The following is a 121,896-nucleotide window of genomic DNA, read 5'->3' on the forward strand; positions in this document are numbered from 1 at the left end:
AAAGCTATTATGTTTAAACCTTCAAATCACTTCACTATAATAAACCAGTAAATGAATGCTCAGAGAAAGACATATTCAATTTCAAGATCAACAGCCTCAAGAGCAGCAGCTTTAAGATCTAATCTTCATTGTGTTCGGAGATGAGAAATCCTATTTTGCAGTGCACAGTTAATCCAGATTACTAGAGAGGCAAAGGAAAGTTACTCACTAGGTTCTGTCTTAATCTCTCAGAATATCTCCCAAGAGCTATCCGGTTCTCTTAATTTTTGTCTCTATAGTCACTAAACAAATCACTCATCATTTTTCCAAATAGCTTTTCTAATGGAAAATAAATCTCGCAAACCAGTTGGCATAAGAATTTAGTCTTCTTGGCAGTGGTATTTCTTACAGTGAGCTAATAACTAGCATTCCAATGTACAAATTCATATTTCTTGAGTGTGATTTGTTGGTCCTAATATCTGCTCAAACTTAAAGGGAAGTAACTTCATCAGCCTGGAGTTCTTCTGTGACCAGCACAGAGTGGCCATCCCTTCCTGTCTGTCTCTGGGGCTGAGAGTAGGTGCTAAGGCAAGTAGTGGATATGACTGCCAGGTGTTACCGACTTATTTCTGAAGGCTGTTGGTACCGTGAGTGCATCTGAGGAAGACCCAGCCAGAGCAGATCTAGAAACAAAGACTGGCCAAGCTTCTCTGCTGTGAAAACCAGGATAGATGACACATTTGGAAGTTGGGGTCAGGTAAGGAGCCAGTCTGTTGGAGCCATAGAGAGGTGTGTGCATGGAGAGAGGGTAAGGAATGACTGGAGGTTTGGGAAAGGGAGTTTCATTCCCCAATCTAGGAATTGTTTTGGAAAAGTAGTCTGGGGGAGAAAACTGTTTCTCAAAGAACCAAGGGATGAGCAAGGGGGCCTTGCAGGCCTGGGTCAATTAAGGGTTTGCTGTTTCCACATTCTACTCTGCACAAGATACTCTTCTATTTTGAAAATTCTATCATAAATTAAATCCATTCTTATACCTTGTCCAAGTCTTGCTGTGAGGTTAAAGCAGATAATTACTGAGGGCCACTGCTGTGTTCAGAAACTGTAGTTTATGTCAATTCTCTTTTCATCATTGCTCAGTATTGGCAGAAGTAATCACTCACTAATAACCTCAGAAAGTTAAAAAATGTCTCAATGGCTGCTAAATGACCATAACCAAATCTATGGCTATATCAGTGAAGGGACAATTCCAGGATAAATGAGGTTAAAAATTCTCATTCTGATTCTCCCCTTCTTGCATTTCATATTTTTGCTTTATTATACTACTCTTGCACGCCAGCCTCCTGAGCTAGAATGTACCCTGCCATCCACACGCCACATCTTGGTCTATTCATGGTACCTCTCATCCTACCTTCACTGCAACCAGCATGGGAAATTTGCTCTTAGTTCACTTGGGCAGGGTTAGTCTTTGACCTTACTACAAAATTGGATGGTACAGAGTAGATACATTTCTTCCCCTAATCTAACTAAACCTAACTGCATACATCTTAGCTAGAAAAGCTTTGCCTATCTTAGTTCCTTCTTCTTGATCTTGGTTTGTCTGAGTTTGCTAGACTAAATTGCTAGATTTGGCTGAGCACTGCCAAAAAATTTGTCAACAGTGTCTCTCAAAATTAATTCCAAATATCATTACCAGGTTTAGATTCCAAAGTCATGTCTCAGGGTCCCTGGCTGCTCAGTCATTGTGTTCTCTGCTCTGCCCGCTCACTGCCTCCTTGAGAAAGAAGCCATTCTCAATGTGTCCCCAGGTTTTCTTTTTTGAGCCACCATCATTTCATGGAGAGCCCACCATTTGTGTAGGGTTCTATGACATTGGTGCTCTAAAGTTTAGCTTTAAGCCTTCATCTAGTTCTCTCTAATCTGTATGATTTTCCTGATATGTGTTCCTGATATAGGTAGTGAGATATGAAGGTTCATTTCACTCTTAAAATAAGCTTAGCTTCCTAATCTACTACTTCAAATTAGCATCAGGACCAAATCTTATCCTTATTTATCTGTCTTTGATGACAGACCCCATCTATCCCCCTTTTAAATCTCTATAGTTTACTTCCAATTATGAGAAACAGAATCTCCATCTTGTCTTTTTGAAAGTGTCCATTCTCATCTGTTTTGCTCATTAAGCTCCTGTTAAGAGCTTAGGACCTTTAGGTATTAGCTCATCTTCAGAACAGAGAGACTGTCAATACCAGCCAAACTCATGGAAGCAACTCCACGCTTTGCCCCAGGTTTGGCTGGGTGGCTCATCTCTGGGGAAACTAGGAGATGTCCTTTTCTAGAATTTTATACCTGCACTATTTAATATCATCAAAACTATTTTACTGTAAACACAATAGATGCAGTTTCCATTAAGGGAAGAATCAGTAATTGACATATCTAAAGTATCAATAACTCCCTAAGATTAATATTGGGAAGAGCCCAGAGTCTCTATTTTGAAAGTGGCACTCCTGTTCACAAAAAACATCATTTAGCCTCAATAAGATACTTAAAATTTACTACATGTAAACTGTAGCTCAGATAATTTATACAACTTAAATTATCCTACCATAATTCAAGAAAAAATAGAAATTTATTTTAGAATAGAATTAATCTCTAGATAAGGTCTCTAGCGCACAATAATGATATTATTTAGAAATTAACAAATTAAGTACAATAAGATTTTTATTCACCCATAAGCATACTCTGTATTTGTATGGTTTATTTTCTTTTAGAAAAATTATTTCTATATTTTTGCATTTATTTTAATGAAAGAAAATTCTGAATTGCCATATTACTTTATTAAGAAACATTAGGGGATGCACATTTTGATGAGTCAACATACCCGGTTGGCTAATCAGAAATGATTCTATGTTCATCAGTGTCGGCTGTGACGAGTATTCATGTCAAAGGGCAGCCATGAGCATTATCGTAAGCACAATATTAACCAGAGAAAATGCATAGTATGCAAATGGGTATTATATGCCTTCTGATGATAAATTACATGAGTACTTTTTCTATTTCTCCTTCAAAGTCTTATAGTTACTTGGTAGTACAAATAGAATAATACTTATTTCTACTGGAAAATGATTTCCCATCTTGGTTTAAGATTTGACTTTTCTTCTCAGAGGACAGTATAGTGCAAAAAATAATAATTTTAACTGAAAATAACTTCAACATAATTTATTGAAGCTCAGACACGATGGAGAGTCTACTTCACTGTTTCTCCTTTATGTATAGTCTGAGGTAGAGATTGAGGTTTATTTTTTCCATATAGTTATTCTAGTTTTTCCAGTTCTATTTGTCTCAAACTAATTTAAAAGTTACAATAAACTTATAAATAAAAAGGTTTTTATTTATTTAAGTTTTTAATTGTAAAAAATCAACTGATTCTACATGTATTGTTCTAGTTCCCAACTCTCTAATCCATTCCATCCATTTATAGAATGTCTACATTAATGATGATTTTACATTATCTTAATTAGTTACCTTTCTGTAAGTCTTAAATTATAGAATGTAAGTCATTCAACTTGTATAATCACATTATGAATTTCTACAAAAATGCTTTAATGTTTTTATTAGGATTGTGTTTAATCTATAGATCAATGTGAAAAGAACTACTATCTTAACATTATATCTGTTGATCCATGAACATTCTATATGTCTTTATTTATTTGGATCTTTTTTTTTAGTTCTTTCAGCAATATTTATGGTTTTCACTTTAGAGGTCTTGAGTGTCTTAAATATATTCTGAACATTTAATACATTCATTGTTTTGATTTAAAAATATTTTTAGTTGTTTTCTGAAAGTACACAAAAATAAAATTAACTCTCTGTTAAATCGACCTTACTACCAGTGACACGTGAGAAATCTGTGGCTAGTTAGAATAGTTTTAAAATATAGATTCAATAGGAATTTCCAAATTAGCAGTCACGTCATCTGAAGATACAGATGGTTTTACATTTTTCTTTCCAATTTTATATGATTTTCATTTCTTTCCTCGCCACAAGTTTGGGTTTCTCAGTCTTGGCACTGGTGACATTTTGAGCCTGTCTGGAAGGTTGTAGAATGTTTGACAGTATCCCTGGGCTCTACCCATCAAAGAAAGTAGTATCTACTTCCTCCCAGAGTCTTGAAAACCAAAGGTGTGTCCAGGCATTGCACAGCCTGTCTTCCCGGGCAGCATTGTCCAGTGGAGAACAAAAGCCTCCTTGCATGGGTCAGGACCTCCAGTCACATGTGGAATACAAGTGGTGAAAACGGACATCTTTTGCCACTAAGTATAATGTTAGCTGTAGGGTCTGTTAGCTTTTATCGGACTCAAGAAGTTTAATTCTACCCTTGGTTTGGTGAGGTTTTTGTGTGGATATTGGGTATTCTACAGTGTTTTTACTATGTGTGTGGAAAAGACCAAATGATTTTTCTCCTGTATTCTGTTAATAAGATAAAGGGCATTAATTTATTTTTTTAATGTTAGGCCAACTCTGTATTTCACTTGGTCAGAGTATAGTGTGCTTTTAATATTTTGCTCAATTTATATTAAAACTGTTTTATTTAGAATTTTTGCACCAATGTTCTTGAGAAGGGATAACCTATAATTTTCTTCATTTGCAATATTTCTGTGAAGTTTTGATACCAAAGTGTGGTAGGAAGCAGTCCAGCTTTCAATATAAATCTCTATTTTCTGAAAGAATTTGTGTAAAATTGGTATTATTTTCTTAAATGTGTAAGAGAATAGAAACAGGATTTTTTGTGTATAGGAAAATTTCTTATTATGAATTCAATTTCTTAAATACATACAAGGTTATTAATATTTTCTATTTCTACTTATGTTGATTTTGGTAACTGTTTTCCTGTGAATTTTTTTATGTTATAAAAATTATCTGATGATTAAACGAGTTCTTGGTTAGATTTATCTCAAGCTAATTTGGGCACATCTTTCATATGAATATATATTTATATATAGGTTGAAAATTTAAAATAACTGTCAAAATTAATTAAACCAAACTAGAACAAGGCCCTGGTTTTTATTAAGGAATAAAAAGATGGTGAGTAAATAAGTAGTTGAAAGAAGGAAACCAAGTAAGTTTAGAATATTCAGGGTCATATCTGTGTCTGTGGGAATAAGATACATGTTATGCAAGCTCCTAAGTGTGGTTCAAGGGAGTATAAAATCAGTTTCATATGAAGGATTAAGACAGTGTTATGTACTTTCAGAGCACATCAGACAGCAGAAACTAGTGAAGTCTTCAGGAGACAGAGACATCATTCAGCTGGACATAGAGAACAGAAGGGAAAAAAAATAGCCTGAGCTTGGGAGACTGAAGAAGCAACATGAAGAACATGGACATGAATGGGATTTAAGACACAGCAGCATGGCCAGTGGGATCATCAGAGTTTAGGAACAGGGACTGTGGTTACATAAGGGATAGGGTCTTGGGAAAAGTTTCTAAAAGCTCAGAAATCCCAGAATTAGGAAGTTAAGCTTTTCTTCTTTAGGCAAATAAATGGTTTTTGGTCTTTCGATTGGTTCTTCCTTTTTCAATCCCTTCCTTTCTTTCTCTTATTATTTTTTTAATAATCAGAGTAGAGCGCTTTCTTCAAACTAAATATTACATGGTGAGTAGCATTGAAAATGGATGAAATCAGAGATGCTTTGTCAAAATGAGTACTGTGGAGAGGACACCTAGATTCCATCCACAACGTGATCTCCTCTTGTGTAGATTCCTGTGGTGGGGGAACCCCTAGGGTTATTTGAAATCTAGATTTAAAACTGCAACGTGAGGTAAAGGGGAGTCAATGGATTTCTTTCTTTCTCTTTCTTTCTTTCTTTCTTTCTTTTTGAGAGGTGGGATGTCACTGTGTTGCCTAGGTTGGCCTGGAATCCTGGGTTTAAGTGACCCTCCTGCCTCAGCCTTTTGTGTGACTGGGATTCTAGGCATGTGCCTCTGCTCTGGGGTAGTACGTGGATTTTTGAGCTGAGAAGGCAAGTTCTCCCCCAGGTACAAGCTTTGAAAAAGTTATTTAGCCTTCCCAGGGCTCATTTTCTCCTGTGTAATATAGAGGTAATAATATCTTCCAGGGAGGTTATAATAATTAGAAACAAAGTACAAGGCATAGTGCCTGGGCTATAGGTATTCAAATAAATGTAATTGCAAAGTTAATGATTGTGACCATGATAATGAAAATAGAAGGTGTTACTAGGTGCCAAGTTCCAAATTCCTGAATTCATTGTGAGATCTATATTTAGGATTGGATTCTTCCCTGACTCCAAAGCCAAGTTCAGAAGACCCCTAACATTCTGTAGCCACTGTGTAGAGTTAGCACTTCCCTGCCTCTGGCGGGTCCCACAACCTAAGCAAAGGTATTCAATTGAAGTGAATTGGTGTTGAGCAGCCCCTGTGTGGTGATCTGGTAGCCCTGCATGCCTCCACTCAGAAGAGCTGCTTTGATGTGAAGTGTGAACACCCGAGGTCAAATCAAGGCACCCCCTCCTCCCCACACCAGTGTAGCATAACCCTAAATGTTTCTTCCTCCAGACAAATTCTTGCAGTCACATTCCCCAGTTTCAGCTCTGAAGCTCTGAAGAAAGCAACTGGTTATGCTCTTTTCCCTGAAAACACCCCAGGTGTCACTGTATGAATAAAATACACCTAAATTGTGTCATAGCTATAGCATGTATTTTGCGTATATTTACTCTTTCTGAAAAGGTGGATTTATTAACTATATCACTTGTTTATTCATTGATGCAGTGAATGTGTACACTGTTCAGTGTGGTCCAAGCACTGGTAGGGAGGCACTGAAAATACCCTGAGGGACCAGCCCACTAAATATTATATAAGAAGTAGTGATGTCAATGTATGCATATATTTGTATACGTGCATACACACACAAACACACACACACGCGCGCACGCGCGTGCGCTTGCTCAAAGGACATTTAGTGTGGAAAGTCAAAGTTAACTGCTGCATGTGTTTGTATCTTTCCAGGCTGACTTATGTGGCTCTGCCAACACCAACTGCTCTAGAGCAGAAAGACTAGGTAGTAGGCAAAGGCGGCTGCCAGTTTAGGCTTCAGTGTCTCCCTCCAGGATGACCTGGCATGACCACCCTTTCTAGGTAAAGAGGATTCTATCTCCTTTTGATAATAAATCTTCAACCCGAGGAAAGAGCGGTCACGTCAATCCAGCTGAGTTTAAATCACAGGAGGGTGAAATTTTTATGACTTAGTACTACCAAGCAAACACCAGTGTGCTGATCACTCAGAGGGGTGAATTCAGGTTAGTTTGGTTTGAGTTCTGATTGTTTGTAACCCCGTGTTTCAATACCACTGATGTGAGGAGGAATGATCCCTTCTGAAATACTGACAAATGTTAATTTTCCCTGATATTTTGAGATGCAATAAAACACGATGGCTAATCCCTAGGAAGGGTGTGCTGGCAAGAGTGAAAGTCGAAGTCAGCTGGGAAGAGAGGAGAATCAAATGTACTGAGCTCGAGGTTTCCACTCTTGCAGAATGAGAACTTGAGATAAAAATTGATTTTTGTATATAAAAATATTTACAGTGTCTTTCTTACACACTTCACATTGTAGGATGAGAGTTGTGATTGCCTCAGATCCTTTTGGGGGATTTAGTTTGAAATGAAGCCCAAGTAGGCAATTTTGGCAAATTGCTTAGTAACATGGCAAATACGAAATCATTGTTAAGAAATCTAGAAAATACAAAATGCTGAAAAGACTCATTTATCATCTGTGTACTCATTTATAGTATTTATAATAAGGTATTTCTTATTATACCTTCATTTAAAATAATAATTGAAATCATTGGTACATAAAATTTAGTCTACTGTGTTTACAATTAACACTGTATGAAGAATATTTTATTATATTAATATATATTTTTAATATCTTTATTTTATTATTTTTTTATATGGTGCTGAGAATTGTGTGCCTCACGCATGTGCTAGGTGAGTGCTCTACCACGGAGCCACAATCCCAGCCCTATATTCATATTTTAATGTCATTAAATATATGTTAAATTATTTTAAAGTTATCTATGCTTTATTGTAAAATTAAACCATGTTTATTGCAGAAAACTTAGAAAATAAAGTTAAAAAAAGAATTGATACTAACTAGAGATAATTACTATTAAAATATCCCCAAATCATGGGCAAATGTTTTACCTCTAAAAGCTTCCTTCTCTTTATTTATTTATTTATTTATTATTTTGGTACTGTGGATTGAACTCAGGGGCATTCAACCACTGAGCCACATCCCCAGCCCTATTCTGTCTTTTATTTAGAGACAAGGTCTCACTGAGTTGCTTAGAACTTCACTTTTGTTGAGGCTGGCTTTGATTTCGTGATCCTCCTGCCTCAGCCTCTGGCGTTGCTGAGATTACAGCCACTACACCTGGCTCTTTATCTTTAAAATGGAAATAATAATAGTATCTACTTTATTGAGCTTTATATTTCATATAAAGACAAATTGTTTCTCACAATATCTTATGTATCATAAGCACACATTTATAATTTAAACTAATTTTAAACAAAACATCAACCTATACAAATTACTCTATAACCTGCTTTTCTGTTTACTGAACAGTATTATCAGATTATTTTTCAACGTTAACAAACATAAATACATAATATGAGTAACTACAGAGTGTTCCTCTCTAGGACTATGCCATATTTATAAGACAGACTATAGACATGATCTTTAATAATATTATATTAATATTATTATTTAATATTTAATAATATAATTATTATTATATTATAATATTATATTATAATATTATAATTATTATTTAATAATATAATTATTATTTAATATTTAATAATATAATTTAATATTTAATAATATTATTTAATAATATTATATCACATGTATATATCATAATTTATTTAACCTTTATGTTGTCAACTTCATGTTATTTGCTGAAATAACAGTTGCCTAGGGAAAACGAGACCATGTTAACTGCAAAAAAGTACATTTCTTGACTGTCTTCATTTTTCTCTCGCTGGACTTCAGTTTCTCTTTCAAGATTCTTTCTCTCTTTTTTAGGAGCTCCTGATATTCATCTGTTTGTTAAATTAACAAATATTGAGTACATACCATGTGCCAGGCAGTGGGCCAGGGATGCAATAGTGAGAAAAAATAGACTCTGCTGTTGCTCTCTTGACATTTCCAATCTTGAGGGGAAAACCAGACCTTAATCAAATAAGCACCAGATAAACACAGACCGTGTTAAGTGTCAGAAAGAAAAAGTCAAGTGCTATTAGAAAGATGAACAGGGCTTGACCTCTACTGGAGCTCTGGGACTGCTTCTGAGGAAGTTCCTAAGGGCCATGAGATATGAAGAATGGAGACATTTCCTTGGTCTGGGGAAGCTGTCAGGAGAAAGAGGGTTGTCTCTTTTGGAAGGAACAGCAAGAATAAAAGCTTCATGGTAGGAAGGAACAGAGTACCTGAGAAGCTAGAGCACACACCTACCTGTTCAGGACAAGCCCAAAGCTGCTTTGTTTTGTGCATATGTGAGTGTTTTAAAATGTAAGTTTATCGTTATTCAGGTGTGGTGAATTCAAGCAATTAAGAAATAATTGTCATTGAGAAGATACTTTGTTATACTCACACCTCCCAAGAGGAGGTGGCACACCCTGGCCACAGGGACCACATGGAGAAGCAATAGTCAGTCAGGAGGCAGAGGGATCGAGGGAGAAATGTAGGCAGGAGAATTTGCTGTGGTTTCCATGGGACAAAAAAGGGAGAGGCAATTTTGTCATCCAAAGGCCATTTGTCAATGTCTAGAGATATTTTTGGTTGTCACAACTTAGTGAAGGGTGCTACTGTCATCTAATAGGTGGAGGCCAGGGATGCTGCTAATTTTCTACAATTCTCAGACAGTCCTGCACAGGTGAAATCTGGAAGGTCACTAGTGCTGAGGTTCAGAAATACTTCTCTAAATATCCATAGCCTGGAAATGAAGAGGGCCAGAATTTAAGCCATGACCCCTTGCAAAAGAATTTTCACTAATGATGCTATGTGGACATATTGTGTGCATTATTTTTATAATTTTCATTTTTAGCCTCAAGAAATATCTTATTTTTCTTCTCCCTTCTTCTTCTCTGCGTTTCTATTTCTGAGGAAGGAGACCTGGAAAATTTATGTGGAAAGAGTTACTTAGTCTCTTATTTCACAGAACATTCCCAAGTCCTTTCTAGTACAGTCTTTTGGGTGTCATATTTATTTCTTAAGTCTCACAATTACTTTATGAGATCAAGTCAACTCAAAAAGTCTTTAATAACTGACCATATGCTCAATACATGTCTAGCCTCTGGAAATCCAGCACAGTGTCTGACATGGTACACATGTGCTCTGGCCCATAGCCTGTTTACTTCTACCTTTAGCCCTATAATGGAGGGATTAATACCTCACCCTACACAGGCGTAAGCAGAGGCTTGGAAGGTTAAGTCATGCCCAGGACATATGGCTGATATGCAAGTGGACCTGGATTCTCACCCAGGCACATGATCTGACTCCAGTGCCAGTTTCCTTCTTGTGGGACTTCCTAACTCCCTATGGTTGGAAGCTATGAAGCATGACTCTTTTGATCCTCTTAAAAAACTGTGCTTCTGTTGACTCTTAATATGAGAAACTTCATTAAGTTTACTCTCAGCTTTCCCCCAAATCAGTGGGAAAGTCCAGGTTGAAAGCAAGAAAGTTAATCAGGGTATAATGAGCTCTCATAATCGTTTGACACCTGATACACCAGAAAAGACTGGCTTTAGAAAACACTGACTCCTATTCATTTGACATCTTTGCTGAGATGCTATAAACAGCAGATATCAGTTAGGGATAATGACAAGGCTGAGGGACATTTACTGATATTACTCAAGTTCTGTTAAATGTATCCTCATTGAGCCTGAGATTAGCTGTGAACTTCATAGAAAATGGAAAGTCTCATCATGAGTAGACCTATTCCTGTTCTCAAGAGAGTTTTCTAACCCTCAGATGCCAGCCCCCTGCCCACTCTCCAAGTAGCTATTGTATCTACTATACTATAAACAGTTTTTAAAAAATGTTTTAGCCTTCTATGTTATTTTAATTATTTTGCTTCTGTATGCTCTTCCTTATTTCTTTAGAAAATAAAACATGAGTCATTTAGCTAAATAATCTTTAGTAAATACATAGAAGCCTATCATGGACCCTGTCAAATGGGCCTCACAGAATTTCTAAACAGGACAGTTGATGAAGAGCAAAAAGGAACCAAACAGAAGTTCTGGAGCTGAAGAACACAATGACTAAACTAAAAGTTTCCATAGAGAATTCCAAAGCAGATTCAATCAAGCAGGAAAAAATGGTGAGCTCAGGACATCTACAATTACCCAGAGAAACAAATACAAATACATAAATAAATAAATAGTGAAAAAAGTTTATGTGACACCATCAAGTAATCCAAAATGTACATTGTGGTAATTTCAGAAGCAGTAGAGAAACAGAAAGGGGCTGCAGTCTTTTTAACAGAAATAATTAGAGAAAACCTACCAAATCTGGAAAGGAAAATGAACTTCCAGACCTAGGAAGCCCAAAGAACTCCAGATAGATAACAAGATGTTCACCAAGACATGTTATAATCAAATTTCCAAAACACAGATACAAAAGGAGAATTTTTAAAGCAGGAAAAGAAAAATGACTAGTCATGTTCAAAGGAACCCCCATAAAACCATCAGTGAATTCTTTAGCATAAATCCTGTAGGCTAGGAGAGAATGAGCTCTTTACTGAAAAAAAAAAAAAAAAAAAAACACTGCCAACCGAGAGTACTAAACTCTAAAATGATGTCAAGATAAAGACTTTCCCAGACAAACAAAAGCTGAGAAAATTTATCACCACTAGACTTGCCTTATAAGAAATGCTAAAGTGCCCAGAGAATAGGGGTGGCTGTTGCTATACCAGAATCTTGGGGAGCTTTAGTTGGTGCTGCATACACACTCTACATCATAGCTAACTATAAACTGGTGCTGATCTGGCATGGAAAGAGTACTGGAACCCATAGAAACACTTTAGTGGCTAATACAATGTAAACCCTGTAGGCTATGAGGTGATAAAACACAATGGACGGACACTGTGAGATACTGATATAAATTTGATATTTACTCCTCAGTGCAGAAAAGAGTGATCAAGATCCTCTATACAGTGGTGGACGCTACTGACCAGATGTGACTGCCAATAAGCTGTACTATGGGGTCTGTCCTTGATAAAACAGAAATTTCTGCTGAACATGAGGGGACCCAGGTAAAGATCTGAAGATGCTTCTGTGATGTCCCACCACCTTCAGCAAAGCTCAACCATCCTCCTAACAGCAATATCAATAAGGATTAGAGATATGCAGACCTCATCGATGGTCAGTTACTTTTCTTTGAGGGTCTAAAGACACTATTTCCAGAGCTCTGTCCTTTGGGAATGAAAAAATAGTTCTCCAGATCCAAGCAGGGAAATAGGTACTGATTTCATACTATGGCAACAAACTTCAGGGAACTATCAGGCATTCATATGGGTTCTATGAAGATGCTATCATGGGGCTAAATCTGCCAAACTAGTTCTCATGTCTGTGAATTGGACAAGAACTTGAAGCCCATCAGATCCATGCAGTTACTGGGGGATGACAACACCCATGTCAGCTGTGGTTGCTCAGGGCAAGGGTCAAACAAGAAGTGAAGGTGAGCAGGCAGGCCACTATCCCAAGGAATGGCTTCCTCATCTATCCATTTCTCTGCATCACTCCCCTGCACAGGTCACACGGACTACTTCTGTAGGCATCTTAAGTTTATCTGCAGATGGGGACCAATGGTTCCATTTTATTTTTAGTCCTTTCATCTTCTACTCCCATTCTTTTTATAGAATCTAGTTAAAATAGCACCTTTGGGGCTGGGGAATGGGGGAAATGTTGATCCAAGTGTACAAAGTTTGAATTGTGCAGGAAGAATAAATTCTGGAGATCTAGGTGGTTGACTATCGTTAACAAGACCATATTGTATACTTAAGATTTGCTAAGAGAATGGATATTAAATGTTCTCACCACCAAAGGGGGAGAAACTTTGTGAGGTTATATTAATATACATTAGCTTGATTAGGGTAATAATTTCACAATACATACATATATCAAAATATCACAATTGAATACAAAAATGTTCACCATCATTAGCAATTGAGGAAATGCACTACACAGATTTTATGTCATACCATTTAGGATGGCAGTCTTCAAGAATACAAACAATAATAAATGGTGGAGAGGACGTGGAGAAAAAAGAACACTTTTACACTGTTGCTGGGATCGTAAATTAGTACAACCTCTATGGAAATTGATTTGGAGGTTCTTCAAAGGTTCTAAGCATGGAACCACTATATGACCCAGATTTATTAATCCTCAGTGTTAACCCTAAAGAATTAAAGTCATCATACTATGCATACCTGTATTTATAGCAGCACAATTCACAATAACCAAACTATGGATTTAGTCTAGGTGTCCATCAATGGATGAATGAATAAAGAAAATATGGAATATATACACAATTGCATTTTATTTAGCCTTAAAATGAAATTATAACATTTGCAGGAAAATGGATGGAATTTGAGACTATTATGTTAAGTGAAATAAGTCAAACTCAGAAGGTCAAGGGTTATATGGTTTCTCTCATATGTGGAAATTAGCAAGGAAAAGGGAAAAGAAATGATGTGTGGGGGCATGGATCTTACAAAAATCAAAGGGAGATCAATAGAGGAAAGGGACCGGGGAGTAGGAGGATGGGGGGTAGGGAGGAAGTGTTGGGGAATGAAATTGGCCAATTATATTATTATATTTGTGCACATATGAATATGTAACAACAAAGCCCACCATTCTATACGACTATAATGCGCCGGTAAAAATGTGGAAAGAAAAAAAATCACAGTTGACATCTTAAATATGTACTATTTGTATTTATCAGTTACACTCTCAAGAAAACTGGAGGGAAAAAAATCAGACTCCAAAAATGAGATGCATAAAACAATTTGCCGAACTGTATATAAACAATGATTTCAAATGTGTTATAGAAAGCACTTTTTAATATTCATAAAATATGTCTGGACAGAGACACTGGCTATCACAAGGAAGAGGGGTGAGAGGTCAGAAGAGCAGCAGGGTGTAGGAGGCAAACACTGGCTTTACAGTGGTTGGAAGACCTAGTCTGAGTTCCAGGTGGAATCCCCCAGGTGACAAGATGCCTATGGGAGGCTCATGCTTGAATACAATTTAAGACGCTATGATCTTTATTTGTTAAAGGTTGTGGTTTAGTTACAGGTCACAGACACTCATAAGAAAATAAATTATTAGTCCTTTATGAAACTCTTTTACACACCAGGTATCTATAATCAGTTTTCAGAATATACTTTCTATGGAAGAATATAGCACATCTTCCAGGCAACTCGTGTATTTCTCTTGTTTGGTTGATGAGCTCAACTGTTTGGTACATTTCTCTTGACCCCTTGGCCATACTGCCCTGCTGATTTTTCTGTAAACTCTTACACTGCTCTCTGGGCAAAGAGGGCTTGTATGGTTGGCGTCTTGTTACTACCCAACAAAAAATGATCTAAGTCATTCAGTGACTGGTCACAGTAGAGAGCAGAATCAATGCATCTTTGTCATATTGGGCTTGCCAAGCAGAGCCTTTTGGCATGACTAATGTAATGACCAGTGAGAAAGGGTCCAGATCACATTATTCACTCCACACCCCCGACTACCTTTCTTCTTCTCTTCCAACTGTTTTTTCCATGACCGTACTGCAGTCTCTGCTGAAATTTAAGAAAGACTTAAAATCAAGGACACCTGTTGTAGTTGGAAACGACTGTGTTGTCTGTGTTATAGTGGCCATTGAGCCCGACAGCTGCACAAACGAAGGCCAGTCAGGGTTCGCTTCAACAGAAGTGTCTTTTCTGCTTGGATGAAAAATGCCCACAGAACCATATATTCTGAGCTATTTCTGTGGGATCATTTGTTTTTGCAGAAAGAACATTTTCTTATCACACACCACACACACACACCCCCACACACCCACACATGATAGGACTAGCAATTAATTTAAAAAATCAAAGTGGAAGGTCATAAAATAGTGTTTATATTAAAGTATTTTATTTGTCTTAAAACATAGAAGTCTGTTTGTTTTCCATCCATGTAGACCAAAGCTTGATTTGTATGTGAACACACCATTTGGGGTTCTGTCATTGCCTCTTTTGTGTGTCTGGCACTTCTAATAGATCATATACAATTTCCAGGTTGGGGTTCTCCAGGATGGTTATGAAACAATCTGAGAGTAACTTCCATTTATATATTTACAATCTTTCCTCAAAGAGAGAACTCACCCATATGTAATTCTAGGGCAATATTTTATTTAGTGCCTTGTTTCCTGATATAAATACTCCTTAGTATTAATGCAAAAAAGAACCCTCTTTTCACTATATTTCATTGACTTATATAATGTGCAATTAATTAAATACCTACAACTAACATAACAAAAGGCAACTGGCATTGACTGGCTTGGGAATAAGTCCCACTGATCTCTGGGAGGAGGAAGCTGGAGACAAGAGTCTATGAGAGCAGCACCCAATAGCTCTGGAGTGTTTCTGTTGCCACATCTTATTTACTTCCAGGAGGTGATGTGCATAGGTTGACTCATTGAATGTTTGCTGTTGATACATCTCTTTTCGGGGTTTTCAATGCATTTGAAACAGCATAACCCTTGATTTATCTTACACTGAAGAACAGGATCTACACCAAAGTGGAGGTGTTTGAGAAAAACTGTGTTCATCCCCTCTATTTCCTTGAGGTGGCTCTTGAAAAACATCTAGAACTCCTACGCCATGTAAAGCACCATCTACAACCCATGGAAGAGTCTAGTGCTCTTATATTAAAATGATAAACTGATATCTAAAGATACTGCTCCTGAGCTTAAATTTTTCTCTGCTACATTTTCCATCTTGTATTTCCCACATGACTTGTGGCTGCCTCTCACTGGGTCTTGTCATCTGGTTATCTCTGGTTGGCACCCAGAGGCACTTACCAATGCTCATCTCTTGGGCATCATCCCTGGCACCTGCCTGGAGGTTGGGAAGAAATGCAGCAGCACAGCTTGGCATGACCCTCACTCTATACATCTATCTCACTGAATCTGCTGCCAGCAATGAACCCATGTGAACCAGATGTATGTATGTGTGTGGGGGGGTGTCAGGCATGACTTTTTCTTTCTTACTTTTCTTAAGACTTACTTTTCAACACTTTGTGGGTGTAAGATGTATTTTCATTGCTAAAATTTCTACTCCCTGATTCTGCTTTCAGATACTCCCAGGGGAGGTAGTGTCTAAGCTGGGCTTGGTCAGGAAAAGCGGGTAGCAAGGTCAAGGGGTATTGTAGGCACATACAGTATCAAGTGTAAAGGCCTGGCTGGAGCAGGCATGATGTTACAGAAGCAAAAGAACAGGGGCCAGAGTCATGAAGGGTCTTCTAGCCAAGCTGAGGAGTTTGGATGCTGTCCTGAGGCAGTGGAAAGTTATTAAGGGCTTGAAACAGTGGAATGATATGACCAGGTTGTGATTTAGATGGGTCACCTTGTCAACGCTAAGAAATGGATGAGAGGTGGGGATTAAAGGCAAGGAGACCAGATAGGAGGCTGTTAGCATAATTTAGGGAGGAAATGATAGAGACCTGAACTAAGGCAGTGACAATTTGGATACAGGAGAGGAGCTAGATTTCAAAGTATTAAGCCTGCTTGTACTTAGAACCCTTTCCAGAGCTAACTGACTACAAGATTAAAGTGGTCTTCCCAAATTCGAAAGAGAGTATAGGTTTTACATATGATCAAGCTTCAGATTCAGTTTCAAGGGATATTCCAGAGCTCCTCATTTTTTTTCTATCAGGGCTGCCATGTATTGCCGCATAGGCTATATGCCGGAAAATTCCAGGCTATGCTATGAATATAGATTAGAATGTGTTTGGAGCCTCTTTGAGTTGTATAAGGCTACAACCATTCTCCCTATGGTTGGGACAAACAAAAATTTCTGGTGATAGTTTATGTAACTTCTTCAGAAATGTTGGGTATATAAGCCCTTAGAATCCACTGTAAGATTGAAGTAGTTCTTGCTCCATGCAGGCACTAATAGGGATAGGAAATGAGGTCAGGTGGCAAGGGGTTCGATGGCAGCTGGGGAAGACCCACAAGGAGGTTGTGCATTAAAGCAGACTGAAGCAGAACCTCCTTCATTGTGCTGTAGCTTGGAAGACCAGAAATTAGTCCCACCAGAAACACCTCGCCAAGGTACCCAACACAGGGGTTCAGGTTACGGACTGCAGAGGAACCTGGAAGAGCCTCTAGAGTGGCCAGCCCCTCAATAATCTGCACCCACAAACCAAGATGTATTTGCCTTCATTCTGTGTTCAGAAAGGCTGAGATGCAGGCATGTTCCTTGACTTCACATCATCTAGTAAAGATGGCTCGTCTTCTAGAAGTAGACCCTGTCTTCACTCTGAAATACATGAAGTTAATGAATATGTGAATCTGCCCTTCACTTTACACAGTAGATATGTTTCTGAGAAGTTGTGGGATACAAACAAATGAAATTTTATTTTTAAATACTTTTCATCATTATGATATTCTAAAACTGAGCAACAATAGTAGTTTACAAAAAAAAAATCCAATTATTATATGCTTGATGGAATCCAGTATAATGTAGCATTTTGATACAAAGGAAAAGTAGCAAGTAAAAGTATCAAGTAGATCCTAATATTAGTGCCAAGTATATATATGTTCATGGCACAGGGTAGGTACTTGTCTCATTTCCTCCTAAAAAGTATGTGTAGTAGGTGTTGTTATCTTTGTTTTATAGAAAACAACATAGAAGCTTAAAAGTTTATTGGACTTAAGTGCTCAAGGTACTAATAAATAGTGTGACAGGATATTAATTGAGATGTTTTGATTTTTTCCAACACATGACAGTTATTTGCAAAAACATTGTTCTGCATAATTCTGACTTAAAGGATTTTCCTTGTGAAGAAGAAAACCATATCCTAATTTATATTTTGTGAGTAAAAAAAAAAGTCAAGAGAGATTTTCCTAAAGCGGGATTCTCATTTGACAAATGTTTGAAACACTAGTTTCTGCTTATTTTGAAGATGGAATGATTTAACACATGCAGCATAAACATATAGCTAAGAGCCACAAAAAGCAGAAATGATTTAAAAAAATCAAACCACAAGAATTCCACAAAATTTTGTCTTCCTTTTTTGTCTTATTGTTATTGCTTCTCTCACATTTAGCTAACATCATATAATATCTATTTCTTTTTTCTGTTTCCAGACTGAAAAGTTTGTTTTCTAAAGTTGTTACTCTAATTTGTTTGGTTTACGTGAAAAACTAATTAAGTAGAAATTGGCAGAAGCAGAACAAATAACCTCTAAAACATAACAAATTTTGCAAATGATATAGGGAGTCATGATGTACTGGGGTTATGAGCTTTTTTCTATGCAAAAACTAAAGCAAGCCAGGCGAGGTGGTGCATGCCTGTAATCCCAGTGGCTCAGGAGGCTGAAGCAGGAGGATCATGAGTTCAAAGCCACCTTCAGCAACTGTGAGACGCTAAGCAACTCAGTGAGACCCTGTCTCTAAATAAAATATAAAATACAGTTGGGGATGTGGTTCTGTGGTTGAGTGCCCCTGAGTTCAATTCCCAGCCCCTCTCCCCCATAAAAAAAAACAAAAAAATAAAGCAGTATACCCAACAGTTGGGGAAAGCTGGTTTCAGACCATACACAAAAGCATCAACTCTGTCCCTCTGCAGTTGCTCGGATGGCCCTGTCTCTCCTATCTGCATGAGGACCTCTTGGGTTAAAGTCAACTCATATCATCACATTCTCCCATGGTGATCCCCATGGGTTCCACTGGAGATCAAGTTCCTTGGTTCCCATCCTAAATCATTGCTGAGCTTTGCACACCTGATGTGCTTTCTCTCCTGGTCTTTTTTTAGGGGAGAGAGAACAGAAGCTCAAGGATCAGGTGTTGGCTTCAGAAAAGAGATTTCATTTCCATCAGAATCAAAGATGAGCATAAACCAAAAATAAGGATAGTACTTTTACCAGAATATGGTATATAAATCATGATGAGAGTCAGGAGATGGTGTGAGAGCACAAAGGGAGAATGTGTATGTGCAGAGGAAAAGTTTTCTTTCAGAAAATCAAACAGAACACGTCTTCCTAATTGCACCAGCAGACACTGCTCAGGAGAATTTGTATAAAGCAATGCACCGTCTTAATCTGAGCCACCTGTTGTTCTTTAGTTGGTGAAAGTGTCACTTGGTGGATTCAGGGCAGTGGATCTCAGCAACCTGGTCTCAGGTGGCATTTTCCAAGAACTGCAGAGATCTCAGCCTTATCTTTGGTTAAATTTTGTTCACTTTCATTCAATCTGCCCCAAGTCAGAGGTCTTTTTCTTGCAGTTTATGTATCTAAAAGACTAAGCAGGAACTGAATGAATATCAAATAATAAAATAAAAAATGAATTTCCAGATAGTTCTAGTTGATGAAATGAGGTCCAATAAGATGTAAATATATACATGCATGCATGAGATTTTGGTGGAGGTGGCAATGTACTTCCCAGCAAGCAAACTGCAAATTCACAATGGTGTTTATTGAAGCATGCTATATTTAGAAAAGGCGAGTCTAATGGAGCTTGGCTTTGAGAGCTGTTTGATCCTCCCTTTCATCGCTATGTGGAGGGAGGGCTCTGGCGAGCCCTCCACAGGGAGAAATCACCACCAGAGCTTCCACCGCACGAACCTCCACTCCTGTGACCAAACATGGCCTTGCCACTTCAGGAAGGTTTGCATAAAAGGGATTGATTTTCATTTGATTCTGCAAATGGACTCACTGAGCTAGCCTGGCAGATAGAAAGAGAAAAAGAAGAGGAAAATTCTAAGGCAGCTCTGGCCAGCTTCCAGAGGCTTCAGGCTGATGGCACAACTGGATTAATCTGCTTCTTTAAACCTGAAGACACACTGAAGGTTCAAGGCCAGAAACTCAGGGCTTATGTTCTGAACCTTTTCCTGGTAAAAAACAACACAACAGAACACAACAAAACAAAACACACACACACACAAAAAAAAAACAAACAAAAAACCCAACAACAAAACTCCCTCAAGCCATTATGCTTAAATTCTTCTGCATTAATTTTTTTTAAATTGCAGAAATGATGATCCTTTAGCTTTACTTAAAAAACATTTAAAAATTATAAAAGCACATAAACTAAACTTGACCTAAAATCATTGTTATTTATTTGCTAATTGTTTACCATAGGCTCATATGAATCTGTTTAGTTATAAGGATAAAGATCAATAAAACATATTCACTAGACTCTGGGTCCTCATAGTGTAGCAGGAAAATCACAAATTTATGACTATATGAAGATGTACATTCTAATTTTCATACAGTGCAGTGAATATTGTAAAATATACCTGTAACAGGTATAGGAAAGATGTGAAAATAAGAAGTAGCAACTAGTTTGGCATAGGATGGGGTAGAAGTTGGTTAAGGCTTCGTATGGGTATTAACATCTAAGTTGGGCTTTAAAGAGAACTAGTCAATAAAATTTGCAATTCAGACTAGTGGTCCTATGTTGTACAGACAGACCAACTGTATTTCTAATGGATTGGCAAGGAAGTGAGAATTCGAGGGGTCAATGTTTACACCTAGGTTTTCCACCTGAAAGTCTGTAAGGATAAGATGAAACAGGTTTTGGGATAAGGTAGAGTTCAAACTGAGATACCCCAGTAGAGACATGAATCTGAGTTCACAAGACAGGCTAGGATGGAAATATTCACTCAAAATCATTGGTATATAAATCATGCTGAGAGTCAGGAGACGGTGTGAGAGCACAAAGGGAGCATGTGTATGTGGAGAGGAAAAGTAGACCAGAGACCGAGAAGAAAGGAACAAGTTCAAGAGGCTGAGAAGGAGCAATTATTGACGCAGGAGGAGCATCCACTGACGTTTCCTGGAAGCCAACCAACGATAGCTACAGGAACAGATGAGAGAATGGTCAGCCATGTCAAATGCTACTGAAAAAAGCAGAGAAATGACCTTTGTGTTTAACAACGTGCCCCTTGTTGTTAAATCTAAGGGCTCATTAACAACTCTCATAGGAGCACTGATATCACAGGTGGAGGGGTGAGGGTAAAGCTTAATAGAGGTAAATCACTCACAGTCCCTGGGGTACAGCCATGTTCCCTATCTAGTCTCTCCCTGGTCCTCATCTGGTCCTCCTAGTTACTACCTTGCTGGGTTGTCATTTCTCTCTTCATTTCAAGTTGGGCCTTGATGTCCTTTAAATAATGACATTTTTTGCAACAAATCCCTCAAATATAAAGTTTTGTCAATTCTCTCTGACTCTGTCTGTATCTTCATGGTTCATTTCTACTGAGTTTATCCTGGCTTTAGAGGGCACCAGACACAAGTGTCAAAGAATGTACCATACCAGATCAGACTGTTTGCACAGCTAACCCAGAAAATATACCCTATCAGATATCTTTCTTCCCTTCAGCCTAATCTGTTTAATTATTCCTGAGACATATTTACCAACATGATGGTAACAATGGGATCTACCCTTCCAAGTGACGGGGACCTTTTCTGTCTTGAGCTGGCCATAGCACCAGGATTCTCTTAGTGGTCAGATGGCTTCCATGAAGAGTTCTATTTCCCTACTAGTCTGCCTTCCTCTGAATTCCTTTGAAGCTATATGCCCCCATCTATTCCAAAAATCATTCCATATAAAAACTTCCACTAAGTTTTTGTTACAAGAACAGCTCTAATCTTAATCTTAATTCAATTTGCATCACTATATGCAAAATTATGCTAAAGCTAGGAATACATGGATGATCAGTAGGGTCCAAGAAATGTTTATCATACAAAGGAACATAATATACAGTATTCTTTAGGAGATCATGCTGGCCCTTATATTTGTTATGGCTCTTTTCAAATCCAAGATGGGGCTATCTGTATTGACAGCATGATATTGGTAGGTCCGAGGATCCACTTATCCTTGAAGAATAAGGGAATGGGAGAAATAAGAAAGTTGTTGAAAAAAAATGACTGCTAAAGGATACTATCCAGGGAAAAAATTTAAACTAATTTATTTTTGTCTAAATTCTTTAGTCAAAATAGTTTATGAAGGCTTCCTGAAAATAAACACAATAGTACCTTAGAAAGGCTATAGAGAAGGTTTAAATATCCTTGTTTTTAACTTGCAGGTAATTTTATTTAACTTTCTATCACTATAACAAAATACCTGAGGTAATCAACCTACAAAGAGAAAAGAAATATTTTGGTTCACAGGTTGAGGTTTTAGTCGATGATGGCTTGACTCTGTTGCTTTGGCTTTGTGGTAACACATCATGGTGGGGTTATATGGTAGAGCAAAACTGCTCATCTCATGGCTGGAACTGAAGGAGAGAAAGAAAAGAAAAGAAATGGGTCTCACAATGTTCTTCAGAAGCCCAACCTCAATGACTCAAAGAATTCCTACTAGTCTCTACCTCTTAAAGTTTTCACTAGCTCACACTAGTGGCAAGCTGAGACCAAACTGTTACCCCACGGACCTCCAGGGGACACTCTGCGTTTATGAATCATGGTGGTATGTTGGTGCCCTGTGCTTTCTTCTTGCATATGCACAATTACATCTATAATAATCATTTAATTTTGCAACAAATCACATTTTCTAGCTTTTCTGCCATTTTCTATAGCCCATGAAAAGCAGGTATACTGTAGGAATTTCCATGATAGGAATACATACTGTTGAGTCAACTGAGGCACAATTTCAGCAATTTAAGTTTGGTCATTCATGTTCATACTGATTACTCTTTTGCAGACAAGTGGCCTGATATTAAAGAGATAATGAAAATTATCAACTATTCAACTCTTTCTAGAGATGTTCCAATATATTTTGGCCAAGTATCTATAAACCTTATAAGTTAAATCTTCCTAGTAGGATTAATTTAAAACGCTACATAGAGTTTACTTTTTAAGGATGACCGGACTATATTTTAATCTCATGGTTAAACATGATTTTGAGTTTTCGTCCTCCATAGAATTTGACAAGTGAGGAAAGAAGACATCTTTATCACTGGTAGTGACAAATCTTTGTGACCTTGTGCCTCTCTTGTTCTCAGTTTTATCATTTTTAAAGTGGATTGAACTAAATGACCTATAGAATCCTTGTTCCTACAGATTTCTCCTCATTTCCAGGCAGGAAAACTACAACCCCATATCTTTTCTCCCCAAAGACTACATAAGATAAAAGTCTTGGTGGAACTGTTTTTGTTTCTAAATAAATACCTGCCATTAGAAGTAAACTCTACCAAGCTTCTGATATCTCTTGGGAGTATCTTGAGTGACTAAGTTATAAAAATATCACTAGAAGGTTCCAAAAGGGACCTAAACTCCTTCCCAGGATGCCTGTTGGCACAAGACCAAGAATAGAAGCAGTAACAGCTAACAACAGTGGAGAGCTCACTGTGTGCTGGGCACTGTTTTAAGTCATTCACAGGTATTACTTCCTTTAATCTTCATCAGATCCCGGTAGCTATCATTTCCCCCATTTTACAGGGTTACTTCATGTCTCATGCAGAAGTTTCTACGTTGTCCACTACCGGATACAGGGGAGATCATGCTTAATCTCTCCACAGTGCCATTGCCTGAGCAACCAAGTAATCAGCATTGTCTTCATCATGCCGGTTGCAGTAAAGGCTGGAAAAAAACCACAGCTCTGCAAACTGAGAAGATATATCTATCCACAGCAAACAGTTATGTGTGTATCAAGCGGTATAAACACTTAACTCAGGAGCTGGAAAACTCGGTACTTTCCTGCCCTTCTCTTCCACTACACGTGCAGATATGCACAGAAATAGGAGTTCACTTTCAGCCATTTTACATAAATTTAATTTGGTTGCATACCACAAAATAAGGGATGGAAAATACATTTAATTGATTTTAAAAACACTTGATGACCACACCAAAAGCCAACTGATTCCAAATGGACTTATTTCAAACACAGAGCAGGAAGGAAGGCCACACAAGAAAAGTGAGAGGCCAAAAGACTTATCTAACCCCTGAAGCCGAGTCATCTTGAGTTCAAGTGCATTTGATTTATGTAAATTCAACCACTGGGGTGGGAAACACAACCTTGTAAAATGTTGTTTTGCAAAGTGTTCTTTACTGAATAAATGTGCACTTATGTATTATATACCATATATAATTATGTGCAGTCACATATTATATTATACAGAATTGTATACTCAAAACTCTGAAATCAGACCTATGGGAAACTTGAGGGGTTTCCAAAAGCAATTTTGGCCTTTCTTGCTTTTTACTTTAAGTTGTGTCTCAGAAGTCCAACCAGTGAGCAGCCTGTGGCCCCACCATGAATTAAAATGACCCTTTGGGGAGTGAGAAGGCACAATGGAGGTATGTCTCCTGGTCTCAACACTAATACAAGTGTGATTGTTAAGGAAGTGGGCTCTCTCCCTATCTAATCCTAGAATTCACTAGGAATAGAGAAGGAGGAGAAGGGGAGAGCAGCTTAGGAGTGTTTTGATTGAACTGTTTGGCCTTATACAGTGTTGTGCTGAGGTTGTTTTAGTCACACTAAGACAACAGAGAGACTACTGGGCAAGAAGACCTTTCAGCTAGGGAACATATTCCAAAGAGTTTGTGAACTATCATATCAAAAGTGTGTTGTGTTGAGTTAGCATGGAGAAAAATGGTTTTCTTGTCCATGAGTTTGCTTCCCTAGCTGCTGAGGACACACAGAGATAGCCAGGACAATCTTCTGCACCTATTTCTATTTTTAGAGCCTGTGTGGATGATAAATATACAGAGACCAGCTTGTGTCTTATGGAAGGGAGCATATGCTTATGGGGACTAAAATAGTAGCACATTAAAATCAGGCAGGTGTTTGACTGGGGAATGCAAAACCACCTTCTCAAAAGAGTCTCTGGAGGTTTTTATTTAAATGCTTTCAGCAAAATAAACTGTTACTAGGAAAACATGTTGTCATAAATACAAGAAGGGTCTGCTGGCCTGAAATGTATCTGGCTGATTTCTCCTTCCTTTGTAATCCCACTAAGCCTCGATGCTCAGCAGCGACAGTCAGATCTCCTTGCATCCTTGGTCACCCGGGGTTGCTGGCAGGATAAGGTCAGAGTTCTCAGCTCAAAGTAAAGCATCTTTCTTGACTAACAACTTCTAATCTTTGAAAGACTATTCATTCAACGATCCCTTTTTGACCTGGGAGGCTTGTGCCTGATATATATATATAACCTGAAGGAAAATAGCATACTCTGAAGAGGCCCATTCTGAGTTTGACTTGTTAACCATTGAGTTGAATTATAAAACAAAAGTAATTATTTAGGATTTATGAATTCTGAATTTGTACTATTTGATAACAATGTATTTAGAATTTGCTTTATTTTAAGTAGTATTTTGCTAGGTAAATTTAGAAGTTAAACAAGATAATAAGGTAATTTTTGCTAACTTTTGAATATTAAGTGTTTCTAAGGACTTCAAATGTGACTATAAATAATGTCTTAATAACACTTGTAGATCTTAATGCTTTGATGAATTATTTATACATCATTCTTAGATATTCCATTAAAGAGGACTCTCCCTAAATAATTTTGCTAGCTTTTCTCCAGTTATCCAAAAGTAATAAACTATTTAATTATTGATTCAATAATGGAGGCAAAAGAGCATTTTCTGAGTTCCTACTGGTTAGTTATTTGAGAGGTAACAAAGATGTATTGTGTACCTACTGTATGCCCGGCCCTTCTTAGGCACTGGGGAAAATATTAGTAAACAAAAGAGGCAAAACATGAAAGAAAGAAAGGTAGAAAGAAAGAACAAAAATTCTGCTTTTGTGAAGCTAATATTGTCCTAGATGTTGAAATGAAAGCAACTGACAAGTCAGACATGATCCCTGCCTGCAATGAGTTTAAATTCTGATGAGAAAGATGGGCAATGAACCAGAACAAGAGTTTTTATAATTGGTGAACAGTGTAATGCATAAGATGATGGGATATGACAAGGTCATTCTGAGTCCCACTTTAGAGATACAGTGGAAAGGGAAGACCCCACGTGGAAGTGATGATTAAAACTTGAAGATAAGGAGTTGGATATTTAATAAACATAAAATTATAAATAACATAGAAAATCTTATGGAACACTAAACACCAAAATTGTATATGTGGGAAGATAAGACTGAACAAAGGGATGGTTATACTCTTAAATTCTCATTCAGTAGCTCAGAGTTGTTTGGATTGTTTCCGCAAATGTTTTTGTCTTATAATAGAAAAAAAATTTTATTTTCATGTTCTTATTCTGTATGACAGAAACGTTCAGATTGTTTTCTCAAAAGTTGCTTTAATTTGCATCTTAGGTCTTGAGTGTTGAGCAGATTTGAAGGTGTGATTTGAAGCAAGGGAAGAAATGAGATGTTCAAAGGAATATTCAAAGGAAATAGAATATTGAAAAATAAAATATTGAGTCAATTTTTGGAGGTCCATATTTGAAATTGTGGATGTCTAAAATCAGAAATTTGGGGAAAATAAACATTTTTCAAAGCAGATGAAGACAGAAACAAGATTTTAGGACCCAAGTTATAATATCAAGAATAAAAGGGAAAAAAGAATGCTTGTTAAGAATCATAGCAATAAGTCATCCACATGATTCTGTGGTCAGGCAGCTGAGTTGGCTGGTTAATTAAATTCTGTTTCAATGCCAAGTTAGAAAAATTGACTGTAATTTGCTAAAACCTAATAAGGCATCTTCTCTGTGCTACTTTCCCAGACTTGGAAGGGACCTTTGGCAAGTCTGGTTCCTACATCATGCAGGTTAGGATAACAGAGATCATGGGCAAGATGGACCAAGAGAGTTAGATTATTTTAAGTACGATGTAGAGAAAGATTTGTTTGCTTGTTGATGTTCCACCTTGAGGCTGGACTGGAAAGGATCATTTTCCTTTATCCAGTAAGATCTGAAACATTAAAACCTTCACAGCTCCCTTAGGAGAAACCCAATGGAAACTATGGCCCGAGATAACAAGTCAGGGCCAGAAGGAAAGAGAGAAAGAGTAGGGGTAGGGAAAAGACAACAAACTGCCAAAGAGACCATTCAAAAAGCAGAAGGAGGAGGAGGAAGACCAGAGAAGAAAATAGAGCATCCTGGCTCAAGGGGAAAAGTCAAACCTATTTTGTGCTACCTGAGGCCTGTGTGTGCAGGCTTAAGTGTTAGTAAGATTTTATTTCTGGTGGTGAACTGTTCCTCTCTGTCCTTCCAAGTTTTAAGGGCATGGCTAAGGGGTTGCATCTACGGTGTGAATGTGACTCTACAATAAGGTGCTTTTCTCTTTGCACAAGAAGACGATGCTACTTATTCATCCTCACGGTACATGCTGTTTTTCTATTCACAGGGATAGTCTTATACGAATCCTGCCACTCCGTTTCTTTGGACTCCATGGAGACCAGCTGGTGCTGAGTACAGGCAGCTGGTTGTGGTGGTAGCCAGCAGTGGGCTTGGCCCTGTGACCTCCACCTCATAGACTGAATGCTCAACCACCAACTGAGCGTGGGCTTGGGTTGCTCAGAGCTGGGATGCAATCAGGGCTCCAACACTTACTATTAATTGTAAAGGTCATATAGGACACATGTCTTCACTCATCCTCAATTATTTTATGCATAAAATGGGAATAATAATTGCTCTTTCATGGTATGATTGAGAGGACTGATAAGCAAAACATGGAAAACATTTACCTCAAAAACTAAATAATACTCTTTCTCACCCTCAGCAACAAAAGGTAACATGGTGCCTTTCCTTCAAATGTTATTTCTACCTGGGCCAGAGAGAAACAGCTGTCCACAGGGCATTAAGCACTGGCCAGAAGAAAAGCCTTCTTCCTCCTGGAGCGATGGTACACACCTGTAATACCAATAACTCGAGAGGCTGAGGCAGGGGGATTGAGAGTTCAAGGCCAGTTAGGACAATGTAAGTGAGACCCTGTCTCAAAAAAAAAAAAAAGAAAAAAAAAAGGAAAGAAAAACCTCTTTTATACCATTGTGCATAAATAAGGCAATTAAAGAATACCTCTCACTCATCCCAGGGAATCTGAGAATGTCTGTGTTTGGAAAGTCCTTTGTCTCCTTTCTGGTTTGCATTTAATCTCTCTCTTCATTTCCGGTCTTGGTCTACCTTCGATAAACTGTTCTTCTTTTTCGATGACATATTATTTATCCCATTATGCCACTGTCAGAGACCCTAAATATAATCATATCCTTTTCCTAACTGGCAGATGATCTGGCTTTCATTCTTCATTTCTTTAATCATGTTAAAGTTTTACATACAGTGATACATTTCAGAAGACTTTCAGGGAATACTGAGAAACTTTCTCTACAGAGACAAAAATAATGATGCTGAGTCACTTCCTTTGTTGCTCTTTGAATTCCCATATAAAGTTATCAACCAAGTATACCTTGCCTGGCTTAGTAAGTGGGCCCACTTACCCTGGGTTAATGCTGGTAACATTAGTCACTGTTAATTGCTCAAGAAGTGAGATCAGGTAGGCAATCACTGAGTTCATCTGTAAAAAAAAAATGACTCTAGTCACATTAAGGAATAAAAAGGCCATATGGCTACCAATGGACTGAAAGTTATTTCAGCAGAACTGAGAGCATCTATTTTCATTGTAACAAAAAAATCACCCAGAAAATGACTCTGAAAATGCCAGGAGGCAAGAAGTTTCGAGTTCTTGTTTTACCCTAAATTTGGTCACTGTTTTTCCATTTATGGACTTTTTTCTTTTAAGAGGTAGAGTCTGTCCTATTCCAAGTTTTTGAAGAAATTGTGGTTCGAATTAAAACTGATTTTTTGGAAATTGAATTTATTTGAAAAAGTTTTCCCTTTATTTTTTTCCTGTACTGCCATTCATTTAGATAAAACAGCAGAAAGAGAGCTACACAGATATCTTGAAGGTAAGTACCTATTTTAGAACAGCCTCTTGGAGAGGCTTGCTAGGACTGTGCTCTCTGAGGGAGCAAGACTCTGGAGGGAGATTTTTCAGAACTGGGGGTATTGAAGTTATGATTTAACCTGCATCTGGGACATCTGACCTTGCAATTTTGTAGTTTGCCAACTGCTGGGAGAAATTCTGCTGAAATCTGTTGTGTTGTCATGACAGACAGGGCCATATGGAAAGTGCTGGAAAAATTCCTCCCTAGACTATAATTGCTTTGATGGGCAGAAACTCTGCCTTCTATTCAACTATGGGGTATGTATGCTTCACAGTGTTTGAGGCCATCTTCAGGATCTATCAGCCAAGGCACGATCAACCTCAGAGCAAAAGAAAACACTCTGCTTGCCTGAAGAAGCCAACAATATTTTATTTCATTTTATTTATAGGATCATGTTACTTAATCCCTAAGTACTTAATATGTACACAGGTTGGTTATATGAAAAAAAAAACTCAAAACTGTTGCATGGTTTATTTGTGGTCATGCAGATAAAATTACCTATTGGATAAATTCCTTCTTCTAATTGATTATCTGGGTACCCTGTATAGTATGTGAGTGTAGAAGTCAGTAAGACTGTGTAGCTTAATAGTTAAGATTCAAGCTCTGCAACCAGATTGCCTGGATGTGAACGCTGCTCCATAATTTTTGAACCGTTCTGTGCCTTAGCTTTTCCATCTACAAAATCAGTGCAATAATTATATCTAACTCATCAGGTTCTTATGAGGTTAAATAATATACACATTTAAAAGGTGCTTCAAGTAGTTCCTGGCATGTAGTAAGCACTATTTAAGTCTTAGTTGTAATTATTATTATGACTAGTATTAGGAAACCAAGATTATTGTGCCATTTTTTCCTTTTCTTTTCTTCTGTCTTTGCCTAGAGTTCTGACTTTATATCCATACTCTTATTCCTGATATTTCCAGTCTTTCTTTGGGTAGTGTTTTTAATGGCAATGGTGTGGGCAGAGGGAGTTGTCGGGAGATGGCTATGAGTTCACATCCCAAGTGTGAGAAGGTGGATGCTTCAGTTGTTCGGGGCTCCCACTTCATACCTACCCACATGCCTATTCAGAGGAAAGAACATTTTTCCGTGTGGGGGTGGCATTCATATTGGAAGGGGCTGGCTGATGGTGTTATTTTTGTTCCCCACAAATGTGGATGTTTAAAATAGTGCTTTATTCAATCGGTGTAAGTGACACATAGACTATGTATAGTGGTGGAGTTGGGCCTGGCAGGTGATGAGGGCCAGATCTCACCAAAATCAAGATGTGGTTCTCTACCGGTAGTACCCAAGGAATTGCTCTGAGGATGGCCAGCACAGACCCCCACTTGGGTTTCCTGGCAAACTTGCCTGCACAACTACTGACTTGTTTGAAATGGATGTAGCTCAGAGGCAGTGAACTGGGATTTGGCTTTGTCTCCATGGGGCATGCCAGCGGGTCACATTTCCTCTCTGAACCTCCCTCCAAGCCGCACTGTACTGATGAAGGGTAAGCATATTCCTTGTTCTTTCGTGCTTTTTGACTCCGTGCCCTGCGGGCCTGGAATATAGCCAGCGAAACAGAATCAGTGAGTTTGCAGCCTGGGCTATATTTAATTGGGGCTTATTGTCTTGCCATGGTTTTACAAGTTTAGGGAACATTTTGAGATCGAGTAGATATTGTAGGGATTTGCAGTAGTGTCAGCTTTGGCCCTAGGTGCTCCTTTTTTCATGACTATAATTAAAATTTATTTAAGGCACTAAATTTCAGGTCTTTGAAAATCACCCTTTGGTACTTTGAGTCATCACAGCAAGGATTCTAGAAGGGATTCTTCCTATTTGGGAACAACAGGTTATGTTTCATAGAATGCCACTTCGGGGAAAGAGGGATGAAATATTATTTTCCTATGAAAAGTTTTTATTTCCAGAACTCTTCTGATTTGGTTTTCCAAAGAGAAAGGAAACACAAAGATTTTGAAGCAAATATAAAGCTACCATATGTATGAAGGAGATTTTGAAGTATTTCCAGAGTGTCCTCAATTGGTTTGAAGTGCAGTGTAAAAATCTGAATTTTGTTTCAGAACAAGGGGGAAAATCCATTTAATCAGAGGCTCGGGAGAGAAAGATGGCAGCGAGTAAAGAATAATTGCATACTTGCTAGACATCTCTATAATAGATTACATAGAACATTTGGTTGATTTGAATTGGAACCCTCATCCCTCCACCCCCAGCCTCTTTTCATCTCTACCCTCTTCCCCTCAAGTGTGGTTTTGATATGACTAAGGAATGGACACTAAAAATATTTCTGGAATGACGTGACCCTTTCTTGCCCCATCCAGGAAAGGGACAAGGCTTCACAAGAAACAGCACATGCTTTGCTTTCATTTCTGGGAGTCCAGGGGTCGACCTACAGATGCTGCTTCTTCCGTGGCTCATGGCATTCAGACCCCCAGCTGCCCACGGTGCCAGGCAGATAACTGGACAGGCCAGCTCAGCCACAAGTCACAGGCTGCAGTCTCGGCCAGAGCAGCAGCCCCCCAGCCACAGACCACCTCTGCCGCCCCATCCAGGAGCCTTCCCACTTCCCTCCGCCTTGCCTCAGCCTCGCCACAGGGGCTGAAGACCTGGGAGGTGGTGACAGCAGTGGCAGTGGTGCCTACAGTCTTGGGGCCAGTCCAGGCACGTGGGACCCTGCTTCAGGCAACACTGCGGCCCCTCCAGGACCAAAGAGGGACCCAAGACAGCCCGGGTGCTCACCACTGCCTCTTCCTGTCGCTGGAACCTGGGCAAGGACTCAGAATGGAAGCCGCCACTCCTGAGCCGAACTCGCAGGCCAGACTGGTGCAAGTACAGGATCCAGTGAGCAGAAAGCAAGACAGCCAGGAGCGCAGGCAGCAGCTGCGGCCACTTCCCAAGCCTTCAGCCTCCTCCCAGCGAGAAGCAAAATATGTGGAGATGTGCGCTTCAGCCGGAATCCAGAGGGCGAGTCCCCGGACAGTAAAACTTACACTGGAACACCGCTCGGGGGATCAGAAAGCCTCTAGGAGCCCAAAGGAGAGAGCCCAGGATGAGCCCACTAGTCCAGAGTGCAGGACTCCAATCCCCCAGAAGAACCCTGCTTCCTCGGAATGCTCCAGCTCCCAACTCTCCACTGATGAGGGTGGCAACTCCTCCTCCTCCTCCCCTGTGGACAAAGCAGAAGACCATGGCCTTTCCAAAATGGATGAATCTGCCACATCATCCGGGGCTCTGGCTACCTCCTCTTCATCCTTAGGCTTTGAGAGTGAGAGCGAAGTGAGTTGCCAACCCAAGGGAGGAGAAGTAGGGAAAAAAGCAAGAGGAGGAGAAGGGCAGGAAGGGGGAGGGAGGACAGGAGATGGAACAGAGTGCAGGGACATTATTGCCAAATCCCAGAGTAACAGGGATCCCCCCAAAAATGAAGAGGCTCACTACATCACCACCCATGAGATCCAGCTGAGTGAGGTGGAGCAGGACATGGATTTCGACGTGGGGCTGGCCTCCCGCTGGGATTTCGAGGACAACAACGTGATCTACTCGTTTGTGGATTATGCTTCCTTTGGTGGCAGCGACGAGACCCCAGGGGACGTCACCACCCCCACCGAAGAGGACGACGATAACAGCTGCTACCTCAGCACCACTCCTAGCACCAATGCCACCCGGACACCCAGCCCCACCAGTAGCGACCTGGTTCGCCTCAGTGCAGGCAGCAGTGGTCGTGACACCAGCAGCACGGAAGTGGGCAGTGTCCCCTCCGACAGTGACCCTACTCCCCCACCCACTGGGCCTGGCACTGCCACCCTGCCTGAGCCCTTGCTGGAGCTCCGGGAGGCAGCTTCAGGGGCAGCCTCCACCACCGCCAGCAGCTGTGGGAGTGCAGCAAGCCAGATCCTCCTATCAATCAAACCAACTTCCCGGGCTATAAATGAGCCTAGCAACGTGCGTGCAAAGCAAAACATTATTTATGCTGCCAAGCATGAAGGCGACATGAGCCTCCGAGTCTCTACAGCTGCTGAACAGAATTCAAGTTCACTGAAGCAAAACTCGGCTGCAGCCGTGGCTCAGGACCATGCAAAGAAATTCATTGCTGTCCCTGCTCGCCTGCAAACCAGGTGCGGGGCCATACGGGCAAAGGAGCTGGTGGACTACTCCAGCGGAGCCTCCAGTGCCGTGAGCGAACTGGACGATGCAGACAAAGAGGTGCGTAACCTGACCTCCCGGGCTTTCCGGAGCCTTGCTTACCCCTACTTTGAGGCTCTGAACATCAGCTCCCGTGAGTCCTCTACCACCCTCTCCGAAGTGGGCTTTGGACGCTGGTCAACCTTCCTGGACCTAAAATGTGGAGGTGTTGGAGCCAGGGTGGAACAGAGCCTTCTCAGGAGCAGCGCGGCCTCTGTGGCTGCAGGTCTGAGGAAGGGCAGTGGGGCCCGTGGTCCTGCAGACCAGCTTTACATCCAGTCCAAGAAGTCCCAGACCAAGGCCTTGGAATTTGTGGTCAGCAAAGTCGAGGGGGAAATCAAACATGTGGAGACACCCTTGTGTTTCCAGAAACAGATCCAAACGGGTTCTCGCGTCGTCACTCTTCTGGAACCCCTGAATTTACGCAGTGAGAGCAAAGCCAGCTCGGCCACTGGACCCTGCAGGGCCACCAAGGGCTCCAGCAAGGGACCTGGGTCGGTGTGCACAGATGATGGCTCAGAGACCTCTGAGAGCAACAAGCCTGCCCCCCGCGGTGAAGGCCCCCACAAGAAGTCCAAGTTTGCATCCAGCCTGCTCAAAAATGTCATTTCCAAGAAGATGCAACGGGAGCACGAGTTTAAAATGGAGAGGGGAGAAGTCACTGACACATCTCATCACAACCTCCCCGGCACCTCCAAGGAAGCAGAGGGGTCTTCTGGGGCTGAGAAACTGCGAGACAGGGTCTTGCAGCGGCAGAATTCCCGCCACTCAGAGGCGGGTTCCGAGTACACGGTGGTCAGTGTGTCTGACGCAGGTGGGGAGGGGTCTAAATCCCCAATTTTCAAAGCCAGTACTCCTCGAGAAGGCAACGCAGGTTCTGGCCGGAGTTTCACCGATGGACAAACTGAAGTGTGTGAAATTAAAAAGAGTGCCTCAGAGACTGTGAAAGGCATCTTTCTCCGCAGTCAGAACAGTGCTTTTCGGTCATGGAAGGAGAAAGGGGCCGAGAAGCGGGAAGAGAAAGCCCCCATTGGGAAGCTGAAGCTCCCCAAAGGCGGGGACTGGAGGGCGGATCTCGGGGAGATCTCTGCCAGCAAGTCCACCATCATGTCTCGTCTCTTTGTCCCCAACATCCAGCAGACGCCCAAGGACAAGCAGCCAGGGAAGCAGGCCACCAAGTACCCTGCTGCCCAGGCCACAACCACGGCAGTGATCAGACCCAAGGCTCCCGAAATCAAGATCCGGCTGGGGAGTGTCCAACAGCCAAGCTCGGACTTCAATATTGCCAAATTGCTCACACCCAAGCTGGCTGGAGGCAGCGCTTCTAACTTCTTTAAGACCATTGAGGACAACAGCAGGGCACAGCAGAAACTCTTCCGTGGGGACAATCTGGAAAAAGTGCCCCAGTTCCAGGTGAGAGATGTCAGAGACAAGTCCAAGGCTCAAGGGCCCCTCCACCAGGTGAGAGATGTCAGAAAACTAATCAAAGGATCAGGGGACAGCAGTGACAAAGGCAGCATTACTCCAGAGCAGGGACTGACAGGGTCCAAGCCCAGGCAGCTGGCTCCTGCAGCTGGTGGATCCAGATCCCTGTCTCCCATGGTAATTACGTGCCAGGCTGTAGTGAACCAGAGAGAAGACAGCATGGACCGGGAGCCCAGGGAAGGCATGGGCAAAGGGAACAGCAGCAGGATCTTGAACTCCTCCTCCCCAGAAGGGACTGTCTTGGTTCACAGGGCATCTGGCAGGCTGCCTGTGGCCACCATTGCCCCCAATAAACCTGAGCAGGGCTCATACCTGCCTGTGCTCAAAATTGTCTCCAAGGCTGCTGCTCAGAAGACCCCAGAGAAAACCAAGGAGGAGGACATTAAGGAGGAAGGTAAAACCCCAAAGCCAGCCCGAAATGCCCTGGAGAAGCTGACTGCTGCAGTGAGATCCATGGAAGAGCTGTACAGTTTCAACAGGAATGAGTGGAAACGGAAAAGTGATCCCTTGCCCATGATGACAGACAGTCATGTCTTGTCACTCATTGCTAGTGAGGAGAGGGAAGGGGTGGTGGGTCCTGAGGGAAACCCTGACAAGTTGGCCAAACGACTAGGTGAGGTGGAAGAACGAGGCACGGGAAACAAAGGTGCTGTGGTCCTGAGAGGGGCTCCCGTGGAACGTCTGCAGAGGAGAAACTCCAACCCCAGCACCGAGAGTGTGTCTGCCCGGGCAGCAGCCTTTGAGAACATGGCCAGGGAAAGGCCCCGATCCCTCTATATTCCCCCTGTCCACAAAGATGTGGAAAGAACCCAGCCTCTGCAGCCCCTCCCACCACTCCCCAGCAACCGGAACGTGTTCACAGTGAGTGCCAGTAGCACTCAGAAAACTGGGGGTGTCGCTGGCAAGTTCCCACAAGGGCCTTCTCCAGAGAGCTCTTCAGTGGTCAAGGGCATCAAATCACAGGGACTCCGGTCCCTCAAGATCTCTCCGGCCACCCAGGCACCACCCAATGAGGCGACCAACAGGAAAAGTGGCATCAATTTGGAGAAGAGCAATAGTGACTGTGAGAATTACCTGACTATCCCCCTTAAGGGAACCTCTGCTGCAGGAGAGTTACCTGGTAGACCTGGTGCTGCAAGAGAGGGGGCCCCCATCTCCTCAGCTGCCACTCTCTGTAGCTTACCCCCACTGAGTGCCCGAAGTCAGGTCTCCAGTAGCCCCAAGGGCTCTCAGGTCAGTGGAACCAGCCGGCCAGCTTGGCGTACCAAACCTGACAACCCCCGGGAGACAGCAGCTGCCCGCTCAGGGCCACAGAGCCCTGAGCATACACCTACTGCCATCTACCACCAGCAGCCACTGCCTTTTACCCTCCAGGGTGCCCAACCTCAAGTCCTCTGCTTCTCACCACCAGGCATGCCTGCCCCAGCTCCTGCAGGCCCAGCTGCTGTTCCTACAGACCCCTTCCAGCAGTCACCACCTCAGCAAACTCAGCGTAAGATGCTCCTGGATGTGACCACTGGCCAGTACTATCTGGTGGACACACCAGTACAGCCCATGACTCGGAGACTATTTGACCCTGAGACAGGGCAATATGTGGATGTGCCCATAACCTCCCAGCAGCAGGCTGTGACTCCCATGTCCCTCCCTGTGCCTCCCTTGGCCCTGAGTCCTGGGGCCTATGGACCCACCTACATGATCTACCCTGGGTTTCTGCCCACAATGCTGCCCACCAATGCTCTGCAGCCCACGCCAATTGCTCACCCTCCAGGGGGTGGTGAGCTCTCAATGGCGACCGAGCCTCACAACAAAGAGGCAGCTGCAACTTTCACAGAGGCCCCATACTTCATGGCCTCTGGTCAGTCTCCTGCCACCTCTTCCTCCTCAGCCCCAGCAGCCACATCCCAGCTGGTGGGAGCCAAGGGCTTCGCCCAGCTGCACGGCAAACCTGTCATCAGCATCACTTCGCAGCCCCTGGGACCGCGGATCATTGCTCCCCCTTCCTTTGATGGCACCACCATGAGCTTTGTGGTGGAACACAGATGACAAGAAGTCACCAGAAAGCAGATTGGAACAGCTGCTGGTGAGTGAATTTTACTTTGATAGTCAGGATTAAGAGAACAAGAACAATCCCGTTTCTTGGTGTTTGAAGTGGGAGATTTACAGCCAAAGAGATGGCCTCTAGAAATAGGCAGTTAAAACTAAATCCCATGTGATGTCTGAAGGAGCTCATTTGCTCTCCAAGTTCCTTCTCTCCCGACTCCTCTATCCCCTTTACCAGGCTTTCCCCTTCTACTTTTTCAAAATGCTTGAGTGTTTCTCCCCTCCCCACCCCCCATAAGAGGAAAGGGAACCTTCCATCTGTCCCTTCAGCCTTTGGTAGAACTTGGCAGGAAAAAGAAATGAAAATCCGGTCTGGATATTGTACAGCAAGCCCCACAATTTCTGACAGCACAGTGACAGACACTAACATTTCAGATCACTGGACACCTTTAATCTGTTTGCTCCCCAAGAAGTAAGAGGAGTCCAAGGCTGTCGCTTGCATGGTAGGAAGGTTTACTAAAATCTGCAGAAATGCTTCTCTCTCCTCTTCCCCCCCCCCCCCTCATTTTCCTTTTGAAATTTCTTATACAAATGGAGTGTATTGCTTTTCGGTTTTCAAATGATCAGAACACTTTTTCTTTGGGCAAGTACAAGGTCTTTAATGTATCTTAGCTCCTGCCTCCCTCCCCCAAAGTTTTGCACTTTGACCTCCAGGAAAGGGGGAGATTCTGGAGACGCAGTTGTTCTTTGGATGGAGTTAATTCGGTCCTATTCTGACTGAATTGATCATGCTCCGTGGCTAGTCCCCAAGGGCCCTCATGTCATATATATGTTCTCTCCCTTCAGAAACAAATCAACTTCATTGCTTACCCCTCTGCAAAGGAAATCAGAGAAAATAGATTCCTGACACCTAGGTTAATCCACACTCACAGACAGGAATCCCTGCTGTAAATACAGTCCTTGGAACTTGATATGAGGAGTGAGTTTGGCTGGTCTGAACCAGGACACTTCAGGTCAAACACATGAGACCGGGCAAAGACACCTTCAGACAAGAGTGTAAAGATGTCAGAACAGTGGGGACAAGCTTGCCCTTCTTATTCCTGTACTCCTCAGAATGGGAAGAGTTGAGATCACAAATACTTCTAGGTAGTACTTTCACTCTTTAGTAAGATGTCAGTGAATGAAAAAAGGAGATTGAAGTAAGAAAAAAAATCCCACTCATGCCTCTATAGTAGAAATAAGCCTCATTTTTTCTTTCCTCGTGTGACTGAAAAGGAGCAGAGGAACGCTGCTGTTTTGTGCAATGAAAGAAACTTCAATTAGAAATTAGGTTTCACTTGACTCAAAAGTCATACAGCTTCTCACCAGCTATGTTAGCTGTGGCATGACAGACTCTAGCATTGCTGGGTTATCCCTAGTGTGTGTCTCTCAATATGTAGCTGCGTGTCACATTCTAGAGCAGTGCATTGTAAGTTATAAAACCTTTTCCAAATTAAGGGATCATTGCTCTAAATTATCACATTTATTGGACTGTAAGACAGCAGTAGGCACTGTTCAAAAATCCTTAGGACTTTCACCAAGAATCCAGGGGAAAGCACAAGACTCCTTTTAGTTGCAAACTAGAAATAGGTGATTTTTATTGTTCCTCTCCAAGAGTTTTCAACAGGAATTGTGTAATGTTCACAAATTGCTGGGAGTGGAGGGAATAAAGAATGCATCTTTTGTTTGGCATACAAAATAAAGAAAAAAATCAATATGCAAGTGGAGAAAACTCAGAATTGAGGATTAGTTTTGCAGAAGGGAAAAAAGAGCCCATAGGCAAAAGCGTTCTAATCTCCTGGACAGGTGGTATGTTTACCTAGGGCTATTTTGGACCAGCTAATCCTACAAGGTGTATTTGAAGCCCTGGAAGTACAGCAGCAAGGGAAAGGGGGACAGAGAGCAGAGGAGGGATCATAACTGGGACACACTCCTATGGTGTCTGCCTAGCAGAAGCCTCGGACCTTCTTCTGCCTGCTGAGTCTGGAGAGTTTAGGCTTGGAGTTTTTCCTTCAGACACAGATATAAATCACACTTTTGCATCTTTGAAAAATGATTTTTGATAATTTTTCCATTTTTGAAAGCACAATCTTTATGGTAGTAAATAGCCCGAAAGCTAGACACAGGCTGGCTTCTTGATTTAATGATTCAACAAGAACTCAATGTTTGGGCGGGAATGTGGCTCAAACGGTAGCGCACTTGCCCGGCATGTGTGCGGCCCGGGTTCCATGTTCAGCACCACATACAAACAAAGATGTTGTGTCCGGCAAAAACTAAAAAAAAAAAATAAGTATTAAAAAATTCTCTAAAAAAAAAGAACTCAATGTTAGCTTTTCTGTGTACAAGCAAAAATGAAGTCAATCAAATTCAGATATGAATTAAAATCTTTCAAAACTCACACTCTTGAAAGTTCTCTACCATCTTTTTCTAAAGTCAGATTTTTTTTTAAAAAAAGCGGGTAGTTCTTTTCTCAGGATGAAAAAATTTTAAAGCATTGTTCAAATGTTTCAAAACATTGACAAATGCTTGTGTGATTGGTCAGTGTGAAAAGTCTTGGAAGACGGTCTCAGTTCAATATTTCCTTGAAAAACTGACTTGTCTTGTGGATTTTCCTGGTGGCAGGGATTTTCCCAGTGTAGGGTTTTGTGTCCTCAGTTCAACTGAAAAGTTACATATATGATTTGATCCAGTCACAATATTTCAAGAGAAGGAAACTGGGACTTAAAAAGAGATAATTTTGCTGAAGTCCCCAGAGAGTGAGAGAACCAGGACTTTTGGCATTGATTCTTCATTCCGGTGCCAACCACAGTCCCTGCAAGGACACTCTTGATGTTCTTTAGTAGGATGCATAGAGTAAAAGAGAGCTGGCAGAGGAGATATGGTGAGCTTTGACCTGCCAGCAAGGACATCTGGGATCTTTTCCCTAGTGACAATTGGCCATTAACCATCTACACTTCCATTTGCCTTTCTGGACATTTGTAAAATACACATTTGAAGGGAATGTACCAATTTTCTCATTCATTCAATGAACACAAATTCCGTGCCTGCATTTCATCAGCCACTCTGCCGCAAGGCTGTAAACCCAATGTGACCCAAGGCGGTTCCACAAGTCAGGAGACTACACTCCAGCAGGGGAGGAAGACGTCTGCACACAAAACTGCAAACCCCGTGTTCAAGAACTGTCATAACCTTTAAGATTCCTTCCAGCTCAGAGAATAAGCAGTTCACCATCTATTTTTAGCATTACATTGTAACAGGGAGCTTTCCTTCTTTCCTCCTGGTGTATATTTGAGCACTACCAGCTCTCCTTTTTCTGATTACTCCCTTAGGAAAATTCCTTTCATGGGTGGATTTTTCTCGCTTCTTCTCAACCTGTGGTCAATATTCCAGTACTCAAATTTTGCTATGCCACACCTATTTAAAAAGATAATTAGTAACATATATTTATTTTATTATTATTTAGTAATGCCGTTGCTCATTGTGACAATTGCACAAGGCAGTTCACCACTTAGTACCCGGTGGCCCAGGAGTCATATAGCCACAGAGGCAGCCCACTTGAAACACACCAGTGTGCCAGGCACATCAGTTGCAAAACCTCACCAGTCTGTATTTTTGTGAGGACTTTTGTGTTTGTTTGTATATTTTGGATCTTTGATGCTTTTTGATGGACAACTTTGTTTTAGGTTTCTGTCATTTGAGACACGTGGCTGTGCTGTTCCTCTCCTGACATTCATTCTCATCTTTTCTCCTGTTCACCCACTTGGAAGGCAAATTTCTGTTTTAAATTTTTAATTGAGATTTGATACTAAATACCATTTGCAAGGGCATAAAAATAAAATAAGCATGGAATACTAACAAAAGGAAACTAACGGATGCTCTGCTTGCTAACAGAGGAGGTACCAGTCTAAGCGAATTGCAATAATTTTGTTTCATTTGAACATCCCTCCTTTTTTTTTTTTTCTGCAAGGCTTTATTTCTTCATTTCTGAGTGTGCTTCATGTTGCTCCTACATTATTGGTGTTTTCTTTTCTCCTTGAGTTATTGCTACCCCCTAAACAGAGCTCCACACATCAGCCACTGAAGTGGAAGACAAAGCTGGATTCGAGGAGAGCTGTTTTCACGGGGTATTCCAAGGGGCTCCAGAGGAGTCCTCAGGTGATCCAATCCAGTCCTTTCGTATTATGATTGCAGGAGGGAACCGAGTCTTTTCTTCAGTCACAATGTCCCTTTGGAGCTGAGACTGAAACCCTGAATATTTATACCAGGGTCTGTTTTGGTTACTGATCCTTTCTGCTTCTCTTTTTCCTTAAGGCCACTTTTCTTTGATGGTCTTATTTCCTGGTTTCTGTCCCACTGTTCCCTTTTTCCTTTGCTGTGTGTTTGAGAAATTACTTTGGGCTCTTTTCTACTTATTTGCCATTTCTTTCTTATGGTGTTTCTCATTTCGCATTCACTTCAGCATAATTGACTTCAGTGCCCCCACCCCTGTGTCTTCCCCTCTCCTCACTGCCTGTAGTTTGTTTTTATCACAGCTTGAAGGGCAGGGCTGGGTGGGCCTTGCCAGCTCCTTCACTTGAGCATCTCCAGGGCTTGGAGCAGCCCTGGTGGATCATGGGAAGGACAGAAATGTGACTGCCCCTCGAGACCTGGTGGATGGAGGCTGTAAGCTTCATGTTTTGTCTTCACTTAATCCCACAACTACACTCATGAAATAATGAATTTATTTCTGCTTTCCCTCTAACTTGGTTGTACTTTACTTTCTCAATCATTGTAAAAATTTGCTAATTCGTTTTATTCTATTCTTGATGTCTTTTTGCCTTTTCTTTTCCCATCAATTTGATTGGAGGGAAGCCTCCCTCCAGCGTACCATTTTGTGCCCTTCTCCACAATTCTATTTTTTAATATTTTCTTCCCTACCCTAAGGTTAGTAAAAAACCAAAAACTAATATCTGATGTGGATCGATCATTTATTATATGCCAAGACTTAACATCATGCCTTTGGATTCTTCAGCAAGTGGGTACATTTTTAATTCCTCTTTGACAACCCAAAGAGAACTCATCCCAGATCCTCATGCTCTTATTATAGAGGAACTCATTGCTCACCAACTTCTTTTACTCTCTGCTCTTTTTTTCTTTATTGTGAATTGTCTCTCTTCCCTTATCTGTACTTTCTGTGTCAGGTCTGTCTTTCTACCTAGCTTCTCCAAAATTTTGTAGCTACTGCCTTTTACCTGTTGGTCAATCAGCTTGGTAAAGGACTAGTTACGTGACACATTTACATCCTTGTGGAGGAGAAAGCACAGCTGTTGGTTGACTGGCTGATTTTCCTAACTTCAGTTTCATTCAAAGGAAAATGAAAATCCTATCCAAGAGTAACTAGAATCTGCTAGTCATTTCACTGCCTTGGTGTGTGTGTGGGTGTGTGTGTGTGTGTGTGTGTGTGTGTGTTGAGTTTCAGAGAAGGGGCAGGAAAGGTCGAGAAGGAAATAAGTTAAAAAATGGACCCAAATCTGATAATGTCCCACATATGCTAAATTTACTCTATATGTGTTTTTCTTTTGATTAGAAAATTAGCTGTTCTTAGAACATTTTATGCCCCAAGTAGAAATCTTAGCCAGTTTCAGGATGCCCAGAGGTGGTGGCTCCTGTGGTGAGATATTGTGTGTGTGTGTGTGTGTGTGTGTGTGTGTGTGTGTAAGGAGAGCAAGGTGTGGGTTGTGCAGGTGAGCGTGGGAAGTCCCTGGATGGCAGGGGGTTAAAATATAGTCCAAGGGAGCTGTGTGGCTGTGACTAAAACATAAGTACATGTTCCTTGAAGTCATGCAACCCTGACTCAAGTTCTGTTACTTACTAATCTAGGAAAAGTAACTTGCTTTCCCTGAGCCTCAGTCTCCTCATCCACAAATTAGTAATACTTTTTTTTTTTGTGGGGTTGGGGGCGATGGTACCAGGTATTAAACTCAGGGGCACTTAACCACTGAGTCACACCCCTAGCTGTTTTGGGGGGTTTTTTAAGACAGAGTCTCACTAAATTGCTTAAGGCCTTGCTAAATTGCTTAGGCTGTCTTTGAACTTGCAATCCTACTGCCTCAGTTTCCTGAGCCACTGGGATTATGAGTATGCACCCCGTACAGCTAAAACAGGGATACTTTTTAAAGGACAGTTGTGAAGACTGAATTATAAACCCACTACAGAGGACATAGCACAGAGTTCATGGCACATAGTAAGTGTTCATCCTCTGGAGACTGGAACCTCATAAATGCCTCAGGCTCCTCTCATCTTCTTAGGGCCCCCCATCAGAGCAAAATTCAGCCCTTGTCTTTGCAGACACCCGGAGCCATGTCAGGGCCTATGCCCAGGATTGCTCTGTATTTCCCCAAGTTGAAGGCAATGCCCTCAGCCCAACAGTCCCCTCAGGACAGGCTAATTGGCTGTGCATCAGGGTACTCTAGTATCCCCCATAGCCTTCCAGAATGTTATACAACTCTGGGCCTAGCTTGCCAACTGTGTGTGGTGATTTTCCTCTCTGTCTGGGCACAGGGCTGTGTGGAGCAAGGGAAAATATGACCCAGCATCCCTGCTGAACTCTGTCATGTGTCCTGGTTCTAAAGTTGTAGAGAATCATCCAGCCAGACTCCCTGGTAACACAGTACAGTCTCCCCTTTATCTCTGCTGACTTCTTTATGATCTATTATCACACACACACACACACACACACACACACACACACACACAGTGTTCATGAGGCCTCTGATGGGTTAATTTGGCAATTCCTACTATTTTATCTTTAATAAAATTTGAAACAACTTTATTACTTTCATGAAATCAAATGACTTTTGATATGAAAGATACATTATTTTCAAACAAAATTTCTCTGAAGTTAATGGAAATAGAGGCAATATCCTATGAATATCCAAACAGGCGAAATCTACTCCACTGATCCCCAGATATGATCCTAGTAGATTGTATAAACAGATTTCTCCTCCATTTCTCATTGTCATTGTTCCAGAGTATAGACCACCACCCTCTTGGTGTTTTTACATAGTGCTCAAATCTTTACAAACCTTGCCTTGGAAGAGAACACAGCCAAAGTTATTGTGAAATCCCTGATCCACACTGAAATTATTATTCTTAGTCTCTTAGTCCTCCCCTCCCCACTTTTTTTTTTCAGTACCAGGGATTGAACCCAGGGACACTCAACCACTGAGCCACATCCCCAGCCCTATTTTGTATTTTATTTAGAGACAGGGTCCCACTGAGTTGCTTAGGGCCTCACGAAATTGCTAAGGTAGGCTTTGAACTTGCTATCCTTCTGCCTCAGCCTCCCAAGCCACTGGGATTACAGGTGTGGGCTACTGTACCCGTCTCTCTTCCCCTTTTCCTCTTACTAATTTATTTGTTGTAAGGTTGAAAAATTAGTTTAGCAAAGAAGAGATCTCCAAACACACAAAAAATTCATGAAGGTTATTTCTCATAAAATATGAAACAATAAAATAAATGTGAAATATATGCATGAGCTGTAAAACCATAATTATTCCTATAGATGTCCTTCTTAAGCATGTATTTAGACAGATCTTTTTCTAGATGACAGGATTAAAATATCCCTTGCCTTGATCCTTGCATATAATTGGTTAGATAGTTGTTATTTGATAATACTTGCAGCTTATTTTCCCCATGATAGAGTCTTTTTAATCCCTAATAAATACTACCTGTAGTCCAATCTATTTCTATCTTCATAATATTAAGTCCAAATATCAACTCTCAGGTGTTAAAAATGTATTCCTTCAGTAAAGTTCTAATAGATCTACAAAATTATATAGAAAAAAAAAACAGAAAGAAAGGCCTGACTTTGAGTATGTTTTGACTCTGCCAGTGCTGAACTAGAACAGATGTAAATAAGTTATAGGTTGTAATCAGTATATTTTATTTAAAGCCAAAGGCACTGTGTGTAATTACACATAATTTCATTAGTGGTCATTTACTTTACAAGAATCCTTAGTGTAGAGTTTATTCATTTTATTAGGTTACTGACTCATAGTTAATTTCAAATGTTTCCATTTAGTTTAAATATAAATTCTGCCTGCTAATTTTAGGAACATATATTATATTGTCTTATCCTTGATATAAATGATTTAAATGAAACTAAACACTTAATTCTAAAACTATTTTTTGAATAGTTCAATTTTCAAAGAGAAATTCCACTGCGGGCATTTTCTTAAAGTCAGAGTAATGTCTAATTGTTTTTCTTCTTGACAAATACATTTTAAAATGTAGGCTTCACCATTATTTATAATGAAACTAGATCAAAGAATAAATAAAATATATTTTGACATTTTTCTTGATTCTTTTAAAGTGAGATGTGTGTTTAGAACTAACCATCTTTTCTTTGACTCTTTTTTTTTTTTTTTGTAGGAGCAAGACAGAAATACAGACTCTCTAAAAGTTGAAATGTAATAGCACTATGAATCCAGCTGAAAAATTTCCTCCACATGAGTAATTCTTAATTTTTGCTTCTTATAAACCAAGTGTGTAAGTTTTCATATTTTCCTGAATAATTCTCTTAAAGGCAGTTTTGTTATTTAAGTTTTACTAAGATGATTGAATGGTTGAATTTTTTTCCCCTGTAAAACTTTTCTTTTTATACTTTAATACAAGAGACAAGCTTTCTGTTCGCCTCCCTCCCTCTTGCACTACTGACTAGGCAAACAATCCCTTAAGTGTTTGCCATGCTTCAATCAAAACCCACAACAGAATGGGATGGCTTCTGTTGTAAACAAAGTGAGTAAATCAGTAATTTGGATCACAAATCACCTTACAGGTTCTTGAACTCTATCAAATGTAGCTGGCAGAGTTGTAGCACATATTTAGGTGTAAAATATATTGGGTCTGCTCTTGGAATTATATATCAGCTAAACCTTCTCTTGTTTGTGCTCTGTGTTCTTTTATTGGGTTTGGGATGATTTCAAATGTGATTGTGGAAAACAATGGTTTTAACTTTTGTGCTTTGTTTTAATTTTTTCCCATTTGTACAATGCCATGACACTATTTGTTGCCTTAAAATAGATTGGCTTTGAATAGTGGAAAGTCAGTGACTGCATTTAAAATTAAGTTCTTTGTTTCAGAAAGGTATAAAATATCTATTTCCCTTTAAAAATCCAACATTTATTGTGAGTGTGTAGCCTTTTTTTTTTTTTTTTCTTGTGATTCCCTCCATAGTTGTACACTCCTGTCTCTCACAGACTGGAGTCTGAAGAGTGACCTGTTGGGGCAGTTGAGTAGAATGTGAACTCTTAATTCAGGGGCTCTGATTCCCTCTAGCCCTGGCCCTCCCCAAAGCAGTAACCTAGAATTACAGTGCTTGCTTGTTATGAGGCAGGTTTTAAGAGATGTTAAAAAATCCAAATCACTGGATCTTTCACTGACATATGATATTGCCTCCGTTGTAATCCAATTCTGAAGGCTATTTGAGTGAGTGTTCATAGTGAGTCTGAAGGGTTGATTGAACAGATACTTATTTAACTTGTCATAATTTATAAGGTGTCAATATACACTCAACAGATGTTACATTGAAATATTTCTTAATTCCTTTCTAAAGAAATATCCCTTTAAAACCCAAACATTCTCCCAGACTGTCTTTAAGGAGTCTCCTTTTATTAACTTATTTGTTTAAAGCCAAGGCATTTTGGTAATTTTTCAGAAGCATTATTTTGATATTAATGATTGTCAATATTTGGTTTCAGCTTAAAAATTGCTCTCAAAGCCAAAGAATTATATGTAATTCATGAGACTGGATTTTATATGATTAATATAATCTTATTACTTTGTAATTATGCTTCTCATCTAGACTTTTTAAAAAACAACAACAAAGACACTTTCAGGGGATTTCTTAGCGGGATCCCATTAAAAAAATAAAAAGTTCTTTTGTGTAAAGAGAAATATTTGAGACAGGAAATCTCACCACGATTCAATTACTCATTGGGCCAATGAGCTGTGAAATGAAACTTTCATCTCCATGAGACATGAAATATGAAGCATAGTCTCTGTATGGAAAAGAAGCTCTGTGCCATATTTGGGAAAATACTTTTTCTTTATTATAGAGGTCTTCTTACCCAGGTACATGAGTAGATTCACTCCAGAACTTAATTTTTCAACCACTGGGGGGGAAAAAAATCTTAAAGCATCAGTGCTTCTTCATTTTTGAGAGAGATTGGTTGGAAATAAGGTCGTTTCATATGGAAACAAGAAAGTAGCATCCATTTCAAAAATTTCAGACTATGAACACTCAAATCAGCACCGTGAAATCTCAAGTATTTGACCTTGAGTAGTGAAACTTACATAGGGTGTGGGCGTACAATATGTACAGTAACAAAATAAATGTGAGACTGGTTTAAAAAAACAGGGGACTTTCAAGAAAGCCCAGTGGCCGCACTGAGCCATGGCTACTTGCCAGTTCTTCCAAATGGAGAACAATCCTTCCCTAGAGAATGGGGTAAGGCTGAGGGTTGAGCTGCCTATTAGCTATTTACCAGTATTTATCACCAGCAGATCTGAGCCTTTGGTTCTCACACTGAGGTAAACTAGGATAGAAACTGGGAAAGAACTTTTCATTTGTTGGCTCTGAGAGGCTGAGTCCATGGGGAAGTTGCTGTTCTGTGAGTTCCATATTGGCTAGTGGTAATGTCATCATACTAAACAAACCTGTACGTCATTTACTCCCCTAAGTGACAAGAAAAGAACGTTTTCACAGGTGTAAGGGAAATTTCCATCCTCCTTTTCATTGCTTAGTCATTTCTTGAGGTTGCATGGACATTTGAATGAAGTGATTATGCCCTTCCTTTTCAACAAAAATGGAACAAAACAAAAGTCTATGAAGCTCTCAAACTGTTACCCCAACAATGTTCTATAGCCACAGAGACCTGATTTATGTTTTATATACATAAACCACCAATAAAGCATTTCCTAAAGAAAGCCTTGAGCTTGAATCTAATCAGAATTGTGGAGTCTGGCTTTTGTGATTTCCACTCAGGGTTATGGGTGTGGCTCACTATTCTAGAAAAATCACAGGTTACTCTGTGTACAAATCTTGACCCATTTCCTCTTTTATTTTTTTCCTGTTGGTGAAAGGCCACATTGAATAGGCCCATTTGGATAGTTTTTGGGAAAATTGAACACATCTGTAATCCATATGAAAATTGTATACTCCAGAATGTATTTTCCTGAAAACACTCACTGAAATTGCACTCAGGATTAAATGAAGCCCAGATACACTGGTAAAGACTCAGGACATAGTTTTTCTGTATGTTTATCACTGAGTAAATAAGCTAAAAAATTACACTTTGAAAACATTATAAAAATAATTCTCAAATATTAACCTGAATTTCAAATTTATCCTCAGATCACTAGGAAACATCAAGTGATAGAAGTTCCTTTTTCTTAATTTCAGATTTGGCTTTATCATCTTTGCTTCTTCACAAGATTTAATGCATTTTGATTGTCTTCATCCTTCATAGAAATGAAAGTCTGTGTTTGCTACAAATTGAATGTTCACGCTACCTGAAATAATATTTTGGACTACAGACTGCAGGACAGTATTGATTCCTAAGTAGACTGACTATAACCTCATGATAAGTCTGTGTAAGTGCATGGGAAAACACAGTCAACAATAGTCTTTGTATAAAACTATCATGCTATATATTTTCCTATGTGGTGCTTGAGGAGTTTCATTCTACAGTTTACAAGGTGTAGGTTTGCACCCCAAATTCTCAGGGTATGTTATTTTACCCAAATACTTGAAAGAAAAAGGTGCCCTGTATTTTATCAGTACTGTTGAAGGGGAAAATTATGTGTAAGTTTGTTTGAGAAAACTGCTTATAAAAAATCAATCCCATAAACTATGTTAGACTTTTACATGATTTCTAAGGAGATATATACATAGATAAGATATATATTTTCAAGAGACTGCTTATATATTCTTTAACTTCTGGGTCCCAAGTAGACCTTACAGGTGCATAAAATCATTAACGAAGCACGTAGCATTTGCTACATAGTGCCTTGAGCTTGAATCTAATCAGAATTGCAGACTTTCGTCCTCTAGAAAGGGATCATGTCCATCTGTGACATATATGAGGACAAGGCCCAGGGGAGGATTCTGAAAATTGGACTCCTTTGTATGCCCCACATCTCAGAAGAAAACTGAATGTTCACAGCATCATTTATCAGGTGTTAGCATTCGGTATTTCATGTTGCAGCTAGAGTACATCATTAGATTTATTCCTGTTTAATTCATAATGGTGCAGAATAACACACACACACACACACACATACATGCACACACACACATCTAGTTTGATTTTTTTTTAAAGTTTCTGAATTACTTTTTACAAGCTAGTGTTAAGTTCTTCCTTGGGTTTCCTGAACTACCTGCCATACTTGTATGCATTTTCTAACAGGAGGCTCTTCCCCTTCCCCACCCCCACCCCCACCCATGAAAATATGCATTTCTGTATTTACGTATAAATTATATTATTGTATAGTAAAGACAGTGGTGGCTGTAAAAGAATGTGAAGACTGTAGAAGTTACGTATGAATAAAGAGAGGACATTGTGTGATATGTACAGAAGGACATTGGAGAAGACTGAATTATACTGGTGACTATGAATAAACCTGGTGGCATATGGAAAGAATGTGAAATTTTAAACTACAATCAACATAGAAATCTTGGTAGAAAAGTTCCTACCTGAGGTTTGATGTTATTCAATGACAGAATTCAGTGAATTTGGCTAAAGGGGCTTTGAATCCAACTCTACAGCTCCAAGAATTACCTTTTCAGCACATGGAGAAAACTACTTAGACAAGGATCTTGTGAGACTAGACTACTTGCCTTTAATTGCCAGCATTTGTAAACGATTGTGCAATCTTGTGCATTGGTTTTTTATTTTGACTGTTTTGAAAAAAAAATGTTTTGTTGTTTCTTTTTTTTCCAGTAAAAGTGACTGCAAAGAAAACATGCATCATTTGTCTTTATTTTAACTTCAACAAAACAAAACAATCCTTTGGACATTTTCAACAGTTTCATTTTCTCCTGGTTTTTAGCTTGAATCCTTCATTTACTCAATATTTCACTTAATTTCAATTCATTTTCTATTGCGGTGGCAAGAAATGTTCACAGATTTAGTGGCTTAAGAAAATGCAAATTTATGATCTTACATCTCTGGAAATTAGAAGTCTCGTATAGGTTTTTACCTATACTCAGAAAATTTTACCTGGCCAACCTGAGTCTGGTGTAAGCAGCATTCTGAGGAGCACCTACCCAGGTATGTGATGCTTTGCTGACACCAAAGAGTTACCTGGACAACAGGTGTCCCTGAGGGCCACCTAGAGGCCCAGGAAAATAATAGTCATCTTTCTTAAAACTAGATACCACAGGCACACAATTTAAATACCTCCTGCATAGTGATGCTCAGTGAGGTATCTCTTATTAAATCATCCACCAGTCACCTGAAGACACTAAGTCTTAGGACTGAAGCCCAAGACACTCTAACCGATACCCCAGCAAGAATGATATCCAGGATTCCTCATATATGTCCAGGGCTTGGGGTACACAGAGCCTACAAGAAAAAGGAGTTCAGTTACAGACCTTATGTTTTCAAGTTACCTCTTCCAGCTTTTCCTTTCAATGCATTTCAAACTACGGTCTCCATTTTGCTCAGGTGCTTACTGTTCTCTGCCTTGTGTTGCTGCAGTAGCTTTTATGACAGCATACCCACCCGATCCCAAGTATTCCAGACTCACAGGCTTGGGGCGGGGCAGGATTTTGCTGAAGCGTTAGATAAACAGGATAGGGATTAGTAAGAGGTCCATCACATGACAGGCAAGCTGCATTATCAAACACCTTAAACCTGAACTACCAAATTCCTATTCTTTAATAGTCCCATGCCAAGGTAATTTTCACTGGTTGTTGAGTTCATAGATGCACCAACCACTCTCCCTATGGCTAGAGCTCTCTCTCTCCTTTAGCCCTCCTCTTCCTCTATTCTCTAGTTTGCTGGCTCGAAAACTTTCAATTTTCTGGTTTTGTTTTGTTTTGTGTGTGTGTATGTATGTAACTGGAAACTGAACCTAGGGGCACTCTACCACTGAGCTACAACCCCATTTCTTTTTTTAAGATAGGATCTGGCTAAGTTGCTAAGGGTAGTCTCAAATCTGAAATATTCCTGCCTCAGTTGCCTAAGTAGCTGGAATTGCAGGTGTGTCCCACCATGCCAGGTTACTGTCATTTATTCTATAGAACAATTTAGCCACCTAATTAAGCCCTACTAATGCAGACCCTTTATCTTCTATCCAGAAGATCTTATCTTCAAAACCCAAGCATGCTATTGTCTAGTTACATATTGCTGAGCAACAATCTACCCACAAACTTAGTGGTTTAGAAACAATAAAAATCATTTATTTAGCTCATGAATCTGCAGCTTGGGCAGGGTTCAACACGGAAGGTTCTCTGCTTCACACAGCAGTACAGAACACTCACATGCCTGAGAAGTTGATACCAGAGGTCAGCTGTTTGCTCAGCTGGGATGGAGAGCAAATGGCTTGAATTCCTTTTCATTTGAATTTCTTGCTGCTTGGGCTTCCTAAACACATGGTGGCTACGTTCCAACAGTGTGTATCCCAAGAGGCAGGAAGCAGATGCTGCTAGTTTTTTAAGGCCTATCTCATGAACAGCATCACTTTTCTATTCTCTATTTAACAAGCAATTGCAGAACTAAGATTCAACAATCAGGAACACAATTCCCACATCTTAATAGGAAGAGTGCCAAAGAATTTGGGGACACATTAAAAAAATCATACTCATTAAGAAGCATTTTAAATACATACTTCTTATTTTTTCCAATACTGGGGATTTGAACTCAGGGCTGCTCTACCACTGAGCTACATCCCCAGCCCTTTGTATTTTAGTTTGAGACAGGGACTTGCTAAATTGTTGAGGCTGGATTCTAATTTGTGATCCTCCTGCCTCAGCCTCTCAAGTAGCTGGGATTACAGGCTTTCAACAGAGCACCTGGCAAACAGATACTTTTAAGAAGGAGTTCTAGTGTAGGCTCATTCTAAGGGAAAAAAGCAAAACCTAGAATGAGAGTAGTTTATAAAAATTTTGGTGGGCTAGGTGCTGTGGCATACCCCTATAATCCCAGTGATTCAGGAGGCTGAGGCAGGAGGATCACAAGTTTGAGGCCAACCTCAGCAACTTTGTGAGACTGTGTCTCAAGATAAAAATAAATAAATAGATAGATAGATAAAAGGACTAGGGATATAGTTCAGCGGTAAAGTGCCCCTGAGTTCAGTCCCCGCCCCCCACCACACCCACCACAAAAAGTTTTGGTGGACATGTTTGTTTTTTGTGTTTTGAGCAATATTTTGGGGTCTTGAGGGCAGAAATCACTTGGAAGTGAGGGAATCAACTTTCTTTGGGATAGAACAAATGCTTACTATATGCCAGGTTCTCTAATTCCTGAAGAGGTTAGGATTTCAGGAAGCCTTTAAATATGGTGAGCATGCCTGATATGCTGATGAAGCTGTCTAGTTTAAGCCTTGCCAGAGGCATGGAGATTCAAAGAGGAAACTGGACAGCAGCCACTGACAAGAGATTCATGTCCACCACCCAGCATGGGGTGGGCAGGGGAGTAAAGAGGGCTAGGTGTGAACAGCCCCAGGAAAACCAGAGCAAGGCAAGGGATTGAAAGCAAAGCCGTTTGGCTTTGCAGGGACAGGTCAGTCACCGAAGGGCGCAGAAGGTGGAATGAAGGACGCAGTACAATCGAAACCTTTTAGTAAATATTTGTCAAGCAGAAGTAGTATAAAAAGTAGTCATCCAAAAACTTAGCAGAAACTAATATTTTGTTTTCTGCCCCTTGAATTTATAGCCAGATCAATGATCATCCCTTGAATTTAATCTTCTCTGAAGTTTTATATATCTTTACCTCTTACACCATGGGATAAAAAGAAAGAACACGTTTTTTCAAGTCACAGATGCCCAGGTTCAAAATTCACTTCAACCCCTTATTATCAAGTTACTTTGAATTCCTAAACCTATGTTATCTTCTCTTAAAACTAGCATAATCACATACTAGAATATTGTATGTATGCACATGTACTCTATAGTATTACAGAACAATATACTGTTATAACATATGGTAGATACTATCATAAAGGGAAAATTATAATGAGATAATACATATTATTCTTAGTCTCTAATTACCTTTTAAGAAATGTGAACTACTTCAACATACCTCTTTATTTTAGCACTTCTGTCTCTCAAAAATTCAAATTCATTGCTACATAGGTTGCTTAAAAATACTCAAACCATTTATTGTGATTTTTTTCCCATTTATAAAAATAATGCAAATTCATTGAAGGAACTTTGGAAAATATTTTAAAAGTTGAATACTTGAAAAATCGGGGAAAGAATTCTTAAGCACTTGATTCAGAAAAATAAATATTTATAAGTGTATTTCATATTTTACAGGTTATTTTGTGTCTACTTTTTGCTTCATAATATTATGAATTTATCTCTTCTATTTTCTAATATTCTTGGAGGAACAAATATTAATGACTGAATCTTATTTCTTCACATTGTTGCAACATAATGTTTAACTAATTTCATATTTTAATTATTTGGCTTTTTATAGTTTTGGGCTATGAAAATAATGCTGTGATGAACGTCTTTAAATGTAAATCTTTGTAAGCACCTCTGAGTATTTCCATGAGATCAAGTTCTCTACTTAGTATTACTGAATAAAGATCATGAGCACTCTTAAAACTTTGACATGAGATTCCCAATTCCACTATTCTCAATTCTTTAGAAATATTTGATTCTAATGAAGAGTTGCCATGTGAACACCCCAGATAGAAACTTCTGCTTTTGTGTTTCCTTTGATATTATCCTGGAAATGGAAGGATAAGAGGCTCCTTGTGATTTGTAGAAATACATATTTTACTGCAGAAAGTACAGACTTGGCTTTTATGTCTACCCACCACCACCCCGCAGTTTATAAACACTGGAAAGACTAATGATCTTAAGATTTTAAGTGTCTTCCTTCCTCCCTGGGTCAAATTTCTCTGGAGTAGGGCTCTCAACCAAGCAGGGCACTCAAAGTGTGGTTGCCATGCCAACAGCATAGGCATTACCTGTGATGCTTATGTGTTTCCAGTACAAATCCTTGGCCCCCCTCCAGGGCTGTTTATCAGAAATGGAGGGGGATGGATGAGAAGTGGCAATCTGTGTTTTAACAAGCTCTCTGGGTGCTTCTTGTATAAATTTAAGAATTGCTGCTATGGACCATGGGCAGTGACCACCACAGGTTGAATATTTTCCTGGAGGGCAGGAGGAAGGCTGATATTTTGAGGCGAGAACTCTGCTTTTGACCCATTAAGCTAGTGCAATAGTACCCAATGAGACAGTTTCTCTTGAATTCTCTTTTCCACGTTTTTTTTTTTTAAATGAAGGTAGTAAATGCCCATCTCGAGATTGTATTTATTTATTTATTGGGGGGAAGTATCTTTTTTTAAATTTTTCTTTTAGATATACATGACAGTAGAGTGTGTTTTGATGTATTCTATATACCTGGAGCCTATCCTTATTCTAATTAGGATCCCATTCTTGTGGTTGTACATGATGTAGAGTTCACTAGTGGTATTCCAGAAATTTAGTGAACATATTTAAAATATAGTTTAAGAAAAGAGTGTTTTCCTTCCTGTTATGGTTTGGATAAGCTGTTGTCTTCATGCAGGAATGTTCAGAGGTGAAATGATTGGGTTGTGAGAGCTGTAACGTTTTCTGGCTGCCATGAATGGAGCAGCTCCCCTACCGTGACCTTCAGCCATGATGTTCTGCTCACTTGGGTCCAGAGCAATGGACTTGGCTGACTATGGACTAAACCTCTGAATCATAAGCCAAAATAAGTTTACCTCCGCTAAATTGTTCTTTTCAGATTTTTTTTTTTGCATTTTTTGCATTTATTCTAATTAGTTGCACATGACAGTAGAATGTATTTTGACACATCATACATAAATGGAGTATAATTTCTCATTCTTCTGGTTGTACATGATGCAGAGTTACAGTGGTTTTGTAATCATATATGTATATAGGGTAAAAATATCCAATTTATTCTACTATCATTCCTACCCTCATACCCCCTACTCTCCCTTTACTCCCCTCTAACTAATCCAAAGTACCTCTATTCTTCCCTAGCTGCCCCCCATTTGTGGATTAGCATGTGTATATCAGAGAAAACATTCGGCCTTTAGTTTTTCTGGGATTGGCTTATTTCACTTAGCATGATATTCTCCAGCTCTATTCATTTACCAGCAAATTGTATTATTTCATTCTTCTTTAAGGCTGAATAATATTCCATGTGTATATATACCACAATTTCTTTATCCATTCATCTTTTTTAAAAAAATATTTTTTTAGTTGTAGATGGATGCAATACCTTTATTTTTATTTATTTATTTTTATGTAGTGCAGAGGATCGAATCCAGTGTCTCACACATGCTAGGCAAGTAAACTACCACTGAGCTACAACCCCAGCTGTATCTATTTATCTTTTGAAGGGCATGTAGGTTGGTTCTATTGTTTAGCTATTGTGAATTGAGCTGCTATAAACATTGATATGGCTGTGTCACTGTAGTATGCTGATTTTGATAGCTACTGGCTCCATTCCAAGTTTTCTGAGGACTCTCCATAGTGCTTTCCATAGTAGTTGCACCAATTTGCTTTCCCACCAGCAATGTATGAGTGTACCTTTTCTCCCACGTCCTCCTCAGCATTTATAGTTGCTTGTATTCTTGATAATTGCCATTCTGACTGGAGTGAGATGGAATGTCAGTGTAGTTTTTGATTTGCATTTCTCTAATTGCTAACGATGTTGAACATATTTTCATATATTTGTTGACAAATCATATTTCTTCTTCTGTGAAGTGTCTTTTCAGTTCCTTAGCCCATTTATTGATTGGATTTTTGGTTTCTTGAGTTCTTTATATATTCTGGAGATTAATGCTCTATCTGAGGTGCATGTGGTAAAGATTTTCTCCCATTCTTTAGGCTCTCTCTTCACATTAGTTATTGTTTCCTTTGCTGAGAAGAAGCTTTTTAGTTTGATTCCATCCTATTTATTGATTCTCTGTTTTACTATTTGTGCTTTAGGAGTCTTGTTAAGGAAATCAGTCAGTTCCTAAGCTGAAACGGTGAAGATATGGGCCTGCTTTTTCTTCTATTAGGCACACGGTCTCTGGTCTAATGTCTAAGTCCTTGTTCCAATTTGAGTTGATTTTTGTGCATGGTGAGAGAATTTCATTTTGCTTTATATGGATTTTCAGTTTTCCCAGCACCATTTGTTGAAGAGACTATCTTTTCTCCATTGTATGTTCATGGCACCTTTGTATAGTATAAGATATTTGTATTTATGTAGGTTTGTCTCTGTGTCTTCTATTCAGTACCATTGGTCTACAGATCCATTTTGGTGCCAATAATATGCTGTTTTTGTTACTATGGCTCTGTAATATAATTTAAGTTATGGTATTGTGATGCCTCCTGCTTCACTTTTCTTGCTAAGGATTGCTTTGGCTGTTCTGGGTCTCTTTTTTTCCAAATGAATTTATGATTGCTTTTTCTATTTCTAAGAATTATGCCATTGGGTTCTTTATAGGAATTGCATTAAATTTGTATAGCGCTTTCGTCAAAATGGAATTATGGCCATTTTGACAATTTTAATTCTGTCTATCCAAGAGCATGAGAGATCTTTCCATCTTCTAAAGTCTTCTTGAATTTCTTTCTTTAGTGTCAATAATTTTCATTGTAGATATCTTTCACTTTTTTTGTTAGATTGAATCTCAAATATTTAATTTTGGGGGGGAGGGAGCTATTGTGAATGAGGTAGTTTTCCTAATTTCTCTTTCAGTGGGTTCATCACTGATATATAGGAATACATTTGATTTATGGGTGTTAACTTATGATTGTTATGTCTTGTTGATATATGATTCCCTTAAGCAGTATGAAGTGTTTTTCTTTATATCTTATGACTAGCTATGGCTTGAAGTCCACTTTACCTGATATCAGGATAGAAATCCCTGCTTGTTTATGTGATACATGTAAGTGATGTGTTTTGTCCTACACTTTCACCTTCAGTCTGTGGATGTCTTTGTCTATGAGGTGAGTCTCTTGGAGACAGCATATTGTTGGGTCTTGTGTTTAATCCAATCTGCCAGCCTATGTCTTTTGATTGAGCAGTTTATGCCATTAACATTCAAGGTTATTATTCCTGGTCAATTTGGTTTATTTCCAGTTTTTAATTTGAATTAGTTTCTGTTTGATTGACTATTCCTTTAGTGCAGTTCCACCCTTTGCTGGATATATATATATATATATATATATATATATATATATATATATTTTTTTTTTTTTTTTTTCATTTTCTCTTCATGGAAGATTTTATTGAGGATGTTCTGTAGTGCAGGCTTTCTAGTTGCGAATTCTTTTAACTTTGGTTTATCATAGAAGGTTTCTATTTCATCCTCAAATATAAGCTTAATTTTGCTGGATATAGGGTTGTTTGGCATCCATTTTCTTTCAGAGCTTGGTAGTATATATTATTCCAGGACCTCCTAGCTTTAGGGTTCTTTATAGGAATTGCAAATTCCTATAAAGATTGAGAAATCACCTGAGATATGAATTAGTTTCCCCATATACGTAATCTGATACTTTTCTCTCACAGGATTTAAAATTCTATCTTTATTCTGTATGCTAGGCATTTTCATGATAATGTGCCTTAGTGTGGGTCTGTTGTACTTTTGTACATTTGGGGTCCTGTAAACCTCTTGTATTTGATTTTCCATTTCATTCTTTAGGTTTGGGAAATTTTCTGATATTATTTCATTAAAAAGATTGTGCATTCCTTTCGTTTCTATCTATGCACCTTCATCTATCTTGATAAATCTAAAGTTTGGTCTTTTCATGTTATCCCATAGTTCTTGGAAGTTCTTTTTATGGTTTTTTAACATCATCTTTCCATGGACAACTCTGTTTTGAAGATTATATATTTTGTCTCCATTGCCTGAGGTTCTGTCTTCTAAGTGGTCTAGTCTGTTGGTGATGCTTTCTACTGAATTTTTAATTTGGTTTATCAGTTCCTTCATTCTGAGAATTTCTGATTTTTTTTAAATCTCTGCCTCTTTATTGAAGTTATCTTTCACTTCCTGTATTTTCTTTCTGATTTCATTCCTTACACCATGTTTACTTTGAAGATCAGTTTAACTATTTACATTCTAAACTCTTTTCTGACATTTCCTCCACTGTGCTATCAATGGATTCTCTTATTGGATTATTATCTTGATTTATTTGGGGTGACTTTTTCCCTTGCTTTTTCACGATGTTTGTGTGTCTATCCATCTAACAGTATGGATCTGAGACAGTTAAGTTTTTACCCTGTGGACTTACAGTGTCCCTGAAGGTTTCCAGTACCTCACTGTTCAGGAGGAGACAAATAATAACTGTAACTAATTCAAACAAGGTACAGCATTCAACAAAATAGTTCATACTATGATGTCTATAATGTTAATTATCACAATAAGCAGAAATAATATGATCAGTTATTGACTACAATAAAAACAACAAGTTTGCAAAAGGGTTTACAAGTTTAAATGGTGGACAGGGAGAGAAAAGAAGTGATATATGACATTATGGTTATGAGGGAGAAGGAGAGAAGATAGTTTAAAAAATTAAAGGAAGAGTGAAAGATAGAGATTGGCTGTTAGCAGAAGAAAAGGAGACTCAAGGGAAACAGGTAGGAGAAAAAAATATATAAAGTAAAAATATAAAGCAAAAATTTTAAAAAAATAGTAGAATACAATACCAAAATAAAATATTTTGATCAAACATCCTAGTTCACAAAAAAAAACTAGTCCATGAAAAATAACTGACTTCAAAAATGCTAGAAATGAGAAAAAAATATATAAAAAATGTATAAGTGTCCATTAAGGTCAATTAAACAAAGAAAAAGAATTTTTTTAAAAAAGTGGGGAAAAAAAAGATCTTGATGAAGAGTTAAAGAATTCTTTCCATTGAAGTTCAAAATATTCTAAGCTTCTCCTTTCAGCAGTTTTTGGTAGGGTCATCTGCAGCTTGATGCTTCACCCTCTGGATTGCTAGAGAGAGAGGTAATCCCTTGTGGAATTCCTGGAGTTAGGGTTTAGGCTTAGGCAGGTTCCAGGCTCTTTGGTTAATGTCAATTGTTCTGGAGATTTAAATCTGCTCACCTCCAGGACCCAGTACTTGCTAGTCCATGCTGGAAGACTGTACCCCAGGGATCTCCCCTGGGTTTTACTCCTGTGGTAGGGGAGCCAATTCTTAGTTTCCTACATCATTTGCAGATCCCACGTTTCCTGGTCTCAGTCTCTCCTGCTCCAACCCCTCTGAGTTCCTGGCCAGAGGCATCTCTCCCAGCAGATCCGCCAAGCAATCCGACTGGAGTGGGAGCAGTAGAGCTGAGTGGGTTTCTGCAACCAGTTGTCCCCTGCATAAACCTCTTTCCACATTTGATTCTCTCCTGGTCACTTAAGCATACTCTATGCCTCCTGGGCCTGTACTTCAGGACAAAATTGGGTTTGCCAGGAATCTACTCCCTTAACTGCCAGCACCTGTGCCATGGCTGCAGAATGGTTCCTTCCTTTGTCCTCCTCGATGAGGCTACCTGGAGAGATGGCCGCTTCTTTCCCTGCACACAGATATTATGCAGTGTGTCTTTCAGGTTTGTTTTGGGCAATGTCCCTGATCTCTAAACAGTCCATACCCAGACATGCCTCAAGCCTCCCAAAAATATGGGTTCCTTTACCCTCCACTATGCTCATGGAGGGATCCTTGGCTGTTTTTTGGCCTGGCCACAGCAGCAGGTATGTCGCTGTTGATATTTTCCCTTACCTTATTATATTCAACCTCCCGTGTCCTTGGTCTGTTTTGAATGTCTGGTTTTAAATTCCTGCATAGCGCCCCCTCTTTTTTTTTGTTGTTCACCCACCTTGCAGAGAAGCTGCCTGTCTGCTTTCAGGGTTTCACGGATCAGCCAGGAAAGAGACCCCCTCTATTCCACCATCTTTCTTGTCAGGTTTTTAGTCACAGCAACACAAAGTTGATTATAACACTCCTTTTTAGTAAATTAAATCCAGCCTTTATTTTTTGACATTTTATTTAGTTTTATTCTTTTAAGGGTAGTAATAAGAGCACTGTGCTATGGAGGCAGAGTACATTGCTTTGCTGTGGAGGTTGTGACACAAATCTGTCCTCTTCAAATGACACCTTGGCCATCTTGAGGAGCACTCTTAGTTAAAAATGCCCTGGGAGTAGTTTGGTAGTCATTGAACACTTGTTACCCACTGCATGGAGGATACTAAAGACTATAGCATCCTCCTAGTTTGAGAAGTTTACATTTTTATTTGGGAAGATAAAATACTTACATAAGAAAAACAAATATATTAAAAAAAATAAAAACTAGAATATAACAACAGGAGGCAATGGAGAAGAACAGTCATCCAAGTTGGTATGGTTAATTCCTATGCGGGTATATGTAATAAGCATACCTGGGAAGCAGGTATCTCTGTGGCTGGCAGCTTCTAGGCACAGGAAATGGGATAGGAGCTGGGCTTTGGAAGATCCATTTAGGCAGAAAGGCAGGAGAACGATAAGAAAAGAAGAACACTCAAGAGTAAGGTCTCTTTGGGAGAGCCACCCTGCAGGGACAAGAGACAATGTTGTTCATAATGTCATGCATCCTAGGCTAGAATGAAACGCATAACCTCTCTAACACTTTATGTGCTTTGATTCTCATAGACAGAGGATATAATAGCCCTTATCTGATTTGATTCTTATGAAGTGCCTGTAGTAATACCTGACACTTAAATGCAATATGAAATGTTGGTTAAGAAATAAAGATAGAGGGAGACTTTGGTTGGGCATAAATAATTTTAATTTGGAGGACTTGTCTGATTAGCCAAGTAGTTTGTATTTACCGTGCTTCAGATCTCATTAAAGTGCTAAAGTCTTCTTTTCTAGTTAAGGAATATATAAGAACAGCTCTATCTTTAAGTATCTTTGCATATCTCAACAATTTGAATATTTTCTCTCACACTGACTTCTTATTTTATGACTGTGTTTACATGGTTAATCTTTAAGAAAACTAAGTGGGAGAAATACATTTAAGTACATTTTTTTTTTTTAAAGTGGAAATAGGTACTCTGAAACAGACTGGAGTTGATTCAGTTTCACTAAAAAAACAAATCAGGTAATTTAAACCTGAAGCCTACTCTGGAAAGAGATGTCCACAACTTTTTACATGTAATCCTAGAAGATTATGGCAGGAATCTTTCTAATAAAAATAGAAGGGTGAAAAGAGTTTACAGGTTTATGTGATGTTCCAAGTCAATTGTGAATAAATTAAACTTTTATTAATAGGAGGGTAGCAAAGGATTACTGATGTCATTCAGTGGTAGAATTTTTATGAATTTCCAATTGTACAGCAAGATCTCTGAGTGTGCAAATTGTTTACACACCCAAGCTGAAGATAAACAGGACTGACTCCACCCTGGGGTTTTGGATGCCATGGATAGTACAGGAAGCTGATACACACAGCCAAAGCCAAAGGCCAGTTCTGGGTAAGTAGTAACTGAGGTAACAACAAAGAAATCATGGGGCCTAGTTCAAATATCACCTCCTCAGAGATGTTTTCTTTATCTTTTCCTTGTAACATTCTCTCACACATGAGCTTTTGGGGGACACCTCACATCCAAACCATAACAGACGTGGAATTCTCTTAATACATTTTTCAAGAACTTCCTATCGGAAAATGCCTATTCTGAGACTGAATTTTAGACTCATCTCATACTTCCTCATGAAAATACTTATTCTTTCCTCTTAGTAATTACCACATTCACAGAGGACAGAGACAATAGAACTTGATGATGAAAATCAGTACAACCTCAAGATTTTGAACACATTTTTTGGGGGTAACATTTATACCATTGTGCTAAATGGCACAAAACTATTTTTATTTGTATTGCTTTCCTCGTTGCCCTGTTTCTGGAGGTAAGGCAATCTATCTTGCTGGTATTCTTTTTCAACCTAGTATATTTCTTCATCCTAATGGACCCTCCATTAACAAATTGCAGGAAAGAACCCATCACATATATGGGCTAGATTTCTTCTATTTCCCCCCTCCAAACCACTCTTGACTCTCTCTACCAGCTCTGCCTAGTCTAGAACATTAAGAACTCTTGCCCTCTGGCTATTTCAATGGGTATTATCCTCAGGTGATCAGAGGGAAGAAGTTGAAGTCAGGTATTTGTTTCTCTCCTGGTGGAGATAAGGAAGGCTGTTCATGCCCTCAACCCCAAACCACAGCTCTTTCCACTCCTTGACCTGTCAGGCTCCCTGCTGTTCTGAGTCTCAGGGTGCTACACTGTACCCTGTGGTTTTCCTACACCTTGCCCTTATCTTTATGAAGTTTACTGAGTTCTTCTCAAATTATCAAGTTTTAAAGGTTTCATGTAGTAACTCTATTTCTTGCATGGATTTTGGCATAGAAAAAGAAACTGATAGGGAGATAGTGACTAAGAATAACAGTCTTATGCTCAAGTTCTGAGAAAGATAATGATTAGGCTGAAGTATGGTCTTCTGGCATTTTCTTCCCTTTAATAAAAACTATCTATTTCATTTATGACATTGTTTTATTTATTTTTTTGCTGCTATGACTAAAAGACCTGACAAGAACAATTTTAGAGGAGGAAAAGTTTATTTGGGAGCTCTCAGTTTTGGAGGTCTCGACCCATAGACACTAGGCTCTATTCCTCAGAGCTCGAGGTGAGGAAGAACATCTGGTGGAAAAGTGTGGCAGAGGGAAGCAGCTCACATGATGATCAGAAAGCAGAGAGGGACTCCCCTTACCAGATACAAAATATATACCCCAAAGCCAAGTCCCCCAATGCCCACCTCCTCCACCATTTCCTACCCACCTTCAGTTACAACTCAGTTAATCCTCATCAGGGGATTAATTCACTCATTGGGTTAAGGGTCTCACAACCCATCATTTCTCCTCTAAACCTTCTAACATTGTCTCACACATGAGTTTTTGGGGGATACCTCACGTCCAAACCATAACAGACATGGAATTCTCTTAATACGGTTTTCAAGAACTTCTTATTGGAAAATGCCTATTTTGAGACTGAATTTTAGACTCATTTCATACTTCCTCATGAAAATACTCATTCTTTCCTCTTATTAATTACCACATTCACAGAGGACAGAGGCAATAGAACTTGATGAAAAAAATCAGTAGAACCTCAAGTTAACTTGGGCCTATGGAGAAATGGACAAAAGTCATGTTTTACACAAAATGAAAAAAATTGTTATATTGTGAAAGTAGTGTTTACATGATAAGTAAATAAAATAACAAAACTGGTAACCTTTCCAAATCTCATATGCTCATGAGTAAAAGTCCAAAAAATAGATTCACTCCCCAAAGTCAGAACATGACACTCAGGAGTGCTATAGGACTGCATATTAAAAGTTAACATTAGTGAATACTAATGAAGTGCCAGGCACTTTCCCTTGACCTTATTTCATCTGCACAACCACCTATAGGCTGATGCTTGTTTGACAGATGTAGAAGCTGAGAGGTTTAGAGGTTTAAAATTTTATATCAATAATAAGAGGAAGAGGTAAGATTTCAGATGTACAGGAGTACCTTGCTCCAAATCTCCTTCTCTGCCTTACTCTCCTTCGTCCCACCTTCCTGGATGTTGTGTGTGAACGATACCTAATGCTGTACTACTCCCAGCCCTGAAAGTTAGAGAAGAAATAACCCTGGGTTCTCCAATTACTTGTAAGGGGGGAATAGAAACAAAGTGCAATAAAAACCTCTTTTATCAATAACCATTGATGAGAACCTTGCTCACTGCATCTCTGATGGCACACACATTAACCAAATTCTACTGTGTGCCATGCACTATGCTTTATAGGCATTATCTCCTGGATCTTTAAACAGCACAGTGAAATAGAAATTATCATACCTCTTTCAGCAATGACAACCTGAGTCGCATGTCCCAAATCATTTAGCCAGTAGGTAATGGAGCTGAGATTCCAGGCCTGGCCTCTCTATTCTTTCCTGCTCCCTTTTCTTCTCACTGCCTTATTTAGGGGACAGCTCCACTGGTAAGGAATGCTGAGGTTTCAACCAATTTGAATCTTGAACAGATTCTGAATGCTAGGATAGGTCCCCTGGATTCTGTGTTCCCGTCCTTTAACAGGAGGCCACTGAGATGATTTCAAATGGGCTTTGATTTATTTGTACTTAGTGAAAAGAGAACTAATGTGATGACTGCATGATTTGGGCCTTGCTTTCCTACTCTGTAGCTCTTGGCAGCCTGTCACATTTTCACAACACTGTCATCTTTACTATGTGCACTCTTGCCGCTTTTACTTAGCATTGTGCCGGAGATTGCATTTAGAGAAATTAGGCAATAAAAATGAAATAAAAGCCATCCAGATTAGAAAGAGATAAGTAAAACTATCTCTGTGCACTTTTTTTTTAAGCAGAAAATTCTAAGGAATCTCCCAAAAGATATTAGAACTATTAAATGAGTTTAGCTTGGTTGCAGGATACGTACACAATAAATGCAAAAAGTATGTATTTCTACATATTTGCAATAAACAGTTGAAAAACCACAATTGCATTTATAACAGCATTGAAAATCTTAAAATATTTGGAATAAATTTATCAAAAGAAGGGTAAAGCTTATACTCTGAAAATTACAAAACATTAAAAGAAATTAAAGATATAAGTAATGGAAAGATGTCTTATGTTTATTGGTTAAAAAATAATATAATTAAGATGGCAATACTCTCCAAATTTATGCACAGTTTCAACACAATCCCTATCAGTTCCAACTGGGCTTTGTAGAAATTGACAATCGGATTCTAAAATTCATATAGACACTCAAAGTACTTAGAATGACCAAAATAATCTTGAAAAAGAACAAAATACGTGGATTCATACTTCCCATTTTCAAACTCAGTATGAAGCAACAGTTATCAAGACAGTGTAGTAATGGCATAAATATGGCATGTCAAATAGTGGAATTAAATGAACAATCCAGAGTTGAGCTTCCCTATTCATGGTTAATTGATTTTCAACAAGGATATCAAAACAATTCAAGGGAGAAAGAACAATTTGTTCAAAATTGCTATTGGAACAACTAGATATCCATATACAAAAGAATGATTTTGGACCCCCTCCTTCACACAATGTACAAAAATGAATCTAGTACCTAAATTTAAAAACTTAAACTACAGAATTCTTGGAAGGAAACATAGGAATAAATCTTTGTGATTTTGGATTTGGCAATGACTTTTTCTTGATATGATACCAAAAGCACAAACAAAATGAAAGAAATAACAGAGTTCATTAAAATTACAAACTGTTGTGCTTCAAAGATATTATCAATAAAATGAAAATACACAGAATGGTAGAAAATATTTGCAAATCATATATATCATAAGGGACTTATAGCTAACATATGTGAAGTATGTTAGCAATTCAATAAAAAGATAAGTAACTCAATTTTTAAAGGGAAAATAATCCATATAACTTTTTCTTTAAAAAAGATAAATGGTCAACAAGTACATCAAAAGATTCTCAACATCATTAGGCATTAAGAAAAATATAAATCAAAGCCATAGTGAATGCCAGTTAATATCCACTAGAATGTCTATAATAAAAAAGAAAGACACAATGTTGGTTAGAATGTGGAAATAGAACCTTTGTATGCTGCATTTGGAAATATAAAATAGTTTAGTCACTTGAAAAAACAATCTGACAGTACTCAAAAAGTTAAATGTGGAGTTATATTTGATGTGGCAACTCCATTCCTAAGTATATATGCAAAAGAAATGAAAGAATCTGCCCACCCCAAAAATCTGTCTATCAAAGAATTATTCTTAATAGTCAAAACTGGAAACAAACCAAAAGTCCATCACGAGTGAATGGATAAACAAACAGCACACCCATATAATAGAATACTGTTTGACCAAATCAAAAGAATAAAATACTGACACATGCTACAATGTAGAGAAACTTTGAAAGTATAATGCTAAATTCCAACTACATGAAATGTTCAGAATAAATCTACAACCACAGAAAATAGGATAGTGATTTCCTAGGACCAGGAGATGGGAAGATTGGAAACAATAGCTAAAGAGCACAGATTTCTTATTGAAATGATGGAAATATTCTAAAATTGATTATGGTGATGGCTGTACAACATTTTGAATGTGATAAAATATTAAATTATTTACTATAAGGGAGTGAATGTATATAGTGTGTAAATTCTATCTCCATAAAGCTATTACAAAAAAAATGTGCATTTGTTATTGTAAATTCAAACTTGCCTCTAGTACCATCACAGAAAGAGATACAGGAGTCATGGAGTAAGGGGAATGACTCTCAGAACTTTGTAATATAAGGCTTTGTAGCTACTGTCCCATTTGTTAATTTCATTGACCTACCATTTTCATTCTCTTACAAACAAATCTTTGTAACCAAAAGAATCCCATAAATATAGCATAGTGAGTTGAGAGAGCAGGTTCTGGGGTGAGACCGTGTACATCTGAGTCCTTGTTCTACCATTTTCTAGGTGACAAAGCATCTTCTGTGGAGTGAGGTGTCTTCTCTGCCTCAGTTTCTCCATCTATAATTACACTGCTCTGTTCAGTGATCACTAGCCATTCTAGGATACTGAGCACTCAAAATATGTTTAGCCATCTTGAAATGTGCTATGACATCACATTTCGAAGACCCAATCCTTCTCCAAAGTAGAATATCCCACTAATAATTTTATATTAATTCCATGTTGATATGATAATACTTTTAATGCATTGAGTTAGATAAATAAAATGCATTATTAAAATTAATTTCTTCTGTTTCTGTTTACTTTTAAATGTAGCTACTAGAAATGTAAAAATATTTTACAATACATTAAATTTTAAAATACATTATATTTTCCTCATTGGTGCTGATCTACAACATGGAAATATTACTATTTTTTAAACAAGGTTGTTGTGAAGGTTAAATGATTTGATATATATATATATATATATATATATATATATATATATATATATATATATATAACACTTAAAGATACCTGGCAAATAAAAAACACTAAATAAGTGTGAGTTTTAACACTTATTTGAATGTGAAGACAGGACACATGACAGGAAATAACAGTTCACAGAAGAGAAGCCTGGCTATATCCATACCACTCATAGGAAGGAGCTGACTGGGCAGAGGCCTGGAGACTCATCTTCCAGGACCATGTGGTTTCCAACAGACATCTGCACAGAAGATAGAGGCTGTCTGACTTTTGCAACTGTGAAGTGGTCAGAGCTGGCTTGGATGTGTCATTTTCAAATGCAGAACATAGTCCATCCCTCTTAAAATTCTACCATGTTTCTCTAAAAAGGAGTCACTGTTTATCCTAGGCTTATGGTTTCTTGTTTCTCTGGAGAATGCTAAAGTTGCCAGCATGCCCTGTCTTCATGTGTGAGCAGCGATTTGGTTAAGTCTGCTAGATAAGCAGTCTGGAGTGGCAAAGCACAAATGTTCAGGGCACCAGAGTCTTACTTTTTGGGAAGTGAGTATTTTACATTTCAAAGAGGCAGCTGTGAGTTGTTAAACAACCCATGGCTGAGGTGTGTCAGCCCACTATATCTTCAGCTCATGCCCTGGACCCACTTGCCAGGGCATGAGCTGACAATATATTTACTGATGCTTCCTCAGTGGCGGATGCAACCATCTGCTATGCTCCTGCCACCCTCAGTTTCTGACTCCTTTCTCCCTTCTTAGTAACAGAACAATAAAGGTGCTGTTTGGAGTTTTCTGAAAAGTAGGTTTATGCTTTCTTTTTGAGTTTACATGTCCTGACTGTTGTGGTTTTCAGGGGCCTGTTCTCCAAATGTCTCTGACCTCCCATCTAGTGACCTTGGCCAGCTCTGTTGTGGAGGCTTGGCTGTATGTGATCTTGGTCTCATAGTGTTGGGAGTAATAAAAGACACAAGGATATCAATAAGATTTCCACATATTTATTACATCACACTTCATTTTCAATTTACAGCTCTTAGTGGGCTATCTAAACCTTCATCATATGTGTGTATGTTTAATGGGCAAATAAGCACCTGTTGTTCATGTTGGGGTTTATCACAATAAACATATAGATTTTATTAATAAATATTTTTAAATGTTTGACATGGCTCGTTTAATTCATACAAATAAAGAAACTATTTTTATTTCATACTTTCAAAATACAAATCCATTTCTTGAAGCAATGTTCCCTCAGTTACAGTGGTTATCATGCAGATTGTTGTCAAACCGACCAAGCTTCTATCACAAAACATGCAGGCAGAGAAACCTGTATAAGGAAGTCCCTTATAAAAAACAGTGTGCCACATGTCTCATGCAGATGTGGCATAAGAGTGGTCAAATGGAGTTTCCAAAATTAGTTTTCTTTTTAATTTCTATGTGCTAATTCCATTTGTTTTTTGTAGGAGGTAGAGATCTGAATGGATTCCAGTCAACCTCATTGCATGGCTAGCAGAAAGATAAAATGATGTGTTTTAATTATGTATATTCTCTACCTTAATGCTTAATAAAACAGAAGATGTAAATATTAATTCTAAAAGCTGGCTAATAACATTCTTTTAAAGTCTGGTCTTCAGCCTCTCCCTGCAGCCTCACCCCAAAAAAGAGAAGAAAAAAAGAAAAAGGTCTGATTTTTTTTCCCCTTAGCAGACAATATGCCTCTTAGAAAGCCAGACAGACTTAAGGTTCTCTCAAAGGCTTTCGTATCTATCGACAGCCAACTGTCAAAACAAAATTGGATTCTCCTAAGTGTCTGTGTTTTTTTGTTTGCTTGTTTTGTTTTTAAACGCTTGTTTCTTTTTAGAGCAGAACTAATTTCTCTGTGCTAGATGGGATTTGAGAGAGGTACAAGAAAAGTAGAAAGTTGTTGAAAGTGTCACGTGATGACTGAAAGTGACATTGCAGGTAGTGTACTGAATAGGCCCAAATTTAATCAATTGAAGTTTTCCATCACTTTTTACAAAAATCTTAAATACAGGTAAATATGTAAACACTGTGCTCTCAGAGAGCAAGTACTTAGGCATGTCACATTGTATCCCTTTAGAGGAGACAAATTCAAGTGAAAAATCAGCACTCAGTTTCAAAACCATCCACCTGAAGAGGAGTCTTCTGGTTGCAGGGGAAACACCATCTTGCACATCTCAGAGTTCTCTTGGTGGAGCGGGAATTCACATCCTGCCAGTAGACTTTCTTTCCTTTTCCGAGAGACATAGCCTCTGCCTGTGGACAGCCTTTCGTACTTTGTCTCATATTGCCTGCATTATGACAATAGCAACAACAAAATCACACACGTTAAAGTCACCCCACACCCATCCCAGCCAGGTTTCTGAGTGTACACTTGACGCTTCTGTCCCAGAACAATTTGACAAAAGACTCAAGTACCAAAGATTACTGTGCTCCACTCCCGCGAATGGGTTGGTTTTCTTCTTCACATTTCCTTTCATGCTACTAATTATACTCCAAATGCCTGGGATATGGGAGTCCTGCCATATATTTTTCTGGAATGAAGGACTGAATGCCTTTCATTTCTTTGGAGATGTTTAATAGAACTAAGCTTCACAGGCCTTCGATGTCTTCTGCTCCTCATTCCAGAAGCCCCACCTTCGGGACACTCCCCTTTAGGGTAAATAGCAAGTCCAACCAGATTTAAGCTGAGAATGCTGACAGGAAACATTCCCAAGGCTCCAAGCCCAAGTGAAACATGGAACCAAACCAGGTAACCATGTGGCTGGGTTGGTGGCCACTGCATTTTGACCATTAGAAGGTTGACATTTTTCATGCATGGATGGATGGTTATTCTAAGCATAAGATAGTATAGGTTAGTGATAGTTTAATATTCTAACTATAAGGCACTACCAGTTATTTCATGAAAATATAACCTATTCATATTTGTACTTATATTATATGGGTCATAAAATGTTAGTAACATGAGATACTCTGGCCTGGTTATCAAAGAAGATGATGTAAATTGTGACTTGCTATTTTAAGTACACAAATTATCTTATAGTCAGATAGTTTATGTCAAAGAGACTTCTATAACTATCACTAAAGAATCTGGTTATACTTCTACCTCTTTTAAACAATTTTGCTCAACATTTGGCATTACTCATATAACAGGAATCCCATACAATCCACAGGGACAAGGCATAGTTGAAAGAGCTCATCAAACTATTAAAATGTACTTATTAAAGCAAAAAGAAGGAATTGGGAAGGGGTATATATTCCCCAAAGATAAACTTAAAATAACCCTTTTTACTCTAAACTTTTAAAATTTGGATTCATCAGGACTTAGTGCTGCGGAAAGGCATATGTGTCCAAAAAATGTACATAAGCCCAAGGTACTTTGGAAGGATATTCTAACAGGACAATGGAAAGGTCCTGACCCAGTAATTGTCTGGAGTCGGGGGTCTGTTTGTGTGTTTCCACAGGGAGAACAGCAGCCGATTTGGATTCCAGAGAGATTAACCAAGGTCCTGACCCAGTGATTGTCTGGAGTCGGGGGTCTGTTTATGTGTTTCCACAGGGAGAACAGCAGCCGATTTGGATTCCAGAAAGATTAACTAAAGCGATTTCTACAGACCAAAAAGAAGATGATTTGGCTCAAATCCATAACAACTGATATCCAAAACTCCAGTTTGGCTATTCTTACATCTGCAACAGAACCAGGATGCTTTTTTCAATATCTATTTTATTATTGCCCTTTGCCATATCATGAAGTTCTATTTTGTTTTTTGAGCTCATACAGACCTAGGTTAATGTTTTGCTGATCAGTTCTATTTTTTGACTATAGAGTTTTTAAACATTGCAATGGAGATTTCACCTGTAAAAAGTTATAAGGCCTTTACTATAATGTTATGTGTTGTATGTATTATATTATGTGTGCACACTTGTGTTTTGTGTTATATGTTTGAATGTACGTATGTCCATATATCATATATGATGAGCGCTCATGATAAAATGGATCCAAATATTTTTTTCACGTGATTTATATGGTTTAATTTAAATTGGGTAAACAACTGTTGAGGATTGTTTTAATATGTAAACAAAAAAGAAGGTTAACAGATCTGTTTGTTTACTTTCACCTTTCCTTTTCATTATATTTAATAATTCTCTTAAAGATAATGTAAATTGTTAAGAAAATTGTTTTCTTTTAGTGCTTTCTATAATGTTACATAATTTTTTCTTTAGCCATTATTGCCAGAATTCCTATCTTCATCCCAGTGCTGGTGAAGTCAAAGATAAAACCAATCTACAGCTTCTACAATAGCCATCACTGAACTGCTTGCAGAACTTGCCTGGACACATTGTGAGCTCACCTGTATGCATTGTGAACTATCTGTTGGTGCAGCGACTTGTGGTAGTGTTGGGGTATTTTTGCTGATGATGTCACCGGTGGTACAATTTTTCAAAGGAGCCCTCAATTGGCTTAATGTCATGGCATTTTGCATCCTCCTCTACTAGTGATGGTCTAAAATTTGGGGGCCAACAGAGGTGAGGCAAAGAACCTCACCCCCCCACTGGTGCAAAGGCCTATCCACAAGTATAGCTGTATGCTGGACCGGTAGTCAGTGACGGGTATGATCCAATCGCAGTGGTACCAACCTAAGACAGGAGGCTGACGCCTAGAGGTCAGTTCATCTGATGACGGGTAAGGACCATATGTTGAATTGGACTGCCTAACAGACACGGTCCCTAAGCCACATGCTTGTTGTTTAAAGAGAGAGGGGGAGATGTTGAGAGCCACAGCCGAAGGGGCCCCAGCAAACTTCCAGCTGCCAGCAAACTTCCAGCTGCCGGCTGATGATTGGCTCACAGCGGCCCCAGCAACATCTAGCTGATTGGCTCCTCGGCCCCAGCAACATCTAGCTGATTGGCTCCTCGGCCCCAGCAACATCTAGCTGATTGGCTCCTCTGCGGTGATGCTCATTGGGCTGTTTCCCTGCCCTTTCAGACCACGGAGCTGCTCATTGGGGGACTTTTTTGGCTCCGCCCACGTGTCCCAGCCAATCGGCCTCAAGAGCAGGAGGATTGTGGGAGGTGGGGAGAAGCTGGTGTGGGAGAGAGAGGCTTGTGGAAAGCCGGTGGTGGCTGTTGAGGCTCTGAGGGTTTTTCCTGAGAGGCTGTTTTGTTTGGCGTGTGTGGTTCTAAAAATAAAGTTAGTTTCTTTTGACAAGTGGCTCCTGATTCTGCCCAGCCAGACTGCGGCAAGTGTTACCTAGACCCAAAGCATTCTAGCTCCATGGGACAGTACTGCTCCAAATAATGGTTCAAAGGTTTAAGGACACAGTGTTCATGAGAGACTCTAGATTGGAGGAAAAGTTGTGAAGTTGCATGAACAAGTATCTATTTGGCTTTTAAGACATTAAGCATTCTATTAACCCATTTTTAAAAAATTTCAGAATTATAAACACTTAAGCTTGAATTCAAAGTTAAACAAGGCCAGGTTGATGTACAGGATAACTAAGAATTGTGAATTCATCTTATCCTTTAAACCATTGTAAATGGGTTGCCAGGCGTTTTGAACTTTCTGTCCAGAGGACAATTGTGAAAGATACCAGACAGCAAATGTACATCTGGTATTTTGGCTGAAACGATGTGGTAACTTTTACAGTAAATCAAATCTCTTTTTTATCTTGAAGAGTTATTTCTGGATTAGAATATGATTTAATTCAGAATCAAATAAACTAGTCATTGGAGTTGCATGGTATCCTAGGAACTGATTTCTTAGTTTTATTATTATTTTAATTCTTTATAGAAAGTTCATTTTTTTGCTTGATTTCTAATGTTTGGTGATTTTTTTTTTTAATTCTGAAACTGAACACTTAAATTTGAATGTAGCTCCTGGTGAGCATAGATGTTCCTGGATCGTTCCATGAGCACTTTTCTTACCTGAATGGAGCTTCAGCCCTATCCATCTGCATGCAAACTAAGAATGGGTACTGAGAAAACTGCACTGTGGAGATGAATTCCAGGCCAGCCTCTGATTCTGCTCTGGTTTCCAGGCCAGCTTTCACAAAAGAGGAGTCCACTGTGATGTCACCAGTTATTACCACAGCCACCCTAAAGATTGAGAAAAATACATGTTCATACCACAGTTAGTAGAGCTGGACTGATAGTACAAGTTGTCTGAACTTATGACGCTGACAATTGGAAGGAAATACTTAGCAATTGAGAGGTGACCTGAGTGGGCTTGAGTCCTGCTGCTAATCAGGGTCTGTTTGGTGTCAGAGATTAGCCAGGGAAGTTTGCCCTTCTCCTCCCTTCTGTTGTAGACATGGGAACCAAATGTGTACCAGGTCTGACATTGTGTGCTACGGGCATCCCAGGACCAAGAGGAAAACATGCCTAGAACCCAGTCCTCTTAGGAGGTCAGAAACACCTGAACTATCATTTAAAGAAGTATAAAGTCTCCAAGAAAACAACTGGTGTTTATAACAATTTTCTCGTTAACTATGGCTCTGTTGGCTTTGAGGTAGCTCTATAATTCCATTTAATTACTTTCTCCAAAGAGTCTCTAGTGGCCTGAGTCTAGGTTGCCATGATATCTGAAAGAATATTAGTTACAAATAACCATTCCTTCAGTGGGGCATGTGCAAGGCATGCTCCAGGAGGTTAGGTTCAACCATGGTCCTCTAGAGAGAGAGAGAGACAGATTGGACTGGCTGGGGAATGTGGCTTGGACGACAATGAAGAAGATTAAAAAAAAAATCTCCATAGGATGCTTACAACCAGGATCACTAAGTAATTATAGACTTTAAATCAAACTGTGGGTAATTACTCCCATAATCAAATCAGAGGCATATGTCCATACTTTTCTTTTTCAAAGAAAAGAGATTGTCTTAATTTTTTGCTGTGCAAACTAAAATCCCTACTGCTGTGGTTGCCAGCATAAAAGTAGGTCAGTGGTTGTTTTAATCCCTGAATCCCTTACAGAACCTTCTAATGGTCTCTATTTAGCAAAGGCTTAAGAGATATTTTTTAAATGAATGAATAAATGAAAAATGGAGAACTTATTAGTTATGATATGGATGCTGGTAGTTTCTTAGGGATATTGTGTCCTCTTTAAAAATCCAGACTATTTTGTTGCTGTTGTCGATTATTCTCTGCAAAGAATTCTATCCAGTTTAATTTGGAGAAATTTCTATCTAGAAAATACTTTGAAAAGAGAAGATAATTGGTTCAGTAGGAAATCCCAACTTATGCTGCTCTCTGACTGTCAATTCCATTTCTCATTCTTGGGTTTCTTCTAGTAACAGTATGTGTCACCCTCACTTTAAATATGCCACCTAGATTGTTCTCAGTTGCTTCATCCACTGTTTACAATGAATAAAAGTTCAATTTTATCACTAGGTGTGGTGACACATACCTGTAATCCCAGCGGTTAAGGAGGCTGAGGCAGGAGGATCATGAGCTCAAAGCCAGCCTCAGCAAAAGCAAGGCACTTAGCAACTCAGGGAGACCCTGTCTCTAATAACATATAAAAAAGGACTGGGGATTTGGAACAGTGGTCGAGTGCCCCTGAGTTCAATCCCCAGTACCAAAAAAAAAAGAAAAAAGGTTCAATTTTATCATTCTTATCTCATTTCTGCCCCCTTAAATACCCTAAAATATGAAAATAAATTGCATTTCCTCTTCATTTTCTTTAATTTTATGACAAACAAAAGAATAATTATTTTTTTATCATTGGCTCAGAGACATTGTTTTACTTTCAAAGTAAAACATTTTCATTGAATCTCACAGTAGATTAGAAAATCTAAAAGACCTGAGAAAAAGATATGTTGATTAAAAAATTTTAAAAGCTTAAGGACTCCTAACATTTAAAACTTAGATTCTGAATAGAAGAGATTGCCTTTTTATTTTAATTCATTGAAAATAGCAAAAGAGGAAAGGTTTTGGGCTGGGGTTGTAGCTCAGTGGTAGAGCACTTGCCTAGCTCAGATGTGGGTGTGGTCCTCAGCACCACATAAAAATAAATAGATAGATAGATAGATAGATAAATAGACAATAAAGGTTAAATTATTTAAAAGAAAAAAAAGAAGAAAGGTTTTAAAATCCACCAATTGAGTTAAGCTAAAAATTTAATTGAAGTGGCAACCTTATCAGTTACTAAAATGGAATAGAAAGAGAAGAGGAGCCCCCTCTTCTATGGGGCACAATGATGCTGTCTTTAAAACTTGAATGATACTCAGTTGAGTTGTCTTAAGTACTGATCTACTCCTGAAAAGCTATGAACAGAATGACATCTCGTGGTCAATTCTAACTCTATGATTTAGTGATTGCAAACAGAGAGCATGGATTTTGAAAACTCCAAAGGTTGACCAATTCCCAAAACATAAGTCTGTCATTCTTTGTATAGAGTATTAAAAATCTTTTGCTTACCGATTTTTCACTCGGGTTTTAGATTCACGATACCACAGACTAAATTCCATTGCACCTGAAATATCAATAGCTAGACCACCCTGGACCTCTATGTTGGCCTTTAGGCCAGATTGCAACTGAAGCTCCTAGAAGAAGAAGAAGAAGAAAAAAATTTTATATATATATATATATATATATATATATACACACACACACACACACACACATGTGCATACACTTGTATATTAATAGTGATAACAGTAATAAGTACAGTTTAGTCAACCCCCTTTCCCAAAGCACATTCAAGCTCCTGCTGTAGATGATGCCATTGAATCTTTCTCTAGGCTTGGAAACATGTTGGTCTTCGTCTTGATCACCAGGAATAGACTGCTGATTTGCTAAATTAATGAGTCGATTAAAATACTAAAGAAGTGAAGCAGCGAAGCACCAGTTGAGAAGGGTATTTTCCTTCCATCATTGCCTCACTTTGGGCAGTCCAAATGGTTCTCAATATGTGGTCCTCTGAGAAGCAGCATCAACATCACCTGGGAACTTGTTCAAATGCAGATTCTCAAGTCCCTGATACCTACTGAATTAGGAACTCTTGACAGTAAGGCCCAGTCATCTATATTCTAATGGGCCCTTCTGTGATTCTGATATGCCTAAATTTGAGAGCCACTGAACTAGAGAAAATGAAGGCACCTCTATCAGAAATCCAGTTGTGGCTTTTCTTTCTTCATGGTGGTGAGGGATGGACAAGATGACCTACTCCGGTCCTTCAGCACTTCTCTAATTATATGCTGTGTCAAATATAGACAACTTCATCTTTCTGACAAAAGGCAGGATTAAAAAATCCCAGTGCAATATACAAGTTCCAGGAATTGCCTAGATGAAGCTTGGAAAGGAATGCAAGGCAATTTAACTAAGCCTTAATACCTTGCTTTCTGACATTTGAAATGACATTGAATTAACTGCCAAGTCCAATATGAACTCAACAGCATTTTTCAGAGGCACAGTAATCATTTACAAACAGACCATCCTGAGCAATTTCATGGTTGTCTGAAACCCATTGTTTTGTGTAGTTTGCCTGCTTTTAACCTTTAAGTCTCGGATTTTCCAAGTACATTAGGCAGGGTGATGTTGGCTGAAACTTTTTTCAGCTAGATTGGAATCAGATTGCCTATGGGAAGGGTTGAAAGTGATAATGATTCTGGGAAAAAAGCTTGGTCTCCTCAATTTTGATATTCCTCCAAAGATTGTAAGTTCCTGGCAACTTGCAGCATGACTCACTTCTTTATGTAACTGCCTTACTCAGCCCAAACAAGCCATGCATTTGCCAACTACAAATGCCATGATTTCACTTTCTGAAAAGGATCGTGTTGATCTCCCTGAATTTCAAAACGTGTGGCAGAAAAATCTCAGACAAAGAACTTGGTTAATGATCAGATGTCCTGAGAAGGTATGGTAGTAGCATGAAACTGTTTTCATTCGGAAGGGCACTCCTGGATGGAGGCATGAGATTCTCAGTGCCATCTCAGGACACATCAGGAGATATTCCTACAGATACTTAAAACTGTGTTTAGTCTAGAGTTGAAAATGTGGTTGTTGTAGAATACGGGGGATTGTATCATGTACCACAACAAATGAACACATTTATGTCCTGAGAAAACAATGGTCATGCCCAAATTTTAACCTATGAATTACAGGGCCAGGATATCTGAGATCTGCATGTGCACTGTAATTGTGGTTATGTCAAGAAAACTCAATTTGTGCCCTGCCTCAGAAGTATTCCTTTCTTTTCATCTTCTCCTCTCTTCCTAATTCGAAAACCACAATTCTGTTAGTCCTTCCAGCCCAGCGGGGGTCTGTAAAGTGGACCTTGACTTTTTCATTGACCATACATACACTAGGGGGATGTCAAGATGCACCAAGTGCTGTGGACAAGAACATTTTATGGCTATTAGACAATCCACCTTTTGTAAGAAGAGAACATTTACGTTGCAATGTGATTTTGAGGAGTACCTTGGATTTCTAAGAAATTCTTTTTTTTCTCCTCATGCAAGGGGACCATGGAAGAAATCTTATGTGATGTCATAAAGGAATTTTCTTGAATCTCTTCATGAGGGAAGACCATAGATTCCTGTAGAAGAACAAACTACTCTTTCCTTTTTGAAAAGGACTAAACCACATCGTGCAGTAGTTCTCATTTTTGAGGTATAAAATAAGTGAAACTAGTAATTTTTGAGGGCTTACCTTGTGCCCAAAGCGCTACTTTGGTAACTCATTTAATACTAACACCAAGTTTCCATGGTAGGCATTATATTTGAAAGCTGAAAGGACAAATCAGGCCCAGAGGCTACACTTGGAGGCAGAATAAATCCACAGACTGCCTCTAAAGTGGAGATTTTTTCTACTATCATATGTGGCTATCACAAACTCATAACCCTCTTTTTTTTTCTCCTCATGTGCAAGAAATTCTATTCCAAAAATATACTGCCAAAAAGAACGAGCATAAACTAATGTACCTGTTTGACCCAGAGTAGATATTTGTTTTATTTTTTGCCTAGAAACTAGAAGAACACATTACTAGAACTTTGATTTCTAGCTGTGTTTCACATAGACACTGACATTTTGACAACTGATCCCATTGCTTCCATTTATGAAAATGTGTTCTTAGCTAAAGAAGATCCCCTTATTAAACTGACTTTATCAGGACATCCTTTCCGAAGAGTAATCCAATTATCCAGAGAGAGAGAGAGAGAGAGAGGTAGTTCACAGAGTAATTCCATCTGTCCCAGTGGCTGTGACAGGCCACCTATTGCCAACATTTCCTTCAATGTCAGCACTTGACCTAGAGTGGTATGTGCCTATGAAGCGAGGATGACATTACTGGAGTGCTCTACAGAGCCAGGGGACCACAGACAGCTTATTTGTATAATAACTCAGATCTGCCAAACACTCCAGCATGACATATACAGACATTGGTTAGGTTTAATAGCTAGGGGACAATCTTGCTGGAGGCACCCAGACTTAATGAATAGGAAAAATCACATAAGATAGTCTTAATCAGGGCCTGAAGGCAAGTATGGCCCACTGGATGTTTTTGTAAATAAAGTTTTATTGGAACACAGTCCTACTCATTTGTTAATATATTGCTGATGGCTATTTTCACTCTACAACAACAGAGTTGAGTAGCTGCAACAGAAACTGGGTGGGACTTAATGCCTAAAATATTTACTTTCTGCCCTGCGTTTACAGAACAAGTTTGCTGACCCAGAGATAACTTGCATTGAGTTTTATTCTCTAATCTAAATCTTTAGGCACTGTTAATGGTGGTTCTTGAACTGTTGTCCTGTCTTAAATTGTGAACTACTTCCTTGGCACTCTTAGGCTCTGGTTAGAGCTTTCTTCCATTAAAAGTGTGATAGAATTGCGAATGTAAACTTCTGATGTCCTTTGAGAACAGCTTTTCATGGGTGATTAGCTAAAGGGATATCAGAGGCACTGTTGGGCTTCCTCCTTCTCTCCCTTCATGTTAACAGAAACATGGTTTCGTTTAGAGTGTGCCTACCCGATTATAAACTATGTTCACCAGCATCCCTTCTAGCTATAGGCAGCCATGTGACATAGTTTTGGTCAATAGACACTGACATTTTGACAATTGATCCCATTGCTTCCATTTATGAAAATGTGTTCTTAGCTAAAGAAGATCCCCTTATTAAACTGACTTTATCAGGACATCCCAGAAAGGGCTTCCAAAAAAGTTTTCCTTCCTGGAACAAGGAGGCCATGCTGCAGGTGGAACAGCTGTGTTATAATCACCAGGTGACAGGTCTGAGGGTAAAAGCCACATGTAAGGGTGGCTGAGTTGAAGGAAGAGAGCTTGGATTCTGATACTGTAGGTTTTCCATATTAACCCTGGACCTCTTACTTCCAAATATATATTACACAATAAATGTCAAACTATTTTATTAAGCCACTCCAAAATGTGTTTTTTTTGTTTGTTTGTTTTTGTTATATCTGGCTATCCTGAACTGATATCAGGAATAATAAAGATAGAGAATTATATTATTTAGTTTCAACTATTGATGTTTTGGAAGAGTTTCAATAAAGTTTGGTAGCTAAGGTTTGTTCAGCTCTTAAAACCTATTATTTTACGACCAGAATCTAACAAGTAAGAATCCTCAAAGAACAGCAAAGCTGGTAAAATATTTGGATCATCTTTTTAAATGCCCCACTTTATTAGTAGGAAGTCATGATTTAAAGCTACTAAGTAACTGCCCAAGAGCACGCAGCAAGAAAGTAGGGAGTCAAAATTCAAACCTACAAGTCTATAAATTTAAAATTCATTCTCATTATACAGCTTCAATATAATAAGTATTAATCAGAGTGTGCTGTGATTTCCCTTAAGATTCTTATTTAGCCAACATTCCATTTTTTCTTATTGCTTTGCTTAGGTGGGAAATAAAATAAATCCATTAAAGGAAAAATATTAAGCATGAAACATTCAAACTCAGCATTCAGACTAACTGCCTTCTGTTTCTTTGAAAATCCAAGTAAGCAAACCAATCCTATCCCATAGAGGATCTTGGTTACCTCAATCTTACCATAGAGATTATAGTGTTATTGGACTTTGGCTCAGTAATGTAAGATTCAGGATCAAGGACAGTTGAAAATTATTCTAGACTGCGCTTCAAGCGAGTGAAATACTCCTTCTTATTCTCTAAGAACAAACAGCCCTTCCAACATTCTATGATCACGAGAATTTGGGGCAAAGAGTCTCTGTGAAACTTGTGGCTAGCATCAGTGGTTGCTTGTGCCTCTATTAATTTGGCAGGATCAAAATGATGCTCTCCTTGGATCTTCATCATTGTTATCATTATGAACATTATTGGTAACTTATGAAGCCATGTGGTTCAGCAACTAAGGATAAACACCCAGACTGCCATGCCCAGGTAAGCCCAACCAGGAGACAATGCCATCCCTGCTCTGCTACATCCTAGGGATTCTCCATAATCTTATTTCTGTTAGCATCTGTATTTTTCATTTATCTCAAAAGTAAAGAGATCCCTTAATCAGCTAACAAGTGCAAAAGAAAATAGCAAAGGAGAAAAGGCGATAATATCAAGAGATTCAAATGCTTAGAAGGTGAGCTCCAAGATGGACAGAACTTGTCCTTGTATCCTCCAGGCACACAGCACATTCAAAATGTGCCTGGCAATTTAAGAGACTGAATAAATACGTGCAGACTTGAATTACCTGAGAGTGATCTACTAGCAGAATAAGTCCTTTCACCACACTGACAGGGTCACTAGATGCTGACAGCATTTTGGACATCAGATCGCTGTATCCATTGAAAAAAGTGACAGGTCTGAGCTGAACATCGAAAAGAATGGCTGACATGCCTGCGAAGGAGTCCAGATTCTCCTCCCCCTCATCAGGAGTGGCTGCAATTAAGCCTTCCAGCCCTTGAGCTTCGAGGACCACCTAGGGAAAAATGGATACAACATTCATGACACGCCTGCTCCGTAAGTAATGGTGAGGCTTCTGAGCTGAGCTAGAACTTTTCTGGGGGTCAAAACCTCAAATGTCTGCAGTAGGTAGGCAAAAACAAAACTAAAGTAAAATAAAACCTCTATGCCCCAATATAAGGCAAATTAGTCTCTTCCATGTTAATCGTCACAACCGTTTTTTAAAGTGTAGATGATTTTACCCATTTTGTAAGTGAAGCAAAACAAAACAAACAAACAAAAAAAAAGGATCAAATTATCTCAGTAGATGGTAGAGATGGTAGAGGGAAGATTCAAACTTCTGTTGGGAGACTGCAAACACTATAAGTTTTCTTTTTCTTTCTTTGTTTCTTTTTTTTTTTTTTTCGGTATTGAGGATTAAACCAGGTCTACTTTATGACTGAGCCACACCCCCAACCCTCCCTCCCTTCCTCCCTTCCTTCCTTCCTTCCTTCCTTCCTTTCCTTCTTTCTTTCCTTCTTTCCTTCTCTCTTTCTTTCTCTCTCTCTTTCTTTCTTTCTTTCTTTCTTTCCTGGGGATTGAACCCAGAGCCTATGCATGCAAGGCAAACTATACCAATTGAGCTAAATTTACAGCCCTTTTTAAATTTTTTTAATTTTTTTTTATTTTGAGAGAGGGTCTTGCTAAGTTGCTGAGGCTGGTCTCGAACTTGCAATCCTTCTGCCTCAGCCTCCTAAATTGCTAGGATTACAGGAATATGTGTGCCACTGTGCCTGTCATGAGCTTTCCATTTTATGGTGTCATCCTAGAGGTGCTTGGTCTCCCCAGGACTGTTACATATACATAACGAATCACCTATCTTGGAGAGCTCGGAAAGGTATTGGCACAGTTGTCCCAAGGTTGCTGCCACGAGAGGCCTGCACTCTCCAAGCCATGACTCATACATGTCCATGTCACACTTTTCTCCCTTGCCAAAAATTAAAACACATTTTTAAAAAGATGACAAATACCATGAGAAGGTTCACAACCTAATTTCTACCACACAAGAATTTTACACATTTTCTGTCCTTCCTACCCAGCCCCAAACTACTGGGTGCTTGACATTTCTGAGTGCATATCAGAAAACAGATGGTGAGTCTTCTGGAGAGAAGGGCATGGTATTCTAACTACAGTACTATTAAAGAGTGAGGCAATTAACTTTGAGGGGGGCTCACATTTTTGTGGCCCTGGATCACTTCTAAAGCTTAACTGACTTCAATTTAGAAGGTTATAATGTGATACTCATAAAAACTAAAAAAGAAGGTATATTTCATAATAAGGAAGGTTTTATAAGTCATCACCAAATCTTGGATAAAACCAACAGAAGGAAAGTTGCCAGCCAGTTGTCGAATGCTTACATTTTTTTAATTTATTTTTTCTTCTGGCTGTATTGAAGAGATACAGATGGACTCTAAGTGAGAGTCATATTTTATTATATAGTTTCATTTATGTTGAATCAATCAATCAAAAAGGCAAATATATTACAGAATTAAATACTTGAGAGGGTCCAAAGAAATATATTTATGAATACAAATAAAATTTTATAAAAAAGTTTAAGTGAAGAATACAGACACAATTTCAATTTTGTGAACCGTATACCTTTGAAAAGACAAATGGATGTGATGATTGGCTCACAGCGGCCCTAGATGTTTGCCTGTAATTCCAGCCTGGATGTCTGGCGAGTTGTGTGTATCAGTTACTTAGGTTCCAGGTACATATCTGAAACTCCCTCTATGTCTACAAACCTATCCAACCTTTGCAGATGATGGAATCATGGCAACATGTGACAAAAGCCATCATCAACTTACACATTCTATAGGGCTGCCATCAGGATATTTTATTTTACTATTTTTTTTACACACTTTATTAAGCACAATCCATGGAAAATGAGTTACCTGGCTACTGTGAAGATCACTCTTCCCAATGTACTGAAAGATGTTCAGGTTACTTCTCCTTAGAATGCCAGAACCGGAGTAAAGAATGTCAAGGCTGTAGGTAGATGCCGCACGGGGACTACCTAAGGACAAAGCAACCATGCATCTTAGCAACAATGCCAGCAATGCCAACCTGGGGATGGGCATGGAGGAGAACCCCTTTTTTGGGTTACGTACGTTCTATGTAGCCTGTATAGGCAGAAGAGGATCCACTCTTGGAGAAACGGTCATAATTGTGAGTGCCCATCTCCTTGAGAACTCGACGGACCATTTTGCTGCAACGTGTAAGAAGAAAAAGCTGCAAATTCATTGTAATGGCTGTTTCCCAAGTCAAATTAGGAAAGAAAGAAAATCCTTAGAGGGAAAAAGGAGGGGGCTGAATTTTTCCTTATGCCACTCCAAGACTGGGCGAGATGCCAGCTGGACATCAGCATCAAGATTAGGGCTTTCCCCTTCATTACTCAGATATCTGAAAATTTCATTTGGTATTAAAATGACAGCAGGGCAAGGCTTCCAGCTATGATGTGGCTTCAGCTGACAGTGGATATGGAGTGAAAAAACACGTGCTATTTGAGTCATCACCGTTCTGCTGTTAAATTGTCCATAAGTTTAGGAAAACTGTACCAAACTAAGATTAGCTGCACATTATGTCTTTAACATTTTTCTTTAATGTTATCATTGTCTAATGACATATAACAGCAAGTTTCCAGGATTTCTTCTATATCTGGGTAGTGTTCAGTTACAGACACAGCTCAATAAAACCCATAAAGGAACCGTGGTCTCCAAGTCTTCCTTCTTATTCCATGCCTCTGTCTTTTCTATGTAATTAGTATTGAGATGTTTTCTTTTTTTTTTAACCATGTAACACTAATAATATCAGCAATAATAAAATTACAATATGGTAAAATCAAAATAATCAACCAAAGCAAACTGGACCTAGACCTGAGGTAGAAAATTTTTAAGAGGGGAAAAGGGCAACTTTATATGCCTTTGGGGGGTCATAATAGATGCCCCTAAAATGTAAAGGGTATTCATGTGGCTGAATGATTGATTATACATGATTTGCTTAACTCCAGAGATAAAACCAGGGCCAATGGGAAGACTTCAGTTCAGACAAAGCCATGGGCAGAGTCGAAGAATGAAATAGGTTTCCTCAGAGGTGATGAGTTTCTTGGCCACCAGAGAGGAGCAGTTGAAGTCTGAACACCACAGATCCCTACACTGCAAAGAGACACCAAGCAAGGTGGCCTTTAATGTCCTTCTTGGTCCTAAGAATCCGACCCACAATGTTTGTGATTGCTTCATGCCATTTCCTAGGCTGAGCTCTTCCCCATCTTTTTCTATATTCTGATTGCCTCCTCTTTTCCATCCCTAAATTATTAGACTCCCAAGACATAGTCAGCAAACACACCTGAGACCTCCACCACAAAGCCTCATAAAAGCAACAAGGGAGTAGAAAGAGAATCAAATCCCCGTTCACTTGGAAATACATGGCTGCCCATAGTCTTGGCTTCCTCCCTGGCTGCCTCCCACCTCCCTCTCCTGCTCACTGGCTCCTTTCCTTTCCCGTTGTCTTGCTCTTCTCTCGGGTCTTCTCACCTCCCCTGTTTCTTGTACTTTCTCTCTTCTTGTTTTTTCTTTCAATCTTTTACTTTCTTCTTGTTAAATTTCTTTTTCTTTATTTCCCACCCTCCCCCATCTGTTTTCCTCTCCTTGGGGGACTCTTAAAGTTCGTTCTTTCTTGGGGGTGCTATTCTGCGGGGACCTCAGGGCAAATGGGAATTCCTTCTCTGGACCTCTGATTCCAGTGAGAAGGAGCTTCAGGGGAGTCACCCTGAAGAGTGGCATGGATAAATTTGGGAAGAAAGACTTGGGGACTGGAAGGAGGTGAATCTGGCAAGAGTAACTGAAAGCAGTGAGGTCTGCTGATTCAGACCTTGAATGGACCAAAAATGCAGGCCATGCCTAAAGTTTTAAACTTTAATGGCAATTAAATTGGCAATTCATTGGAACTATGATAAATGAGGATTCAAAGATTTCTCACATTCAGAAAATTAAGATGAATGATAATTTGGTGAGAACTTAACACCATTTTGCTGTACTACATATAAAAAGAGTCCTGCAATTAGGCTTTAAAACATTACTAACATATGGCAACATGTAGTTATTAACAGCCTGAACAGGATAACCAAAGTCAGACTCAGAGCTCCCAATCATAAACAGCCAATATGAAGCTATTTTAACTGGCTCACTTTTACACAGCCCTCTTTGGGCAAATGTGGCTCCCTTTGGTTTTATGCAATAGAACACAATTATTATTAGCCACATGGTACCATATCACTGTGTAAATAAACTTAAGCACAGAGACATGCAATGGGTCATACCTTGCAGGCATTTCAAACCGCAGAATGTCTTGAATAATGGACAGCATGTATTTATTCATTTCTTTGGGAAGTTCCCCGATAGACAGCAGGATGTTTTTTACCTCCATGTAAGAGGGGTTGTTTTTTAAAATGACAGTAGCTGCAGTCGTGCGCACAGTCTTTTCATGGACTTTGCGATTCTGGTGGTATATCCTGTTCAAGGTCTTCTTCACCTGCTCATAAGATAGTCAAAATTAGTGGCACACCCAGACTTTTAAAATTGATATTGTAGCAGGGACAGTGAGTAAATGCATGCATTACTACATTTCCCAGGTTCCTTCATCATTAGGTTGGAGCTATACAATCAGTTCCAGCTAATAGGCCATGACACAATCAATATGAATCACTTCCAAGCTAAGGCAATGCCTTCTCCATCTTTTCCTTCCATGACTGAAGTGAACTGATGGCCACATATTTACCCATATCAGACATACCACGAGAAATAAACTTTTGTTAAGCTTCTGAGATTTTGAGGTTCATTCCTTATACAGCATAACTTGGTACCTCCTAATATAACTTTTATGAATACTACTGTCGTGTGGCAATGGGGATTTGGGGAGAGATGGCTGTATGAATGGATATTTCCTCACAGTGAAATATCTCAGAATCTTCTTTTTTAAATTACTAGATATAAAACATATATATATATATATATATATATATTAGAGCAATATTAGGTTCACAGAAAAATTGAGTAGGTAATAGACAGAGTTTTAATATATCCCGCACTCCCGTACATGCACAGTCTCCCAGTCTGTGCATATCCTGCAGCACAGTTGCTATAATTTGAATGTGGCTTGAATGTGTCACCCAAGACTTGTGTGCTAGAAGCTTGGACCCCATGAGGTTGTGTTGAGGTGGTGGAATCCTTGAGAAGCAGGGCTTAGTGGATGGTAATTAGGTATGGGAGATTCGACCTCAAGAGGAATTGATGCAGTTTTATAAGACTGGCTTAATTCCTCCAATAACAGGTTATTACAAGGGATCCTGGCATGTCCCCTGAATCTTTATTCCATATGTGCCACTGACCACTCTTGCATGCACTTCTGCCATTGTGATGCTATTGGCCATAAGCTCTTAGCAGAGCTGAGAAGATGTCAGCACCATGTTCTTGAACCTTCAGAAATGTGAGCTAATTAAGTTTCTTTTCTTTATAAAACACTTGACAATTCTTTTGGTATAGCAATAGAAATGGACTAAGACAACCGTGGTACATCTGTTACATTCGATGAACCTGCTTGACATATCATTATCAATCGTAGGGTACATTATGGCCTTTTTTTCCCTAAATAATATTTAAATCAATGCAAATGTGTCATAATAATTGTATGCTGTGTCAACAAGTAATTTTATTGGTTACAACATTGTCTATAAGAAGATATGGTATGTGAAGTTCTTTACTAGACATTTATAAATGTTTCTTTCAATTCTGCTTCCCTCTGTCTTTTCCTATTTCCCTCAAACCATGGCCTTGCTCTCAGGCATCTGGAAGTTAAATAACTCATCCAAGAACAAACAACTAGGAAAGAATAGTGCCAGAATTTACACCTAGGTCGTCTTTCTCAAAAGCCTGTGCCCTAACCATCATGCTTCATTGCCAACCATATTTGACACAAAACTGGGAAGGGTGCTTAACTGCAAAATGGAAATATCATTCTCAGCGTTAGACACTACTCAAGTAAGTTTATATTAATGTTAGAAACATTCTCTGTCCAACAAAATTTTAAGTTAGGTGACTGCTAAAAATGTAGTTATATGAACAAAGGAGGCCGTGCTTAAGCCACGATATTTTAGTGTTGAAAATTTTTACAACATCTTAAAATTTCTAAGAGGAAGTAAATTTCTGAAAATAATTTTTGTCTTAAAATAAGAGGGTATGCTTCAATATTTATGCTTCAGGATATAGAACATTATCTATTCAAAATGTGAGGCTGCTTTAGAATAGCCTTAAATGCAACTTTGGAGTTATTTCTAAGCAGAAGAGAGAGGCCACTTGGGGGAAAAAATAGAGTTACTTGAGAGGAGTTTGCATTTGACTCATGTTCAGATGTGCTTTTCCCCTTCTGTTCACGTTGCAAATATTCTTGGAGGTCTCACCTCATCTGTTATGAAAGGGACATCATATCTCTGGAGAGTGGTGGTGGCGAGGTGGCTGATGGGCCCTTCTCCTGCCTCCGCGTACTTCAGAAGGAGCGGGATACCTTCTGGAAGCAGGGCGTTCTTCAGGGCCAGCAGGTACATCATAGTGTCCTCCTTTTTCTCTGGTTTTTCAAGTCCTCCCAGGATTAACTTCTTGGCTTCAACTACTGCCTAAAAATGTCACACACTTTAGACATATTCATGACTATACATAAAACAAAACTTGGGCAAGAAAACAACCTAAAGTTTCCAAAATGTTTGCACTGTTGGTGCCTGAGACATATCATGAAAGGAAGCAAGTTGAGCTTCATAAAGGTGTTTTTGTGTGTGTGTGTGTGTGAGATATATATATATATATATAGTAATTGGCTGACTTAGTTTTGAATCTATTCTGAATGTAGAAAGCCATTTTAATTCCCTTGCAATTGATTATTTAAATAACTTTCCATTTATTGAATTTCTAAAACAAAAATTAAATGGAGCCTGAATGTTACCACACACATTTTCTTAAGAAACAAATTGAGTGAAAGTGATTAGAGCTTGCTTGACACATAAGGCCTGCTTCTAAATGTTTTAGAAGTGTTTGTTCTCACCTGAAGCCCAAGTTAATTAATGCTGCTAAACAATTCAAAAACATTCTTAAATGCCTTCTATGTGGCAAGTACTTTGTAGGTACTTCTCAAATATGTTCTGCAATTACAAAAGGACTTTTTTTTTTTTCCTGGCCTGGGGGGGCGGGAACACCTCTGGGGACAAGCTAATAGTTTGATGGAAAGGCAAATTAGAAATAGGAGCATCTGAGTTCTGGTCTTATATTTGCCACTACATGTTTTCTGGGCTTTTGTTTCATCATAAAGATTCTTAACACCCAATTCATCTACAGGATTTGTGAACTTTGAAATAAGGCCACAGGTGTACACACACACACACACACACACACACACAGGAGGAAGGGGAAGAAATCCCTAAACAGAAAGAGACATAACACCTGGGGGTGTAGCTCAGTTGGTAGAGTGCAGAGTGCTTGCCTCCCATGCACAAGGCTCTGGGTTCAATCCCCAGCACCACAAAAACAAAACAACAAAGAAGGAGACATAATAAATTTCACACATACCTAATTCAAGAAGTGACATTTTTCAAGTCTTAGATTTGTTTAAAAAAATCATGCTTGATAATGTATTTTGTTTGTGAGGCTATGGGGAAATAGGCATTCTTGTGTATTGTTAGTGGAAGCATAATTCATATGAAGATAAACGGAATTGACAAAACTAACAAAATTCCATTTTGATTCACAGCTCTTTCCCTGGTGCTACACCCCCAACAATAAAACCAAAGTGCCTATAAAATTATTCATTTCATTATTAGGTGAATTTGCAAAAATAGTGGAAACAACTGGCATGATTGCATATAGGAGGCATTGAATAAACTATGGTCCAATGGCACAATAGAGTACTAATCGGGGACAACAAAGGTCTCTGTTACCAGACCAGTATGGAGTGATTTCCACAATATATTATTAAGTGGAAAAAGTAAGATACAGAAGAGGATATGTAGAATGGTATATTTTGTACAAGAAAAAAGAAATAGGAATGTGTGTGTATGTTTTTTTGTGTGTGGACTTCTGCTTGCTGTTGTGAAAAGAAATACAGAAAGAAGATACCAAAAATTAATGATAATGCTTAGCTACAGGAGGTAGGTCACAATAGGTGGGAGGGATATCCTTTTTGAGGATATTTTAAAAATAGTTTTGGCTTTTGAATAGTATTAACATTTTATATACTCAAGAAGCAAAATTAAGTCAACAAGGATGAAAAATTACTAAAATCCAATTCAAACATAAATTAACCTAAATGTATATCAAATTGATAATAGAACTCAACAGAGGAAGACAATAAAGAATTTATCCAAGCAACTGTTGAGCATAGGATTCAGACTGTGTACCTTCGATGGAAAATATCCTGGGGGGGGGGGAACTGTAATGAAGTCTTGAACTGAAATGAAGTTTGTTTTTGTAGTAACATCGGTGTAGCAATTTCAAAACTATTTTGTGTGAATCTTAGAAATGAGCAGATGAACAAATAAATTTTGGGTTCTCAAAAACCCAGGATTCTTGTTCTGGGAGACAAAAGGTAAAATTATGGAATGGAGGAAGGAGAGAAAGAACCTTGGATGTTCAATTAGAATTAGAAATATAGGTATGAACTCATCCTTTAATAAATTATATGTATCTTGTCCAACAGAAGAGCCTAGATGAAATGACACTCAAGTAGTAGTAAGTAAAAATATTTTGGAGAAAAATGTAAAATGTCTACAATGTACTCTCAGATGGTTCAATTAAAATAAAACAGAATGAGTTAACGTAAATATGTCAATATTTCAAAAATTGGAAAATCTAAATGAAGAGGATATACATATTCATAAAATTGTACTATTCTTAGAACTTTTCTATAAGTTTTTTTTTTTCAAATACAAATTTTTTGGGAAAATGAAATTAGGATGCTGTAAAGTCAAAATGTAAACAAACAAACAAACAAAAAATAGAAAAAGACATCATGGAGTTTAGTCCTGATTGTGAACTTGTTTAGCTACCATTCAGACTGATGCTGGGCAGAAAATTTCATGCTAATAAATACTGAGAAGGCATAGCACTGGATGGAATCACAGGTACCTTTTGGGTAGCATAAGTATTGCATGCCCAGCAAATACCTTATATTTGTGTTAAGGATACATCGTTTCCTTTCACATGTCTTTGATTTGGCCAAAAGGTAGATGAAAGTTCCATAGCAGAAAATTGAAAAGAAAATGTGAACATTAACTACAGTCCATTTGGTGGCCAAATCTCATTATCTGAACAATGCTTAAAATAAAGTGGCTCAAAAACATTAACAAGATTGAATGACAGCGATAGAGGATAATTTGTAGCTACTTACAAGGTGATTTTAAAAATGTGAAAAGAGCCAAGCTGTCCCATTATCAGAAGAACTTTGATCACTAACTCAGTTTCCTTTTCATGCCACATGCCTTGGTAATCCCTTTTTCTCCCAGGGTTTCAACCACCCTCTATCTCTAGCTCTAACTTCTCTCCTGTTCTGTGATTCTGACCATCTGCCTGTTGAACAACTCAACCTGGTGACCCAAAGGATTTCAAACTTAATACGGTGAAAAAAAAAATTAATAGCTCCACCTTACTCTCACCATTAAATTAGGCTCTGGAAACCTTGATTAAGTGGTAGGCACTGCCGTACTCTGGTATTCTAACCTGGAAGCTTTGGAGTCACCTAGATTCTTACCTCTGTTTCATTCCCTGCATCTCATCAATCACTAAACACTATTGAATCTACTTCCTAAATGGCTCTTGAATCTGTCTCCTCTCTCTCCTTTGACCCTACATTAATTTAAAACTATTAATTCTTGCCAAAATCATTGCAAAATGTTTCTAGTCAGATCTTACTGACTAATCCAGCCAATACTCAGTTCATATATCATCTGGCTTCTTCCAAAATAAAATTTTAAAAATGAGTGTGTCATTCACCCACCTAAAAACTTCACCAGACCTCCTTGTTCTATAGAATGGAGGTGAGGCTCCTTAGCTCGTTATTCGCAAAGATCTGTTTACCTTTCTTCTCACTTCCCCTCTTTCTGATATCTTCACCTCACCTTCTAGTGGGCAGGCATATATATTTTATGTTTCAGTGCCACAAAATTTCTCATTGTTCCCAAGCATACTGGGTCCACTTCAGGACTTTTCATACAAAATTATGCTACTTGTAGAATGTCCTTTATTCCATATTATGATTTCTTCACCTAAAAACTTCTTCTAGACTAAGCTCAAATACTATTTTGGGGAAACTTTTCCCTAACACCCTCAAACAGCAAAGTCACTGTGGCTTCTGTGTTCTCACTGTCACTTTGTTTGTTTTAATATTATATTAGTCCCTCAGTATGCATGAGGGATTGATTACAGGACACCCTGGGGATAACAAAACATACAAATTCTTGTAAAGAATGGTAAAGATGGTACTTTCATATAACCTGCACACATAGCCCTGTGTACTTTAAATCATCTCTAGATTTAAAAAAAAATAATTTGAAGGTTGATTTGTTTATTTTTGTGGTTCTAAGGAGAGAACATAGGGTCCCATGCATGCTAGGCAAGTCCTCTACTGCTGAGCCATGCCCCCAACCCCTAAATCATCTCTGGATTACCTGAAATACCTAATATAATGTAAATGTTACACTTTTTAGAGAATAATAACAAGAAGGAATAATCTGTTCATGACAAATACACATGTGATTTTTTTTTCCCCAATAGTTCAATCTATGATTGTTTGAATCCTGGATGGGGGACACACAGATACAGAGGGCCAACTGCACTTGCCTGTTTGCATTTGATAAATAGACAAAGAGTTTTTTGAGGATGGTAGAATGTTTTATATATCTTTATATTAAAGGATTAACATTATGCCTAATACAGAGTAGATGCTCATTAAATACAGCTAACTGTTGTTTTTCTCTGTGGATTTTGTATTTTGACAAGATATTTAATACATGAATTTCTGAAGCAGATAAGCTACTCAAGTAACTGTGGAAACTGAAAAACATAAAAATTCATAGTTCTCTACTGTCATACAATAATACCAATTTTGATTTCTGCCAGAACTGATATTCAAATATTTTTAATGACCATCTTTTTAGTTATCTTCTTTTTGTACAATCTATTTAGGAGTTGCTTCTTATGAAATGATTTGGTTTCAAAAACATTCTCAAAAATGCAAATCAAAACTACTCTAAGATTTCATCTCACTCCAGTCAGAATGGCAGTTATCAAGAATACAAGCAATAACAAGTGTTAGCAAGGAAGAGGGGAAAAAAGCACATTCACACATTGCTGATGGGACCGCAAATTGGTGCAACCACTATGGAAAGCAGTATGGAGATACTTCAGAAAACTTAGAATGAATCCACTATTTGACCCAGCTATCCCACTCCCAATTTATACCCAAATGACTTAAAATCAGCACACTACAGTGATGCAGCCACATCAATGTTTATAGCAGCTAAATTCACAATAGCTAAACCATGGAACCAAACTAGGTGCTCTTCAACAGATTAATGCATAAAGAAAATGTGGTACATATACAAAATGGAATATTACAAAGCCTTAAAGAAGAATAAAATTATGCATTTGCATGTAAATGGATGGAACTATAGAATATCATGCTAAGTGAAATAAACCAGTCCCCCAAACAAAAAGCCAAAAGTTTTCTCTGATAAGCAGATGCTGATCCATAGCGGGCAGGGAGGATAGGAAAGAATGAAGGAACTTTGGTTTGTGTTGAGGGGAGCAAGGGGAGGGGTGGGATTGTGGGGATGGGAAGAACAGTAGAAAGAGATAGACATTATTACCCTATATACATGTATGATTACACTACCGGAGTGACTCTGAACCATGTACAGCCAGAGGAATGAGAAGTTGTGTGCTCCACTTGTGAACTATATGTCAAAATGCATTCTACTGTAAAATAAACAAACAAACAAAAACCTCATTTTCAATATTGTTTTAAATAGAAAGCATTTAGGAAGCAAAATAATGCAACTATGCCTTCCTGTGGCAGAACAGGAAGCTGGCAATATAATAAATATGAACAGAGAAAATGCTTTATTTGCATTATAGAAAAGTAGGGTGTGTTTGATTTTAATCTATGTAGAATTTCCATTTTTGGTTATGCTTACAAAGTGAGTATTTTTGCTTTTTTATATAAGAAGATGTGAAAATTGATAACTCTCAGGAAAACAAAGAAGCTTTGAGCAAATGAGAATAAAAACAACATACAAAGTTCTAAGTGATTAGAAATAACTAAATTTCCACTGACAAAACTTAAAACTATAAACTGCATTTATTATAGATAAAGTTCTGTTCTGAGAGAAAACCTTACTTAGCATCTATTTTTTTTCCTAAGAACAAGAAGTAGAAGAAGAACACACCATTCAAAGCTGAGTAAGAATAAAGAAGGCCATTTATTATGATAAAGAGGTTCATTCATTAAGAGGACATAACAATTGTAAATAATATGTACCCAACATGACATCACTTAAAAACATAAAGCATAAGAGAACTGAAGGGAGACATACTGCAGCACAAAAAATGTTGAGAATTTTAATACCCTATTAATGACAATAGACAGATCATACAAACAAAATCAATAAGGAAACACTGGACTTGAACTATACTTTATACCAAATGGACCTAATAGACATATATAGAATATTCCATCTAATATCTACAGAATAGATATTCTTAAGTGCACACAGAAATCTGCCCAGGCTAAATCTTAAACCACAGAATAAGTTTTAACAAATTTAAGGAGATTGAAATCATATCAAATATTTTTCCATCCACAATGGCATGTAACTAGGAATCCATAATAGGAGAAATCAAGGAAAGTTAACAAATATGTGGAACTTAGATAATATACTCCTGACAACTTTTAAATAAAAGAAGACATTAAAATGGCAATGTAAAGTTATTTAGTGATGAATGAAAATGGAAACACAGCATACCAAAACTTATGGGTTACAGCAAAAATAGTCATAAAAAGGAAGTTTATAGCACTAAATGCCTACATAAAAACAGGAGGAAAGTCTCAAGTAAACATTTTACCCAAAGAATTAGTAAAAGAAGAATAAACAGGCTCAAAATCAGCAGAAGGAAAGAAATAACAAAGATCAGAGTAGAAGTTAATGAAATAGATAAATACCAAAGAAAATTAAACTAAGTTTTTTTTAAATGTAAATAAAATTGACAAGCCCCTAGCTAGACCATGATAAAGAGAAGACCAAACAGGCAAAATTGGAAATGAAAGAGGAGATATTACAACTTACAAATAAGAAAGATCATAAGAGACTACTATGAATAATGTCTATACACACAAACCAATTGAACAATGTAGGAGAATTGGATAAATTCCATGAAACATTTAACCAAGAGTAAATTATGAAGAAATCAGAAATCTGAGCAGAGTGATAATGAGAAAGGAAATTGAATCAGTATTTAATAGTCTTCCATCAAGGAAAAGCCCAGGACCAGATGGCTTCACAGCTAAAATTTTCCAATTGTTTGAAAAAGAACCAATCTTTCTCGAACTCTTCCAAAAAATTGAAGAGGAAGGAATACTTCCAAACTCATTTTTTAAAATAATTTTATTGTATTGATTTCTGTGTGGTGCTGAGGATCAAACCCAGGCCCCTGCACATACTAGGCAAGCGCTCCACCACTGAATCACAACCCCAGTTCCTTCCAAACTCATTTTTACAAGGATAGCTTTACTGTGATACCAGAACCAAACAAAGACACAACCAGAAAAGGAAAGTGGAAACTAGTATCACTGCTGAGCATAGATTTAAAAATCCTCAACAAAATACTAGCCACAATACATTAAAAGAATCATTCACCATGACCAAATAGGATTTATCCCTACAATGCAAGGATGGTTCAACATATGCAAATCAATGAACATGATTCACCATATTAACAGAATGAAAGCCAAAAACATGATCATCTCAATGGTAGCAGAAAAAAGTATTTTACAAATTATCATCCCTCATTTATAAAACTTCTCAACAAATCAGGTACAGAAGGAATGTTCCTCAACACAATAAAATCCACATATGACAAAACCATTACTAACATACTCCAGAGTGAAAAGTCAAAAACTTCTCCTCTATGATCAGAAACAACAATACCCACTGGCACCACTTCTTTTCACTATTATATTGGAAATCCTAGCCAGGATAATTAGTCAATAAAAAGAAATAAAAGGCATTTGATTAGGAAAGGAAAGAAGTGAAATCACCTGTTTTCTAAACACATGATTTTATATACATAAAACCCTAACAACCCCATCAAATGGCTGTTAGAACAGATAAATAAATTCAGTAAGTTGCAGGACACAATATCAACTTACAAAAATCAATCACAATTCTATAACTAACCACATATTTTCTGAAAAAGAAATTTAAAAGCAATCCTATTTGTAACAGAATGAAAAAAAAAAACCACTTCAGAGAAAATTTAACCAAGGAAGTGAAGATCTATATACGAAAAATATAAAACATTTTTATGAAAGAAACTGAAGAAGACACAACTAAATGAAGAGGCATCCCATGTTTATCTCTTGGAAGAATTAATATTGTTAAAACATTCATGCCCCCCAGAGCAATTTAAAGATTAAGTGCAATTCCCATCAATATACCAATGACATTCTTCACAGAACTAGAAAAAAAAAAATTCTGTAATACTTATGAAACCACAAAAGATCCTAATGTAACAAAGTAATCTTGAGAAAAAAGGCCAACTGGAGTCATCACACTACTGGATTTTTAAATATATTACAAAACCGTAGTTTAAAAAAAGAGAGAGAGAGAGAAAGAAAAGAACCAGGGGGACATTGATATGGGCAGAGAGTCCTTGGGTAAGACTCTAAAAGCACAAGATAATGAATGCAAAAATAGACAAATGGGACTCCATCAAATCAAAAAACTTATGCACAGAATGAAACAATTAATAGAGTAAGGAGACAACCAACAGTCAGGGAGAAATTATTTGCAAATCATACATCAAGGCTGATACCATAATCATAAAGGCCTAATAATATCACCTCACACCTATTATACTGGTTATTATAAAAAAGTTGAAAGATAAAAAATGTGGCAAGGATGTGGAGAAAAGGTAACCCTGTGTAGTTGGTAATATTAGAGATTAATCCAGCCATTTTGGAAAACAATATGGAGGTTCCTCAAAACACTAAAAATTGAATTACCTGATGATTCAGCAATCCTACTTCTGGGTATTTATCCAAAGGAAATAAAATCAGTGTGTTGAAGAGCTATCAGTACTCCCATGTTCTTTGCAGTTTTGTTCACAATAGCCAAGAATGAATGGACCTTTAAAATGTGGTACAGATATATAATGGAATACTAAATCCTTTAAAAAGGAAATTCTGGCCCAGCATAGTGGTGCACTTCTGTAATCCCAGTGGCTTGGAGGATGAGGAAGGAGGATCTCTAGTTCAAAGCCAGCCTCAGCAACAGGGCGGTGCTAAGCAACTCAGTGAGACCCTGTCTCTAAATAAAATAGAAAATAGGGCTGGGGATGTGGCTCAGTGCCCCTGAGTTCAATCCCCAGTATCACAAAGAGAGAGAGAGAGAAATTCTGTCACTCGCAGAAACATGGACAAACCTGGAGGACACATGCTGATTGAAATAAACTAGGCACAGGGAGATAAATACCCATTTATCTCATTTCATTTACACATGGAATCTAAAAAAGTCAACCTTACACAAGAATATGGAGAAAGGATGGTGGTTGCCAAAAGCAAACCAGAGTAAGACAAGAGAGGGGGAATTAGGAAACGGAAGATATTGGTCAAGGATACACAGTGTCAGATAGGAAGAAGAGATTGTGGGGATCACTCAGCCTGGTAACTATAATTAATAATATTGTGTTGTATATTTCAAAATACCTAGAAGAATGGACTTTAAATTTTCGTACCACAAAGAAATGATAAGTATTGGAGGTGATGGATATATTAATTTGATCATGCCTCCCAAGATATAGATGTATCAAAACATCACACTTGACCCCCAAAATATATACAATTGTCATTTGTCATTTGAGAATAAAACAATGACCAAACAAATCTGAATACTTAATGGGTGCTCAATCAACATATTTGGTAGGAATATCAATGGACTATTCCCTTTCTAGCAAATATTTATTGATCATTATCTATGCACCAAGCACTATTTTAGGCTACTGGTTCTGAAGGAAACAAAGATCCATTTCTGCATGGAGTATACAGAAATAACAGTAGATATAATAAACAACTGAATTTCCAAGTATGTTAGATGGCAATAATTGTATACGAAAAGGAAAACTAGTAGAGTGGGGGAGGATTAGGTATCCTATGGGTGGGCAGCAAGATGAATATCAAGTATGGTGGTTTGGGTGATGGCGGGCATCACTGATTCACACTTACTTTGAGTTTGCAGCCTTCATTCTGGCACAGCTTCTTGACAAGGGCTCCGATGATGATCATAACAGTTTCTCTGATGTCATTGCTTGCAAAGGAACTTTTGAACTTACTCTATTAACAGGGATAAAAGAGGCCATTAAGACATTTAAATATTTCAGAGGGACACTTTTAGGAATAAAGTAACCAATAACTTGAGGAAAATGTTTTCATGTTCCTGGATACCAAACTCAGAATGTTGCTTTTGAAACATTTAGAAATTCACTATCTAGTTTTGAATGAAGAGTTAAAAGCATGGGCCCTGTCCTGGTATTCCTAACCACGGTCTTTAAACTCTTATTTAAGGGTTTATGGATTGGGTTCATCAGGTTAGTCAGTGAACCACAAAAAGTTTTTAAAATTTAAATATGAATGAAGTTGGGCTTCATTGTTTTTACCAGATTCTCAAGTAGGCTTGTTTTCCAAAAAGATTACAGACTGTTCCACTAGATCATAAGTGGATGAGTATAATTTTCTAAAAAAAATCTCAGACTCAAGAGAAGTTGGGTCTGGATTGAATATAAAAATTTAAATAATGGAATAGTTGTATCTCTTCAATGTATCTGTATAAATACCATGAAGATTTTTAACTCAAAGGAATTTTTAAGTTGCTTATTAAAGCATAACCTAGACTTTTCCCTTCTAAAATATCATCATTTCCCACATATGAGAAGTGAGTCTTTAAGTTTCCATAATGTATAGTTTATGCTAATTAGTGAGACTGTAAAGACACTAAGTGAAATATTTACTGTGCAGTCAAAGATCCATGGATAGAAATAGTCCAGTGAAGTCTGAATGTGAATACTCAGAAGGTATTCACAGTTTGTGGTCTTCATTCTGATTTGAACAACTTTTAATTACTGCTTATATGCTTGCAGGTTTTCGGTTTGTTTTTTGCTTTTAGCTGCTGAGAGTCTTTATTTTCCCTGAGTCTACTTGACTTACAATGAGTGTTCTCAGGAGTTCTTCATCAGGATGGGAGGCAAATCCACAGGCGTAGAGAAACCTCTCCTGTAGGACAATGCTACTGTCACTCTTGAAATCCAAAAAGTCCAAAATGGCTTCTAATGAGGCTGGAGTCTGAGCAGAGGTGACAGCATCCACCAGCTGAGGTCTATGAAAAAGGCATCGTCACACATATCAGTGCTTCAGGTGCTTAAGGAATTATTAAAAACCTCGACCACTCACAGACTCTCCACTGATTTGAATTTCTTGAAGAAGTGAAATATTTTTATTTGAACAACAACAAAAAATTCTTCTCAAAAAGATCCCCTTCCCATTTTATTTAAATTGCTCCCTTAAGTCTTCTTTTTCTCATTTAAACAATATATACATAGAATATACAAGCTAATTTTACTATATTAACCTAAGTCAAGAATAATTTGAACATTTGTAAAATTAAAATTATATAAATAATATTATAAATTAAGCTCAAATTCTTCTCTATACCAGTAATATATAAAAGGGGTGGTTCATCAAATTGATATTTTTTCTATTTTTTTAATATCCTCAAGGGAAGTAAATAATAAATATGATCAAGAATAAACAGACTTTTCAGATCAAAAACAGAATTCTCTTCTTGATTGTTTGAGTCCTTTGAACTCTGACAGCTGCTGTGGGGGCGGCGGCTGCCGTGTGTGTGTGTGTGTGTGTGTGTGTGTGTGTGTAACTTGGCCAATTTCCATTTTTGATTATGTTAATATAGTTGACTTTCTTTTTTACACATGTTAATGAATCACTCTTTCACCAAAAATTGCAAAATGTGTGAATTTCTTTTCTCTAGATTCTTTTGGTTACTTACGACAGTTCTCAATTTTCTGTATAAAATGAGACATCAGTTAGATCTTTAATGAAATCACATTGTTCAATGGAAAAGTCGTACCATTCTTGTTTGTTTCAGTCAACTCTGAAATCTTTTCAAACATAAATTAATAGCTTGAAAACACAATTGCAAAAACAGCAAGGCACCCGTGTGCCAGGGTGTCCTGATGAAGCCCTGGCTTTATCTATCTTATGCGCCAATGTAACTCTAATTTAAAATATGTGCATCTTGAGTCACTCTTAAAATTTGTTCTTGGATTTTTGGTCCAGTGACCATTAAGTCATTACATTATGGCATATATAATTGTTGGTTAAAATGTAGAACAACAGAATAATTGATTTGGAGGTGGGGCAATTGATTTAGAAGGAGTCTTTCTTGCTTGATAAAAATGATAACTCAGCAGAGTTTTCCTGACAGATCAACCCACTGTAAGTTTGGGGAACTTACAGTACTTCTTTCTTTTCAGTCTTCAGAATTTGGAGGATGTCTTCTCTCTTTGCAGTCCTGAGGTGCTGAACAAAGGCCAGGAAGTTTCTGACAGCTTCAGCATTGGAGAGGTTGTCAGGCTCCAGGTGTTTCCTGATGGACTGCCAGTGTTCTGACAGCTACAAAACATAGCCACAGGCTCATGTCCTGCTCGTAGTTCTGAGCATCCACATTTACAAAGGCTGTTCTCCCCAGAAATAAAATTTTACTTGTATCTGACAAGCAGAAGATGCTTTTTGTATCTTTGCTCAGTATGGTTCTTGTCTCCCTGCCCGTAACACACCACTCCTGAAGGCCAGAGGCAAATTGAGAGGCATGCTAACCTTGAGTGCCATTCCTCTTAGGAGGATCATTTTTGTCTATTAGTAATAAATTTGAAGGACCTTGGGAAATAAATCACTTGTGCCAGGGCACATGGTCATCCCATGACTATACTAAGGGAATTACATCAGAGACCAGACTTTGACTACCCTAGTGAAATTGTGCAGAATTTTAATTAACAGCAAGATATTTTGTAAGGAAAAAAAAATCAGAACTGCTGAAGTATTGTAACAGGTTTCTGATTCATTTGCCCCTCACTGGATGGAACTTTTTTCAATAGTTTGGTTCCCTGCTCTTTTTACAGTATTGTTTGTATGAAATTTAATGTTTTACTGTTATTGAGGTCTGAACTTATATCTATGTTTAGTAGAGTAGTATATACATAAAGGCAATTCTCTCTCACACACACACTACAATTATTCTACTTTGGTTTTAAAACATAATTCTAATTGATGACATATTTAAATAGTAAATAATTCTAATTGATGACATTTTCTGGCTTGGAGAAAAACTAAAGAACTTATTTTTCGTACTTGACTACTTTTCACCTAGCTGTACAGAATTTGTTAAATTGCATCAGTGACCTCTAAATTTCTAACTCTGTGATAATCACCATTCTTCTAGTTTTTAAATTATTCATCCCTTCTTGTAAGCAATAGACACTTATTTTTCTCTTTTGCAAATCCCTTTTAGCTATCTCATCCAAAGAGGATATTCCAATGCAAAAATTCTAGCTATATTTAACTTCATATTTACGAGGTTGTTTCTGAAGCCAAAGAGCACATATACATGAATTTAGATTTTTTTCTTTAGAAAGTTGCTGTAGTAACATTATACTGAAGTTGGAAAAGCAAAGTCCTCAATAACATAAACACTTTCTGCAATAAATAATCTTAAATGATTCATAATGTTTAATAACTGTGGTGGGGGACTAATAGTTCACAACATAAGAAAATATGATTCCTTTCTTTAGTCATTCCCTTAAATAATTTTTATCTCATAAGACATTAGAAAATTAAATGGCTGTGGAAAGAAAACAAATAATAGAAGAAATAGAGTTTGAAAATTATAATGTCATGTTTCAAAATGTTTCAACCTCTAATCCAATTTACTAAATTTTATAAACTAATCAGGTATCAGACTATTGTCCTTTAAACAAATTGTGGTATTATTTTCTGATGACTTCATTTTTCTGAATGTCAGTAATGTTTGAGGAAGGAGCTCTGTATAGTATCTACACATAGAACTTGCAGCCAAGGTTTGCTCCAGACAAGTAGTTAAATATTAGGAAACGCAGAACCTTAAAGTCATTTCTGTGACCATACAGCACAACTGATTCATGCAATCAATGAAGTTTCTCTTTGTTACATTGAAAATCTTACAATTTGATCTATAGTTTGCCTTTGAGAAAGAATATCCCCTTTGTGGCTGTAGTCATAGAAGACACTGAAGTATGGTAGAGACACGTACCCTAATTCAGGCAGAGAATTTGGAATCCTCCTTAATCCTGAACAACAATACTTAGAACATTAGGATCAATAAAGTACCTTACATCTGAACAAACCTATATACAATTCTGCCCTTACAAAATTCAAACACTTGCCTGTGTTCTTGAGAACATTTATTTCCCCCAGCTTCATTAAGTCTTCCCTCCCATAACCTAAATTCCAGGTTTGATTTTCAAAAGGCTGTCCTTAAGTCATAACATGTTTTGTTAAGCAAGTAGTAATTATTTCTTCATTATTGTTCTATCACGCATCATCTCAGGATTGTGTTGTTCAGGCTACATCACCCTAACTTTGTGGTGGCTGGTAGTTCTTTAGAAACTTTCTTCATAAAATTAGCTGATGCTTCCAATGGAGAGAAAAGGAAAATAGAATCTTAAGCCACTATTAGCCCTCAATTTTTTCATACTTACAGAAGGGCATCTTTTACATTCGTTCTGGAAGACCTGCCCCACAATAGGGATAGCTGTGTATTTTGAATCAACTGCTTTAATTACTGCTGCAACCTGCTTTCCAGGTTTCAGTCTTGGGCCTGCTTCCGTTGTCCTCAGCTCTAATTTCTGCCTGCATCATGCCAAAGAGAAATAGCACTTTATAAGCATTCTTCTGAGTGAATAATACAAATTGTCATTCTTTTGAAAAAAAAATACACAGGTTATTCAAGTTGTAAAAGTTCAAACTTGGGTATCTCCAGGGGATAACTGAAACCTCAAGATAATTATGAAGTCTTTATAAAGCAGTGATTATGTTCAATGATTCAAAAGTTTGTCAACTTTCAAAATATTATGACAAGAAAATAGAGGAGAGAAAATTCTCCTCCAGGATGCAGAACCAGATGTGAGATGTCAGCCTGCTTGAATTTAGCCCAGCTTTCTGAAAATGATACTTGAATACAACCATGCGTCACTTATTAACAGACAGTTAGGAAGGCTTATTTTCCAAAAATGGACTTAACAATATTTTCATCTAATATTATATTCCAGAACTTAGTCTCTCTGCCATCATCTCCCTTCTTGAAATGGGATAAGGGTGCCCCAACTAAGAGAGAACAGTGCAAGAGACATAGTGTGACTTCTAAAGCTCGGCCATAAAAGGGACTTCAGCTTTCATCTGGCATGCCATCAGCACATAGGCCTTTGGAGTCTTGAGTTGTCACATAAGAAGTCAGTATTTTTTCTCTCACATGTGGAAGCTACAAAGGAAAAAGAAAAAGAAAGATGGGCGGGGGATCTCATGAAAACTGAAGGGTGATCAGTAGAGTAGAGCAAAGGAAGCAGTAGGAAGAAGGAGAAGAGGGAAAGGGAAAATACTGGAGAATGATACTGGCCAAATTCTATTGTTATATTGTGTGCATATACAGATATGTAACAATAAATCCCACCATTATGTACAACTATAATGCACCAATAAAAATTTGTAAATAAAAACGTCTGGCCACTTGAATAGGCCATGACCAGAGATAAAGAGAGATGATTGAGTCTTCTCAGCTCAAGCATCAGACACATGAGGGAGCAACCTTAGAATAATTCTAGCTCTAGCTTGTCACTGTCATTGCTTAGCAGACACCAGGCCAAGGCAAGCCCAAAATTATGAGAGACAATAATACAGTGATCATTGCTTTTTATACCATTGAATTTGTGGTGAATTTGAATTTGTTATAAGGAAACAGAAACTGGATAGACCTGATAAACAATTTTAACCATTTATTTTATATAAGAATATATGAAAACAGTAAAGAACATGAAGTAGAATGCAAAATTTAACTCCAGATGAGACTTGAATAAAATTTCAAGGTTTTTATGGTTTGAGACACTTCTCCTCTGATTTGCATCCATCTAATTCTGATGTTAGGAGCAGTTCAAAGGAAATTTTTGAAAAGCAATGGCATAACATATAATTCACTTACTGTTGAAAATGTCTTTTTGAATTAAAATATCAAAATAAAACAAACAGAGTTGAAATTTCAGTTCTTAATCTTGTTAGAACCATTCTGATCAGAGAACTGGTCTTAAATTCATACAACAAGCTCAAATATTTACATGCTATAAATCTCATCAAAAATTGTGTCACATTTCTTCACTATGGAACTTTCTATGTTTCTTATTAATAACTTTAAAAATTCTCAAGGATGCTGGGGGTGTAGCTCAGTAGCATATTGCTTGCCTAATGTGTACAAGACCCTGGGTTTGAGCCCAGTACAACAAAGGGGGGGGGACTCCCAAAGAATAAAATGCAAATGCCACCATTTTTTAACTATGACATTAAAAAACACAAGAGAAATTATAAAATGAACTAGTAGTTTGGTTTTTTTTAAATTTAAATTCAAGTCAATAAATAATTCTAATGAAATTCTATTAAAAATGGTATTCATTTTGTGCCATGTATTATTATAGATGATGTGAAAAATAAAGGTGATTAAGATGTAATCTCTGTTTTCAAGAAACCCACAGTCAAATAAGGGAACACCATACACACACACACACACACACACAAAAAAAAAAAAAAACATTTATAAACCAAGTATAATGTCAAAAAACAGTAAGGGAAATTATAATTTCAGCATTATCTTACTTTGACACTATTGTTCCTGTGATGGTTTGGAGGAAATTCATCCCAAAAGCATGTATCTCTTCTGCAAGCACAGCTACAACAAAACTGTCTTCTATCTTATAGGTAGTGACAGATGTGGCTTTGGAACTGACACCCAAAACCTAAATAAATAAAAAGATAAATATTTATCTTTTTAAAAAAAGAAATACACTTTTTATTCTTTGAAGTAAACCAAATATATAACTATCCCACACTCTTCAAAAGAACTACCCTTTTATCCCCTTCCCCATCACCCATATCTACAACATATTTAACTAAATCTACTTATTTGACATATATGAAATTATGACTTAAAAATATAAATGTTTCCAAATTATATTTATACCTTATTTTTCTATTTTTTAAAATTAATCTGTACAACATGTAATTATTTGATCCTACCTGATTTTGGGTTGTAAATCCAGACCTCTCAATTTTGCATGAATCCAAGGCCTTAATTTTTATCACTTTATCTTGATGAGCCTGGTAGGTCACTTTACAATTTCCAGAGACATCTTCCTAAAAAAGAAAAGCAAAAATATAATGTTTGGAATTTGGCAGAAATCTTTTAATTCTAGTGGGAAGTGATTTGAAAATGGAGGTCCCTAATACATCATTGGGGGATGCTTTTTATTTCAGGATGACAAAACAAAAATAGAGAATTCAGTCTCCTCTAGCATGTTGATTCTTTCTCACCTTCTTTGGTTGAAGATTAACAGCATCCTTTCAATTAGGCCAGGAATAGTTCTCTCTATGCCCAATAAGAGTTGGACAAATGGCCTGGCAATAACTGAAACCTCTAGTAAGTAGATAATTATGTGGCTAGGAGAGTTGATTTTTTAAGGCTGTGTATAGACTCTGTGTGTGTGTGTGTGTGTTACTTTGTATGCTTAAAAATCTGTGGGATTAATTAAACTCATTATTCATCAATTTGAATTTAGGCAAATGTTTCCCAGTTTAGCTTCTCTGAGCTTTCCCCTGGGATCTGCCAGCTCCAGTCTGCCTCAACTCTAGCAAACTAGCCATCATTCCCTTGGCCCAGCCCTGCCATCAGATTTTCTCTTCCATTTGTGGGCTAGTTAAATTCAGACTAGGAAAGTTGGAGTCCAGCCCTGATTACCAGTGTGATACTAGTGGATCTGTTTAACTTCCCCAATTCACCTCAGTTTCCTTATTTGCAAAATTATTAGTTCCAATTATTAGTTCCCCACACTGACAGTGCATCCTAATTATCTGAGGAGATTGTTAAAATACAGATGTTCAGGTCCCCTACTCTGCTGATCACAGTCTCTGGGATAATCCTCATAGGGTAGTGGTACACAGTGATGTCTGGAGATCACTGGAATGATCCCCAAAGTTTTCTGTATATCTAACAATTATTCTAAGTCCCCTTGCTTATTAGAAGTGATTCTAAATCCTTTTATCTTGTATTTAAGTAATAAAACATTGGGATAAATGACAATTGTTTCATATGAAATTGAGATTTCAGCAACCAACTCATCTTTCCTGAGCAATATATCATAATAGTAACTCATCTACTGAATTTCTAAAAGAAGAACTTATAAACAAATTTGGCAACCCTGTTGACAAACAAGACACTGACTCATTATTAAGTACCTCATCTGTTTTTCCAGAAGTTAACTGCATCTGAAATAGGCTAGCCAAGCCTCTCTTGAGATTTACTATGGCCACTGGCTCATTTGGATATGAGTAGAACTCCTTGATCTATGAAGAAAAAAAAGAAGAAATATATATGAAGCAAAAATACATCACTTATCAGATTTAGTTAAATAAATGACGAGAAAGGTAATAGTCTCACCTCCACTAATTCTGGGAGAAAGTGCTCTATTACTACAAAGCTGTGAGTTCTTTGTGTATGTGTGAAAAGAAGGGATTTAGACTTCTAAGAAGATAGATCACTTAAGATGTGAAATTTAAGGGGCTCACAGTGAAGGTTCTGAATATGATGGGCACTGCATAGGGGAGGAAAGAGTACTGGTACAGGCTGGGATTTCTGTTAAAACAAGACTTGGTCAAGAAAGAAAAATTAGGTGTAGTCCCTTTGAACATATTACCACGTTCCTTACCTGCAACGCTGTTGAAATGAAACTAATCAGGATTTAAAATAACAGCAAATAAAAAGGTTCTCAGGAAAAAAAAAAATGACAATTGTCACCCTTGAAACTTCTGAGGTAGCATAGCCTATGAAGGTCATGATAAGGACCCAGGCATGGCCAAGATGCCCAAGGATAAAATTCCAGAGGGGCAAGGTTTTTTCCAGGGCATTCATGTTGACCTTGGGTAAAAGGAGATACAGAAAGTTGCAAGATTTGAGATGGAGTTGCTACAGGCTGCCCCAGGTACTGCTTTGAGTTTCTTCTAGAAGATAGGGAAAAGAGGAGGAGAGGAGGTGACTGTGATTTGGTAGCAATAATAAGTAACTTATCTTTGTTTTATTCTTTTTTCTTTTTTTATTAGTTGTTCAAGACAATACAATGATCTTGACATATCATACATTTGATTCAAATAGGGTATGAATTCTCATTTTTCCACGTGTACAGATAGGTACTGTGTCTTTTATTGTTTGGATAAGTTAGCCAATGTGTAAGAAACAGGATAAATATACAGAGAGAATTCTCTGGGAAGCAGCCTGTTGTTTTTTATCCTATATTGACTCCAAAGACTCACAAGTTTTAGAAATAGAGGCTAGATATGTTTTCCCTATAAAGATTCCCAAGGTCTGTGATAATTATAGCTGAGAATTTCTACCAGAAATATCTAGAATGCATTCCTATTCATCTTGAAAAACAACCATGACTTTTCAAGTAAAATAGAAAGTTCAGTAATTATGTAATGATTCAATTAATATAAATCTGAACAATTCAGCCTACATAAAAACCTGTCATGCATTAGAAGAGAATATTTGGCTAAATTATCCGAACAACAGTCTCAACCCTTTATTTTTATTTCGTACATATACTCTGCCTAGTGACATATTTACTAGACACTTTATCTGACAATCAATTTAGTCATTACACTGGACCACTGGACAAACCTATAAATGTTAGAATAGTGTTGTTTGTCCCAGTTAAAAAGGAACTGGAATAATGACCTCAGTGTCTGAAAATCCATGGTATCATGTTCTCAAACAAATCACTGGCAATTTCTTAAATCCAAGCTGAGTTTCTGATGTTCTATATTGTAAATGGGGTCTTCTTTCTTTTAGTAAACTGGGTCTTCTTTACTTCAGCCATGATAGTGCCATTTCCTTTGCAATATCTGGGGGTATGATATCTCCAAATAACATGCCTATTAAGATGTTTAATGGGATTGCTTGAACCCAGGAGAGTTAGTGTCCACTCAGTGGTGTTGTACACATGAGTCTGGCTGGTATATTCTGGCCCAAGACTTCAATAGTTTAGACAGCATAGTTGTTTTTTTCCCCATTAAGTGGGGAAAATACCTGTATCATTATTCACTTCATTTTCCTTCCAGATTACAAAATGTGCCTATTTACAGAACTATTTAAATTTTACATGAAATTTTAGGAAACCCAGTTCTCAAATTTAATTTTTTACTATGCAAAAGATCAAATACTCTTCTCTTATTGACTCACTTGTTTTTCCCCAGAAGCTTGAAGAATGTAAACTATGAGACACAAAGAAAAAAATTAATTCTTTCAATTAGTTTTATTGTTTCCCTAGAAATAGGAACGGGGACTAGTCTTTTTCCCCCTTTTGTGTGACTATTACCTCTGGAGCTTAACTTCTGTCTCTTCAGAGCAGACCAGTGAAATCCAAAGTGGAGATAGTATTTGTATCCCTATTTGCTAAGTGTCAAAATTATTTTAAAAAACAATCATACAACAGAACTTTACAGTTCTGAAATAATGAATAAGTTCATTATTTCACAATAGGAACTAAGTTTTATTATACCCAGGTCATAAAGCTGATCACTTCATTAGGTACTGAGATGGTTCTGAACATCCCAGAACACAAGGTTTTTATCTGAATCCACAGTCTCCAGAGTTTCCAGAGCACAGTAGCAGGCACAACCAAGTTATAAACTAAGCCTTTAACCCAAGGAAACCAAATCTAGAAGGAGACTGGGAAGGTTGTCAGGAAGGGAGGCAGTGCCTCCTTTGATCAAATTTGGGTGGCCACCTTCTCAGAATCCAGCATCATTCACATTTTGTCTATAGAAAGGAGATGTATCTCTGCACACACTCCTTTAATTATATACACTTTAAAAACAAAAGAAAGAAAAATTATATTGACTGGCCAAATAGCAAAAATAAATGAAAAGATCCCAGCCAACAGTGATTGGTCATTTTATCTTAGTTATGTATCTCAGCCAGCACAGCTAGGAAATGGCACTTTGGAAAACAAACAAATGAAGGAATAGATGGAGAATTTGAAAACTCTTAAGGTGTCACAGTTCCTTTGAAGTTTCAGTGTGTGTCCAGGAGGGAGGCTGCCAGATTCATAGAACAAATTAATGCCTGGAAACAACACAAAATAAGAGGCCAACTAGGCAGCCATGCAGTTAATTTAATCAATACAGACAACCAAAACCAGGAACGGAAAGCTGATAATTATCTGGTTAATTAGATTAGCATTTCAGGCTTAAAAAAAAATGAATTTATGCTGCAACTTGAGGCTTCTTTCTCTTGTCAGTGTTAATCAGCCCAACCAGATAACCCGTCACATTTCCAACTTACTTCATGATTTGTAGACAAAACCAGAGCAAAACCAGAGTCGCACCCAAACACTTATGTAGGGAAAATGAGCAGCAATGGAAAAAGGAACATGTGCGATGAATATGCATATGAATTTTTTTTAAGAGAGAGAGAGAGATGCATATGAATATTTTGATGAGTTTTCTTTTATAATGTAAATAAGGGAGTTTCAAATGGGAAGGGGAGAAGGGAGGACCTCTCTGGAAGGACAAAAATACATGCTGATGAGCATCCTTGAAATCATAGAAATTTCCAGTAAAACTTAATTTCAGTAAAAAATGCTCCCTAAGAAAATTGCACCTCAGCATTTTTACCCTGTCTTTGCATAATTTCTCTCACAGTAAGCTGAATTCCCAAAGTAATGATCTTTCTAACAATGATATAGCTGAAAATTCCACTTTGGCTTTTTAGTCTCTGGGGTCAAGTATTTTCCAACAAGTACTTTATCGTATAATTGAGAGATATGATGATGTACTTTAACCTGTGGTGACAGTAAATCATGACAAATCAGAGCTCCTCTAGAACTGGCACATTGGCATCACTGAAATAAATGACGTGGCTGCTCCATCCCAGCCTTTGAACAGAGAGGGCAGTGAGTTCTTTTGTGCATGTAGCAGGAGACTTTGTACTCAACTGTAAGTGAAGGAGCTATAAAATGACTGGGTGTCATTAAGATTATAAATGCAATTAATATTTTACAGACTCAAATGTCTTGCTATGTTGGAAGCTCAGAGAAGAAAATAAAAGTATGTCATATTATTAACCAAGTTGAGACATATGCAAATCAAGTAAGTGAACACATATGGTAAAGAATGTAATAATGCGTACTCCACGTCAAACAAAGAGGCATTTTCGCAAATGCTTTCCAGCTGAAAGATAGTAGAACCTAGAAGTTTGACCACAGACTCTCTTCCAAGTCACCAGTAGTGTGGCCTTAGCTAAGATTCTTAACTTCTCTTAACTTAGGTCCCTGTCTATCACAAGATGATAAAGCTACACCTGCTTCCTGGGGCTGTCACCAAGATAAGAGACAATACAGGTGATGTCTTCAGTCAGCACCTGACACACAGGAAGTGCCCAATGAGGTTTTACTACTATTCTATCAACAATAAGGAAAGTCTTTCTCAAAGTCTGACTTATTTTAGCCCCAAATAACCTTGTTTGTCTATCCCTTTATTTTACAAGCATTTATTGTGTTCCCACTATGAGAAAGGTGTTGAAAATAAAGACATTTTTTTCCCATAAGAAACTCAATTCTGAATGTAGACTGCAGATAAATAGAGAAAATTGCAATACTCTTTGATACAGGCTTTGACAGAAATAAGCTCAGGGGCTCTGGGCTGTGGAGGGTGTTGGGTAAGACTTTATGGAATACTACGCCAGTCAGTACAGGGAATGGTTTTGGGGACTTTGTAGAGAAAGGGAGTGGGAGAACATGAAGTAGAGGAGGGGGCTTGAACAGAAAGAGGAATGGGCATTTCCTCCACCTAAGTCACAATCTAGAAACGAATGCAAATGGTCCAAAGAAAAGTGATAAGGGCCACCAGTGAGCTACAAAGTGCCAAGAGTGTTCTAAAGAGGGCTGGTCATTTCCAACTGTCTGGAAGGACATGAACTGTACAAAATAACAGGCCTGTGAGCAAAACCCACACGCAGAAAGTGTCTTGACAAGTGGAGAAGAGGAAGCATTCCTGAAGACGGGGATTCATATTTGGTCATAGGAGAGGTGAATACATACATCATATATATATTCATATTTGGTCATAGGAGAGGTGAATATATATGTATATATATATATACATATATATACATATATATATTCACCTCTCCTATGACCAAATATGAATATATTTGAATATATATATATATATATATATATATATATATATTCCTTCTTGTGAGCCTCTTTTCAGTACATTATACAAGTAAAAATGTGCATCCTGATTAGCAATAGAGATGTCTGAAGTTTCTATTTTAAAATATTTGTTTTCATCCTTAATTTGAATCTGAAAAGTTCAATTTTAGAGATATGCAGAATTATAACTGTAGTGTTCCTTTTCTGTTTTTCTACTTTGTTGCCTAAAATTGAGTTCTCTTCTTCCCTGATGTATTTTTGTTTATTCCAGTGAAATATCTGTAACTTCTATACACACACCCACAAATGTAATGCAGTGGGGCATGTCTGGAAGACTGAGGCAGGAGGATCTCAAGTTTGAGGCCAGCCTCAGCAACTTAGCAAGACCCTCAGCAACTTAGTGAGACCCTATCTCGGAAGGAAGGAAGGAAGGAAGGAAGGAAGGAAGGAAGGAAGGAAGGAACTGGGAATGTAGCACCAGGGGTTCAAACCCCTGTACCTGTGAAAAATTGCCTCTCAATTCTAAATATATTAAGACCATTTAAATTAGACAATGTTCAAACCATAAGTAATGACCTGTTGCAGAATATCTCAAGCAGATTTTCAAATGCATATTATAGCATTCGTTCTTTATTTTAACCATTAAATTATTTTCCAAGTTATAGTTTTTTAAGAATCTTTTTTTTAAGAATCTCTAAGCAGTTTAAAAAAAATCAACCACACCTTAGACATTCCATGCCCTTTAAAAGCTTTGACTTTGTACTTTGGCTAGATATTGATACCCTTGAAACAATTTAATATTATTTATCTAAGATATATCATTTCATTCTAATTTGTCTACTTTCTTGAATTCATCTAATCATGCTGTGATGTCTTGCTGTGTTATACCATCCCAACTTTTTCTAACTGAATAAGGAATATACTTTTTAATAGTGCTTCTCATCAATAAATACTTTACTGTAAAGATTTTCACAAGAGTAGGAAACAAATTGTCTAAAAGGTATAAGAGAATTCAGGTCATTGATTTACTTTGAAAACATTTCATTTGCAATTTTTAAAAATTTGTTCCTGAAATAATTCCTTTTACTACAAAAGTAGTGACAACATGATTCCCTCAAAATAATATCTAACAAAGAGAAGAAAAATAGCAAGTTGGAGAAGAAAGATGTGGAATCTCCAAAATCCCTTTACCTTTCCACGGATTAGATGAAGGAGCACAGGTCTTTGCAGAGCTTCCAGGTTTGCCTTTCCTATGATTTTGGGTGGATTTTTTCCTTTGAAGATACTCTTTTCTCCTCTCTGCTGATTCACATTTTCCACCTTTACATCTGTTACCTAGAGTCATGTATAAAAGCCTGTTAGAAAAGCATTGATGTCTGCCTCTTGGAAAATAAAATGACAAAGTAATAGACCAAGTAAGCTTGTCATTTTTCAATCCATGAAGGATAGGACCTTGCCACTGTAACTTAACAAGAATGGAGAGGGTATTTTAAAATTAGATTTTTCAAATTAGGCAAAACATCAATACTCAAGAATCCTGTGACTTCAGACTATAACGGCAATATGACTACAGCTCTTCCACACCTCTTTCACTCTTGTCACTTGTTTGAGCCTTTGCTGTCTGCTGATCACATTGCTTTCTGTACTATTTGTCTGAAAGGACTCCTGCCCCATTCTACCATATCTGTATATATAAAATTAAAGGTAAACCATCTGAACAAGGATTTATGTAATGATTTTTTGCAGAATAGTTTATTGTTCTCTTGAGAAATGGCTCAGAGAAGTGGATGATGATGCTTTGATACTATTTGAAAAATACAACAACCACCAGAGACATCCAAGCAAAGATAACTTGGTAAATGAGTTGCATCGAGCCTTATTGTAAATGACATCAGAAACTATTTGTTTCAAGTACTTGATTCCTGTACCTATTTCACATTAATATGCAGAAAAATTACTGACTTTATTTTTTTTAAAAAAATCTATTGTCTTTAGGTTTTGGAAAAGCAAGTATGGAGTCATCATAGACCATGTAATTGAACTTCATTCTCAATATATGAATCTAAACCATCCATATTGACCAAATAGTGCTGTGTAAGAGCAATCTTGGTTCTTTCTTTGGGAAGAATGCAAAACAGTTGTACTCCCTCAATGGTGATTCCTCTTGTTAAATCAAGAATCTCCTAATATATCTTGCTTTTCACATAGAGTAGTCTCAATTGTTTTTCACATGATATGGACTGTAGATCCCTCACTCCAAGAACATTTTGAATGGATTCCAGTTTAATGTCTGATTAATATACAGAATTGGACAAAATACTTCAGTTGCCCACAAGCATATAGTACCTGCTTCATCAATTTGGAAAAATAAGATCACTTTTGATCAGCAAAAACTTCAAAACTGTGAATCTAGCACTGATTTTAGAGAAAAATAACAAATAAAATAGTTATGTAATGAAGAGCACAACACAAGTGCTATCAAATGGTACATATCTCAAAAGACTATGTTGACATCTAATCCGTGTGTGTGTTTGTGTGTGTGTGTGGTGTGTGTGTGCGTTTTGTTTTTAGCAGAAAATGCTCACTGTGATTTGGATCAGTTGGTCATCATCACCATCAGGGTTCCTCCACAGTAGGACAACATCCACATTGGAAGAGACTCGGTAGCCCACAACATCTTGGAGTTTTCCTTTACCCCCATCAAGGAAAACTTCAGTGGAGTAGGTGAGCTTGTACAGCCGGTCATTATTTAATGAGAGACCAGTTGTGTGACCTGCATAAAGAGAGTAACACAAGTCAATCTGTAAGACAGCTGTTAGGCCAGGGAACATAGAGACTTAACACCAATACCTTCCTCTAGCTCACTGGTACTCACTGGGGGCTTAGTACATACAAAGATACTTATCTGCTGAAGCAAAGATGGTCCTGCTCCTCCACCTGTGTGAGATCAGTGGCTTAGAAAATATAAATAAGACAACCAAAAAAACAAATTCCCATTTCAGAAAACCTTAGTTTGTACCTCTTGTCAGTTATCAGGTTATCCAAATATTAACCTGGTTGAACAAAAGAACATTTTTTTTAAGAAAATGCCATTGTATTGTTTCTTATTATGTAACATGAGCTCAATTAATTAATAGGAGTCACTTGATACATTTATTAAAAATTATTTATAATTAATAAGAACCATATGTAATTTCCATATTTTTAATGCCAACAGTTGGATGCCAAAGTAGTTTTAGTAGTTCTAGAAGGGCATTTCTTTAATTTGGATATTTTTGCTATTTAAAAAATAAGCCCCCATGTACTTTATTAATTTACTTAGTAAACTTTTAGTACAAAGGTACTTTTAAAAAAATCTTTATTTTTTTATTTTTTTAATGTGGCACTGAGGATTGAACCCAGGGCTTCATGCAGGCAAGGCAAGTGCTCTGCCACTGAGCTACAACCCCAGGCCCCGTACAAAAGTACATTTTAAGACTACAACTAAATAAATTTAAATTAGGTTTGCTGAAATAAAGTGATTTTTTTACTACATAAAGTCCTAGCATAGGCTTAAATTTGACCAGGGGCAATTTTTTACTTACTTATATGAATTTAGTACTGGGGACTGAACCTAGGACATAATGTATGTTAGGAAGCCATTTACCACTGAGCTACATCTCTAACTCCACCAGGGGCCAGTTAATATCACAGAGTGCACACATACATCAGTATTGTGGGCCAAGAAACTGACATATGGAACTTTTCCAATTCAATTTAACTTATCCCCAAGAAATGTAAAGAAGGAGCAAGTAAGCCTTCTCCAGAGATGACTTGGAGTTTATAGTCATATAATTTGGGGTGGGTATATTTTCTATGAATGGGTCTCAAGAGATTATCAAGAAAAATTCAGTATATGTTTCTCCTTAGGACTAATGAGGTTACATTATTACCAAGTTAACTATAACAGGCAGCCATCACTTTTCTTCCTGAAGAACTATATGTATGGAGGGAGGGGCAGGAAAGAGAGGGGAGTAGCTACATCAAAATTGAGATTGCTGAAAAAGGAAGTAAAATTACTTTCAAAAAACAAAAAAAAATTAAGAAGGCCTCTGAAGAGCCCTTACCATCTACACAGTAATTAACTATTGCTCTGGCTCCACTACCCACTAAAGCACATATTGCCTGGAGAAAAAAATGGTCAAAATATATTGTTTCTAGTTTTCTTGTATGGACATAAAAATCTACTGTGTTAAGCAGTAGCATTACTCATTTTCCAAATGTGGAAACTGAGCAACTCAGAGATTTTACAATTTACCCAAAGTTCCCCAGGTAATTAGCTGTGGAGACATAATTCGAACCTTAGTCATCTAGCCCTAGAGACCATGTTCTTGCTTATACTATAGATGTTGGAAACTTTAGATTGAATTATTTTCCATTTCTAGGGAGTGAGATAGAAATTCACTCATTTATTGAACAAGGATGTACTGAGTTCCTGCTGGATGGTAGGCAATTTTCTGGACTCTGGGGCTGTGCAAACTAACAAGGATACAAAATTTCTACCTTCATGGATTTACATCCAAATGAGGGGGAGATGAGTAGTAAAACAAAAATAAGCACAGGAGCAATTGATATACTATGTTAGAAAGGCGAATGAAAACTACTGAAACCCAGAAGGGAATGGGGATGCTGAGGGAAAGACCTCTGTGGGAAAGTGAAGGCTTTAGGCTATCCACATGGAGAACTATGGGAAGAGTTTGCCCTGCTCCACTTCCACTTGGACTCCCCATTCCCTCTGCACAAGTAGCAAGTGCAGAGGCCTGGAGCAGGATCCCTGCAGTGTGATGCAGGACTGGCCTGTAGGTTACAAGGGCTGCAACCAAGCAAATGAAAAACACAGCAGAAAGAGATGAGTCAGATAGGGCCCTATGGTGTCAGGGAGACTAGGGAGGACATCTGCATACACTTGGAGTTTGACTCAGAGCTGAGACAGAAAGCTTGCCACACAGTTTCAGTGGTGACCTAGTTTTAGGTTTCAGGTATTACATGATCTGATGAAGTTTCAAAGAAAGAGGACAAGAATTTAATAGGAATCAAGAGGTGGATAAAGGAGGTGTAAGAGTAGGTATCTAAGTGTGTCCATACAAAACCAGACTATCCAAACATCAAGTTGGGGGTCTGAGGTCTGAGATACAGAAGGCAGAGAGAGTCAGGAAAAATCTTGAAGGAGATGATTTCCCCAGCATCCCATCTCTGCTCTTCTGCATTTTAACTGGGGATTCTGCAGGAGGTACAAACACTGGCTTTGAGACCAGGAAAGATATTTTGGCTGGAGAAAATAGGAAGCTTTATTTATTTATTTATTTAAAAAATTTTTAATGACACCTAATAAATTCCGCATAGGACATAAAAGAAATAAATACATGTTTTTATCATCTAATCTTCACAGCAATTCTAAAAGGTAAGCACTATGGGAAAGCTGACAGAAGCCAACTCCAAGTGTGACCCAATAAAGTAGATATACTGCAGACTTTTAATATTCAAATTCAACTGAAATCAAGTTTGTGGTCTACATGAAGGTGCCTTCTGATTAAAATAACTACGAAAAAAATTGGAGGAAGGTAGTCTATCTTAAATTTCAAAGCTTTCACAACTATTATGTAGTTAATTTCTTTTTCTTACTTTTATTTTACTGTTCAACGGAACACAAAAGGGAACAATAGATCAATTCTTGATTATGACTTGAAGAGAATAAAGCACAGGTAAAGAAAAGAGCCCTGTTGAACCAAAGGTTTTTTTCCTACTGCCTTCAACAGGCCTAAAATGTTGTTCTTTTGCCTAATGCCTCAAAAGCCTAACATGGTTCAAATAATTAGTGTGCCCTAGTATTCTTACTGTGAACCCTGCCTCTTTCTCTGTTATGTTATTCAGAGGTCTGGCAACACTGGGAATCGGAGGCATGTTATATTATTGACTTAGTTTCCTTTTTTAGGTTATTTGCTCTTCAGAATATGCACAATGGCCTTTTTTGGAACTGATGTTAGTGAAACCAAAAGTAAAACTAAGCTGAGTCAAAAAAGGAGTCAGTATCTGTTCAATTTGCCTCTTCAAATGTATTTAGAGTGTTTAAAAGACTGAAGAGCAACAAAACTCTTAGTTTGGAAAGCTTAAAAAATATTTTAAAATACTGTACTCATTCATAAAACTTAGGTAAAATAAATAGCACCGCTAATTGGCTTAAGCATGGAGACAAAGCAGAGGTAATCTAAAATGAGGTGTGAGGAGCCGGGCAATAATGGAAAGGATAGGAGGTGATGAAGTATAAGATCCAACACAGAACTATAAGGCCAGTAGTAAAATAGAAAAAGGAAAGGTAATTCATGTAAACAGACCAAAAAGTAAGAGTAGGGCTGGGCTGAGAGAAGTCTGAAAGTGAAGGAACCATTCAGGTTTAAAGTTGGTGGCAAAATTAAACAGAAAGTAAAAAAGTGTTATATAGAGAACACCCAAATATAATATTGAGACCGACCCACCATTACAAAGTATAATTATGAAAAAGTAGGAAGGCTGGGTACCGTGGCTCACACCTGTAATCCCCAGACTCAGGAGGCTGAGGCAGAAGGATCGTAAATTGGCCAGCCTCAGCAATTTACTGAGACCTTATGCAATTTAGCCAGACCCTGTCTCAACATAAAAAAAATAATAAGGGTTGGGGACATAGGTCACTGGTAGAGTGCCCCTGGGTTTGACCCCAGTACCTCTTCCCCTAGAAAGTAGGGAAAATTTGAGTCTTTAAGAAAGTTCAGACTAAACAAATCACATAGAGTCTCTTCTACTAATATCTTAATCCCAGCCCTCTCCTCCATTCTCTTCTTGTGCCAATCTGCCCTCAACATCCACTCAGAGTTTAGAAATTACTAAATAGTTGTATTGGTAATTTAAAGTAGAGATGAGTTTTGAGGTGATGCATGGGATTCCAACATTTAGAATGGCCTAATTTTGAGATAGCTTGCTGTTTAGATGTAAATCATTATGAAAGCAAAGAATCTATAATGAAATCATGGTACTATAATACTGAAGGTCATTCCATGCAAGTAGAAATAACTAGTCCTTTTTATTTGTGATATTTGGAATAAGCAATATGCATTTAGCAACCAGTTAAGCTTAAAGGCTCCTTCTAGGACTTTGGAAGGGGACCCTAGTGATGTGTACACATTCCTTATCTTTTTCAGTATCCCTTGAAAAAACAAGATAGTTTTGTAATCTCTTCTCAAAGATGGACTCTAAATTGCTTAAGTTTCAGGTTCTAAAATCTGGATTTGCCACTGAGCTTGTACACAGCAAACTATCTGTCATGTTCTAAACTACAATTTTCCTGTGTGCTGTTGGGTGTATATGCATCTATGCATGTATATGTGTTTAAATCCTTTATAAATGCATTTGTAATTTCCTAGTTTATAGAATAGAAATTTGAGAAGTCCACCATTATTTTTCTCAAAACTATCATGATATTAGGTTTGATATTATGATATTTGTATCATTCATACTTCAAATATTCTAGAGTTTGGCAGTAAAATAGTATGCTAATAATTCTCAGATATTATTTACAAATCACCACTTTTTTCTCCTTAAAATTTTTTTCATTCAAGTAAGGACTATCTTTAAATACAGTGTAGAAACTCGTGTAACTGATTTATCTTTAATTATCTATAATTTGTTTAGGTGAAATAGTTGACATTTAGTCCTCATTGTTCCAATGACAAAGTTTGCCGTTTTTTCTCCGGGAAATTTCCTGCATAAAAAATCTTGATACAGATTTCGCTTTATAATCAAAAGCCACATTATCCCAAACAGATATTAAAAGTTTACCAAAGAGTTGTTTTGTATCAATTTCTTAGAGTAAGTAGTTTTATAAGTGGGTCCCTGTTAAGTGGTTTGTTAGATGGACATGTTTTAACAGTGTGTCTTAAGTCTCTAAAAAGTGACAATTTTATACAGAGCAACATTCAGAAAGTCAAGGAGTTTATAATCTATCTGATTTAAAATAAGTTTCCATATTAGTACATTTTATACAGCCCTTTGAAACCATTTCTCAAAAAATATGGATTTTTTTTCCTCTTGCTTTTTCTGGGGGTATCAATTTATAACCTAATCAATTTCATCTTAAAATAAAAACTAACTCACTACACTATTTTTCCAAAGATAAGTCTTATTTCTTAAACTCATATCATGTAGTTTTATTTTCTTAATTCACCAACTGTGATTATTCTAGCACTTTTGAATGGTAATGGGTTAAACACATGCATTACCATTTCATTCATAATTCTTTGGCAAATCAAATGCCTTTTTCATTGGATCTAATTCTTCTTGATGTCACATTGCTAAGCAACTAGAAGGAAATTTAAGTACTGGAGGTTTTTTAAATCCTGTTTTACAATTCAAATGAAGGGAGTTGCATTCAGCTTTACCAACAGCCATGGGTAACAATAGCTAGCTTCTTTTCCTCCTCTTTTAAAAATAAACCCGGAATGAGAAACTGAAGCTAGAAACCCACTGGTAAGAAAGACTAAAATGAAAAGGAAAATGGAGGAAGAAAGTTGAATTTAGTTTTCATATCAACCTAGTCTTGCTTTCACGAACATTCCAAAATCACACAGCTTTAAGATAGTTTAGTTAGGAACTCATTCACTACACACATGCACACACACACACTTTCTCCCCAAAGACCAAAATCAAAGTTTAGCAAAAGACAACACAAACTTACCTTTAACAGAAGCTGAATATGAGGAAATGAAGCAAAGAAAAAGCACAGCAAGAAGAATCATATTGACCAGCTACCCTCTACTGCATCCAGTCCTGAGCAAGGAGTCACTGAGAAGTGGACTCTTCAGATGGCAGGCAGCAAGGGAGTGACTCTCCTCAGAACCTGTGACAATAATGTTTATCTTTGGGGAAAGGTCAGATTCCAAACTCCAAAATCAGACCTAGGTTCACCAAAGGGCTCATTATTAATGATTAAACGTAGGTGGGCTGTAGTTTTTAGCCTCTTGCTCTTTTTATTTATTTATTTTTTACTCCCTATGGAAAATCTAGAAAGTTATAATTTGAGAGCTAAACCAGGCCAGTCTACCTTCCTACAAACACAGAAGTACTGAGAGACATTCCAAGAAAATGGTGGTGATATTTTTCTGCCCAATACATAGTCATCATCATGTCTATAATATTAACTGCCTATATTCACATTTCACCATTTTATGTGGGAGGGTGGCAAGAGTTCTCAATCCCAGATAAACCTAACTGAATTTTAATGTCTTCTATGGTCATTTTGAAAGTTTTTGTATTATTTGTATGCCATTATTAAAAACCATCCTGAATATTAGAATTTAAATTTAGACTAAGATGTGCCACTGCCGATTACTTTAAAATAACATTAAAACAGAACTTTCATTCCTAAAACAGATGATTCTCCTTGTTTGTGAAACTATAGCGGGTTGGGGCAAATCGGTGTTGTCCATCATTAATGGGCTAGTAGGCCAATGAGTATACTGGTCATGATACACCTCTATTTGTATCTAAGGGAAGACATACTTCTATGAGTTCCCAGACTGGTTGATCAGCTTTCTGAATTTCATTTCTAGGAAGAGATTCAGAGAGCAAATCATAGTTCTCAGCCATTTTGCTACAGAATATTAATTAGGAAATTTCTCTAGAGTTAAAGCACATATTCTGGTATGGCTAAGGCCATGCTAGCTGAACCAACCTTTGTCCTTGAAATCTCCTCTGAGAAAGAACTGACATGAACAAAACCTACTAAACCGAAGTGGCATGGAAGAAGGGGAGGGTTGCTGGTGAAGTGTCATTTCAGTGTACTTGAAAATACTTATGGCCATGTTTCAATATAAAATGGATTCTTAAATATACCCTGATTCCTTTCAAAACCTTTATGGAGGCTGCTAACCTTAAGTTTGAATCTTTCAGACAACTAGGGAAAAGATAGCAGATTTAATGGGGCCACAAAATAAATACCAAATTTAGAAATCTCTAAAGTGTATTTTCATATAAGGAATAAAAAATGAAAATTCTTTGTGTTATCTTCTATAAAGAGTAGAATTTTATATACTATCATCAGTTTTATATAAAATAAGACAAAAAATAAGTTGTTTGATTAAGAATATCTCTTTAAAGCTCTAAATACTAAGTTATCCTGAGATTTAACAGAAAAGGCCACTTTTTTTTTTTTTTGCCCCTGTGAGGTCCTTAAAGTAGAGACTATCAAACTTGTTTCTCTCTTTTTTTTTAATTTGTCCTTTTTAGATATTCATAACAGTAGAATGTTTTTTGACATGTTATACATACATGGAGTATAACTAATTCTAATCAGGACCCCATTCTTGTGGTTGTACGCGGAGTAGAGTTTCACTGGTTGTGTATTCATATGTGAACATAGGAAAGTTGTGTCCAATTCATTCTATTGTCTTTCCTATTTCCATCCCCTCACCCTTCCCTTCATTCTTAGAAAAAATAACTTTGTTGAGAAAATAAAAGTATTATGAACAGAAGGGATTACCAACCCAAGATAATGTGAAAGTGCTCTTTGCTTTCCATTTGAACAGATTTCTAAATGTTCCCACAATTTCCATATTATTTTCATAGGGATATGAAGCCATTATAGTCACTTAAGTTTTACTTCCACATTTATTTAAGTTAAGAACTAGTTTCCTTCTTATTTGATTCTATAAGAATTGTCTTTTGTATTTTCATTTGAGACTCATAGTGAAATAGACTTTTAAAGTTCGTTGTTAGACTATGTTTCATGATACGTGTCTCTTCGGGTAAAGTACTGTCTGTTGTCAGGAGTTTATCAGAGTCCAACCAATAAAAGGCATATCACTATTGCCTAATAAAATAACTGCTGTTCCATTTGAGCATTTGATTTCCACTAGAAAGTGCCTGTCATCGTACTAGAGTTGTTTCAACATGGGATATTCAAATAAGTCCGCTTCTGTTGGTTAAAAATAACATCACCCTTTTATATTTTGCATATAAACTTTTCT

The 121,896-nt window shown here is 38.0% G+C and overlaps 2 protein-coding genes across 2 annotated transcripts; one reads left to right on the top strand and one right to left on the bottom strand.

The window, feature by feature from the left end:
• Positions 1-31,482: 31,482 nt before the first annotated feature.
• CUNH4orf54 (chromosome unknown C4orf54 homolog) lies at positions 31,483-36,859 on the top strand. The gene has a single exon (XM_046459052.2). The coding sequence runs from the start codon at positions 31,490-31,492 to the stop codon at positions 36,842-36,844; it is 5,355 nt and encodes a 1,784-aa protein (XP_046315008.1). The 5' UTR covers positions 31,483-31,489; the 3' UTR covers positions 36,845-36,859.
• A 31,182-nt stretch (positions 36,860-68,041) lies between these two features.
• Mttp (microsomal triglyceride transfer protein) lies at positions 68,042-119,767 on the bottom strand. Its single transcript, XM_046459096.2, has 18 exons — positions 119,607-119,767; positions 113,449-113,636; positions 112,055-112,198; positions 105,888-105,995; positions 104,673-104,789; positions 104,253-104,392; positions 102,095-102,245; positions 99,817-99,974; positions 98,493-98,661; positions 97,515-97,622; positions 87,436-87,648; positions 85,300-85,511; positions 83,093-83,190; positions 82,877-82,998; positions 80,731-80,958; positions 75,493-75,617; positions 73,003-73,173; positions 68,042-69,368 (listed from the first exon to the last, which is right to left on the bottom strand). Exons 1-18 carry the CDS (start codon positions 119,665-119,667, stop codon positions 69,194-69,196), a joined length of 2,688 nt encoding a protein of 895 aa, XP_046315052.1. The 5' UTR covers positions 119,668-119,767; the 3' UTR covers positions 68,042-69,193.
• Between the last annotated feature and the right edge of the window lie 2,129 nt (positions 119,768-121,896).

The sequence above is a fragment of the Marmota monax genome, unplaced genomic scaffold (assembly GCF_021218885.2).
Source record: "Marmota monax isolate L192 unplaced genomic scaffold, Marmota_monax_Labrador192_F-V1.1 WCK01_AAM20220418_F8-fsc00002, whole genome shotgun sequence".
Taxonomy (NCBI): Eukaryota; Metazoa; Chordata; class Mammalia; order Rodentia; family Sciuridae; genus Marmota; species Marmota monax.

Excerpts from the sequence above, each read along its gene's own strand:
- CUNH4orf54 (XM_046459052.2), top strand. The coding sequence starts at position 31,490 with ATGCTTTGCTTTCATTTCTGGGAGTCCAGGGGTCGACCTACAGATGCT.
- Mttp (XM_046459096.2), bottom strand. The coding sequence starts at position 119,667 with ATGATTCTTCTTGCTGTGCTTTTTCTTTGCTTCATTTCCTCATATTCA. Across the intron at positions 112,199-113,448 it reads ACCAACTGATCCAAATCACA|GTAACAGATGTAAAGGTGGA; the intron begins GTGAGCATTTTC and ends ACATGACTCTAG. Across the intron at positions 85,512-87,435 it reads TCCCTTTCATAACAGATGAG|GTGAAGAAGACCTTGAACAG; the intron begins GTGAGACCTCCA and ends TCTTATGAGCAG.